The 144,179-nt window shown below is 42.2% G+C and overlaps 2 protein-coding genes across 2 annotated transcripts in view; one reads left to right on the forward strand and one right to left on the reverse strand.

The window, feature by feature from the left end:
- BFSP1 (beaded filament structural protein 1) overlaps window positions 1-13,558 on the forward strand; it is a 14,651-nt gene extending 1,093 nt beyond the window's left edge. The window contains exons 2-8 of the mRNA XM_063391926.1: window positions 3,302-3,362; window positions 6,081-6,176; window positions 6,971-7,063; window positions 7,735-7,842; window positions 9,180-9,400; window positions 11,079-11,164; window positions 12,443-13,558. Coding sequence (XP_063247996.1) covers window positions 3,302-3,362; window positions 6,081-6,176; window positions 6,971-7,063; window positions 7,735-7,842; window positions 9,180-9,400; window positions 11,079-11,164; window positions 12,443-13,389 — 1,612 coding nt within the window. The 3' untranslated portion in view covers window positions 13,390-13,558. The remainder of the gene's footprint in view (window positions 1-3,301; window positions 3,363-6,080; window positions 6,177-6,970; window positions 7,064-7,734; window positions 7,843-9,179; window positions 9,401-11,078; window positions 11,165-12,442) is intronic.
- A 4,249-nt stretch (window positions 13,559-17,807) lies between these two features.
- Window positions 17,808-111,835, reverse strand: PCSK2 (proprotein convertase subtilisin/kexin type 2). Its single transcript, XM_063391650.1, has 12 exons — window positions 111,502-111,835; window positions 93,358-93,462; window positions 63,413-63,526; window positions 61,997-62,105; window positions 60,113-60,150; window positions 43,905-43,981; window positions 38,885-38,973; window positions 36,410-36,585; window positions 27,035-27,250; window positions 25,767-25,867; window positions 22,986-23,213; window positions 17,808-19,513 (listed from the first exon to the last, which is right to left on the reverse strand). The coding sequence occupies exons 1-12, from the start codon at window positions 111,691-111,693 to the stop codon at window positions 19,027-19,029; spliced, it is 1,932 nt and encodes a 643-aa protein (XP_063247720.1). The 5' UTR covers window positions 111,694-111,835; the 3' UTR covers window positions 17,808-19,026.
- Window positions 111,836-144,179: the final 32,344 nt, after the last annotated feature.

The raw sequence follows: 144,179 nt of genomic DNA on the forward strand, positions 1-144,179 counted from the left end.
AACAGACTTGCCCTAACTTCACCTCTTTAACCTCTATGAATCAATGCTCTAATTTATTTAGCTGTTGACTCTGGTACTTGCTCATGTGTTTTATTAACAGCATCCATGAGTATTTGGCTAAACTCAGTACTTCATTTTCTAGCTGCATATTAGTTAAAATTTTATTAGAGGTGCTTTATGCAAACTGTAAATAGGTGGGGAATAATAAAGGACACTGAAAATCCAGAAAAGGGGCTGTGCTTTCAGAAAGTAGGATTTAGGACCTGCTAAAGGGCTAGTTAGTGGCTTCCTAGGGAAAAAAAAGGGATGGTACCTTGTTGTTCTTTGTACTTTGGGATGCTCACTCAGCAGCTGTACACAAAGTAAGAAGCAAACTTTGATTATATCCAAACCAAAAATTGCAGTTTAAAAGTTAGATACACAGAGCCATGACAGTGGAAGGGCAGTGGCTGCCTTTTAACAATATTGCACCAATTGGTTTACATCTAGAAGTGAATTTTGTTGGTTTTTTTTCTCCTTGGGAGCTGCTGAATTTGACTAGAAAACAGACACGAAAATTTCTTCAGTGTCTGAAAAACTTGGTTTGGTTTTGAGTTGCAGGTTTTAGAACAAGGCCAGTGCTCTGGTAACCTGTAGTCTGCCATCCTGATGGCTCAGATTTCAGCTCCCAGAAGTTATAAATAAAGCTCTCTAAACAAAAAATGGGAGGAATAATCTTCTGTGCCCTATTGGGGGCTGCTGAAACAAGAAACATTCCTGTGCTGAAGACCTGCTCTCTTCCCTGAGTCTGCATTCCCTTGGCAACAGGCACTGTGGGTTTCTTGCTTCGTATTGAACCATAAAGCTTTTGATGCACGAGGGTTAACAAAATCTCTTTGAGGGGAGCATCGTGAATAAATTAATTGACAAATGTCTGTGTCCTTCACTAATGCAAAGAATTTTAACTCTCACAACCCATTCTTTCACTCACCTTCACAACTGAGGAAATAGATTTATATCTAAGTAAACCTTTTAAGGTGCATTTATATAAGTGAGCCTTTTAGAATTGGATATAGACAGAGTAGGGCCTAAGACTAGTGAGTCTGTACAATTAAATGTTCATGAACCATTAAAAATTAGAACTTACATTAAAATTTATTTTTAAATCCTCTATGGTCACATTCACAGCTTTTCTCATTAACACGAATAGCTCAGACTCTGTAGCAGGGGAGAATTCTTTCTCTTGAAGTTGCAAAAAAAAAAAATCAATGCTGGGAATAGTTTGGATGCATCTCATAAAAAGACTAATTATGCTATTTTTATTGACCTCCACTGTTATAGCAACATTGCATCTGGCTGTGGGAAAGGATTGTGTTTCTCTCTCTAGGATATTGGGAAAGATGCTGAAATATAGATTTTAGTGGCCTTGGCTGAACAGGATTAATTAATTCCAGAAATTAAAAGCCTTGCTAATCAACTGTTTCATTTAAAAAATTGTGCACTGCTAATACAGTGGATTTTGAACGTGCAGCATGATTCCCTGGAAGCTGTTGCACACAGCAATTTCCCCTATGCAAAAAACCAGTTAACATCCCTTTTCTTTCAACAGTCCAAAAACATTTGTAGCTGACCTAAAGCTACATGACTAGGTGAGAAGGCTGGTGTTTTGTTGGGTTTTTTGGGAGTTTTTTGGGGGTTTTTTTAATGAAGGAAATTAACTTCATGGCTCTTAAACTCCATGAAAGTCTGACCATCAAACATCACATTAAAAAAAAAAAAAAAATTGGACGTCTGGCTAATTACTAAACATCAAAATCAACTTTGAAGCATAACAGGTTTGCAACTTGTCAGCCATTGCACTTGCAGTCACGTTTCAGCAGGCACAGAGGCATCCTGAGGTGTCTGAAGCATTTCAAAGAGGTCCACAGCACTTTTTGCACTGATATTCTGGAGAAGATTGAACATCACTAGAAGGAAATTGTCCTTCAGAGGATAATCACACAATACTAACTCTCTCAAGCTGCCAGGTGGATTTACAGCCGTGTGGCACAGCACACATTTGGGTTATTTGAGAGTGAAGGCAGATGTAGCTGAATATTTTAGACATTGAAATGAGGGAGATCTGAATTACATTAGGGCTGAGGTACAGACACTGAATCCATCAGATGGTTTTATATTACTGTGAGTGTAAAAGCAGCCTTTTATTGTAACTGCATTTGTCACCTACCAGAGTGTTTCTTGTACAAAGTAAGATAATGATAGCTTTTTTATATCTCTGTACCTCTATTATTTTAGGTAAAGTGCTAAAGGGTTAAGACTCTGTTTCTGCTGCTGTTGGAGTTTGATAAGCCATTTGTTCAGTACTGATGGCAAAGTCTCAGTGCCTTGGATTAATAAGTTGCTTCTGGTTGGTTGTTTCTCAGGGGTGGGTTGTTTGTTTGTTTGTTTGTTTGTTTTTAATGGAGTCTCATTAAATCACATCTACTGTTAAACATTTCATATGAGGTTTACTTAAGGAAGGGAATAAATTATGATATTCGAGAATCAAGTTTTGTACTCTGTGGCCAGAAGGATTTTCTAGAAGATAATTCTATTTACATATGAATGTGGAGCCCTAATTCTTAAAGAATTGGTGCTGTTTCCTCAAACCAGAGATAAATACATTATACATCCATCTCGGCACCAGGAACGTGTGCATTATGCACTTGTGGACATTTTATTGCATAAGACTAGCAGGTTAAATGCAGTCCTTACTAAGGCTCACTTGTTGCTTTGATGAAGCTAAAACACAAATTACCATTAAAGGGGGCACAAAGCTTGTGCATCCTAATGCAATGTTGCTCCTACACAGTCAATATGTGAAATTGCAACCCTTGTGTTTAATGTGTCTGTCATTAAAGTGCTTCTTGAACAACAGCAGGTGTGATAAAAAACCAAGAACAATGTAATTAAATGTCCATGTGCCAATGTAGCAAATCCTCACTGCTGAATGGCTGTCACTGTAGTCCAACACCAATGGAGCAGGCCTTTATTGCAGATAAGCTATTCTTGGGCATTCTGTAAAAAAGTGATAGCAGATGTATGGCTTTTCATTGTATTCTGTTAGATAAGTTGAACACAAGAATTTAGGCAATCCTGAAATTACTCTCAGCATCTGGGACCAAAAAATAATTAATGCTAATGCATGAATAAATCTGTTGGGCCCTTTCAAGAGTCATATTCTCCTTTAGTTGAAGCGTATCTTGTCCATGACAGTGCAGATAAAAATGCAGTTTTCAGAGGGATGAACTGCTGAGCTGTATCTCCTTTTCTCTACTTGCAGGTATAGAAACGAACGTGAATATCAGCAGAGGCTAAAAGAGACCCTGGAGCGCCTTAACAAAGTAAGTCTGGGAAAATGCCAGGGGAAAGGTGTATCATTTTTTTTCCTCTCATTTCATTTACTGTAGTGAGCTGATTTGAAGAAGCAGTGGAAAGATAAAATGTCAGAGCAAGGCATTTGTTGTCATTATGCCCTTCTCTGTGTTCCCCTCCCTAAGCCTTGTGTAAGTGTCTGAGCCTCGGCCTTTTCCCCACAATTTTTAAATACAGCTACTGTATTAAAATACAGTCAGTAGTGATAATCATGCCATGAAAAATTGCTGATTAAGTCCATGTTTTGTAGCCTGACTTTTCACAAAACTCCTTAGTCCCTTGCAGGATATGGTCAGCCCTTCCCAGGACAGACCCTCAGCTTCCCATTAGGTTTCCAAATAAAAGAGAAGCCACGCCTGGTTTGTTCCTTTTATATCAAGACACTTTCCTAAAGTAACACCATGGGAAGAGCAATAATAAAAATAACAACACTTAATATAATATTAAAAAATCCTGATTCATCCGGGTGAGGAACATAGTATTATATTTTTCCCCAGGCTACCCTTCATCTTCTGTATTGGGAAACAATTAAAGCTAGATGAAATAAAGATTATTTTTTTATTTCCCTGCTACAAATGGCTGGACCTGCTTTGCTGGAGCATTGTTGTATTGATGATATGCATGTTTTATATTAAGAAAAGACAGTGCATTTTAGCATTTCTGTCTCCAGTGAGCTCTTGACATCCTGCATCAGTTCTGTTCTCCAGAGCACTCTGCTCTTGGGCACCTGCAAGCCCTTAAAAAGCATTTGTGACAGTAAATCTTTTGTAGGGGTTGTTGGAGCTGGTAAGTCTGTAGCTGAAGAAAAGTGAATTGATTCACCAGCCCTAGGCACAGCTCACAAAATCTTGAGGCAGGTTTTCTGTACAGGGCTCAAGATGCAGCCTGAAAACCTTCATGTGCAGGTGGAAACTCATTCTTTATCTGACAGCTGGGAAAAAAATGGTTCTGGAGAGATCTAAGGAATTTCTCTTCCACAGTAAATGAAAATATTGCTTCAGCACAGGAATCAATGTTCTGGAATCATCACATGGAGCAGAATGGCTTTTCAGAAGTTGAGTGATTACCAGATACTGCAAAGTCCAAAAGAAAATGTGTAGACACTGCACTGTTCTGATACACAGCTCTGCCAAGGAAGCTGGCTTCTTTGAAAGCATGGAACAAAAGCAGAAGTATTTTTCCCCTTTGAGGGGAACATTTGGAAAGCTGAAAACTGCTTTTTGTTTTATTGCCTGCTGAAATATTTGCTTATAGGTATTATCTGAGGGCCTGGGGCCTTTTTCTGGCTCCCTCCCAAACCTCCCAACGTGGCCATTGTCCCGCTGATCTTCCTCTCAATGGGAAGGGAGAGGAGTGCAGAAAAGCAGTGGGCATTCCTGATGGCTGGCTCTGAATGTGCTGGGCTGGATGTGTCTGCATCAGCCCCTGGCTCACAAAGCAGAGCCTGCTGGAGGGTTCTGTGCCTGGGAGGCTTAGCAGCACAATGAGACAGCCACCATCCACACATTTTTGGAACAGCGCGTGCCGTGCACGTGCAAAAGGAAAAATCCTCTTCTGCCAGTCACACGCTGCACCCACAGAGCTCAAAGGTTTTATTTGCAACCCATGACCCACTCACAGAGGTGTTTTTACTGCTGATAATGGCACATGGGTCATTTGAAAGAGTTACCTTTAAACACTTCTTTTTTTTATTCTTTGAGTTAAATGCAGAAAGCGAGGCTTTCTCGAGGCAGATTGCAAACTGGTGGAGGAACTGGCAAGTTTTGTGGGGCTGCAAGGAAGAGCCAGTTAAAATCTTTTAGGATGCTTTCTCAAAAATTGTATTTTACAGGCTTAGTTAATGCCAAACCTAAAAAAGAAACAATGCATTAAATAGAAAGATAAAACTTATCACTACTCTTACATGTTTGTGAAATATGTTGCCAAGTTCCATGGAAATTATCCTAAATTCTGGGGTTTGTGTTAAATAACATAACATAGGAAAAATCTAAATTAGGTCTTTGAACAGAAATGGAGATCTCATTAGATTTAAAGGCCAATGTCACCCATACCCGTGTACTCTGAGATCATGGTTGCTAGTCATACAGTTACTTCTTTGAAATAATTGTCCTCACAAATCCCAAAGTATTATAAACTTGTGCAGCAAGGTAATTGTTTCTAAACTTGGTCAACTGCCATTTTTATTTCCAGAAATGGCCCCAAACTGGCAAATGTTTGTGGCACTTGAGAAAACCAAATAGAACCATACCAAAGAGAGTGCAAATCCTTTGGACCATCCTGGGTTTTTAGAAGGACTTCTTTACTGGGGATCTTAAAAAGGCACCAGGATACCTCAGATTTTGTCGTGACACTAGAGAAATCAATGCCTCAGTCAGCTGATGTCATTTCTTTAAGACTCACGTACATTTTAACATCAAAATCTGGTATTTCAAACGTCTGCTGCTTGGCTCCCAGCATTATTTTGACCATTGCCTAACTGTGTTGTAAATTAAATTTGTGCAGAAGGTGGTAAATAACATATTTGGTGGTAAATAACATAACCCACCTGTTTGGTGGTTTCACGACACTCCTGTGCCTCCCCATGGGCTCTAACACTCCGGGTAGGAGTGCACAGTGACTCAGGCAGTGCCTGTGGGTTTGCCACTCCAGGCACACGTGCCACCATGCCACATGTCTCTGCTTTGCAGGAAGCTGATGAAGCCTTGCTGTGTAACCTGGAGCTGCAGATCGAGTCCCAGTTCCTGCAGGATGACATTAATGCCACAAAGGACAGATACAAGAAGGTAACTGGCTGAATTTGCCGTCTTCCTTGTAGTGATGCATGTGGAACTTTGCCCTTTTCCATGGTCAAATGGTGCCAAAAAGATTAAAGCAAATCCCATTTGTATTTTGGTGGGTGCGTAGAGCACTGTTTATTTTCAGTTGGCACAACAGCTGGATGGTTTCCAGCACCCAAACACACTTCTCAGTCACCACAGCTGTAGCAGAGCCTTGAATTTGACTCTGGTGTCATGGTCGAATCCAAAGTGCTGACCAGGCTGTCTTATATTTCACACTAAGGAAGCTGTTGCCTTCATCACCCCATTTTTTGGGACAGGGCACTCCAGTTAATCAGCAGACATATGCCTGTGGATGTATGAGTCCACTGCAGCTGACTTTTACATATGTTCCCTTTTTCCAGGGAGAACCATGAGTTATGAACTATGGGATCAGGCCACTGCCCCGTCTTTGCTGCTTTTGAAACAAGTGGCTCTTTTTTTCAGTCCCCATGCAAAGGTTATTTGTGATTCTTATTTTGAAAATCTCCTGTGAAATTGGAAATGGTGGAATCTTTAATTAAGACTGTGAGCTGTATAGTCCTTAGCCAAAAGTCTGTGATAGACCCTCAGTATGATGAAACTGTTAGTACCCCTGCACTCAAAAACAGGTATAAAATCACATTCCAACCCAAGTCTGAACATTAATTGGACTTTACATGCTGAAACCGTTACATAACTAGAAATAAGCCCCAGGAGTACATGGAAATGCCTACCTTACTATGGCATTTTGTAATGAAAATGTTTTTACCTCATCACAGAACCTCATGGAAATCCAGACCTACGTCAATGTCTTGCAGCAGATCATCCAGACAACTCCTCGTGTGTCCCCAATAACCACTGGCATATGTGAGGCAAGTATTGCTGTTGGGAAATGCAGCTTTAACTAAGAAATATATAATGTTTATTGAACTTCTGTTCCAAGGTTAGGTGAAAATTGTCAAAACAACGTGTAAATTCTGAATCGTGAATACAGGAGGAAAAAAATTAACTGTAGCTCTGAAAAACTGCATCAATGAGGAAAGGGAGATGAGCTTTGTCAGGTGCACCCCAGCATACAAAAAAGTGTGGTTCAAAGGCAGTTGAAGCAGCTGTGCTTCTTCTCTGAGGAGGAGCTGGCAGGATGTATGAATATTTGAAGAGAAAGGAAATCTTATCCTGAAGAGGGTGAGGTGTGGTGAAAATTTAAATCAAATTAATTGACACAGACTAGGTGAAAACTTGGTGATTTCCACCAGTATGAGTGGCTATGCCAGGAACATCCAGTACTTGGAACAAGGAGTGAACAGGTGTATCTGCAGGGCCTAAGCTGTACTGCTGCAGCCCTGCCATCTGATATCTTTATTCTTAAAACCATGCCACCAAATTCAACAGAATTTGACTCGAGGTTCAATACCCACCTTTTATCTCTCTTTTGCCACTTTCTATTTGTCTTTACAGTGTATTTCCAGTAGTGCAATTCCTTCTGGCTCTTTTTAGGAGGGAAACACGTTTTCCTGTACACACCTTGTTTTCTTCCAACCAGGAAAAAGTGATAGCGGAGAGGAGGATCCCTGCTCTGCAGAGCCAGCTGGAGGAGTACAAGAGCATCCTCTGCCAGCTGCAGGCACAGAAATACAAGCTGCAGACAGAGGTATTGTAATCACCAGCCATACACATCACCATGTTGTTCATGAACGGCTTTTTTAATGTGGTAAAACCTCTAACATGGTTTTGTTGACTTGGTGGACTTGGTGGAGGTGTGTTTTCCTTTAAGATTTCCATCTTTTCCTTCAGCTATTTCATTCCCGTTCTCTCAGTGGAGTTAATTGTCAGGTTTAGATGGCCAGGGAGGGTACTGTAGGTGCAATGAAGCTGTTTTTGCCTATCAAGAGTGGCTGATGAGGGAATGCATCCACAATGCACCTGGATTCCTGCAGGACAGAATCAGCAGGACGTTGTGGATGGAAAAGTCCCCCAGGGCTCCTATGACTTCCTTACCTGCTGAGCTCTGGGGGAGGAAAGCAGCCTTCTGCTGGCAGATGGAGAGAGGCAGTCTTTGGGGAATTAATCGTGCTGCTTCCAAAATCAAATCTTCCCATCCCAAATAGATTGTTCATTCATTCATTCTTGTGCCTTGAGATTAAAAGAGTGAAATATCTCTATGAGTGGAGGTCAGTAACACAATTGCTTGTGATGGTGAAGGCTGGAGCTGGTGACTGAGGTCTCATCCAGTTTCTTTCTGGACCTGATAGCCGTGTGCTTGAGAGGTCATGGACCCCACCTCATGAACAGAAAAGAGTCTCAGTCCACTTGTGCACTACAACAGAACCAAACTTATGTCAAGGGACATCACTCCTGTCTTTAGGCTCTTAAAAGTCTCTTTTTTTAATCTTGCCTGAAACATATAAGAATAAATCAATTATTAAGAATTCATTCGTCATTTATTGCCCCACTAGCTTTTTGTGAGTTCATCTCTTTGAAATGTAGGGAAAAAAAGTGATAAAATAACTATGGTAAATAGCTTTAGTAAATAGCTGGAGAAAGTGAGAGCAGAGTTACAGGGTGAAATATCCCTCCTGAAACTCAGCCCTTATTTTTGGAAGGCGACTTTTGCCACCTCCTGGTTGATGTGCTCATTTTATCATTGAAGTAAAAAAGCCAATGAATTGAATTCAAGAGGAGTGTTCTTTATTTAAAATGAGATCTTTGGTCTTATTTGCCCTTTTTGCAGACCTCAGAGAAGGGGGAGTGGGTATTTCTTGAGCTCATCTTCCCAGTTAAGAACTTTTACTGTCCTTGCAAGGCCCTGCCCACTCTGATGAGATCCTGTTCTTTGAATAACTGAACCAAGGCAGTGAAACTGCTCCTGTGTTTCAGCAGTGCAGCATCACATTGTAATAAAGCACGACTTGCCTTTCTTTATGCTTAAAATATGGCGATGGTGAATTTCTCAAAGCTGCTTCTCTCACCACCAATTTTATTTTCCAGACAACCATGCTGGAGCAAGCGATTAAAAACACCCAGGAGAGCTATGACGACGAAATTCAGCTTTACAACGAGCAGATTGAGAACCTTAGGAAGGGGATAGAGGAGGCTGAGAGGACCTTGGAGAAGTACACGACTGACTGCCGCCAGCTGGTGATCTACCAGCAGTCCCTGGAGAACGAGCTGGAGCGCTACAAACGCATCATCGAGAACGAGGACAGCCGGTAAGGATGGGGTTCTGGGCACTCCCAAAGGGACCAGGGACCTCTTTCTATCTCCTTTGAAAAATGTGTGTTTAAGGTCATTTCATTCACCTTTCAACATTTTCATGCCTTTCACTGGTAGATTTCTAGGGACAGAAGTCTAACTAGATGCATGTCGCTGTAGGACACGAGAAAAGACGAGAGACTCCAAATATTTCAGAAGGCAAAGAGTATAGAAAAAGCTTTTTTGCCTAAATTCTTACTACTTTTTATAAGGTGTTCTGACACAGACTTAACACGATTGGTGAACAGGAGCGACACCTCTCTAATCCCATTGGTTAAACTAGAGAAACAGCTAAAATGTTTTCTTTGAGAACTAGAAAGGCAAACACCACCCGGAGAAAGATTGTTTTGAGAAAGGATTGTTGCTTGCCAAGATTGTTTTGAGAAGAAGCTTTCTTGAGAAATTTTCCCTTGGGGAAAAAAGTTAGCAGCTGCCATCAGGCTAAAATCTCTCAGACCCAGAAATATCAGGCCCACAGATGCAAAAATCTAAATAGATGCAAAATCTGGTCAGACTTCTGCCAAGGAAAGGGTCAAAGCCATTTTGGGCTTCTCCTGGGCATGCAATCTCCTTTCCTGCTGTCCTGGCATCGGTGTACAGAGGTCAGGAGCACACAAAAGCAGTCTGAGCATCCCCTCCCCAGACTGGGTGTTGGTGACACTTGCTCAATGTTGATTTTTGGAGGGTTTGCAGAACAAGGAAATGTCCTGTAAAGCAAAGCATTCTTCACAGCAAAGCCACTCTGCAGGCACGGGGAGAAAGAGGAAAAATACAAGCAATTGGCAGGGATTTGGGTCGTGCTTAAACCTACAGAGGAGCACTGTCTCCCTCTAATGTCAACTATCAGCCACAGTGGAGAGAAGGATCTTTCACAGCAGCAGAGCCAGATCCCTGAGCATCCAAACTATTGCTCCAGGCCGTGCAGAAGATGCAGGAGAAGAAGTAGTAGTAGAAGAAGACACTAAGTAGTCCATCCTACGTGTGGGGAATGGGAATTTAATTAATTTCCAGGGTCTTTTTTTGGACAGTGAGTTATAGTTTAGAAGTATCTCAACCGGTAATTCTCAATGCCAAAAATCATATGGACACAGGGTCTCTGACAGGACAAAAATATCCCAAGTTCCAGCTGAGCAAAGATACAGTAATTGTTCTTTGCAATAGGCCTGGCTCTCAATTTTAATTTTTAACCCTTAACACTACTGACTCCTCAAATGTCTTCCGAGGAAGACTGCTCCAAATTTCCTGTTTTACCAGCCAGCATGGTAAAAATGGATTTACAGTTCTTGCTGAACCTCTGGTAGGCTTGGATTGACTGTTTGCCCATCTAAAACCTTCCCATCTTTCCAAAGTGCCATGCTAAATGCAAAGCAGTTGCTACATGTTGTAACTGCTGGTGTACTTTACCTAAAGGAGTATCCCATGTCTCCTGCTGGTAGAAACCAGCCTCACTCCTGTGAAGGTGCTGTGGCTGTTTTGATTTTCCCCAGACAAGAAGCAGGTTCCCATTGTTCTTTTTGACTCCCCACTGTAGAGAAGTACATTTTTTCAATGTCTGCACTTCATTTTTGCATGATTTCACTTGCTTTCACTGAAAATGCTGGGGAGAGGACTAATGGGTGCACATATCCCCTACAGGTTAAACTCTGCCATAGCAGGAACCCCGGTCACACTCTTCACACAGATCTACCGACCTGCCCAGCCTCAGGTTTCCAGGGGAAGAGGTAAACCTGTGGTGTGTCTTTCTGTGTCTGTCGAGAGAAGCATCCTTGTGCTTTAAGCTGTTCGTCCATTTGTCTTTAGCTTGGCCACCAGGCTGGTAAATGCAGGCATTTTAGCTTGCCTCGACTGGCCTGGAGACAAGGTGGCAAAGGCCAAAATTAAAGAAAAAGCATTTCTTTGCTGATTTCTGCAGTTCTGCTTAGGCCAATCAAGAGTAAAATCAAAAGAAAGAGCTGCAGGTTTGGTGCTGACTCGTTCTGAGTTGTTTGTTTGCACTTTAGTGATGTGCAAAGAGCACCACGGTGTGCTGAGTGCCACAGGCAGAGGGCCCTTTCTGAGGCCTGTTTTCCTATGAATGATGTTTCCTCTGTTTTATGTTGGGTTGCTGGAATTAGGATGCTTGTGAACCTGGTGGCAAGGAAATGACCAGGGCGAAAAGAGCAAGGCTGCTCTTAACAAAGGGGTTGATGTAGTGGGTTCTAACATATGGTGTGACTTAAATCCAGGGCTGGCTGGGGTTTTACTCATGACAAAGTGCCTTGAGGACAGAGACAAACCACTGCATGAGGGATGTTTGTGGAATGCAGCTGTAATTTTTCTAACTGCTGTGTGAAATGTAGCATTTTTATATGAAATGGGTCCATAACACCTGAGGCCAGATCCTCAGCAGCTGTAAATACCTACTGCTGTGCAAAGTGGTGTTTCACACCTGGTGAGCATTTGGCTGTTTTCACTGATTTCTCCTGCATGATGAGCAGGGTATTTCATGAGTGTTACTGCGCTGTGGCAGGGGACAAAACATCTGCCTTGGGGAAAGAGCGTTAATATCTGTCTGTCCCCGTGTTCTTGTGCCAACCAGTGCCAACCCCTGCCTCCTCTGCTCTAGCTCCTCATGCCATGGAAATCAGTAGCTTACCTATGCTCCTGCTGCTGCTAAGCTGTCATGGGATCTGTGGCTGCTGCTTGCCCAGGACATCAGAGTCAGCCTGTGGGCAGGGGTTTCTGAGACCTCAGTGACAGTGTCTGGGTGATGCCATTGTGGCTGGGTGGCTTCCCAGCTCTGTGACCACCAGCCACTGCTGCACCCTCCTGAAGTGACCCTCAACATCTGTCCATCCTCCAGACTGTCAGGAGTGGAGGTGCCTGGCTCTCTTTGAGCCCCCCTGGGGATACAAAGGCTCTCCACATGTAGTAGTGAGGGCAAGAGGCAGCTCTAGCATTTGCAGTGACTGGATTCAAGCACTGTTTGTTGTTTCCTTTGCTTTGGTTTTTTTCCTTAGACATCACCCAGGCCGTGCAGGACATTGCCAGTGTAAAGCCCAGACAAAAAGCCCTGACGAAGAAAATGGCCAGGAAAAAAGAGCTGATGTCAAAAGACATAACCGACAGTCACTCTCCTGAAAGAATGTACGAAAGAACTCTGGAAGGCTTTGACCAAGATCAGATGGAGTTTAGGCACAGAGGCTCAGTCAGGTGTGAACCTGAGCAAGAAGGATCAGAATTTGACGAACAAGAAATGGGCCCAGAGGACGTACCTGATGGAGCCCAGATAAGTAAAGCCTTTGATAAATTGTGTAACATTGTGAGGGAGAAAATAAGAGTCTGCAAGAGACCAGAGGCCAAGCCTGAGGCCCACCCCAAAGGGCGTTACGTGCTGGTGACAGGGGAGGAAGGCTATGAGGAACCCTGCATCCTGGCCCCCTCCATCCCTGCTGGGGCAGGGATCACTGTTTCCACTGGCAATGGGAAGGTGATGAACGGTGGGGTTGTGGAGCCCATACCAGAGCTGCCAGAACCTGCCGAACCACCAGAAAAAGAGAAAGGGGAAATCTGTGGAAGGAGAGAAGAGTATGAACCCCCAGACAAACAGAGGGAGGAGGGGAAAGAAGACGTGCTTGAATGGGGCAGAAAAGCAAGAGGAAAAATTGAGCAAATCGCAAAGTACCCGGACATCTCTGAGCCTGAGACAGTTCCTTCCCCTGGTCTGATAAGCCCAGCTGAGCCAGGACTCCTTCAAGAGAGAGAATACGAGCGAGAAGATAAGCAGGGCCTTTTGTTCAGGGAAGCAGCCCTGCCTGGCTCCATGAGCTATGAGAAGGTGGAGGTGGTGGAGTCCATCGAGAAGTTTTCAGATGACAGAATTCAGACATATGAAGAGACAGCGATGATTGTCGAGACAATGATAGAGAAGACAAGCAAGAAGAAACCAGGTGACAAAGCCTCTTAAGTGACACACACCCTCTGATAGTCCACTTGTCTGGCATAGCTATTAAATGACTGTGTTGTTTTCCTGGCTGAATGATGACAGTAGTGAGATTTTTTTGCTGTTTGGTATGGAACAGATTGAAACCTTGATGGCAATTCTGTCTGATGAAGGCTCACCTTTGGTGTAACAACCATTAGCACTCTCCAGGGCACATCCTATGCAACTGATTTTCATGATCAGGACACATGGAAAGGAATTACTATGACAGAGCTGCCTGGCTTTCCACAGTATCCGGGACAAATTTGCATATTCCTCTACTGCTCCTGTAACTGCCATACGACCCCCCATCTCTGAGACAGCTGCAAATGTTAACTTGTGACATCTGGTTCATTAAATAAAAGTTTTGCCTTCTACTGAAGATACCCACTGTGGGTTTATTTTGCCTATACCACTGGTGTGCAGGAGTTTTTCCAGGGAAAAGGCTGGACACCTCTTAAATAGCCTGTTCCAAATCTCCCAATTTCAGAGTCCTTAGATAGCAATGAGCTTGGCAGGCCTTTCTTTTTGGAAATAAAGACAAGCTTCCTGTATTTGGAATAAGCTCTTACTGCAGATCTTCTGAGAATAAAATTCCCTGAAGGGAGGTTCCCCTTATAAAAGCTACTGTTTGTCCTTCACTAACACCACTGATGTACTTAGGAATGCCAGCGGGCTTTTGAGAAGACTGCAGCCAAAGACTGTGTGTTCAGGTATTTTCTTTTTAAGTATTTCCTTGAACTGTAGAGTTTAATATTGCCACAGGATCACTTGCAGTCACATGGAGCTCCACAGGATTGTTGGAATAAGCAGTACCTTTCCACCTCCCCATGCCTGGGGAACCAAAAAGCAACACTTGCAGGAATAACAGACCCTTGCAGCTCCCAGAAAGCTTCAGCTCAAGAAAACAAACAAAACACTCAAGGAAAAATCAGGGAAAGGAAAGCTTTTGCTTGTATGTGTGTAAATACTGAGCTCTACTTGAAGTGCTCATCCCATTTAGGTCTCAGCTTGACTCCAGGCACACAAATGATCCCACTAAAGCCCAAGACTTACTGAAGGGCTTAGACTTACTGAAGTACTAGATTAGCCTCTACACATTTCTTTTCCAATCTGATCCCAGTTCTCTACATTTTCATTTTCAGCTTCCAGCATTGTTGTGCCTTTTCTTTCTGCCTGTTAACTCCTGTCAGCTGCAGCTAATCAGGGCTAAAAGCAATTTGAGCTTTTAGCTCAAAGGCTGACAAGGCTGAGCTTCAGGAACTCCTCACAATTTCCTTCAATAATGTGTTGGGTTTGGTTATTTCATTCATGAGGTCCAGCACAAGTGTAGCCTCTGCTCTACTGTGATTGTTATGCCTGGCAAAGTGGCACCTTATTGTTGGAAACAGGGACAGGTGACTCTCACAGTCAGTTTCAGCCAGGACTTTTTGTCGATGCTGTTTTATTGGAATGCTGTGGGAGCTTATTCCAGACACGGCTTACTAGAGCGTGCTGCTTTTTCAGTTTAATATATTGACAGTGCAAATAACTGCAGAGGAGGAATTTATCAGTGCCAAAGCAGGTGGGCTCTGGTGAGCTGCTCAGGATAACTGCTGCTGAAGGAGTTTGACTGCTGCAAGGTAAGCAAAGACAAACCAAAACAACCCACCCTCATGGCAGCAACAGGCAGGCTGCTTAATAATTCTGTCACAGAGCAGGCTGCAAACAGGTTCAGGCAGCACCTAGATGGAACTGGGTGTTCTTCCCCCTCTCCCAGTCCACCTGATTTCAGAGCAAGAATACAAAAGGATCAAAGGGCAAGGAGGCAATGCCAGGACAGCCTGGGCGAGGTGTCCGCTGTGTGAACACCTCCACCTCCTCAATCCTTTTCATGTTGTGGTGTCACCACTGGCTGCTGGCCCAGACCTGCTTTCTGATGCCTGTAATCCTTACTCAGCAGCTCAGTGTGATGTAGGAACTGCTCCTAAAGCTGGCTTGATGGCACCCACAGCTGAAGGAAGTCACATACGGCATTGCCTGGGCAGCAACCAGCAGAAGTCAAGGACTAAGAGGAGGTAAGGGCTAAATTCTGCTGCAATCTCTGACCTGCCCTCCACAGACACTGCAGTTGCCCAGTAAGGCCGCAGATCACAGGCATCTTTCTGTAAATTTGCATGAAATTATATAGAAAACCACTAGTAGTATCTGGTTAAGTCACCATGCTGAAGTGTATACTATATTTTGTAATTTAGGGGCTAAGCTCTTAATTAAATGCAGATTCTCAATGAAACGTTTAAATGTTGAAGTTTAAGGGTGAAACAGTTGCAAGCATCTATTCAACAAGAGACTGGAATGAGACTCAGGTTACTACAGGCACATTCTCACTTCTGAGGCAACCAGAACCAGACCAGGAGCTTCCCTGCCAGACTGTGCTGCTGCAGACACGGTAAGATATTATAAAACGAAATTACTTTCTGTCATGGGAACACGTGAGCTAAAAATTACCCAAAAGGTATGGGTGGGAAGGAGAGATGAAAAGGGAAACAGGAGGTTTAATGTGAATCAAAGTGCTCCAAACAACAGAGGAAAAAAAAAACAGCTGTAGCATTTCCTTGGGACCAGAGCTGCTTATGAGGTTCAGTGCAAAACTGTCGGGGTCTCTATTCCTGATCACCCTCTCTCCAGTGCAGCTTTTGCAGAGCTGGCCTTGGAGCCCATGGGTTTGAACCATGTAAATACCGTGTAAATTAAAAAATAGTGGCTTGAATCTTCCATGAGCCAGAATTTCAGAGGTAACATAAAGCACTTTACCTCTTAATCTGCTGCAATCAACTCCTTTGGAGTATGGTCTTTATCTTCTCTGCATCCAGTATATGCAAGATACACATTTCTCTATCAGTGTAAAAACCAGAGAGGTAGGAAGTCATCCCACTGAGAGCAGCATTTTACCTCCCGTGTACCTTCAGGTAAGCAATGATGATAGGACCTGCCAGTTTATAACAGCTCTTTATTTCACTGATATTATAAAACATCATCACAGGGTTCACCTGTTTTGCATCATGAGCTTCATTTTTCCTTTTATTATAAATACTAACAAATTAACTTTATTTTCCATCAGCAATACCATAAAAACTCTGTCTAACTGGACATATTTTTCAGTGATCCCTTGAAGAAAAAATTCCCAAGTATTTGATCTTCATATTGTATATAAATGTAGTTCTATATATATAATTATATCAAAATTCACCATTTCTGTATATCACTCATTATTGTGATTTTTCAATTACTAGATTATGTCAGCATTATGAAAATATGGACAGCCATCTAGTTATTTTGCTGCTTTATAAGATATTTTTAATAATTGAACAGACAACTGCAAAATTACATGAATGCAATGGAAAGTCATGTACATGTTCATTTAAGAATTCCACATGGACTTTTCTTATTCCAAAACTTTTCCACATTTTAGAAGTCCAGTAAAAACTTTCAGTAACCTCTTCCTTTGGTCACATACACGCACAAAGTTACGCTGTATGTGTGTTATATACCATTTGTAATTCTGGATATATTTATATGCAAATATAAGTAACGTACTCTGAATATAGATATATATATTGTATGTGTTATATATATATATATATAATTGTAATTGTAATTATATATATATATACAGAGTGATACCACAGGTGTGTATGTATTTAGTCATACAGGTGTATGCATTAATATAGATATGGTAAATTTTTCTGATGGGACTGCTGCACACCACGAGAAACCTGTGAGTAGTGTGAGGCTGCTTGGCCTGGCTTTGGGATGTAACTCACATAGGAGTAGGTTGAGCTGTTTATTTTTCATTTGGAAAAGGAAAGAACAGGACTCTTATGGAAAAACAAACGATGGATAGTCTCTTAACATTATTCTTACACATTCTTAAGTGAAACACGTCCACCATAGAATCTTTGGGTTATGTTTTTTGTTTGGTAGATAAATACTTACTGAATGTGTTTCTACTGCTATGCAGCGGATCAACCAGGACTACATTTATTAAAACATCTTCGATTAATACTCTGTATATTAAAAATACATAATAAAATTCTGAAACTAGTCACTGCTAAAAGGTGGATCCTGCTAAGATCTGAAACACCTGCTTAAAATTACCATTTGAGTAGGTCCACTGATGGGCTTTAGTGCCAGTGCCTAAATATTTGCACAATATTTAGACCCTTTACTTCTCAAAGGTTAAATTTGGCATCTCACACACCTGAGAACATGTAGTGGTTGCTTCCATCAGTAATTCCCACCAGGGAGAATGTTATGTTTTGCAGCAATAGCCAGAGCACACTCTGAGGGTGAGAGAGATGGACTTTAACTAATCAAAGAGGGACCGACCTTAAACAGCAAAGAACAAAGACTGCCAACAAATCTTCCCAAATATACTACATTTTATTTCTCAAGAAGGCCAACTTTGCATTACACTTTAATAACTTCATCATATTTTTCTCCTTAAATATATTTGTACAACATAATACCAGCAAATATATAGCTTTAAAAAAAAACAAATTTAAATTAAAATTTGCTTTGGGACTGAAACTGTGTGCTTCAAATTTCCCCACAGCAGTTTAGTGGCAGCTGGAAACCAGGTGGCGACACCGAAACCAGGTGTCTGTGGTTAGTAATGCTGAAACAACCTCATTTTACAGTGCTGGAGAACATCTCAGTAGAGAGACCAGCAGAGGCACACAAGCTGCCAGAAATCCTACAGCTCATCCCTGTGTGCTTGTTCTGCTGTAAGATGGTAAATTGATTTAAATTGCCAAAATGGCAAAACAAAACAAAAACCCCAGAACACAGGAAAAGAACCCCCAAACCAACCAAACTAAAATGACTCCAGCAGAAGTGGGACTTGTGCTTCTAGAAGGCCCTGACCCAGTTTGCAAATCACGTCTCCCTGCCACCCAGCTTTGGCATCACTTTGCCTTCCTTATTGCATACCTGTTGATCCATCCTGCAGCTGAAGGGTGTACGTAGTGTAACTGTAGTCTGAAATAAACATCTCAAAAGGATTGGATTTCTGCAAATAGGATTGGTGAACTTTCCTTATCTCTGGATTATTTCTTTTTGTGGGGTCTAGTGGTACTTTGGTTGAACCCAATGGAGAAAGTCACACTGAAGTCAGTGATGCAGAGGGAGCACGTTCAAAGACCTCTCCAGACAACTTCTTTGTGATTCCCTCCCTCACAGTCATTTTTAAAAATGTGCTCATCATCACCAACTTCCAGTGTTAAAATCCACTCTTTTTTTAATACAAACATTTACCACAGAAATATGAAGGGAAAAGCCATTAACTTCTTTGCAGGTTATTACCTATTTGTATGACACAAAAGGGAAAAAAATCATCATTTACAGTCACAAACTATACATAGTATTTGGTGGGAGTATATTTTGTGGTTCAGAGATAAAAAATGGACCACTCCGGTGGCAATTAAAGTAATTATTGACGAGATATAAGACTTGAAAATCAAGAAAGGGCGATAATTTGGCTACAGAGACAATCATTGTAATACGTCTAACACAGAGGTATGGATAGCAGAACGGTGAGTAGAGGGGGCTGGGGGAGGAAAGACACCATCATGCAACACAGCACTAGTTCTTGCTCAGTATACTCTTGAGGCTCCTCTCCACTGCTTCATCTAACTCTTCCTCCAGCTCCTCCTTCTTGGACATGGCCAGTTTGGACTGATAATCCTTTACGATTTGGTCTATGTAGGGCGCGCTCTGGGTGCCGTGCAGCATCAGTGTCCACTCCTTCAGCACGCCCCGCTGGGGCTGGCTGCCCACAAACCCCACCTCCAGAGCCCAGGTGCCTCGGGGGTCTTCCCCCCACGTGTGAGTGGTCATGAAAGGCCACTTGTCAAAACCCACCTTGGAGTCGTCGTCCCTGGGGCGCCGGCTCAGCAGGATGGACTTGGTGCCCATGGGTGAGGTCATGTTGATGTTGAGGTCTCCCCGCCGCGTGGCGTTCACTGTTATCACTGCCTGGACGTGCTCCAGGTACCGCACAAAGTTCTCCTTCCCCTCGCACGCGTCCGTGGTCAGCGTGAGGACCAGTTTGCCACTCGGTGGGATCTTCCTGTGGGTCAAAAGGCAATAAAGCCAGTGAAAACAGGGCAACGTGGGCTGGGGTTTAGCACCTCTCAGAAAAACACTGCATTGTTTTCCTTATTAATACATGAAGAAACAAGGAAACAATAGTCACAAACTTAGCCAGAAAGTAAATCTTCTCCTCTTAGAAAATGATACCAAAACCTTAATTTAAAAATAACTATGAAATGTACTCCTACACAAAGAGGGAAGTAATACAATTTTAGAAGCACATACTGCTCTTTAAGGGCTAACATTAATGGCTGTCTTTCCTTATCACTCCTGTATGGGGTAATTGCATAATAATGCACATACTCAGTAAAAGAACTGTAAAAAGTAAAAGTCAGTCAGGTGAGTTTGCTTAAATGACAGCAGCACATGGCTCTCTGGTGTTGGAGGAACCAGTTGCACAGAATTTCGGTGCAGTCACATTAAGGCCAATGTCCTTGTTCTGCTTTGGAAACCAGCACCAATGTGGGATCCTAGAGTTGGCCCATTTGAAAAATACTTCTCCCTGAAGGTTTCCACCCTCGAACAGCTCCTGTACATGAGCATATGAACCAAGAAAAGAAGTTGCATGTGTTTACTGAGTTGCCAAGGTGCTGTCTGGCCCAGGAGCCGAGGCTGTAAACTGCCTTCTAAACCCGTTGGGGTCAAGATGCACCTTTAATTAGCCACTGCCTCAGAAACTGGCTGGCAAAATACATGGAAATTGTAAAAATGCTCTACATCTTCGCCATCAGTGTTCTGCAAGCAGCATGACATTTTCCTCTGTCTAAAAGAAATAATTGAAAGACAAGAATTACAGCAATGATTAAAAAAGGGACCAAGCCACAAAAGACTCCAGTCACCTTGTCATTATCTTGTCTTCTCCCTGACCTCAGCTGTGCAGCCAAATTGAGTCTTTTGAAGGGCATTGACTACAGTGTGGCAATGAATACCTTATTTTCAAAAGAAGTCTGTACCAGCTTTCTCCCTCTGCTAATGAAATACTGTGTTCTTTAGAGACCACTGAAAGCATTTCACTGAAGCCTAGCTTCCAGGAATTCTTTTCTTCTTGAGATGAGCTCCAGATATTACACTTGGTACATCACTAAGGGGCTCAGGACAGTGTCTGTCCCCCTTTTACAGAGTATTACCTTCCTGGAAGTACTTGCAGAGCAAAACATCACTCAGATCCAGATCCCCAAGGCACCTAAACACCTTAAACTGAAACACCTGTATTGTTCTGAGTATTATGAGCAGAAGTTGGTATAACATAAATATTATATAGCTGAAATATTTGAGCATCTAATATCATACCCTTGAGATACTTATTTTACATACCAAAGCACCAGAAAAATGCACTATGTGCAGACAGAGGGGAAGGATCATAATTTCACAATTTTGCCATGTTCTAGCAGTTTCTCTGCATGGGAAGCCTCAATCTCATCTCAGTCTGAATTCAGGTTGTCTCACAGCCTTTTCACACAGTGGACAAAGCTTTGTCAAACATTGCTTCATTCCCAGAGGTGTGATAAGTGGTTTATCTCCTCCAGTTAATGAGGAGGGACATCACAGTGTGACTCTTTCCTTGCTGTCAAGACTAAAGCCCAACGGAACAAGAGCAATGTGTTCCCACTGCATCTGCTCTGCAGAAGACTTGACAGCTGCAAAAAGCTTTTCTCTCCACCTTCTCAAGCACTGCAGAGCAAAAGTTCTCTCAGCTCTCTAAAAACATGAGAAAAGGCTTGCTCTGTTTCTCCCTTTCCTATTAATTAGGTTCTAATAGTGTCTGCTTCACTAATTATTGTCAGTCCAGGTGAAAACAAAACTTTCAAGTCTTTTAATTTTGTATTTCCCTAAACCAGCCAGAACCCTTGTAAGGAAAAGTTCCTATTGCTAACAAATGTTTCTATTTTAAATACTGATTGCTTTCAGCACACAGTATATTATGTCTGCTAATTATTTCCTGGCCTTTTGCTTAATTGACAATGCTGCTCTGAAACACACCTCCCATATCAGCTACTCACCTTCATAAATCTATACTAAATACATATTTGACGTATACAAATATCTATACTTACATAAAAATATAGAGAATATATATAGAAAATGTTGCTTCAGCAAACCAAACTGAAAGAAAATTATCCACAGCAGAACTGCAGAGTAGAAGTGCAGAGTTTTAATTTCCAAGAAATCTCTGGAGATGCTGGGACTTAGCTAGCTTTTTTCTTTTTTTTTTTTTTTTTTTTTTTTTTTTTTAACAGTGCAATTCAGAAAATGTACATGTTGCACTTCACAATGTTTACTGTCTCCTGTCAGTGACATTTTCATAGGAGAACACAAACATTACAGCAGTGCTGTTAACATACAGCTGTGTCAGCCAATTAACAGGGGGCACCCTTACAGCCTACAGAAAGAAATGTTCTCTCCTCCTCTAGGATGATCCCCATTTCAATAAATGGAGCTTCCCTCAGATAAATGACATTATTTGTCTTCAGTTAATTATTCATAAACTAGAGATACCTTAGAACTAGCTTTGGCATTCTCACTTGTTTTCACCTGTGAGTATGCTTATGGCAGACAAACTAAAACCCAGAGCTCAGCTGTTACACCTTGAGTCATGCAAATTCAATTTGCAAGGCTGGGGAATAACTCACTCCTTCCCTGGCTGAGCTAGGTGCTAGGGTGGCATCCTGGTTTGTTTTGTTTTCCCAGCAGAACAATGTTGCCTTCAAAAATGGCACAGAAAAGTCAAATTTCAAATGGTATAGATACAATTTAGGCCATTATTAGGTTAGTATTTCAATTACTTAAATTAAAGTAAAGCTGTTGTAGTCAATTAGTATTAATTTGTTCACTTGTTGACTCCTTGACTTTTGCACATAAAGGTAAATCAGAAAATAATCTGACTACCTACTCTGCAGTTAGAGATTTAAAGATCTTAAAGCAAGCACAATTAAATGCTGTAGTTTTCAAACTCTGTCACTGGTACCTGAAGATGATCGTTTCAGTCTTCTGGAGATAAAATTTTCTGCTGAAGAATCTCACAATGAGATATTACCTGGCTGACTAAGATATTAATGTGGCAGCAGTTTATGTAATTTACAGTGCCAGTCTCCCAGATTTTTATTTGGGGATAGGCCCTTTATTCACAGAAACTTTAGCACAAACACACCTGTAAGTGCCCAGGGGAAATGGATGTTGCTGTTAACACTCCAGGCACTAGCAGTGAGGATACAGATGTGCTACAGCATGTACTGCTCCAGCAAGCCAGGAACTGAAAGATCACATAGTTTCCTCTCGCATTGTTGATAAAAAATATTTTATCAACTTATTATTGGCAATGTTAGGGTCTCTTAGCAAAAAAATAAACTTCATTAAGTTTCTTTAACTGTCTTTGTCAACATAACTGCATGCCTGCAGTCTCCCAGCTGCCTGGAGAGAGTCAAACACATCCACTAGGACTATCCACTTACTCAGGCTCCTGTATTGACCCTCCAACACAGTGGAATCTCTCAGGAACAGTCTTCCAGTCTTTTGCCATCTTAACCATTGCTCCTGCATCCAGGACACCGTAGCCAAACAAGTGGTTGAACTCCAGCCCAACGCCATTCCTGCGCCACCGGTGAACCTCGTCGTGGAGCTGGTTCCTCTTGGAGGTGAGCACTGTCAGATGCTGCATGTCTCTCCATGTCAGATGCAAGCTGGGGAAGAGCAGCATGAGAAACAAACATTATTTCCAAGCAGATATTAAAGAGAAACCGTGTTTGAGCAAGGCTGTGGGTGAAATTCGCTTCTATGAATAACACTGAAATTTTAACTACACACATCTCAATAACAAGGCTTCTATTCATCTCAGTAGGAACAAGAATAGGTTTGAATTATATAGGACTTTTCCAAATATGTTCTCCAAAATGCAAAATCCTTTCTGATTAAAAATAACTTCATTTAACTAAACATTCTAAATCCAACACGAAAATTTTAAACTGATAAAATGAGTAAGATATTATACCAGATCCTGAGAGAAATACGAAAAATTCCAAGATGATAAAAAAATTTCACCTAGCTTTCCCTCTTAGATCTTGCCCTCTTTTTCTTGCCTGCTCCTCCTGCTTTTCCCATGGACCTCCCAAGATCCACCCTGAGAGGCTGACAAGCTCTAACGATCCAGGTGTTAGCAATGTCAGGATTCTGTGAATAGGGATATTTGGGCCCTGGGTGGCTGCAGCTTTGCAGTGTAAAGTATGGCAGAGGATTTTCACCCATGTTATCTTAGCAGGAATGGATGCAGTCAATTAATGTTTGCCTAGTTGCAATGGTTATTTTTCATCATCTTCTCTTGTCTTCCTAGATGTACAGTGATTATGATAACAGGAAGGGCATTTACTATTCTAAAAAGCTTCAGAACTGACATTCTAATTCTACATAACTAAAGCTGTTCCAGTTGTTTTATGATGAACTCTTTCAACATCACAATATGTTTGATTCAGACCATCAGCCTAAAAGGAACTGCTTTTCAGCTTTCTGTGCCCCAAGTAATAAGCATGTGTGCTGCTGAATGTACACCAGAATAGCCAATTACTGTCACTCCCCCAAGGTGACACAAGAGAGCTGAAAAGAAGATATCAATTGCATCATTCTTATTGAAATCTTAGGAGCTTGCTACATATCCTAAAGCTGTACTTTCTGTTTCATAGATCGGTCTGGTTGGAGAGACATGTCAGTCCTATATTGTGTATGAGCTGGCAGACAATGCAGGCAAGGACAGGCTTCGTGGGAGATTGTCAGTGATTCCCAGGAAGGCTCACCCAGAACAGTTCTGCACAATACAGTTCAATACAGCCAGAAGGATCTAGGAGGCACTGACAGTTCCTTCTCTCTCCTGCTCCCTTCTCAGCAAAGCCTGGAAATCCTAGTGCAAGCCAGGGGTATTAAGTCTAATTCCTATTCATGATAATCTGGCAGAGTAATTCCAGTCCTTATGGGTAGCTCAAATGAAGAATGATAATTATGATCGAGATATTTAGGTTCCAGCCCAGTTTAAACATTCAGCAGTCAGAAAATTCATTAAAAATTTATATTTTTATGACCATATTAATATTTTACCTAGTGGCTGTCCCACTGAATGAATTTGATAGTAGAAGGAATGATCATCGAAAGCTAAACAATTGGTGTGTGTCTTACATGTATAAAACCTGAAAAATGAGACTTGGGACCAAGTCATGTTCTGAGCATGATAGTCATTGCTCTGCTAATGTAAACTTGGCCTCCTCTCACAAATCTTCATTATTCTGCACTGTTGAAGGAAATTATGCACAAAAGTACTCCCTTCATGCTGTCATTACAGCAACTGAAGATCTGTAACTAAGGAAATGTTGCCTCAGTTCACGAAAAAACTTAACATTAAGAAAAAAGGTGGTATAAGTTATTGCAAGGAAAACTTTTCCTAATCAGTAGGAAAGAAGATAATGATTCCAAGATATAAAAAAGGTTCCAGTGTCAGGAATACCGTAGAGATGGTAAACAGACAATGGATATTTATTCCTTCATGTAACAGAGCAATTACACAGCACAGAAGCAAGCTACCAGCAATGGGTTAAGAAAACAAAGAAAACGTTCCACACCACCATTGCCAAAAAAATACTGAGGAACTGATTATTACTGGATGGCCTAGGTGCCAAACACAGACAATCTGAAAAAGAGTTAGGCAACTTCAAGAAAGATCAACATGCCTGTGGCTCTCAAACAGAAGAGACCCACAGCTGTCTCTACAAATCATGGACTGACAAAGCTCTTGTTGAAAGATCCCTCTTGATCCCCATTCTTTGTCCTCTTTTAAGCATCTGTCATTGCAGACAGTACCTGGCACAAGAGGAACTCCTGTCTCACACTTCAGGGTCATTCTTACGTTTCTGCAGGCTGGGCATTTCACAGAGGACACGTGGAGAAATTAAATAATCTCTTCCTCCAAACAGCGCTAGAGAAATCTAATCACTGCACGCAGAGGGTGGGGAGGACACAGAGAGAGCCAGACAGCCCAAACACCAGAACACCAGACAGCCAGATCTGCCACGAGGCTCTGGCAAGGCTATTGCTGCGCCTGCGAGTCACCGCGCACGTCACCGCCGTACGAGGCGGCTCTTGAGCCGGTCACCGCAGCCTCGCGCCACGGCCAGCCCCCTGAAATGATGAGCACCACTGAACAAACCACAGCCCCCTCCTCCCTAGGGCTCACGAGGAACTTCCCAAGAGCATACTTAGCCTCCAGGGCCAGGGCGAATACTCCGGCCGCTTCGGGGGCAGCTGCAGACGTGCCCGAATGACGCAGGGTGCAGTTGCCGTACAAGTCTGTCGTAGCCTGCAAAGATATCAGATGTAATTAATGAAACCAGGTATCTCACTTTCGCTGCAGCTACAGACTCAGAAAAATACAGAAAGTGGAGTTTGTGCCCTTGCTTTTTAATTGTGCCCATGATCTGTTTTCTTTTCTGGAAGAGTGTATCAATTTAAAACCACAGTGAGACACATTTAAATGAAAGAGCAAGTCATCAGGTAGTAAATCAGTGCTCACTGTCACTTAGAACCCATCTACTTATAAACACAGTTTAACCAAAGGCCTTAAACTCCTTTCTGATTATCAAGAAGATTAGAAACTGGAATTGTTAACACTATTGAGCTTTTTAACGTTTGTCCAACTCTGAGACCAGCAGCAGCACCAGACTGCAGAGACCAAAAGAAAACCCTAGAAATGTATTTTATGGCAATAATGACAAAGATCACTTTGGCTGGTATCATCACAGGGCTGATATGAAGACAGAAACCAGTGTTCTGTCTGCTACTGCATGTGGGCATTTAGGATTGCACAGTGTGTCTTGGGGGCTTGAGGCAGGGCCATGGAAAATGTACAACAGCTTTTGGCAAAACTAACCTTCAGTCAGTACACCTGCATCTTCCAGTCTGTAAACTGAACTAAGTTCTGGCAAGTCTGAAGGTGCTGAAGGTCACTAGAGTGGAAGAGAATCCCAAATTCAATCGAACAGAACCTGCCTGTTTTCCAGCTGTAGGTATGGCCCTGCAGCAACAGCAGGCTCTGGTGATCTGAACCCCCACATGTCCTCTGTGGGTGACTAAATGTCATTCTGCTCTGAGCTGCTTGTACAGCAGAAGTCTGCCAGTACAAGTAAATACTATCTCAGATGCTAACTTGGATTTTTACAGAGACCTTTTGTCACACTGTCCTCCAGAAAGAGGGCAACTGAACTTCTAAATCTGCCTTTTGATAAAAGAAAGCACCAGCTTTCCTTTGAAGCTCTAAAAGATGGAAGATCCTTGCTATTCTCAGTATAAATCCCACATCCTCTCAGCTGACAGTTCTGGCACCATCACATACTGCAAACGAGAAAATATTCACCTCAACAAAGAACCATCTGCTGCTCCAAAGTACACAGAGTTGCAAGAGGTCATGCACACAGACACGCATCACGCACACAGACAGCAACAACAGCACAACAGCGTCAGCACTCACCACGCCAGCCTCTGGATTTCTCTTCCTGCCGTTGCTGAAGGTGGAGGCCAAGGTTGAAGAGCAGCTTTCGTCGTACAGAGCCGTCCGCCCGTCGTTGATGGCGGAGTTGATGGAGATTGTCCACATGCTGGACGCGTACCCATCGCAGTTACAGTCGTCGTAGCTGCCTCCATCTCCTGAGGCCCAGACATAGATGCTGCCCTTGCCACCCCGGCCCTGTGAAAAGCGACCCTCTGGAGTTAGGCAGCAAACAGGAGACAGCAGCAGCTTCAAACTGCTCAAGCGCTCAGGCCTGAGCAACAGGCCCCAGCCAAAGCTGGCTCAGAAGAATCCTAAAAATCATGTAATAGATACTGTGTTAGCCACTTAACAAAACAGCCTTGCACACAGACTGACCAAACTGCTTTAACCTGAATCCGGCTGCTAGAAGTGTGGTTTAGTTGTTTACACAGTAAGCTTATTGTTTCATTAAATGCAGCATTTTGCCTCCATGTTGCCTTAGTATTAGCAGTAAAGTAAGACTATTCTTTGTTGGTGCCTGTGTCCTTCAAATCACCCCCATCAATTGGCAAAACAACTTTCATGTGACCTTGTGAAATTAGGAGAAAGGAGAAAACTGGTACGAACAAAACATAAATGAAGCTTCAGCTGAAATACACAGACCTGGGCAGGTTATTAAATCCAGGCAACTGGCAGCCAAAGCCAGCTCTGCAACCTTGTGTACACGGAGCAGTTCCATTTATCTCCTGGTTTGCTTCACACCCTGAAGGCTCCTGTGACAGATGCTAAGACATTTTATGGACTCATTAGCATTTATGTCATGATCTAAGTGCCATGAGGAAAAGTGTTCTTTTAAAAGGCATATAGGTCATGCCCAAGGCTGGGTTTGTAAGATCCAGTTAGGTTCAGGCAATGTTTAAAAAGCTCTACCAGCACCTTTTCCTCTCGATAAATTTCTTTTTCCAAAGACATGATTGGTTCAGAGCTGTTTTTCTGACAAACCAGCTTCTACTTGAAAGGAGAAAATAAAGTTATGAGGCCATACAAATAATCTCCAGAAATCCAGCCCAGCAATTATCCTGAGATGGACAGGAGTGACTGAAGCTGGAGGGCCACTATAAAGGCTTGCCATTAATTAAAGGAAAGAAATCCATACCCTCTCCCCAACTTCCAGATAGGCAGGCAGTGGGAAGGGATCAACTCAGCTCCTCCTAATTCCATGATCAGAAAGAGGCAGGAGCTGCCTGAAAGAGAGTCAGACCTGAGAACTTCAGCTCTCAGGGAAGGATCAGTGCTTGCTGTGGAACTCAAAGCTCAGATCTCCAACTGATTCCAGCACAGCCACCATTTCTCTCTGTCTTCAGTTCAAGCAATCCAACATTTACTTCTGAGAGCACCAGAAGTCTGCAAGGCTGGAATTTAACACACTGTTTAGATACACTGAGCAAAAGACTAAAAAAAATCTCTTCTGGTCTGCTCATTGCCCAGCACGAAATGGAAGTTAATGAATATACAAACTTAGTAACCTGCAGTGGCATTTTAACAGGGAACCTTTTCAGTCAGGATTTTAAATCAAATCTGAGTTCCCAGCAGTAGCCTCTATTTTTCACTGCACCCCACTGAACAGAGCAACCTCATTATTTCAAGCGCGTTGGTGAGTTGCATTATAATCCACTGAACTGCACAGCAGGACTGCTGACACTGGGATATGTAACGTCTCAGGACACAGATTTTCATAATAAAGATAATGACTATGAAAAAGCTCCCTGAAATCCATCTAAGAACTTCCACAAAAACCTGGTACCAGTCGAACTTTAAGGGTGTATGATACTGTTGCAAAAATATATACTTTTAGGAACAAAATAGTTGTAGCAATTTATTTTAAAAATAGAATAGAATAAAATAAAGTAAAATTCAGTTTTAAAAGACTGGTTATGCTTTTTTATATTTGAATTTTTCCATATCCCACCTTGTGCTCTGAACGTGAACTGAAAACTCCTATTTGCATCTCAACCTTATGTGAACCTAAAAAATGTCACTGCTGTGACTCAAGCTGCTGTGCACTTGGACCAAAAACAGCACTGAAGAAGGCAGAAGTAGCAAACACTACAACCAGCAGAGGGAGCCTGAAGGAAGGGTCAGGAAAAATTAAAATTATTACTAAAGAATTAAGAACACCAGCAAGATTGCGAAATACAGTTTAAAGGCAAAGTGGTGCACCAAAAAGGATCCTTGTTAAAATACCGAGGTACAAACCCCTTGACCATGTCTGGCTCCCAATTTTTAAGGCCAGGAAAAGGCATCATCAGGACACCAGGAGGCAGATAGGAGTGGGGAAAGAAGGAAAAAAAAAAGCAGCACCTGACTGTGAGGAGGTATTTTTTTTTAGGTGCAGTGAAAAGCTGTTCCAGGATAAGGATAGCCAAATGGTTTGCTGATATTTATGGACTGCTTCACTCCTATGGAAGGAAATGCAGATGGGGCACATTTGAAAAAATATGTGAAAAAATTATAGAACTGAAAACTGCTTTCTGTAACAAATTCAAAGCACACTTTTTTAAATAAGCATCTTTCTGCTTGACATATGATGGCTATTTAGTAATTCTTCCTCCTAGGAAAACAGAGGTGTTTCAGCAACTTCTATATAATTTAATAGCAATTTGTGTGCCTGCTATGGCAAGAGATAAACTGGTTTTCCAGGAAAAGCAAAAGAAATTCTAGTTTCTTCTCACCTTTTTCAGGGGTCCTACAGGACACAGCTTCTGGCCTCTATTAATTTTGACTATAATTTCCTCTGAAAAAGGGATTTCTTTCTCTTCATGACTGAATTATTTGAAAACCCTTACATGTTTTGTAATTAAAACCTGCATCCTTCACTAATGGTCGCTAATTATTGCAGGAAGTGCAGTTTGCAGCCTGTGCAGGTAAAATGGAATCACCATCACATTCCCTGGCAGGGACATGCCAAGGCAAGGACACACTGGAGGAGCTGTGGGACCATTTCTCTGCTGCCATGAGCTGCTGGGGAGCATTAGACTGGGCTCCCAAGGAGATCACACGGAGACCCTGCTCTGCCTTGGTCTCCCCAGCCTTCTTTTCCACCAGCAATCTGGCTGTGCAGTATAAGCCAGCTGGAGGCAGCGAGTCCTTGGCATCCCTGAACTGCTGCCCAATTTTTGTACTGCCAGGGTTTTCTGGAGCCTGCCTGCATGTTCCTGCATCCCTCCAGCTGCCAGGATGATTTGCCTAGAGGAATCTGGTAGCCTGTGACTTCTTGGATCCCTTTGCTCCTTTCCTATACTGATGACTTGGGCACTGTCAAAAACCTAAGGCAAAATCTAGGCAGAAACACATTTCTGACAGCCGGCCAAGCAATCTTGATTTAACCTCAGGGAAAGTTTAATCAGGAAACACATTTGGACTGCCAAAGTTTGCCACCACACGGGGACAAGTTCAGGGGGACAGCTGCTTTGTTTGAGCTGAATGCCTTTGCACTTCTCCTGCATCCAGTTCCTTCTGAAAGCCTGGAGATGCTGAAGTGTAACCCTGGACAAGCCCAGCACAGGCACAAGCCATGCAGTTCAGCTCAGAAGAAACAGCAGAGGGGTTATCCTCTCAAATTCACCACTGATGGAGCCCCTGTCCCTTCCCTGCTGGCCTGTCCAACCACTGTACTCAGCAGGGGAAGAGGAAAGGCTGTTTTGGCAGGAGCAACAACTCAGTTCAACACCTGGGATACTGTGCAGGGGATAACAGTCACTGGGAGCCACATTTCAGTCACGCTTCTCCTTCACATCCTCCCTCTTGCATTTTGCTGTCTTTAGTAGCTGTCTGTCCAGCTTGTCCTAGCAGATTTCTGAAACTGTTTGAGTCAAGCAATAACCACTGAACTCCCAAAAACTGCTGCATGCGAGAGTCTCAAGAAACCTACTATAAGCCATATAATCTGTAAACCCTAATAAAAGCCTTTCTGTAACTTATTCTAGAATTGGTCACAGAAGAGTACTGAACTCACATCCACCAAATCACAATTAATTGCATAATTGTTAATACCTCCTTTGGCTAAAAATAACGCTTGAGCCATTTTCTACATCTAAATTGCTGTTGAAATTGGATGAACTTCTCTCAGCCAAGGGAAATGAATATAAAATTATACTTTCAGTGAAGAGAGGCAGCATTAGGTTTCAGTGAGGGTTCAGTCTAGCAGGGAAATGAGGAGGGAACTTTGAAAATGCAGAGGCAAAACCTTTTAATTAGCCATTTCTTTTTTGCTGGATGCTGGGCTGTGTACCACAAGTGATAATACAACAATTCTACAGGCATAACTCTAGTATCAATAATATTTGCAAAAAAAAAATTAATCCCATCCTATTCTCGTTATCTCTGAACTAGATTATCACTGAGAAAGACTCTAAACACCCAATTTACTCTTTACCAGTGACAATGCTGGTTTCCCTTCCCAGCATTTCCAAGTGGTGTGATGAACTCTGGCCTCACAGCTTCACCTGTGCCCTTGGAAGCACGGGGCAAAGGTTCCCAGCCTGCAGCATCAGCCTTGCTGGGAAGCTAAACCATGGATCTGCTGAGCTGGGGCTCAGAGATTAGGCAAAAAAAACACTCCTGGGGGCAGAGTAAGACTACAAAACCAGCATTTTCAGGCTATATTATTGTCTTGCCTCCTTAGAAAACACCCCTGTTGGATGACCAGGGTTCAGAATTCCAAGCAGATACAATGTGTGTGGGGTTTTAATAAGGTTTGTTTTTATCTTAAATGAATAACACAAGGCATGGGATTATAATACATATTTCAGACACAATAAAGGGCTCCCAAGTAATAAAGAAGCTTGCTGGGCTTCCTCAAAAATGGAGTAATCAGATGTTGCCATATCATCAATTTCCCTGTCCTCACTTAGCTGTTGAACAAATAAAATGCTGTTAGAGGTATCTAACTGTATATGCTTAATTAACATGCTATTTTCAAAGAACAATAACACAATTTCTGTGCACTTGGAGAGGGGCAAATGAGAAATACATCCTTTTTTTTTTTTCTTACATTGTCCTTTCTTCCTTCATTGGTGAGCCCAATTACAAAGCTGTGATGTGACTACGAATTCTTAATACTGCTCCCCTGGTAATTTGTACTTAGGCACTGTTTTCTTAAATAGAAATGCATTAGGAAAGCAATAATGTTTTCACCAGCACAAGCACAAATGCCTCATGTCTTATATATTCTGGCTGAGATGGTGAAGTCTCAAGGAATTAATTCAGTCCATGAGCAAGCCCTCACAACCTCCTAATATAAAAGCCTACATGATAAAAATGCAATAGATAAGAGGCCAGCTTATTTGATTACTTCTTTTTGTTCCCTTAAACTCCAATAGCCGAAGCTGGAAAGAACTGGACTCACGAAATGACAAATAAGAAATGTTTACTGGACACTACACTAAAGACAGGATCGACCATAAAATGTAAGTAGAATTAGTTCTTGATCTAAGTTGCCTTTTCCTGTTTAAGATGATGACTGACACAATTCTGGATGCAAGATACTAGAGAAAAAATGTCTCTATTTAAGAGAGATGTATTGTCATAAGATTTCCATTTATCATCTCTACCTCCCTCTCCATTGTAAACATATAATGAATGCAAGGACCCCTCATTAGGCAAGTACTGTGTACATACAAGTTTCAGCCTAATCTTTAAAAACCAGAAGTTTTCAAAAGTCCTTTCCAGTTACCTCCCAAACAGGTCTTCTCTAGCAGCTGAAAGTTGCATTAGGTAAGAGTGTTCCTCTGTGTCATGCCAGTGCTAGTGATTGCCAAATACTTGTGGATCTTTGTGTGTATGAAACTCTTTTCAGTCCCAAGTTCTTGCTAATTCAACTGGGAGTTCATTTATCTTTGCAGTGCAACCACCACTACTCAGTGACCCAGTCATGCTGCTCCCTAGTGCCCATGAACTAAAGCCATGAGGTAACACAGTGAAGCCAGAACACATTAAAAAAACGAGTGGGATTGTGTACCAGTAACAAAAAAATAAAAAGCTCGAGTAGATTTCCCAATAACTTCTGATTACGTGGGTTATGCTGATACCCAGTTCACGCACACACCATCCCTTCTGTGCTCAGCCTTGCATGTACTGACAGTAAAAGGGCCCACAGAGGAGCTGCCAGTGTGATGGCAGACTGTGTTGTCCTTAATGATGCTATTTAGTGCTGCCTCTACTGGTGCAATTTACCTTCCAAGAGAACAGCACTCCAAAACGAAGGTATGATTAAGACAGAAGGCAAGAATGAGCCTAACACGTGCCAAGAATGGATAATGGAGGAGGAGAGGTGAGAAAATAGAATCAGAGAATAGTTTGGGTTGGAAGGGACCTTTCAAATGCCAACTCTGCTCTGCAATGAGCAGGGAGATCTTCAGCTACAAGAATATACACCAGAAACACAAGACTTGCTGGCCTTAGCCCACCTGGTTGTAGCTGGGTGGCTTCAAGACATAAAAACAGACATATAAACACAAAGTTTCACAGGTTCTGCAGTTTTAATCATATTGCCATTGTCAGGTTACAAGTTACCCCCACATCCCAGTAGCTCTGGAAGGAGGGATTCTAAAGGACGTGACAGTGGAATGGAGATTGTGGGAAGTATGAAACACTTGGCAGTGAGCTCCTCTTTGAGCTGGGCTCCCAAGTGTGGTGGCAGCAAGGCAAACGTTACCTGTGTTTGTCAACTCAATTAAATGCATATTCTGTGTGAGAATCCTATATGCCTCCTACACACTGATTTTTATTTTATTGCATTAGAAGCAAGGACATTATTCTTGCTCCATGCAAGAGCTCTTATATTGCCTTCTAGGACATTTGGAAGTATTGCTTTCAGTTTAAGAACACATTTTTATTCTCAGCATGTTGCTTCCTCCCTGCCAATATTTCAGCTTTATCATTAATTCGTGAACCATAACTCTAGCGAGAATCAGCTCTAGGCTAATAAAAAGAATTCCTACATTTCTTTGTCTCTCAGTTTATGAAAGACACTTTTTAATAAGACAGGAGGGTTATGCTGAAAAGCAATCATAAACTAGATTCACATTTTTACAGTCAATAGAAAATATATGTGATGCATATATTACAGACCTAAACTGTAAAAGGGTATTATTTCAAAGGCTTGTTAGTGTTCCTTTACATGCAGCCAACTCTGCAGTGGGTTTATCAGAGCACCATGGAGAATATCCAGCACCCACTGATGGCTTGAAATAGCTCTAGAAAAATCTCTAAAAAAACCAGACCAGAACAAACTATACCCAAAAAAATCATTCTATTAGGATACGCAATGAGCCAAAGAAGGGTAGATAAAGCTATGATCACAACACAAAGGGAGTTATCTGTGGGGGAACTGTCTCATCCTCTGTGCATATATTGCCAGGTGATAGCTGGGATACTGCCACTACAAGATTAGGTGTAATTTCCCCTGGATAAAATTTTTTTTTTTGGTAGAATCCAGTATCATTCCTCCTAATTCTGCAATGGTTGACTGAACTGGTTTCCTAGTGCAGACTCTCCTGTTAATTTTATGTCTCCTGATGAGAGCAACCCCTGCCAGAGCTCAGTTCACTATCACTGCTCTCTCTCTTTCCTGAGCCTTCAACCCGAGTGACTTCAGGGCCCCTTCTAAACTCAACAGTGCAAATTATTTCTTGAAGAGAATCACAAACACTCCTCAGGGCAAGGTATTAAAAAGGTAAAATGCCCAACACTCTGAGTATGGGACTCCAACTAGGCAATAAAACAGAAAAGAAAAATCCCTATTCTGATATTTACCATTCCAAGAGAAGGTTAATTCCAGTGAAACTCCACAAATTAAAGCATAGGGCAGTATGACAGCAAGTCAATTCAAAGGTACTTTATATACCAAATTGCAAAAAAATCCCCGTGATTAGGGCTTAAAATCTGCTTCTCTTGAAGGGTAAAATAACTCTGGTTCAGTTTTCATTCTTCCACCTTTTTTGCCACTTTTAGACAAATTCTCCATTGGAGGAGGAGAACACAAAAATTACATGGGAACTTTTCTGTGTCCAGAGTTTATATCTGCTACAACCAACATTAGTGGCAAAGAGATCAAGCAACTATAACACATCAAGGTGCTGCTAAAACTGTCAGACACCTAAGGGAGATTCTCCTCAAGACCAAAGTGTTAGAGGGGATCTTTATGGAAACACTAGATAAATGAAAATCACAAGAGGAAACACAGCCTGTGCAAGGTGACTTCAGAGGGACTCTGAACCATCAGAGGTTTGTTTGCAGTTTATACCACACAACTGAGCCAACTCAGAAGGGATTTGTGACAAGCCTTCCAGTGGTGTTGCAGTACATTGCCAGTTTTAGGGATGGAAGCATGAAGATGACAATAATCCCTCTGTTACAGGCAAAACATCTGAGGCTCAGCATTTGAGAAAGCTTTAGATGCTTCACTACTTATCACAGCGGTAGATTTAATTATCGCGTCACAAAACCTGGTAAACTGAATGTGCTGCTCACAGTGAGCTGGTGAGGAAGAGTTTGGCACAAGCAGAAGGAAGAAATAATTTGGATGGAAAAGTGAGTAATTGTGGAGCTCCCACATAAAAGCATCCCAGATGTTCTGGGTAATTTCAGATCTTGTCAATACAGAAAGCCATCTATGATCAGCTAAGGGGAAGAGGCTCATTCCCTACACAGCACCAGGGGCAGCCATGGCTGTCTTGGCTTCATGACACTGAAGAGGTGGAGACAAAGCAATGCAAGGTTGGCTTGTTTGGGCTGATTTATTTTTCAGTTGCGGCACACACATTTCCACCAGCTGTCTTATTGTGTACCGGTTAAACAGACTACAGGATGATATTGAGTGTCTTTTACAAAGAGCACAGACTACTCCTAGAAGAGCTGGAAATGTGGGAATAAACAAGGGGGCTCCTGGATGTCATTAGTCCATGGGCATCTGAACTGCTGCAGTTCAATCAGAGCTATAATAATGACCATACACGAGTGACCCGAGAGACACTCCAAATCCAAACCAGTAAATTGGTAACACACCAGAACAGACAATGCCAGCAGCTCAGCTGGCATGTTTCAACCTGGGGAATATTCACAGGTTCAGGCTCTTCCATTTTGACTGTGATGGCCTGTGAAAAGCATCTATCAGCTGACTGGAGATAAACACAGTATGCTGAGACTACACAATAAAATCAGTATGAAAATATTGCAGAGTGAACATCAAAGAACCTCGAGCCACGCTGAAAGTTGGACAATTTGTGCAACTGCACTGCGTTCCCACATCACAGGTTCCAGCACCAGTGAGTACAAACCATTCTGCCCCGAAATCCAGGCTGTTAGAACCCTTACCTTATTCACACCATCTGCCATGGCCTGCAGCGTCAGCTCTCTGGGTCCATCCACAGTCTTCCCATTATCTGTTGGCCCCCAGCTGGCACTGTAGATATCAATGACCTGAGGCATGTGACTGATGGAGGAAGCCTCAATGATGTCTGTCATAAAGGGCTGGTCCAGCATTCGAATTCCTGTGGTTTTGATCAACAGAAGCATGAAATATGCATTACCCAGCACAAAAATGTCATCTCGGCACCTGCAGAAGGCCCCCGGTTACAGGTGCTTTAAGGAAGTGGCAATTTCACCCATCCAGTGATTCTGCATCCCTTGAACATTCCCATTTCACCAGGGTGTGCTTACCCAGCAGGATGCAGTGTTAAACACCCCGCAACCACGGCAGCACGGCCCAGAAAGACAAAGAACTTTATTGTTAGCTTTCTAGTTACACTGTATTTCCCACCTACTCTTGGAGAACACTTTAAAAACACCAGAGTTCAGCAAACACAGAAATTCAGTGTTTAAATAATATCAGTGGCATTTAAAATAATATTTTGTAAGCTAGCAAAAAACAGTAATGCCCCCCGCCCCCATCTAACTTACATTCAGTTTTGTGTTCACATGTCATTGGTTTTTCAAGTAATTTTTCTATTTGTTTTGGAGCATCTCCAGAATTTAATCAGAGGAGGGAAACATGCTACACAGGAATTTCCTGGAAAAATATCATTCTGTCAACATGCAGACGCAACAGCAAAGTATGGCCAGCATGTGGAGGAAAAAAGCAAACCAAAACCCTCTTCCTTTAACCCATACTGCAGTAGAAGGGTTTAAATGATGCAATCTCAGGGCATGTCAACTTCATGAAACCTCAAACTGTTGACTCTAAGCCACCCAGAGTGCCACACACAGCAGTGCAAGCCCTTACACCCCTTGTGCCCCACTCTTAGGACAATTTCACTGACAGCCAACCTGTCACTTGGCCTCTGGATGAGACATGAGTAGCCAGGGACTCATTCCAAGCTTAATTTGTAGCCCTGGGTTGAAGTTCAGCTTTTCCCAATGGTTTAGGACACAGATGGGGCAGAAATCAGAGGCACAGGGCCAAACACTGTGAATGGCAATTAGGATCCTGATTTAGAAGACAGTGGCTTTACTATATTCAACAGAAAACCAGAGTGTCAAATAAAAAGCTGGGAAAAAAAGGTGGTATAAATTTCATATAGAAATCAGGCTAAAGCTGGACGTTCTTGATGGGGTAACTCAAACTAGAAATGATGAAGTCAAACTCAATGGGTAAGAAATTGCTTCCCATACTTATGAAGTGCAGATCTGCACAGAAACCACTGTCCTGGTTAAAAAGACATCCCAAGGAAGGCAGGAACCCTTCCTACAATGGAAAGATGACCCCTTCTCCCTCCAAATTATTTTAACTTCCAAATTATGCAGCTTCCAGGCAAAAATTATGGAAAAGGGAGTAACAGTTCTTCACCAGTATATATATGTGCCACAAGACAGACAAACAACAACAAAACAATACCAGAAGTCCCCCACCCATTAAACAATTTCCCCTTTTTGTGTAGCTGTGGTTCCAGTCAAACCAGCAGTGTGGAGCCTTTCTCCAAAGAGAGGGAGGAGGTGGGAACCCCCAGAGGGTCTCTCCTGGGCAGGGCAGGTGCTGAAAACTCCGTCAGCTGAAGACAACAGGCAGGAAGGAGAACTCTACAGCAGCACCAAGCCCTCTGAGAAGGAACAGCACCCAAACCCACAACCATCTCCCCCCCAAGCTGGGCAAGGACTGCCAAAACCCCCGTCCCCCTCCTCCCTGAACCATTCCAATGGCATGTCGAGGCACTTGGCTACCCCTTCTCTCTCTTGATCACTGTTCACCATCTCCCTGACAACAAACAGGAGGAAATCCCCTAGGAAACCCAACCCAGAACAACCACAAAATTAATTATTGGCCCTGAGGACAGTGGGGGAACAGGAGGAGCCAAACCATCTTTGAGGCAAAAAAAAGAGGCGCACGAAAAAACTCAAGTGATGCACCAGATCTCTTAGCAATCAACTTCCCCTTCATTCTGCAAACATGGACTCTGAACCATGGCAGCAGCAGACCCTCAGCTTTCATGGACTTCCAGTGCCATGGACCACACAGTGGTGCTGTCAGTGCACATTGTCCTCAGGCAGGGAAGGCTGGCTGGCACTCCCAAAAAACCTGAGGGGATTTTACTGCAATGTGGACAAACACAGATTATTTGAAGGCTTTAGGTCATCAGAAAAAAGTCTTGACACCTCCTGATTTTTAAGCAACCAGCTTGAAGTTGTAGAGTTACATGAATAATATGGATATGGTCCAAGCCAAGGAGAAATTCCTCTCTCCAGCCACTGTGAGAAGTAATAAACACACAGGCCTGGGCAGCGTTCTGTGTCTCTGCAGGAGGAGTTCTGCCTGCAGCACAGGGGACCATTCACACCTTTGGATTGCCACCCTACCTGCCACTTTGGAGTTGTAGGCCACTCCCACGCCGCAGATGTTGTTGTTGGCAGCAGCAGACACCTCTCCTGCACACCTCGTCCCGTGGCTGTGAAGAGAAGGCAGAGAGAGCAGATGAGCCCCAGATAATGCTCGTGCTGAGCTCCCAGTGCTGCAGAGGAAAAGCATCCCGTGGCAAACAGTGCTGGACACCGGGATGAGTTCATTCCTGCCTCAAGCAGGTGATATCCAGTGTCCCCTCTGCAGGATGAGTGATGCTTGCTCTGAGGTCAACCTGTATCCTTACACTGCTTTTAACTGTAAAGTCATTTAGGCCTTTTCGTTTCAGCTTGTGAGACAAGTTCTGCCTCGTTACCAACCCTCAGCAGAAACAGCCCCTGACAGAACAGTGTAAACACAGGATCAATATCAATTCCTTTATTTTTGTGGCTTGACAGCGTGACACCCATTGCTTTGAACCTTATGGAACAAAGTCTGGGTTGCCTTTCTGCTGTTTGAACGTGTACAAAGAGCATATCCCTGCCCACAAAAGAAATGCTGCAGGAAGAGGTGGAGTAGCAGAAGGGAGCCACAATGATCACTGCAGAGCTGGCCAGGCCCAAAGCTGTGGGACCTAAGGCACGAGCACCCCTCTCATCCAGTGCCCAGTTCCCAAAAGGGCTGACAAGGTGCTCCAGCTCACAGAGCTACAATCTGCTCAAGTGGGAAAAGCCTCTGCTCTGATCCAGAGGTCCAGGTTTGGGCTGACACACGGTATTTCTGTAATACCTGGTGTCTGTGAAGTGCTTTACAGCTCTGAACAGAGACTCTTTAACTGGCAGTGGTTCCTGAAAGAAGGGAAATTGCACTTTCCTTTCTCCTAATTCATCATAAAAATTAAACTCAAGATAACAGAAATACAGACAACATAACCTAGTTTTTAAAAAATAGCATAGCAGCAGGGAAACTACTGAAACCTGTGCTGCTGTGAGGGTTTTTTTTTAGTCTAAGATGTTGAATCAATATATGAATCCATCCTACTGCTCACACCAATCCACTCTGTGCATTAAAACTGCTGTTGATCCTGCAGCATGCTAAGGCTTAATGCAATTCAAAATGCTGTGTTATAAAGGTATACTGAGTATCAGATGGATCACCCTGGGAGGCAGCAAAACTGTGTTAATCACCTCTTTCCCTTTAAGGGTGTCTGGCAAAGACAAGCGTAACATTAACAAAAAGGTAAGAAGCAACACCTACTTTTTCCTGCTCTACTTGGGAGAATGTATTTTTAGAGGCAGTTCCATGAAGATGACTGAAGATCTCATCTGCTTCCCTTTACAAAGACAGCAATACAGATTTCTTACTCCTCTGCTACAGAAATTGCTATCAACAATCAAACAAGATTTTCCCTCCTGCTCTTGCTCAAGGAAGTGTGACAGAAACCCAACATTCACTCCTAGGTGCTATCAGTGCCAAGCATTCACTATCTAGTGACCTATGGGCCAACTACAAGCCACAGAGAATAAATGGCTTTGATCAAATGTGGCTTGACTAATGCTGGGGTGCAAAACACCACTGATGCTGCCAGATTACAGTGAGAAAAACTGTAGTAGGACCTTCCTGAATTTTTTTTACCAGAAGGTCCCCTCCCTGTCCTGGCCTCTCCAGGGGAGTGGCCCACACAATGGAGATTATTTCAGCAGCTCAGAGTTTCAATATTGTGCCGCTGACTAGAGAAAAAAAAATCACTTTTAAGTTAGTGGAAATGCATTTGGCTGAATTATTAATGGCAAATAGCAGACCTTTCCAACTCAGCCCTATTTGCTGTTCATGTATCATTGATAAACCCTTTGTGGTTTCTATGAAGTGACTCATGCCACAGGGATAAATCACAGCCTTTCTCTGCAGTGTTCACCTCATTCCTATTTCAATATTTAAAACAAGGGGGCAGAACACAAAAATATTTTCATCTGTGAACAAGCTACTTCAAATACATTTTATATACATATTTAGCAAGCAGAGCAAGTCTTACATAAACTTTATGTAACTGAAAAGATGTTACATGAACATGTTCTGGTTTGGATCCACAGTTAGTAAAAGATTCTTATGTCTGAAGAATACAGGTTTCCAAGATAGCAAATAAATTTTGCCCTGCTAACTCATTAACTGAGTGAGAGAATATACAGAATACAAAAGCTTTTAGATGGAAAGGCCAGAGTGATTCCAGCAGTCTTACAAAGCACCAAATGGAAGGGGAATCTGTGCTTACAAGCAGAGCAGCTGTGATTAATGAAATACTCCTTGCAAAAACCTCTCCTATTTATTCTTAAAGTCTAACGAACACATTGCACATGCAGCTGGCAACTCACAAAAGCGCTTTGGTGATCAGTCCTCTGCTTATTGTTCCACAAATCACTTGAATTGCTCACATAGAAACGTATTCTTTATGGAAAAAGGGATATTACGCTATCCTATTTCGAGCCTGATCCTTCTGCATGCATAAAATTCAAAGGGAGATGCATCACTGGCTGTGCAAAACCGAGCCTTTATTTCAGCTTCCTCTCAAAAGAGTTTTCCATGCAATCATGCCCTATCCAGAGGCACCTGTGCAGCTACACGTGGGGACAGACAGACAGACTGCCAGAGGCAGACAGCTGTCACACACCAGGAACACCAATTCAGGAGTCACAAACCATGGCAAGAGCTTACAGAGGAGCATGTCAGCTCAATGAGCAGAACAGCAAAGAAGTACACAAAGAAATACAGTCACAGCTATTCCTGGGTGTGCTGGTTTGCATCTTCACCTGTGGAAAACTAAGAATCCTGCATCTCAAAGCCTGCTTACAATGAGAAAGCAGGAAGGGCATGCTCCACTGAATGTGTTGCTCCCGTGATTTACCTTGCAAGACAGAAAATTCCCTGTCTTGCAAAAGAAAGCTCAAGGTTCACAGTTCATGGTATCACAGAGTGGTTTGGGCTGGAAGGGACCTTAAAGATCGTCCAGCCCCGATCTCTCTGCCATGGGCAGGGATGCCACCCACGAGATCAGGCTGCCTGCTCAGGGCTCCATCCAGCCTGGCCCTGAACATTTCCAGGGATGGAGCATCCCACTGTGACTAAGGTTCACTGGTAAACAATGTTATACTTCCTAAATATCAATTTTGTTTTTTTCTGAAAAGAAAGAACAGTAAAGGGAATCTGCAAAGCAATTTCTCCATCGTTTTCCTCCTCCTGTTGCTGACCTGAACTCCCCACTCCCCTAAGAAACAGAAGGAAGTGTTGCAGTTCTCTGAAAACCCGAATGATGTTATTCTCAATTTTTACAGATTGGGTCACAGGCAATAGGGCTGCTCACCCGCAATGCTCACGGAAGTGCTTGAAGTTAGCCAGGGACCAGAGACAATAACCCACATCTGGAATGCCTGAGGTCTGCTCAAAGAGACTTTGGGATGTAACTCTCCCTCCAGGGAGAGTTTACTTTGCAGAACAGGTAAGGATGGCAAACTGGACTCCACTATAAAATACCTGATAGCAGCAGAATCAGTGTTAATGGGACTTGGCAGAACACACCTAATTTTATGAAGTTCCACACTGAAAACAACAAAAGCTAGTTTCATTTCCTTCCTCTCCAGAGCTAAGTGGTATCTGTCTCCTAAAAAGATCCTTTGCATAAGTAAAGCAAGAAAGTCAGCAGACTTTCACAAATTAGAGCCCTGGTCGTTCTCTGATTTTCCATTCACTAACTGGACTCTCACTACTTTAAAAGTGTCAGGTGACCTTTCCCAAAATGAAGCAGAAATCTCATTGAGATCTTGCTTTGGCTGAAAAGTGGCAGGACTACAAAGAAGGGCATCACAGCTCCTGACTCTGCTTAATCCATTCCCGGGGGCCCGTGTCTGAGGTGGGAGCACAGCTGCTTCTTTGTTGTGTCACTCTGACAGAAATACAATTGATTTCCTCAGAAATAGAAGCAAAAAAACCCATCCAAAAATGGGAGACCATCCAGTCATCCTACGACAGAGATGAATGCCACGTCAAAGAGGCCTGAAACATTTTTGATGAGCACTCAGCCTGAGCCCTGAATCTTTAAAAAGTTTTCAAATCCTCAGCACTACTGGCAACTTCTAAGGGACATTTGGAAATTTCACTGAAAATATCCTGAAATAATTTTTGCAAATCCAAGCTAAGGTACAGAACCCTGGACACATTTTGTAAAAAACCATCAAAACATGTTTCCGTTCAATGTAAAAAAAAAAAAAAAAAAAAAAAAAAAAAAAAAAAAAAAAAAGCCAATGAGTTTAGGGAAACTAAAAGTCACATTTTCTAAAATCTTAGGCCTTTTCTTTTGGGCCATCCATATTTATACCATACCTTAAGAACTAGTCCCTGTCCTACTGAAAACTGGTTAAGTTCAGAGCTAAGTTCAGGACACACTGAAGAAGGAATGGGTTTTGGGCAATCTCTGTGTGTTCAGGAGAAATAACAAGCACAGCTGCACTGTTGATTCCAAGCTTACAAACAAAACAGAACAGATTCCACTGCATGTGGACTTCTCCAGCAGCCAGAAAAATGCTATCCATGTACACTGTCCTGAAATCAAGGTGAGATCTTACTGTTTTTGAACTGATCATTCCACACCATGCTGCTGTTCTGACTTTTTTGGCTACAATAGGATGAAAAGGCTTTTCCCCCCAAAGTCTTTCCTCTCTCCAGCTTACTCTCTTTAAATTTAGGTAGCAGACGGGAAGCCAGCTTATACAGGTTTGGATTACTGGACTGTCCTAGGACAGCTGACAGAAAGGTATGCAGCCATCATTTATCCAAACAACCTAAAAATCAACTTTTCTGGAGCAGCAACTTCATTTATAAACTACAAACCTAAAAAAATGGCCTTGTAAGTAACCTCTGATTCTCGAGCAGTAGTGAGACTGCAGTGCCTGTTCTGTGACGATTGAATTGAGCAGAAAACAAGCAGTTCACAAAGGTGCAGAATTTCTTACACAGACCAAATCGAGGGGCAGGCTGCCCAAATCCATTTACCTGTTAAACCAGTCGTCTGTGTAGCGGGGGTAGGGGTAGGGATCGTTGCTGCTGAAGTCGTAGCTGGCTTTGGCATTCTGCAAAACACAAGGAACACGGGAAATCAGCTGAAGAGCAGGCATGCAGGGCAAAGTGAAACACAAACTGAGTGAGAAGCTGAGAACCACTACCAAGCTTTGCCCTCTTCATCCTGTGAGATGTATCTGGACAGAGCCCAGTCCCCGTGGTGCTGTGCCCATTTTCCACACCAGCAAGCTCTCTGGCATGCAAAGCCTCCTGCAGGCTAGTGTGGCTAATTGTGAGGTGGTGTGAAAGCTCAGGTCACTGCTGAGGGACTGCTCATCAACACCTACAAGAGTGTTCAGGTATTAAACTACTTGGTGTGGCAAAGCAAAGGTTAAATCCTGTTTTCCAAACAGTGGTGGAAGCGACAAGGTGCATGGGTCTTTCACAAAAGAAGCATTTTTGAAAACCTCATTTGTGGTGCTACAACAGTCAGATTTCTAAAAGCATTCAATGCCTAAGAACGTAAATTTCTCAAAATTCAACTGTGAAAGCTCCATTAATGGCCAGCACATATGCCTGAAAATCTCTCTGCATATTTTCTCATTCCTTTAGCTGTCTCAACAGCTTCACAAATGTGGCTTTCAGGCACTTTTCAAAATGTCATCCCATGTCTCTGCTTTCCATATAAATTTAAATCATTCCTGATTTGTCCTACCAGCAGTTAAGGACACTCAGCAACTTTTTGATCTGAAGCAAATGGAAAGTTTCAGGAAGTCAAGTGCCATCTTCTTTTTTCTCTCTTAATGAAAAAATAAAGGGTGACTGAAAATTAGGCTTTTAAAAATATTTAGCAGCTTCCTCTCAAGTGTATGTTCATTGAGTTTATGTTTTAATAATCACCATACTCAAGGAACAGAATTATGTTAATTCTTAATTAATGTGTACTTGTATTCCCTTTAAGATTTGGCTGAGCCTGCTATTGAAGATAATTTGAGACTTGTACATGAATAGCTTTGCTCCTAAAAACATTCCCTTCCATCTGATTCTCAGTTCCTGGGATACAGGAACAGACAGTCCACTGGTAGCACCCAAGTCCTTGGGCTTTGGATTCAAACCCTGAAACTCCCAAAAACTCGTTCCAGAACGAAATGAGGACAACACTGTCCTCGATGCTTGGAGGGCAGAACTAAGTCTCCTTCAGTTATTGCACAGTGGGGTTTTGGGTGGTCATTTCAAGGCCTGGCTGCTGATGTTCAGCACAGACAGTAAAGACCTTGCAGCATTTGAATGGAGCAGAGATTTTCAGAATGGCTCTCAAATGCCTTGATGCTGTCCCTCAGCCCAGAGATGAATCCCTTTTTGAGATCCTTACAGATCTCTCTCTATCTCCTCACTAAGGCCCTGATTTTCAGCCTGAAGATGCCTTCCAACCATGTCAGCTACAGCCACAAATTCTCAGTGCTTCTAAGTCTTTGTGCTCAGGTGTCTGATTAATTTGCTTTTTGTAATTACCACAAGTGCTTATACAGCACTTTGGATGGCACAGGTTTGCACAAGCTAAGAGTAAACAGAACATCATTTTTCAGCCAGGGAAAAAGGGGAATTTGACAGTTGTCTATAATTCATGAGTAGGACAGAGAAGGTGGACAAGGAGTTATTTTTTACTACTTCTCATAATTGAAGAAATTACCGAGGGGGAGACTTAGAAGCAGCAGAAAACAAGAAGTATTTTTCCACAGAACATGTAATGAGTTACAAAATTCACTGTCATGTAGATACCACACAGACATACTGCCAGCTTCATATTCGCTCAGAACTTCTGCTTCCACTCTAAAAATATTCTATAAACCAGGTTGTGCAGCCACATCCTCTCATTTGCTTCATTTTGGATCATGGCGCTCAAAGCAAAGAGATGACTGATGGAGTGGGAGCCATCCATAAAGGGCAAAGATAAGAAGAAGTCTTGGAAAGAAAACAACTGCCAGCTGAGCGATTTATCTTCATTAGGGTCTCTGAGAAAACACAGTGAGTTTCAGCTTTCTGAAGGGGTATTTCACCCACACTATGGAAGCACTGGAATGGGAAATGAAACAGCAGAGACAAGTACAAATGGACTGCTTCAAGTTCCTAATTTAAAGATCCAATCCACAAATACCTAAGCCCCAGCTTTTTTATTTTTTTTTAAGCTTAAGTAAGAAATTAATTTCAAAACTGCATCACAAAGGAAACTGCTTCAGTGGACAGCTTAAATATTTCATTTTGTGTTTTCAACGTGAATATTAAAATCTCTGGTTTGCCACTGTCCTCCACAGGCTGGAGTCCCCAGCAGGCAGCAAGAGGGAATTTATTGCTGACATGGAGCATTAATCAGCATATTAATTAATTAAAAGGAACCTGTGAGGTTGCAACCCAAGCCAGTGCAGATGAGCATCCACAACAGCACACTGAAATGGGAACACTTTGCTTTTCCATTCAGGTGATTCAGTGCCCAATTTTCCTGCCAAACTAGCCTGCTGGCAGTTCCTTCTCTTAGACTTGAAGTGTTTAACACTTGGTTTTCAGTGTCTAAGGGAGCTGCCTGGTTTTTAACCTCAGGGAGAACCTGAGCCACCAACGTTGGTCACTGGTCTGGCCTTAGACCGGTCACTGGCACTGGGTGTTACAGTGAGGTGAATCTGATCCCTCACATTCAATGCAACCCAGCTCACTGCTGCAGGGATTTGATGTTTATCCTCACTATCTATACACAATTACTTATAAATAACATCTATTAGATCATAAAAATGCTGCTACTTAGATGAATTATATTGCTTTTTAAGGAATATCTGCATTTTTGCTTTCTAGCCTCTACACCAAATAAAATACCAACAGAAGAGTGTCAGATCCCAGGATGAGACACTTTCAATCATTTCTTAAGTAATGGCTTGTATACCATGACACAAATAGATTACTTTTGCCTCCACATAAAATTCTGCTTTCCTTAAAAATAAGCTGACTAGAATTTCCCAAAGAATTGCCTTGTACCTTTTAAAACACACGCAGTGAAATAATGAAAAAATTCATTATGCAAAATATGACACCAACAATAAATCAGTTTTCCCATGTGCTGTTCAGCACTGTAATAAAATTATGTACCTTGAATAATGCAGTAAGCCCATAAATTTTTGTATGACTTCACAAGCTTCTGCAGAGTAACTTCTCTTTTTCTCTGTAAGTCAAGAAATACGCCAATGCTCACGTGCTAGTCCAGGAGACAACTAAAGACAAATCCCACTGGTCACAGGCTGATTCTATTAATGACATTAAAGTCCTGGACTAGATCTGAGGCAGAAAGAAACTTTTTGTTTGTTTGATTTCTTTGCTGATCCAAAGAGCAAGCAAAGCCATGAACTCGAACGACAACATCTCAGGGAAACTGTACTACAGTAACACTGAATACCAAGTGGTGGCAAAATGAAATTCAGTTTTGCACACACAGGCCTAAACACAGGGAATATGTTCACCAGAAGGTGGAAAAGGAGGCAGCATGTTCAACCTAGCAGAGGTGCTGCAGGGCTTAAAGGTCATTAACAAACAACAGAGGCACTGCTGCTAAGCCACTCAGTCAGTACAATGAGCCCTCTCCTCTCTGCCATGGGAAGCACACTTTTATTTTGGTTTGGTTTGTGGGGGATTTTTAAATGGAAATGAAAAAAAAAAACCTGTAACTTTTAAAATCCCTCTGCCTCTACAAGAACTAATGTGCACGTCCTATCTTCTATCCAGCAAATTCTGAGCTGTTTTGAAGAGCATGTAAACACCAAGAATATGTCCACAAAGTAACGGGTTTTGTGCAGAAATATTAACCCTAAAGAGCAAATTCACAACTGGTGAAATCTGCCAGTCTCTCCAGACACAGCAGCCTTTTCTGCAGTTCTTACAGGTACATCACAAAAGTAAAAATACTGAGCCAGGCAACACCAGCCAGATCTTGAATAATAAATAAGACAGCAGCACATTTCTCTGCTGTTCTTCTTTCCAAACCAGCCACAGAACAATAAATCAGAGCATCATCTCAAATTGATGGAGTTGTGTCCTGAGGTGCCCGTAAGCCCTCCTGGTATTCCAGTTCCAGGTATTCACTACAGGCTCTACTTGGCCACAGAATGAGCAAGTAAAGAGCTCACCACAACAGTAATTTCATTTTGTAGTTATTACTGAAAAAACCTTCCATTTCCTCAACAATCACCAACCATCTGGGATCAGGTCAAAGGAAAAACCAATGGAATTACAGTCAAAAGAAGATAAACTGACTGCAAACAACAAGTTGCTACTGCTTAATTACCAACAGTAAAATAGTTGAGATTACAAGAAGTAAGAATTCTAATAACCCAGCTTCAGAGTTTATAGGAAGACAGGCTGGCTGTCCCTCACCTCTTATCTAACAACTTATTTCACAAAACTGAAAGTTTTCTCTTCTTAGGTTTAAAAGCAAACAAACAAAAAGGCAGCTGAAAAAAACATGGAGTCTCACTTTAACATTTGCAATTATCTTCATTAAGGCAGCATTATTTTTAAAATTACAGTTCTGAAGAAAAAGAGCTTTGCTGAGGTCATATCACATTGTATTATTTTTTCTGTATTAAACAGATTTCTTTGTCAGGTAACTGATGATCCTCTCTACAGATCACTTTGCACTACAATGTCACACAACCACTTATTTTACTTTTACCTCAGTAATGGCCTTCCTATTTCCCCTGCAGACAAAATGAGAAAACCAACACTAGTTACACTGCTGGCCGGTGCTCTCCAGCATGTGAGCATCTTTAAAAAAACAAAGTGTGGTAAACACACTTTTTATTTCACACAGGGTAAAGCACAAGGGCAGTACAGCAATGCTGTGTACCACCCTTAGGTAGATCTAAGCACAGGTATTTCCCAGCTCCAAAGAACTGGAAAGAAATCAGAATTTAATTCTTAGGTACCAAGGCAGTTAGGCGTTTTCCCAGTGAACAAAATGACAGTCCACATGCATCCAGGTAAACGCCATCTAAACCTGTGGCTGTTTGCTAATGCTTAGCTCAGAGGTGTAGAGTCAAACCAAAAAAAAAAAAAAAGGGAATCAGAAAGACTCAAGAAAATGTTAGGTTGGGCAGATTTTTTTAAGAGGTAGAGATTTCTTTTTTCCAATCATTTTTTTTAAATAAAACCAGCTTATTGAAATACCCTCCATTACTTTCCCCTGCATCTCTACCTGACCTTGGAAAAAAATTTCAGGTTGATGGGGAGAAAACCTGGAGCACCTCACCAGCTGTTAATTGCTCAGAGCCAGGGCTCTGAAGGCAAAAGCAAGTGAACCTACAGAACTGAAACCTATTTCTGCTCAGCCAAACATTCCTTGATTTTCAGAGGGGGTGCACAAGAACCTTTAAGCTGTACCTCCAACACACTGAGGAGGTATGTTCATAGGGAGTCATAAGGCCAAAGCAATAAAATTAGTTAAAACAAAAATAAATTAAGCAACTAGTTGCTGCTAAAGATTTTCTGGGCAAGTGGCAAGTTTAAGGCCTTGGATTATGAAGTGAACTCCTTGGTTTCTTTAATTCAGGGGGAAATGAAAAGGGGAGAAAAGGCATGTAAGGTGTTAGAGGGATATGAGTCCTTGGATTATTTTATTATAATAGGAAGTACAAATTGTGCAATGACTCCTACCTAAAAAAACCTCTGAGCAAACTTTTCAGCTAGTTTTAGCCTTCCATTTCTTTAAAAACCTGGCCCAAACTCCCCTTCCAATAGATCATTTTCCCCTGCAGATACTTTGATTGTGCATTAGTTTGACCTGCTGAGGTTGAGAGACTAAGAGAGGCAGAAAGCTGGCAGCAGAGAAACGAGCTCCAAGCCCATCATTCTTAGTTATGTCCCTGTAAGAAGCAGCTGACAAGTCCATCAATACATCAGATATGTGCTTGCTGGGCAGTGAGCTGCAGTGAGGGTTGTGTTTGCAATGTTTTGATGGCAGCCAGCACTTGGAGCATCTTGGAGGGACAAGCAGGAAGGGAAAGGGAGCCCAACATCTGGCAAAATCTGCCACGGGCTCTTCCCATTGAACATGGCAAGATCCAGATCACACCCAGCATCCAGGTCTCTTAAACCCTCTTCTGGTTTGATCTGAAGCAGGCACAAACACCAATTCATGCAGTAATTTCACGTTCGCCAATTTTACTTTTCTCAGCCAACACACTAAATTTGTGATGGTTTTTTTGTTTACTTTTTTCTTTCTGTAAGATAGACTTCTGGGAGGAAAAAGGCAAAACAGGCCCATCTTAAAGGTTACAAAGACTATTACCTACATTTCTTATGTCACAAATAGCAAACAGAGCTTGATTTGTAATCCTTAGAGTTAAAAGGTCTGGGAGACCTATTGTGTTTTATTCCATTTGTATGCTGACCTCATTAGCATCCCAGGGAAGAATTAATAATGTGGCTAATACCTGTCAAGACATGCTGGGCTTTCAGGGATTTTCATGCACCAATTTAGAAGCTTTGGCATTAATTAAAAAGTTTGCATTTCTTATTCCACATGGGATCAGCTAAATCCAAAATTACAGAGAGAAAACGTGGAATCTTCAGAATGTGCTTATGTAAATCCACACCTACTAAATTTTTCAAGTATTTAAGACTTTAAATAGTAAATGATCATTCCAGGTTCTTCTGTTAAAGATTAGCGTATTTGATCACAGCTAATGTTTTCACAGTAATTTACTGGATGTTGAAATTTAAGAAGTGTCCTAGACATCCTTAGATGACTGACAGAGAGATTCACAACTGCATCTGTCAGACATGGTATCACAGCTGACTAATCCTGCAAATGAGTTAAGTGCCTCTGAATTAAACTGATTTCGTTTCTAACAAGAAGGAATTCTAAAAAACTTGTGCTAGCATTGAAATGATGAAGTCCTTGAACACAGCACAGTCCTCATCCTCACCTTTGTACATAATTAAACAGAGATTCACCCTAATTTAACAAAAGTCAGGACACAATTTGCCTGAAAAGCATTTCCAACCATTCCCAATCCCCATCAGTGCTTACAAGGAAGGACAGCACAGGGAATGTGTGACTGGGGCCTCCACTACCACAGACATTTAAGCTTCACAAACCAACAGCTATACAGTACTGGAAGTAGCCCAAGTTTCATCAAACACAAGCTCCTGCTCCCCAGGAGAAACATGTTATCCTAAGCAGTCATGTTTCCACAGCCCTTAGGATCATTATTGGCTCTGCTGAACCCTGTGCCTCTTACTGCAATGCTTAAATAAAAATAAAAATAAAAATGGCAATGCACAGTAGAACAAACATGAAAAACATGATCTGCCAAACTGCTGATTTTAACACAAAAACTACCATTGACTTCCATGTGGGCAGCATTTTATCAGACATTGTGCACTGCTATTCTGTACCCTGGTAAGAGCTGTTTGTTATGCATATTGCTTCTGTTGGGAATGAAACAGAAATTAGGAACATTATACTTAAATCAAAGCAATCTGAAATAAGGCAGGTGTCTAAAAATATCTTAACTACCTACACAGCTGCCAAGAAGTAAAATATTAATATGGAGAACATAAATGCATACAAATAAAATCAAAACATGCAAAGCAAACAACCATGCCAAGATGAAGTCCCAGTATGGAAAAGGTTGACTTAATTTCAGATTAACCAAATTAATTTACAGGTACAGCGAAGGGGAGGTGTTTAAAGTATTGGAGATCATCCGGAGCTTTATTTCCTCTATTTAGGCCATTTTGCTTTCACAAAAGAAAGGGCACTAATTCTGAATTACAGGTCTCCTATATTCCTTTGCTTTGCAAGACTGGCTTGTCCAGAGGGCTTGGCCAAAACTCTCCTTTTAAAACCAGTTGGAAGTCCAGTGGTTAAGAGTGGGTTTGTAATTTTCCTTGCCAAAATCACCACTGGGCCCAAAAAGCTCTCCCCAAACCCCATCAAATTTTGATGAAGCTTTGTGAGGGAACAGTGCTCTCCACATGCACCATCTAACTCTGACCTCCCTGGTGATATCCTGGCAACCAAAAATAACTACAGCATGAATTTTAATTAAATTTCATCTAAATGTTGGTGGATATTCAGGGATTTCCACACTGGTTATTGCCTTAAACAATGTTAGCAGCTAAAAAAACTCTTCTTTGAGAAACAGAAAACAAAGGCTTCAAATGGAAAAATCTTTAAAAATTATTTGAACCATTTTCAACACAAAATGTATTACTTTCATTTTGGGGAAAGGAAAGCTCTTTCCTTCAGTTTGGTGACCTTTGTTTTAAAATTACGTGGTGCTCACTGCTTCCAGGGGACCACGTGTCTGACCCTCTTCTCCCAAGTGCACAATGCACCAGAGTGGGATTTTGGTGCTGCTGTTTTAATTCAGCACATTCTGGACGTCAAGTATTTAAAATTAGGTTGAACTGATCCAAAATAAAAATATTTTACTTTCACTGTCCCGTGGACACTTTAATTTTATAAAAAGGCCTTCTTGGAGAAACCCTAGAGAAAGGCACAAGCCAATTCCAAAAGTGCCAGCCAGAACTGCTGCAGAAATGTCATCTGCTCTTTCATCCTTGAGGATTTCTCATCTCAACAATCTTAATTTACTTTCCACAGATGATGCCTTAAGTGAAAATTAATACCAGTGCTTTATGATTAAAGCAATTAGCCACCTTGCACTTTCTCAGTGTGCAACTGATTAAGTGCATTGATTAGAAAGAAAAATAAATGCTGCAGACAATGAGTGGTTATCAGCTTGCAAAGTGAGTGTCTTTGGCACCATCTCACATTACTTGCACACCAGGCATGCATTCAACTTGCAAATCATCCCTTTCAGGTGGTTCTAATACAGAATAAAGCTGGAAACCTTTTGATTCCAAAGGAACAGTGCTTTGAGGCTGTTTCATAGCCACTATAAATCAGTGCATCCCCCTGGAGAGGCCAAGATCAGCAGAGTGGTGCCAATCCAGCTGTGTGGATGGTGCTAAGCCCCAAGCCCCAGGTCCTGCCAAGCACTCAGGGCCCAGATCTCTCCAAATGGGCTTTAGCAAAGACATTCCCATAACAAGTTCCAGTGAAGAAATCCAGTTTTCAGCTGTAAGCACAGCCCTGTGACACAAATCACCTGTCCTTGAGGCAATCACACCTCCCTCACAAGGCACAGCCTCCTCTGCAGAAACAGCCTCTTCCTGTGCCCTCTGGCCACATGAAATGATCCAGAGGAAAAACAGCCTTTAACTCCTTTTTGCTGTTCCATCTTTTTGATGGAGTTGAAAGCTAGAGATTACAATTACAGAGAATGTTCACCTTTCATTAAACAGGAAGGCCCTGACACCTCCTCTGCACAGGCTTCTCTCCCCCACTGGCAGTGCTCCTGTTAAGCAGCAGTAAGGTGCAGAGCAGAGGAGCTGTACACTCATCTTATTTAGATTTTAATACCCCAGCACCAATGACGTGCACCTTTAATAACAACAACCCTGCTGTTAGGAGCAGGGAAGGATTGTTTGTAGGAGCCCATTATGTTTTCCAAGATTTGAAGCATTTTCTGTGTGTGACTAATTCAGGACACCCCTCCAGGTACACTGAGAACCTTATATGCCTGGCTGATATGATCAGAGAAGGCATCATCTCTTTTTTTAGCCTTTAATTATATTCTGAGGAAAAACAAACAAACAACCCCAACAGATAACACAGAAATGAGCTTATCCTGCAGGAGCTAATCCTGCACAGAACAACAGAAAAAATAGCCATGTCTGAAAGAGAGAATTTCGTTCTTTCCCCACTAACTTCTTATTTTTGCCAGTGAAAATTTATTGTCATGCATGTCCTGAGTAATATTCTAAATGCTAAAATCAGCCCCTGAGCTGCCAGAAGCCACCAGGGCAGCATAAACAGCCCAACAGAAGGCCACCAGTTTTGACTGCTAAGGCATCAGTCAGCCTCACATTTAAAGTGTTGATCCATCCTTCCATCCTGGCAAGAGAGGCTTCATTCTGTCTCAGCAATTTCTTGAAGCAGATTGTGGCAGAAATTTCATCAACAGCCTTCATCCATCAATGTTCTGAGTTTTCAGTGCTAGCAGGAGTATGTATTGTAAATTTATCCCAAGGCTTGGTTGATAATTTTTAGGTTTTATGCTAGTGTTTCTTTTAGAAAACCTATTAGCAAGAATCCAACTCCAAAGCAACACCAAAAAACCCAAAAGAAACCAACCAAGCCCAAGTCTAATCAGTGATGTGCTGAAACAGGTTTATTCTGTTCTTTATTTTTTGGTAATAAATTCTTTTTTAATGTTACAATTAAAACCAGATGCTAGCAATGACGGTCAGCACGTGGAGCTTGCCCATAAAATACCTTTAATGTATCAGAAGCAAAGGTTTATTGAAATGAAGTGTCTAGTGCATGTGAAAATCATGCCATGGGGATCAGACCTCGTAAAGCTGCCTGAAATCATCCCCTGACACCAGGCCAGTGTCAGCCCGACTCTCCTGTGGTTTGTGTTTACAACCCCTGAAGATTCCCTGGGTTCATATTCAGTGCAGAGACACTGGGAGCTCTTCGGTGTCTTCACAGTGTTTCCAACAAATTTTGCTCTTGGAAGGGTGACATTTTCCTCCCCAGCAGTTATATGTGGACTCTACTGGACTCAGGAAAAAAACCAGCTGGGGTTTTGGGGTGGGGTCACCAAGGCCAAAGTAGTGCTGATCAATAAATGCCAGTGGAGCTTTGTCAGCTCTAGAAAATCCCACAAGCAGAGGTTTTTAGTGGAGATGCTGATGGTTTGTACTGGTAAATCACTGCCATTGGGCTCGTGGCTGCCAGAACAGTTTGCTGGTCCTTTCTGTGGTGTGCAGGGAGGTTTCAGAAATTCATGGTAATGAAGGAAAAACAGACAAAAAGAAGATCCTTCCTGCTGTTGCTATGCTTTGCTGCACAAATTGCAGCATGAAATTTATTGCCTGTACTATTTTTTATTCCTTTTGTGGCTGTAAGGATTACTCAATGATGTTTTTGTTCCTCTAGCAAACAGTGGCAAATGCAGCTCAGAACAGAAGTGGAACATTTCCCTGCTTCACTGCTTATGTGATAATTATGCCAAAAATAAGCTCCCACTCTCAGCAAGGTGGGGGAGCCCTTGTGGTATTGGCTGGAGACACATTATCAAAAGGTAGGAGAGAGAGAGACTGCTTTGTGTTTGGAGATGCTGCCACAGTGGAAAGAGAAGACAGGTTAAGACCATCTGAGGGAGAAATGGTAGATGACAGAAAACTCTGACCAACCCTGAAGTAAATCCAAAGAGCCTTCCCTCATTCCTTACACAGGGCCTTTCCTGCGTAAAAAGGTGTTTGCATTTGTCACTCCAGCTGGAGTGGCAGCTGACAAGGACCTTGGAAGACAAGGCTGCACCCTAAGGACTCACAGGACAGAGAAAGAAAGAGAGGAAATAAAGAGGAAAGAAAGTTTGGGGAAGGCCAGCAATGAGGCACTGCCCAGGCTGATGCTTGTTTGCACAGGTGACACCTGTGCAATTCTACAGAGTTCAAAATCTTTTAAATTGCTACCTATTACTAGGAAATGCTGATTGATTCTCATTCTACAGGTGTGAATGCTTTGTGAAGATGTCACCTACCCCCACAGCCACCTCCAGTTTTCCTACACTGTTTCTCTGCTCTCTCTCTCTCCCTAGGTTTTTTGAAATAAGCTTTCAGCCTCAGGCAGAGTTCAGACACAGAAACCAGCAATTTTTTACTGCTGGCCTGAGTCTCTTGGAGGGATCCTGATTTTTCTAACTACTCCTAATCAGGGACAAACCCACTTAGAAGACATGATCAGCTCCCTGCTGCTCTAAGCGGGATAATGCTGCCACACTGCCCTTCACCAGCAGACAGCGGCCAAGGATAAAATACCACAATAAAAAACTGATATCAGAGAGAGCTCAGCTTGTTTCTATTTGTGGCACAACAAATCTCCATTTGCCTGTTTTTTTCTTTAATATAGTTTGGTACCTCCATCCTCAACAGCTGCTTTTTTTTTCCCCCTTTTTATTAGACATCTCAGATGCAGCCCCTGTAACTTGACTTTTCTTTCTCACTCAGATGCTGTATCTTGGAGAAGTCAGTCCTGAAAATTGCTGGGTTTATATGTACATTATGATTTGAAAGCAAACCATGGTGTACATTAGGCCCCAGCTTTTTAATTATCAGTTCATAATGAAGGGCTCTCTTTCAGTGAAAAAAATAATTTCCTGAAGGTTTCCAAGGTTCCCTGCAGTGTTTCCAAGGCTTGGAAGAACAGAATATAGATCATTTGACAATGAGTCTCTCCGCATTCACAGCATAGAATGGAAAATTCCAGCTTTGCCATAACCCCCTGATCCCAGAAAAGCAAGGAGCTGTACTGCACCAAGCTGGGAGGCAATGCTGGGAGGGCAGTCCACCCACACCGTGAGCAGGCACGTGTCCTTCCACGTACATAAAGAACATTAAAACCAGAAATGGATGATTCTGACGCCTTGGGAAGGCTGACCTGGAACAGAGACTGGACAGAGCTAAAGCAGAGATTTACTGAAAGGCCTTTAGGGTACACCTTGGGCAGGACAGGGCCTGACCAGGGCTACACCCAAGGTGGACCAAGAATGGTCACAAAATGCCCAAACGGTCACAAGGTCTTACATTTTTATAAGATTTGGTCCATTTGCATATTGGGTTTAATTATCCAATTATAGCCTCAGGTCGTGAGGTCTTATCCTCCCTGTTCCTCTCTTCAATCTTATTTATGCTTTTGGGCCTGAAAGTTGTACTCATTGTCCTTGGTGTGCAGCAGGAAAAGGATTTGTTTGGTGTCCCTGCTCTGTGCAGAGCGGAGTGACACTGAGTGTGAGGCTCAGAACTGCTCCCATAGGCAGCACAGAGTCTGAAAAACATGAAAGCTGAAACTTAAGGCATCAATTCAAGCAGTAAATCTTAAAAAAAACTACAAAGAAAAATATGGATGGAAGGCACTCCATATGATAGGTCAAAGTTCAGCAGTCAAGAGAAAATACAAAGTTTTCTTCTTTAGAAAGATCTTTCTCTTCCCTGACCCTGCATTTCATCTAAGTGCTAACCTCCATTAAACTATTCAAGCAAGAAAATCAAAAAGTCAAAATCATAAAAGCCAAATTAAACTTGGGAACCAAGGCCAAGGTTTTACACTTGAAAATGCTCAACTGCCAAACCTACCACCTTTGAGAGACTTTTTAATTGCTCCCAATTTTCCAAGCAAGATGGATGGACACTGCAAGGGTATGCAGGCTTTAATACAATTGAGAAAAATTTTATTTCCTAAAAAATAAACCACAGAACTTCAGAGAAAGCTGCCCCAAAGTGCAGATACAGTGAAACACCAAGAACCTGGTACAGGAGTTGTGCAAAGATGATTATAATTGCTATGCCAGCCTGAAGTGGGTTAACAACTCATTCCTTAAGAGACTCATTTCACTGCCTTTTTACATTAAACTGATCTTTTTCTTCAGCAGAATTTAATTCCTCATCTTTAGTTCATGCCCAAATTGCTGCCTACTGGGAAAAAGGCCTCAGAGACAGCAGATGCTGCCAGAGCAGGAACTCCTGGGACTCAAGGGGGCCTGGGACTCGCAGGGAGAGGCAAAGCACAGGTGAAGCAAGCCCTGCACTTGCTCTGCTGTGGCTGGGCAAGGTTTCAGCAGCAGGAGAAGGAGCCAGCCTTGTCCTGAACCAGCCACAGACCTCATGTGGCAAGCCCTGTTTTGAACTTCAGTATTAAAGCCTGGAGGTCTTGTCTCCTTTAAGATCTTTGGGATGGGATTTCTGCTGCTCTTTTAATGTTGGGATTCTTGTCTCTTTCCTGCTCCAAGGTCAGGGTGAATAAAACTCAGGAGAAGTTGAAGTCTCACTCTGAAATTTATCATCCTTATCTATTACAAACTCAGGAGATGTGAGTTCTCTCTAACAAGTCAAGAAAGTAAACTAAAATGGTGTCTACTCAAGGCTATTTCAGCCTTAATCATCAGAAGATCACATCAGTCACAAGATGACTTCTGTATTATTTATGCTTCTAATCCAGTTGTGACCACCCAAAACCTGCAGTGTGGATTTCTTTCACCCAATTACAGAAAACCACCCAGATTCATGAAGAAGAAGGAAGAAAAAGGTACAAAAAGACAACTTATCCACGCCCAAAGTTCTCCATCTTGGCTCCCATACATCACCATACACTAAAATTCCAAATGTAAGTTCTTCACCCTGTGGGATCACACAATACTACCCAAACTGTATCCCAATAATCCCAGTACTATCACTCATTTTTGGAAGCCTGTTTTAAGGTTTCAGGTCAAAGCAGTGCTTCCCTGCAGTTCTGTGCCTGTCAGCACAGAGAGTCCAAATCTCTCAGTGTCGAGAGTTCCCACACTTCAATGGCTCTCCTGCCAACCAGCCACTTGCTTCTGCATTTTGTGTTAGCCAGCCAAACTTCTCTTTTCCCTCCACAGCCTGATCACTGCTACACTACAGAACCTCTCCTCACCTGGACAAAGTCTCTCCTGCACCAATCTCTTCAGATCCTCGTTTCAAAGTCAGTCTCCTCACAAGCCTTCCATGACTCCCATTAAAGGCCTGATGACCTCATGTCCAAACAGTTTTCTTTCCAGTTTTCATCCCAATATCTCTTAACTCTCAGATTTCCCTCCAGCTCCATTATTTCAGGATTTTCACCATCATGTCTGTGCATTGTCCTTCTCTGTGTCATTTTCCAATAAGTTCCACCATACTCACTATTGCCACTCTAAAACCAATACACTTCTGCTAAACATGACAAGTACTTATCCATCAAACAGAGAATATTTTGGAATTAAAAGAGAAACGCTGTATTACAGCAGAATCTAGTTTTGATTTCTGGGCATGATCGTAGATTCACTGTTATCAGAACTGTTATATCAGGTAAATATTGGTATATTGTGCAGACTTTTTGCTTGTCTATTTGAAACATGATTTTTAGAAACAGAATATTCCCATCTACTTTGTCCACACTTGCTGCTGAAAAGGGAATGTACAACATGTGCTGTGCCCAAATCACATGACAGAATATACACAGAGCACAGTTCCTGCAAAGAAAAAGGCTGCCTTTTACAAATTTCTTTATTTCTATCGATTTATGGGAACATCCTGCTGAGTTATTTCACTTGGGGGAGAACTCTGCAGGCAGGGCACAGGGTTTAATTAGCTGCTATTAAGTCAGTTCGTAAGGAGTGAAACTGGCTAATCTGCATTCTGTGGTCAGCTGTTTCCCAAATTCCTTCTCCAAAGCCTTCTATGTCCATTTATTATCTACCAAATATGCTTTGCTACTTGCAACACAAATAGGTTTTCACCCTGTGTGTTGTTATGTTCCAAACTGCTCATATTTAAAAATGTTTTCCTCATTTTGGAGCTGTTCTATCCAAGCAGCAGATTTTTTTTTTCTAAAATCTCCAGCTCACTTGTTCCTCTTTTCATTTAATTGCAATTGCAAACTAAACCACATTGCTCAGCTGAAGCAGGCTGGGCTTCCCTCAGGAAGGGGCCTGAAGGCACCTGGAGCCAGGAGTGCTGGTGCCAGTGGAGGGTTGGAGGGAGACAGAGAGTTAAGACACACAAAACCACTCCAGTCCAAAGGTCTGAATCCCGAGGTAGGTTTGAGGAACCATCAATTTGCATAGCATGTGCTGAGAATGCACAACCTGCCCTGCATATGCTCTGAAACACTGGATCCAAAAGCCTGCTATAAAGGAATGAAACTGTTCCTGGAGGTTTCAAAGGCTAATACATGCCTTGCCACAGCCCCATGGCCCTCCAAGTGACAGGGGCATTCTGCATCTTAATAGCAGGACTTAGAGCCAATTCACAGGTTGCTCATTTCCTAAATCCAGTACTGCAAGCTGCAGCTTATTTCATGTGACACACGGCTGTCATTCCTCCACAAAGAGCCCTGTCATGTTTCCATCCCTTGCACAAGCAGTCCCACTTTCAGTCTGCTCCCTTCATTGGGAAATGTGTCATCACTAAGATCAGGAGTCCAGCTGTACTGCTGTTCTACTACGTTTAAAATTTTGTAGCAGTGGGGCTAAAATAACAAGAAAATCCACATCTTAGAAAAAAGGTCAGCATGAACTTACGTAGTTTGATGCAAGATCTGGATGCAGATAATCAATTCCTGCAATAAGACAATGACAGAAGAGAAAGGTTAAGAGTTTCAAAAAAGATTTTCTAATGATCACAGAACACGATCCCTTTACAACCAGAGGAAAATAATCATGGTGAATAATGCAACTGACTGAAGTGAAACTCCAGTTTTTAAATGTGGATTTTTCTATCATTTATGTCAAAATCCAGATGCCATTTGAAAAAGTGAGCTGAATGACAAAGTTTACTGTTTTGTAGACTGGATCATATTTACTTATAAGGATTAGATTAAATCACAGTTTATCTTCGTGTGAGTTTTGTCACCTCGAATCATACCAAAACCAAAAAGATTGGTAGGCACTGGATCAGTACAGGACACACAAAGGAGTATTTTTAACCACTGTCAACTAAGTAGAAAATGACCTAGAGTAGACTTGGGGTGATCACTAAGGCAAACATTTCAGATTACATGCATGAAAGAGAACTTTTAATATTGCATTAAATCATTTCAGCAAATATCTGTGTACAGGCTCCACATTTTGGTAACGTGCTAAAGACTCTAACAGAGCACTGGTGTGCAATCCACCCATTCTGCTGCATGGCATCTTTCCACACATGGCAAAGGCACAGATCCCAGCAGATGGTGGAACAGAGGCAGCAGATCCACACTCAGCTGGGATAAGATGACCTGTCACATAGCCAGTTAAAAACATACAAGGAAATGGCCACCAATCTCATGCTGCATTTTCATCATCACCTCTCTATCCTGTTTTTCCAACCACCTCACCATTACATGCTCTGTTCTATTTCAAGGAGAATGCCATGTTGTCATAGTAATCCTGATGGAAAGATTATTTCTCATTTTGTAGGGTCCTTAGCACTAGATTTGCATGAGGAGACCCTTGTTACTGATCCAAATGGTAGATGGACAATAAAAATCTCTATGCAGAATCCTGTTACTCAAGCCATCTTTTTTAGAGTTACTAGAAACAAACTATAAGGCAAATGACTCCCCTCTCTAAAAGCTGTATCTCAGGCCTCATCCAGCCTGGCCTTGAACACTGCCACAACCTCCCTTGGTAACCTCTTGCAGTATCTCACCACCCTCACAGCAAAGAATTTCTCCCTAAGATCCAGATGTCTGAGTTTACTTTCTTACTTCCACAAAAACCCTGCCATAGGAGTAAGCAGGTGAGGAACAGAAATAAGTGAGGACAGATCCTGGTTGAAAAACATATGTGGATACAAAAATTTTATTTATTTTTAATATTATTTGGCCCCATTAAGGGAAAATATTCAAAAGAAGAATTTTGAATTCTTATTCCAAAGAAGAGTGTTGAGAGACTGCATGGAATTCCTGTACTTCAGCAAGAACCCATGAGTAGAAGAGCTGTAACTTCAGCTGTACCTTTCATTTTCATCTTTCCTGAACATAAGTCTAAAACTAGCAATATATCTAACATGCAGATCGTCACTGACATTCAGCATGAAAGTGTTTAATTATTTCAGCTGTCAAGGATGACTTTGAAAATAACGTAATCCAAAAAACATTTTCTGAAATATTTTTTGCACAGCAATTACATCCTCCAGTCAGTGCCTACAGAAGTCAAGGAGAGTTCTTCCTTAGGTATAATGGCCATTACAGAGTGCCCTGAAAGACACCTGATAATTGCAAAATACTTCTAATGCTTGAATATCAGTGCTTCAGTACCCCTGTATTTGTATCATATTTTCCCTGAAGATCTCAAAGTATTTGTGGAGACTGCTAGTCTCAACACTAAACAATTGATTATTCATTTTTAATATTTTTTAACTTCAATTACATGAAAAAAAAAGTCTACTTAAAAGTATTAAATTAGCACTCAGTCTTCACTTACCATCGTCCATAATTCCTATGGTTACTCCCTTCCCTGTGTATCCCAGCTCCCATGCTTCAGCTACATTAAGGTCAAGTCCAGGAGTCCCATCTGCTTGACCAGTGTTAATCTAATACATCAGTGAAAAAAAAAAAAAGCTCTTTTTACTTGACTGACAATTTCCACAGCCACTGATTTTTCCTTTATGTCTCTTCATGCATCTTTAGTACAGAAAATATATTCCATATGTTTTTGGAGTACACATCTGTCCATAATCATATCTACTGCAATAATGCAGAAAAAAACTGGAAAAACTCAACACTGGCAAAATGCAACTTTTTGTGTAAGATTTGGTTAAACACTGAATCTTTTGGACCCCAAAAAAGGACTTTTCTACTTAACTTGTCAGCCAGTGGGTCAATCCAGGAAAAAAGTTCAAACAACTGATTTTACAGAGGACTTTTTTACGAGCAGGAAATACTTTCTTCCTGAAAGCAGGGAGCTACTGTATAACTTCCTCAATTTTTGTTGTTTTTATCGCTGCAACATTTTGATTAAGTACCAGAAAATAAGGGAATTAATTCTCACTTTTCATTTATCGACTCATCAATGATAAAATCCCATCCGTGCTAATTTGCCCCAATTCATATGAAAATTCTTGCTTTAGGAAAAAAAACCCCACAGCCATATTGGATGGATTCAGGAAATGTAAAAAATGGATTAAGAGACAAAACATTACTCTTAAGCAAAAATACCCTTCTTAAGTTAACAAGGCAGTACTGCATTTACTGAGTATTTCATGATAAATATGTTGCAACAATAAAACGGACCAGAATTATTTATCAACTTGTTAAATAAAAAAATTGCTTCACTTCAAAGTAAAAATATGTTTTCTTTTAACTAAAGACTTCTTCCTATAAAAATGACACAGAAAAACTGAAACAATTTAGCAAAATATGAATTTCCTTCGACATTAGCTTAAGCAGAAATTCATCAGTTTTCAGCTGTTCTGTTTTTGACAAAAGAAACTACAGTCAGATTTCCATAAGAAAAGCTTTAACTTTTGCTAGCAAATACATCATAATCTTTTGTTATCATTCCATAACAATATTTTACCTGGCAACAGCTCAAAGACATGACTGATATGCAGTTCTAGGGGACACATCAGCACACCAGTAATGCCCACAGGACACCAATACAGTTCTCTTTCAAGCCTTCCAAGGATCTTTCCATTGACTGAAATGAAATTTATCTCCTGAAATGTGCTGGCTCTCCCCAGTATAAAAGGGGTACAATTAAAACCAACACAACGGAGCCCTGGATCCGTTCCCAAGTCCTGCATTTGGAAAGAACTGTTGGAAAACACTGCAGCCGCACAAAACAGCTTGAATGACAATTATTTAATTATGATTATTGTGATTTTCTCTCAAAACTTACCAGGTACCACTGCTTTGTAAATAAAGGATCATTCATGTTGATGTCAATGTCATTGATGTCTCTATATCCTCGCTTCCTTCTGATGAAGCCCTCCTGCTGCACAGCTTTCCTCACCTGGAAGGTTAATTTTTATACATTAGCTCAGCATTCAGGACAAATATAAAAAGCTTTTTTGAGACCTGTCTTCATGAGAGAGATAGGGGTTATGAAAACACACTCTGTGTTTGTGTAATTCATTTGCAACCTCTAAACCAGGGACTGATCCCAATCAGAATTTACAAAGAGGTAGGAAGCTCCAGGACTACTGCAACAGCTGTGAGGGGAATAAACTCCCCCAGAGTGTCCTTCCTGGAGAAAAGCTCAGCTTGAACATGCTTTAGACACCAAACAATCAGCATAAGAATGATCCCCTCTCCAGGCATCATCATCATGAGTCTTCTTGCCACAGTTTTATTTTTTGTTGCCACCAAAATAGAAGCTAAAGTTATTGAACTAATTCCAAATATGTCACAGCTCCAAGCTGTAGACATTTGACAAAATGAGGAAGCAGGTCTCAACCACGCTTCTGCTTTTTGAAATTTTTCTCCAGGGCATTTTCAGATCATTAGATAACCTTTTGTGCCTGAGAGGGACCATTCTGATTATTCATGCCTCAACTCAACGTTACACGCGAGGTGAAAGATTCCTACAGAGGCTGTACATGTGCTGGCAGCCCTGTCCCCAGGGAGACTTCGCCTGGCAGCTGATCAGGGGAGAGAAGCTTCCACTGATGCCTTCACTTTCAGCTTTCAAGTTTTCCAGATTCTGTGCTGCCCAGGGGTGCAGTTCTGAGCCTCACAGTGGGTGCTGGTCAGCTCTCTTCACAAAGTAGACAAAACAAATCCTTTTCCTGCTGCACACCAAGGACAACTTTCAGGCCCAAAAACACAAAGGATGGACTGAAGGGAGGAACAAGAAGGATGGGACCTCACAACCTGAGGCTGTAACTGGGCAATTAAACCCCAATATGCAAATGGACCAAAACTCATTAAGTGTAAGACCTCATGACTGGTTAGCCATTTTGTGACCATTTTGGGTCCACCTTGGGTGTAGCCCTGGTCAGACCCTGTCCTGCCCAAGGTGGATCCTGGAGCCCTTTCAATAAATCCCTGCTTTATTCTCTGGCTCTGTCCAGTCTCTGTTCCAGGTCAGCCTTCCCAAGGCATCACCACAATCAGGCTACAAGTGACCCTCCAGTTGCCAGCAGAGCACAGCCCCAAATGCCCAGGAAAATGCTCTGGAAATCAGGGTATGGGAAGAACTTTAGCAGATAAAAGCAGTTAAAACTTTTATCATGAAACCTTGCCAAACTACTGGGGCCATTTTTTTTCTTGCAGGGACAGGGGCTCACCTGGAGGGTTAGCTTGTTATAGATGTGTAGCAGCATGATTGGCTCTCCCAATTAAGGGATGAACATTGTGTGTATGTTAAGAAAAGTTTTACTGATGCACAGCTATGCTATTGTGGTTTGTTGTTTAGATGTCTTCTTTCTGTTCTCCCCATAGGCCCTTTTCCTCCATTCTGTGTTTGTTGGAACTGGATGTCTTGGGTTCAATGCATATTATTCCATTTCCCATCTGGTGAAACTGGCTGGGGAGGTGTTTCTTTCCTCATAACTCCAGGGGAGAGGGGGCTGTTCAAACCAGCTGGGGCAGGGTTCTTTATCCCTTCCAGGACCCATCCTCCCTCCAGGGGATCTCTGCTGTCCATGGGCCATCCAGGCTCACTGCAGGGCTGATCCAATTCCATCATCCATGGGAGATGCTGCACCCAGGGGAGGAGCCCAGCATTCCCACCTGGATAAACCCTGGGATTCAGAGCCCAGCACAGCCTGTGTGCACTGCATTCCCACCTGGATAAACCCTGGCATTCAGAGCCCAGCACAGCCTGTGTGCACTGCATTCCCACCTGGATAAACCCTGGCATTCAGAGCCCAGCACAGCCTGTGTGCACTGCATTCCCACCTGGATAAACCCTGGCATTCAGAGCCCAGCACAGCCTGTGTGCACTGCATTCCCACCTGGATAAACCCTGGCATTCAGAGCCCAGCACAGCCTGTGTGCACTGCATTCCCACCTGGATAAACCCTGGCATTCAGAGCCCAGCACAGCCTGTGTGCACTGCATTCCCACCTGGATAAACCCTGGCATTCAGAGCCCAGCACAGCCTGTGTGCACTGCATTCCCACCTGGATAAACCCTGGCATTCAGAGCCCAGCACAGCCTGTGTGCACTGCATTCCCACCTGGATAAACCCTGGCATTCAGAGCCCAGCACAGCCTGTGCATTCCCACCTGGATAAACCCTGGGATTCAGAGCCCAGCACAGCCTGTGTGCACTGCATTCCCACCTGGATAAACCCTGGCATTCAGAGCCCAGCACAGCCTGTGTGCACTGCATTCCCAGAGGACACTGCCAAAGAAATTTTCTGGGAGAAAAAAAAATCTGGTGTTGCGAGCTTTCATTATACTTCTGAGGCTCTCAAAAATGTTTTGTAATGGGATCTACTTTCATGGATTATCCTTGCAATAATAAGTGATAAATAAATATACTGGTAAGAAAAACTATATGGCAGAAAAGCCACTAAACTGACCACACTGGCTGAAGTATAGGATATGAAAATACAGGTTCTAAACCACAAGTTGTCACAGTGTTTTAGAAATCCTTTCCTTTATGCACCACAAATCCACAAGACATTTAAGGAAGCGCTGTAGAATATACAAGAAGTTAAACATGCAAATATCTTCGGAGGCAGGAACTTCAAATGTCAGACCATAATCACCTTATTTGCACTCAGGTAAAAGAGCATTCCTAAAGGAGACAACTCAGTGGTTGTAACTGGAGTTGTAACACATACAAACACATTCACAGACCTTGTAAAATGTGCTGACAACTTAGACACACTCATTTTGTACTCTTCAGCCTAACACCTGGAAACAAGATAGTTTGAAGAGTACCAACATTTAATTGAAAAAAAATTAATATTATTATTAATAATATTATTAATCTAGCTTTCTTGATCAAAAAACAATGCTTAAAACCATCAAGTACATGATCAGGTGCAGTAAGATCCCCTAACATTTACTTAGGTGTGTTCCTGAAAAGAATCCATGGTTATTAAATAAATCTAATAACTCAGAGAACCACTTCTACACGTGTGACTTTGGCATTTCAGATTTAAAAGGCACACATATGAGTTACACTGCAGTGTCATAGCAACTTCATATATACAGTGCCAGTCAAAATCAACAGAGAAGAAATTCATCCAAAGGTTCAAGCAGATCTTAGGACAGTTGAATCATTCTTGGAGGCATCTTTCTGTCTCAGTTAATTAAAGCATGAGCATAAAAGACAGTGCTCAGTGAGGTGTCTTAAGACAGAGATGAAACTGGGATCTAACTAATGGGGGCTAAAAGCTGCATCCCTCACAGCCATATTGTTTCATTATAACCCCCAAAAACCTGATACCAACTCACAACAAACAGGATGGGGCACAGCATGGCCGGAAAAGGCAGTGTCAAAGGTTTCTAAACAATACACATATGTGAGTTTTAACTCCTTAACTAAAGGCACCAAGTGGTAAAATACTGAACTGGTGCTTTCATTTATATGTGTGTTCCCAGTACTCGTGCAAGTTCATTAGAAGTGGAACAGACTGAAAGTAAAGAAAAACCCTAATATGAAATAACCTGGTAAGGGGGGAGTGACTAAGCAGGACCCATGCAAGTTGCACTTTGTGGCACCAGGTCGCTGTACAAAGTAAAGAAAGGTCTAGGCACAGTGTTTGACAGCTGCAAGATAAAGCTCAGTGATGCCATGGAGACACAGCACTCACCTGTCACTCTGCCTCCCCCCTCCCCAGGCTCACCCTGGCTCTCCACTGCCACTGCAAACCCCAAGCTGTCACCACAGAACATAATGAGGAACAGAAGACAAGCCTCATTCAGAGGGGATGCCAGAGAAAAAGATTTCAGGTGTTTGTGCTCCCACGTAAGCCTGCTGGCTCTGCAGGACCCGCCTGCATTCAGGCACTGAATTAGGGCAAAGTGCAGAGGGAGTTCTACTAATTAAAAAGCAATGCTGGGGAGCCCTGGCTTGTCTTTTAAGATGACGGAGAGGGGGAGCAATCTGCAGAAATAGCACAGGCTGTTTTCCCTCTTCTGTATCATCTTGTTTTTCTGATTTGTTCCATCTTCACAATACAACCATAATGTATTTTTTTATATAACACTGTAATTTCCTGAGACAAGGGAATACACCCCTCAAAGAGGCACAGTTTTCACTGAACTCAAATCACTCGGCCAGCTGTTTTCCAAATGTTTCACTTGGAGAAAGGGCATACGGGGTGTCACCATCCACAGACAGATCACTCTCAGAAATCCTGAGACCTCTTTTTCACCACAAAAACGAAGGGGATTCCTCATATTTGCAAATGACAGGAAGTCATACAATTGAATCCAGAAAAGATTAGGCATTTTTGTCCAAAAAAGGGTTGAAATTTTTGGAAAAGGTCTTGGTAGCTTTTTCCATGAGCTACCCATTGCCCTGGTCAGCTGCCTCATAGCGTGATCTTAACCAGCACAAGGCAGGAACTTGCCTTTCTCCTCACAGAGATGTGTTTAGAGAGCAACGAGCCCAAGAGCAGGTAACATCCACATACTGCAGAAAGAAAGATCCCCAAAGAACAAACTTGGAACATGGTAATGCAAATCCTGTGAGCTGGGTGGAAAACTACCCATCCAAGGCTGCTGACTCAGCAAAATCCTTCTGTTCTTGCCAACTGTGAACCTACATTAGAAAAACACACTTTCTTTTCTGAGGAGGAAATTTCTGCTTTCATATCTAGTTTAGACCAGGAGAGGAACTGCATCTGACTCTGATTCTGCTTCTATTTCATGGTTTTCTTCTGAAAGAAGAGTAGGCCTCCCCCAGACATCAGTAATACAAAGGCATTAAGTACCACACCAAGGTTTCAAAAACACACGCACAAGAGAATGTGTCTGCGAGTCCAGCAGTAGAAAAGCACAGGAAAACATTCTCATCCTGTAATATCCATAATGCCATCTGCTTGTGTGACATTCAGACCTGGAACCCAGCCCTCAATCCCACCCACAGTGCAATCTCATACCAGCCTTTAAATCCTCATTTCTCTAAATGAAGCAGAAAAAGCAGCATTCATAGGACTCAGGCTTTTGACAACAGTCACTAAGTGATTCAAGCCTGTGAAGTATGGTATTTATTAGAACCTAGTGAAACAACAAGATTTTCTCACAAAAATAGCATGAATTTTACCATCTCAAAATTAGGCTTATTTCTCTACAATAACAGCCTTTTGTTTATTTCATTCTTAAGTAATTTATTCCTTTTTCATTAGGACACAAGTTTAAGTACAGATCAGAATCTGAGCACGTACTTTATTAGCATAGGAATAAATTATGAAAAAGTTACTAGCTGTGTTGCAAGCAGAATAAAGGTCATGTTCAAAGGTAACCCATGGATGCTAAGATGTTTAACAAGGGAAAAAAGGCCTCAGGTATTGATTTTTACTATACTTGTACTTATGCATGGTGCATAAAGTCACTTGGATAATAATAAAGCAGCAGGATACTGGATGCAAAACCAATTAGCAAAATAATCAATTGACTGCAGCACTGCTCTGGAAGGGCCAGGAACTGCAGCACTCCACTGTGCTCTCTGCTCCCATGAATGCCAAGACAATCAGCTCCTCATTTCAGAGGAACAGGGTTAATTGCACTGATGAGATCCTGCAGTTAAATGACTCTGTTACATTGAGCATAAATGACAGATTTACTAAATTATACCAGTGGGTGTACAAAAGGGGAACAGCACCCACAACTTGAACCTCAAACACCAAGAACTTCAAAACAGGAGAACTGGAATCAAATTCCAGAGGAAGAAGGCAGTCCCAGCTGATGACATCAAACAGGCATGTTGGGGAATTAAAAAAACAAACAAAAACAACAAACACATAGCAGTGAGTGGATCAATCAGAGGAAGTAATGGCTCTTTTTCCTCTAAGGCCTCAGGGTCAATACAGGTCTGTTCCTGAAGGTGAAGCAAGAAGTGGAAACTGATGGCCTGTGTTTTTGAAGAAGGGGAACAACTCCTCTCCCTGAGCAATGGAAGAAACGCCAGGTGGTGAAATGACCATAACCCCTACTGCTTCTCACAATCCTGCTCTGATTTTGTTGGTGTACTAAATTCAGTTCATATCTCTAATTACAGCCTGTTTTACCTGATGTTTGATGAGTGATCTCCCCCAGTCCTCATCTCAACACATGAACCCTCCTTCTTTATCTTCTCTCTCACCTGTCCAGCTCAGGAGGGGAGTGAGGGAGCAGCTTTGGCATCTGACCTGGGTCAACCCATCCCACACAGCAATGCAGAAAACTGATGCCTTCTGTCGTGACAGAGTTGGATCCATCTCCTGGATTTCCAACTTTCTGAGCCTATTGTGCGGCCCAGAAAGCAAAGCAGGGATATGAGGGGGCTTGTGACCATCACTGACCATCCAATTCTTACTAATAAAACGAGAACTGCTCCTCTCAGGCAAACTAATGACTTTGAAAGGCTCTCATGGATCTCTCCATACATAGCAACTAGTCCCTGTTGCTAAAGGTAGGTGTTTCTGGAGGAGTATTCATAACAACTTCTCCAAGTGTCTCTCCCAGCTGTATCCATTAATCCCTGGGGTGTATTTTGCACAGGGACTTACCCTACAGCAAAGATGTAGCAGCTCTTACAGCAGAAATCCTGCATTAGAGCACAAACCCCTGGAACCTTGGAAGTTTATCGACATAACTTTCCCCACCACTTCTAAGCAAAGGACTGATGAACAATTTAATTTTTTTTTCAATTTCAAAGATTTCATTAAAGGAAAAAATGCATCTCTTTCCATAAAATACTTGCATCACTCTTGGTTTATGTATTTTTAAATGGGTATTTTCATAATGACAAGCACAGACAGCATGAGAATTGCTTTGATTTCTAAGAAAAGTAACATTCCCTGTAAAACAGATCTTTCTCATTGTTTCTAGCCATCCCTCTACCTTGCTTTTACTTTTCTGTTTTGTTACTAGTTGAAACAATGTCACTGGATATCAAGGACCTACTGGGGTTTTTTTATGATTACACTTGGACCAGTTCTAGTTTTACCCTTTCTGTAAGCAGCCCCATTTGCCTGCCCAAACGTGGCCAAGCTTGTACAGATCATTTTAGCATTTTAGCAGACACTAAAATCTCTGGACACTCGGGCTGTCCCCAGTGATCCCTCTTGGCACATCTTCCTATTTTTACCTGACTCCAGCTTCTGTTCCTTGAACTTCTTCTCTGTCTCTCTAAACCTGCAAATTGCAAAGTCTCACGCTTATGGGTGAACAAAGCAGGAACAAAATGCACAATAAACACTACAAAACTGTGCATTAAACTCACACAAAAGAGTTACTGATTGCATTCTGGCATAGCTGGGACTGCTCATTAACTTCTCAGCAAAAAAAATCACAGAAAATTGTAACACTAGAGGTACAGCCATTTAGGAAACCAGCCCAGAAGTTCATCATCAATCAGGCAATGGTAAAATATGAAGCTCAACAGCCTGGGTTCAAAGATTTCACACAGGCAAATAACCTTTCTTGATGAAAACACAACTTAAAGGACTCCAGTTTCAACCAAGTTCATATGTTTTTAAAAAAAAAATACACAAAAGCTACCTTCTTTCTGCCTTTTTTTTGGTGACCTTTTCCTGATATTAGTTCAGTTCTTGGTAAATAAGGAGCTTTTGAAAATAAAAGAAGGGGAAAGGAAATCAATATTTTTGTCCATTTAGCAGGCCTCTCACAGTTCAGTGACATTCAGGAAGCAGAGAGTAAAGAGACAAGGAATCAGTGTGTAAGAGGAGACTGCAGATCATATTCAACCTGCTCAGCTAAGCAATCAATAGCTCCTCTAGCTTTTACTTTGAAATGCAAGTGAGCTGGTCAAGCTGCAATGTAAAATCAATGCTGAGTATGCATGGTCTGCAATGGAAAATGCCAATTTGGTAAAACAGAAATTTTCATGGGATCATGCCCTCCTTGACAAGATTTTTTTTTTGGCCCCAGGATAGAATTTATTACGAGGAAACACTGAGACAGTGGAAAAAGCCCTGCATATTTGATATTCTGTGCACTACCTCAAGAACAAGCAAACTGGTTCACACCCCTACTTTCTCTTCAGTTTGGCAGGAGGGGCATATCAGGATCTACACTATCACAGGTGCTGGCTATTCTCAGAAATCTGTTCCCAATTTTTTTTTCCATTGCTTAGATGAGCCAGCATGAGAGCAAGAGCATTTCTGAAATCTTAAGAAGCTTCCAAAGGAATGAAAAACTGCTTCTTATTCTACATAATACCACAAAAGATAAAGCAAATTATATTTTCTTCAGTGTCTTCTTGTAAGACAGCAGGACAGTCACTTCAGTTACAAAATCAAAGATCTCTGTAAGAAAGAAATTCCCTGGAGTTGGGCTATAACCACACATTAGTCTTTCCTGCAGAGACTGCAAACCACAGGGACACTTTATCAGCAGCTTATGGGTAAATTTTACACTTTGCTGTCTCACCAGTTACATGGGTCAAAGAAATGATCCGCCTTTCCAAATCAATCAGAATAATGGTCCCTCAGTGTGGGTATAAACAGCACGCCTGGTGACAGAAAAGAAAATTGGGCCTTGTCTATATAGGTCATTATCAACTGCAGATCCTACCTAGCTGCAAAATTAGGAAAACTGTGACTTGCAGAAACTTTATCTTACATTTCTTTGCCTACTGCTGCAGATATGACTTTCTTAAAACATTATGCTTGGGCAAAAAATCCAAATCTGCCTCCTCCTTCTTCTTCCTCAACAGTAAGAGTCATTTTGTGGAGTGATTTTTACTTATCACAAAGAGGACCATCAATCTTTGAGGTGATAACCACAGTAGGTCTAAGCACAAGTTATATTTGCACCCTCTCTGTGACATTAAAAGGGTTTTCGTTTAAATCAGGCTCAGATCACATTTAAGACTGCAAACCTTTTGGCTGTGTCTCTGCCATACAAAGAAGAAAGATGCTCATGTGATGCTGCTGAATCTTCTAATTTAATTATTTCCTCTGTCATCACTTGTAACTTTGCACCATTTCTTACACCCCTGGGCAGTCATCCAGCCATGGACTTCCCTCCTACTCCACAACTCACTGGTCTTATAAGGAGATATGTGCTACACAATAAATGTTAACATAACCTCCTTTTTAGTGATTCCATTAGTACAGCAGCTGCTTCCACACAAGCAATGAATATATGATACATCCCAGGAGAAGAAGAGTGCTTACAGGCTAAAGATTTCTCTAACTCTGTTGATTTTAAGTTGATTTATTTCACAAAGCAAGTCTTCAGATAGATGGGTACTGTGAGAAGATGCCACTTGGACAAAAATCTGCTGAATTTGGTTTGTGTGGGAAGACTCAACTAAAAGGTAAAGTTATTCTTTTTATTGAAATGTCCCCTTGACTCACCCTAACACAGAAGAGACTTCTTGTAAATGTGTGAATACTTGTGCTAAGGCCCAAACACATTTGGAGTCATAAAGCACCACTTGTGGCAGTTTCACCTCTAACTTCACGTATTTCTTTTGCAGAGATGCAAATTTGCTTCACAGACATTAAGTTTCAGTGTATCCCATATGGACAGATTAGAAGGGCTTTGCAATACACCTGTGGAGGTAAAGCTTAGGGAAATGGAGTCAGCAGGATGAAACCTCAAACTGAGTCTGCAGCATATGCTGAAAATACACCCCCTGGTCTCCAAAGTGATTCTGCACTCAAAAGCCAGCTTCTGACCTTTGCTATAACTCATCATACTTCCCTGCATTCTCCACAGCCTCCTTCCCACTCAAATTTCATCTAAACAGCTCATCACTCACCTTGAACCATCTGCTTGGAAAATTATAACATGCATTTTCTCCCACAGAATTACTGGCACAGATTTCCCTCGTTCCCGTGGTACAGGAAATCCACCCTGGTGTCCCACTCACTGAGGAGCTGCCTGTTGCCCTGTCCTTCATGTCACTTGTTTTGCTCTTCACCAGCACTCCATTTCTAAACTGGTTCTGAGTCCAAAACCCAGACATTTTTGTACAGCTGACCCCCAAATGGCAGCACTCAGTCATGGTAACCATGGGCAGGACATGTTGGGGACTTCCCTTGTGCAGTGGAGCTTGGAGTAAAAGTTTACTTCAGCTTCCTCTGCTCCTTCTGAGCAGTTGGGACCCACTGGATCCAGAGGCAGTGAAATACATTTAATACAAAATTGTTGCCAGAATCTCAGCTGAAGAGCAGTTTCCCAGAATAAAAATGGTATCTCAGCCCTGGGAGGGAGGGCAGGCAGGCTAGTGCCAGTGATGCTGTCCAACTGAAAATCAATCTGACCTTAATTAATTTAAGCAAATCTGAATTAAGAGAATTATTTAAAGCCAGCTGTAGGTCCTCAAACCTGCAGTCAGGAGGTGACAGTGAGGTAAAGGTTGGCTCCACCATGCAGAATCCAAGCCCTCTCAAAGCTGCTTTCAGAAAGCACACCAAGAGCCTTTTGATTGCATTTTCCAGGCTGCAACCCTCAGAGTTCCCTGCAGAACGTAATTTTTCTCTTCTGTAACCTCTCCTCCACTATCATTGCTCAACACTATTTTCCCCTTCCCTGCTTTTCCTCCTCTGCCAGCAAATGATGCAGTTTGAAGCTGAGCAGAGGTGTTTTGCCTACCGTGAAAGGAGCAGCTCTGCACAGACAGAAGGACACCACGGACAGGCACACAGCCCTCCTCCAGCAGCTCCTGCAGTCCCTGCTCTGACTCCTCGCTGAACTGACAGGCTGCTAGGAGGGATTATGGCCCTCTGCTGTCAACACCTCCCAGCCAGGTGGTAATGGCAACTGCAGAAGATCCATTCAGCCTTAATAAAGAACAAAGGCTGTTTTTTCCAAGCTGCCTGCCTGGAGTGATACAGCAACAAATATTGCCAAAGAAGTCTAAGCTTATTCTAGTGTTTCAAACCTGTAATACTTAAACTTCAACGTTCACATGAGTGGTAGTGAGAAACCAGTGAGCCTTTCTTGACCATCTGTAACACCTTCAGAGCCCTGTTGCTATCGCAGTGGAAATGAGATTAAGAATTGCAAGCCACTGATTTTCCTTAAGTGCTGTCTAGTGGATCCTACATGGGCTGCACAATGTCTTCTCTGAGGAAATTTCATAACCAGAAGCCAGACACAGAACAGAAGCCAGTCACTCTTATGACAGAGGGAAAACTGCAATTATGCTGCTGCTGACATCCACATGTCTGCTCATGCAACCAGTTCTTCACAGCTACTTTATCATACACAGGACAGAAAAGACATGGGAGCTTGCTCCCAATCCACGCCTTTCCCAGCCCAGTAGGAAGCGACTGATGATTTATATTGATTGAACTGTGCAGGTTGCAATTGCACTTTTTCAGGGCCTATATTCAGAGGTTTATGGGCGCCCATCACAGACCACATTAATAAAATCAGCAGAGGCTTATACATCACTGCTGTACAGCCTGGGTTAGTAGAGTACAGCTGCCAGGGACAGGCCATCTGCCACACAGGAAGCATCAAAACAGAACCATTTCTAGAGAACAATTTCTGTAATACGAGGAAAGGTAGGAAAAAATGACAAGTGAGAGATTAGCTGACAAAAAAAAGGAAAGAAACAGCCAGAGTCCTACTGTTCTGGCCTTCACCCAAACTAGTTCTTGTTTGGATACCTTCAGAGGATTGTGCTTGACCCTTGTCAAGACACACACATCCAAATCCTGTCTTTTTCAAATGCTCTCTTCCAGTTCCAGCCTTGGAGCCTGCAGAGTGCAGCTGCAGAGTGCCCAGCACCAAGGCTGGGATATCCACATCAGGGCACTTCTTCCACCTCCTCCCAGAGCCTGGCTGCCATTAATTGGCAGAATGTTGCTTTTTATCTTCTTTTCTGCCAGAGTTGGGATTAAATGCTTCAGATGGTGTTTCTTGTTTGGACTCAGACGTTTATTAATTCTTCTCCATGTTACAGTCTCACAAACCACGAGTTCTACAGCTAACAAAGTAAAAATGGCTCCTATCTCTTTCTCTACAAGGCCTTTTAAGGATAAACTGTCCAATTAAGAAATGACACCTAAATTATTTTTACTTTTAATCCAATAACCAACCACCCGTAACCCACAATGAGGACTTTTCTATCCAATTACAAAAAAACCATCTAAACCCCTCTTCTAATGAAGAAGGAGGTGAAAGATAAGGAGTAGCCACCAGCCTAAAACCTCCATCCTGCTGTATATCTATTACTGTATTCTAACCCTTAAACTCTGAGTTTTCCACCCTGTGATATCACACACTTCTATCCAAACTGCACACCCACAATCCCAGTGCTGTCACTCAATTTTGGGAGCCTCTTCCAAGGCCTCAGGTCAAATGCAGTGTTTGCTTGGTGGTCAAGAAAAGGGAGCCAAGCCTCTCTCTAAAGCACACCCGCACAATTAATTTTTTTTTCAAAAATCTTAGAGGTAAATGGGTTTCTGCCTTGATTTCAAGAGACCAGGACATCCAAGTGGTTTGGACTTGTCACAAGCCCCTCTATTTATCCACTCCCTAGAGCAATGAAAATTGGATCCCAAAGAATACAAAGCTCATTATTAATTGCAGTTGGATGTGCACCAGCAGGGATTTTGGTACCAGAATTTTTCCCAGTCCCCACAGGGTCAGAGCAGAGGCTGGTTTAAATGAAGTGATAAAATGATCATCCTGCTGAAAATTCTTTGAACCATTGTTGCTTTTTTGGCCAGGAATGAGGAATTATCTTTTCAGTTCACTTATTAGCATAAAATAATTAGACTTTGGGGTATATTTTGCTCCCAGTGCACATACATAACTCGCATTAATATTAATAGGGACTTCTCTGTTCATGCTCACTGAAAGGAGCCCATACCTCAACGGAGTGAGAAAAGCAAAAGCATTTTTAGGGTTTAGCCTATCACTGAAGATTTCAACAGAATCCTGTAAACTGCTGTCTTCACTGTATACTTCTTCCTCTTCCTAGTTTATTTCCAATGAGACAACTGTTTAGCAGATCATGGAAGAAAATAATTTGCTCAGGATTCCCACTGCAGGCAATCAAAAATGTGCATGCAAATTCTATGGAAATTACTCTGTGTCCAGACTTTGACACCAAATTCATGTTATGGTTCCCACAGAATAAAAATTTAACAGGAAAGCTTCCCTCACATAAATCTATTTCTTTCATATGAGAAGTGATGAGTCTCTGATTAATACTAACAGTGCCTGCTGCACACCCATTAAGGGGCTCCTCATATTTCCAAAAAGCCAGAATTAATTTGTGTTATGTCAAGCACTCAAGAAGTATCTTCCCAGAGCAACAAAAGGGAGATTTGGGAAAATAAACTACTACAGCAGAAGGATTCACTTCACGGCAGTTTGAAGAGATGCCTAGACTGCATCACAATGTAAAGTCCCACGTGTCTTGGGCCTGAAGAAGAATAAAACATCCAGTGCTGAATGACAGAATCATAGACATGGCAAGCCAGCACCAATGCAGTGACCTCAGAAATTACATCCTTTGTTCTGGCCCTTTCCTTGAAGGACAAGGTGAGCCGTACGTAAGAAATGGCCATCACCAAACAAAAATGATAAACAAGCAAGCAGTGCCAAAATACAGCGGAATTATATAAAGGCTGAAACTGCCAAAGTCTTGGCTCAAAAGTATTTTATGATACTGAGGGTAATAGTAGTGTTCTGCAAAACAGAGAAACCTGAACCAAAAACCAGAAAAAACCTCTGGGGTCCATGAAAAGGACTGAAAATTTCCTTCATCTCTTCTGAGTGGTCAACCCAGTTATTATTGTTTGTCTCTCTGGTTTCATCTCACCCTTTTTCACCATGGACTGAATTGCAAATGAGGTGTGGGTGATGTTCTAGCCTAGAAAGAACTTTTTAAAAAATGCAATCGTATTTTCTCTATCCCAACACCACTGCAAAGCTGGCACTGCAACAACAACAAAAAGTGAGAATGGTGTCCGAGGAACAAGCAGTCAGGAGTCCTTAAACTCAGGAACACCACGGCAAAAAATAATCAGATGAACCTCTGCAATGGAACAACAGTGTACATTTGGTGTTAGCTTCTTGGCAAAGATTCAGTTCTCCAGAAGTGCAAAGACCCAGGTTCCACCTCCCCCTTGTCCAAGGGTAAACACACTCCGTTCATTTCAGTGAGATTACATCAGATCCTCACTGCTGCAAACTGGAGAAACGTCTGCTCCTGTTTTTAGCACCATCCCTCTGAGGAAAAACACTGTTCAAAGCCTCCCTCTGGTTGAACCCAAACTTCACAGGTCTCGACAGGTGATGAAAACTGTCCAGGGCAATTTTTCTTCCCTTTATATTAATTCCCAAAGCAGGCAATATTTACAGAGGCTGAAGGCATAAGCTCATACCTTACATGAGGTCATGGCTTGGCCAAGAATGAAGGAAACAGATGGTTATTTTGTTTGTTTTTTTCCTTGAGATCTCATGAAAACACAGTCCTTGGAAGCTACTTTATTGCTCAGAAATCTTATCTGAGGTCCTTACATAAAATAGGGTTGAAAACAAAAAAACCCCACCTTCTCTGTTGTCAACCTTCCCAAGAAAAATATAAAGGCAGAATTGAAAAGTTCTCTCCTATTCCCCCTCATATGTTTCCTCTCAATCTAACTCAGGACCTGGCAAAAAAACCCCATATAAATCTGAAGCAAATTATTCATCATGTCTTTCATCAAAATCATTAGCTCCCCTAGTCAGGCTGGGCAGGCAGCTGCTGCTTTAATCAAGGAAAACACATTAAAAAAGGTTTCAAATCACTTCACAAAGGGGACAAAAGCTATTTATCATTTCATTTTCCATCTCCATCAGAGTGTAATGCACTCACAGACAACAGAACCTTGGCCTGGAGGCCGTGCTGCAGTGTGGGATCAGACCTAAGAAGATTCTTGGTCCTCATGATGCTCCTGGGGGTTGGGGCAGGATGACTGCAAGGAGCTCAGTAACAACTTCCTACCTGCTGAAATCCAGGAGACCTCCAGTTTCCACAAGCAAACATTATAATAAAAACCTGCAACAACTACATAACTCCAATTGCTAAGAAATCACTGAGGCACCTATCTGCCAAACCATCCCTTCCCCAGCCAATCACCACAAGTTTGGTGTCAGTAGCCACAGCCTAATGCAGGTCTGAGGTAGCAAAAAGAGACACAGTTCCCCAAATTTCTGCTGCTTTTCCCCAAAAACACAAAGGCAAGGGGCTGTTGGATTTTACCTTCTGGGAAACACTGTACCTGTACATTTTAGATACATGAACTAAAATGTATTCTGTCAAATAACTTGTGCATAGCTTATGCAAAAAGAGAGTTGTTCACTGGACAGCAGAGAATGAGAAGAGCAAATTAAAAAATGCTGTTTAGGTTCATGTCTCCTGAGCATGCAGTCTGCTCCCTCAAATCTCTCTTAACGCTACAGAGGTTTTCTCCATCTGCTGCTGCTTTTACCCAGGACAAGGAAACACCTGGGAAAAGCTGGAATGAGCCATGGGGAAGCAGGGACAGGAACAGAGGCAGGACCACTAATACAGGAATATACCTAGGGACAAGTGACTCCATAGAATTGTGTTATTTTATGCCTGGGCAGCCTCTAGCACAGTGAATCTCCTGTGCCTCCAGATCATGCATGTGGAAACACCAGAGAGCTAATCACAGTTTAAGGTTACTGTCCTTTCTCTAAGTCTTTTGGGCTTCAGAGGATCTGCTCTAATCTCTTGGGTTTCATTTCTCTCCCACTGTTCTCATCTCAGTTTTCTTCTTGCCCAGGTGTTGTAAAGCCTAGAAATGGCTGTAATCCAACTTCTCTTTTTTTTTTTTTTTTCTTCCAGACAGTAGATTAGGCATCTCAGATCTACTCCTACTTTTGCTCTGCTTTGCTGTATGACCTTTTGGAAAATTTAAGGTCCTTTTCCTCCCACATTTATTTCCAGCATTTGTGAAATACACATAATTCGTATTTGAAATGTGCTTTGAAACCTGTACTTAAATATTATTTCATTAAATACTATAAACGATCACAATCTATTTCAGATGGACAAATCATATCAGTGGGAGAGCTGCAAGTATTAAATCACCAAATTGATCCTTTTCTCACTTTTGTCTATTTTGTAGGCAGACAGAGAGTATTTGGGAAGATTCATTTGACTTTCTGGCTCACACTGAATTATTCATTGTTTGCAAATCAAGTAGGTAATTCACCTTGCACTTATTTCTCAAGTGCGGTGTTAATAAGAAAACCATGCAGAGCTGATTTTTCTGACAAACAACATTTTCATGTAAACACAGCTGCCCTTAAAGAAATACATCCTCTCTCTATGCAAAAATGTTCAGTATTCCACAGTGAATGGCAGGACACCAACAGACATTAGATCGATTCAGACTCCTAAGAGCAATGTTCTTTTTCACACCTTTCCATCTCAGTCTGGAATTTGCATTTCTTTCATACATTTAAAGTTTCTTCCAAACCTTGCTGGTATATGAAAATGAACACATTTCATCATTAAAATCTAAATTCCACTGAGATAGCATATGGCAACCCTGAAATGAAACAAAACAAAAAAAAATTCTCCCTATGGCAAGTTGCTCACTCCATACAAAGTTTCCATCCTTAGGGATAACTACCCAAACCAAATCATTTATATCAATTTTACAAGTTTTTCACCAGCTAGCTTCCAGGATCTAAAAACATGCTAGTTGTATCTCATCTTCTCAAGTTAAGTGGTGGGCTTTTTCAGTTTGCAGAGAATTACAGACCATGAGCAAAGTGCCTTCTTCCTTTGAGGGACTGCACCACTCAGCTTGCACCATCTCAGAACGGGTTTGAGATGTTAAATCTGCTCAGACTCAATGAAATCTCAGCCTCCTGAGAGGCTTTTTAGAAAAGGCAGAGTGAGCTGAGCTCCCCTGGGTTTGTTTGAGGGAAGCTCCAGTCCCTCACAGTGGCACTGTTGCCTCTAAGTTTGTTCTCAGCCACCTAAAACCAATTAAAAACCAGCAGTGAGTTACCCAGGAGGAGGCTGGCTGGAGGAGTCCTGGCTGATCATCAGATGCTGTTTTTAGAGCTTGTCTTACACTAGCTATTTTTCCTTGAAACATGCATGAAATGTACTTGTCACATTCTAGAAACTGGAGTCAGACTGACAGCAGTCTGGGATTAGGATGTTCATTTGGAAAGGATAACAGAACTGAAGGAAACCAACAAAAATGACCCTGAAACAAAATCTAGAAGGTTCCAACCAAAAACTCTGAAACAAAAATGAAACTACTTTTTTTTTTTTTTTTTTTTTTTTTTTAAATAAAATAACTTGGTGTTAAAAATGTTTTTTTCCTGATGAAGTATTTCAAGTGAAATGTAGTTTCTACTTCTTTGTGACTCACTATCAATAATATGAGTTGAAGTCCTAAAGATATTTTTTTCTTTGGAAAAACAGTAATTATAGTTATTTGATTGTCCAACGGAAAAATTTTAATAAGTTTTCCTTATAACATGCCCTGCACACCTTGGGGAAGGACCCTTGAGAATGATGAGATACATGGTTAGAGCTGGAAACAGGGAAATAAGTTTAACATGGATATTTCCCTTCCTCTTTTCAGAAAATAAGCAGTCCAATAGCAATCAAGGGAATTATTCCAAGAAAAGCTCATGTTCCAAAAGAAGTAAAACATATTCCAACGGCTGTTTTCCCAAGAGAGCAACACAACTGAAAAGTGAAAATAGAGCAAGCACTGCACAATTATATTAGTATATCCTGACCTAAGATATTCAGCATTTTTGTGCAAATTCTGCCAGGGATACTGGTTGGCCCAAGGGAGCAGGTCCAGGAGACAGGTGAAGGATTTACAGCACAAGTTCAGCTTGTTTTGAGTTGTAAAAAAAGAGCAGCTGAAATGGTACTTACAAGGTTTATAGAAGGTACCTCACAATTTTAAGTCACTGTGCAGTCACTGACTATGCTGTGGTTTTTCCAAAGCATGAAGCAGCTGCGGCCAACAGCTCCTCAAAACTTTGTTTTGCTGGGAGAAAAGGCTCCAGACACAACAGCCCTGCCTCTGGTGGAAGCACAGGGAGAGCAGAAGCAATCCAAAAGCTCTGCAGGGCAAGGGCTGGCTGAGCGCCAGGGACAGCAGCCGCCAAACGCAGAGGATGGGCTCAGCCCTGAGTTTATCACATTTGCTGGATGACAGAGCCAAGTTAGATGGGAACAAATGCAATCAATCCCTCAGACTCCAAGACAAAACACAGGGCATCCCCTCACCCCAGTGGCTCTCTTTATTTTTCAGGTTCTTGATGGGGGCATATCCAATGTGTCTGTACCCCCTCCAAAGGAAAGGAATAGGAGCGTGAAGAGCTGGCAAGGGAGAAGAGAACCAGGTGTTAATGCTGACCATAACACTGCAGTGTTACATAACCTAGAGCCTGGCAGAAATCAGCTCGGGGACATTGCTGTGAGACCAGGAGCACAATCATAATTAGATCTGGTTCCTCTGTGAAGACTTCATGTCTGCAAAGCTTGTGGATCCCTTACCATGTACTCCTCTCTGTGAAAGCACAATGCTCAGAATCATCAGGTAAAAAGCATGAAGACAGCCCATTTACACTGATGACATATTAAATCTGTACCCATAAAGAATGTATTCCTTTTCAGCACTCAGAGAGTAGACAGCTTGCAATGTAAAACACAAAGGTGTATGTTCACAGAAATGTGGTCATTCAGACATCACTCCTTATGAGCAAAATTGTAATATTTAACAGAGGCCACTAATAATGGTGTGGAATTGATACTATACAAATAATTGGGGAAAATATGTATCATAGAGATGTTTAATATTTCTTAGTCTTTCCATAGTGTTTTGTTCTGCCCAGGCCTGTTCTCTCCCTCAGTATGGAAGTTCTCAAGGCCAAGAAGCATTTATTCAACTTCACCAACTCATGACATATGTATTAGCATTTTAATTACTACCAGCTATTTTCAGCTCTTAGAGGCTGAAAAAGCCATATTCCAATGTAGCATCAAATAATTACTTCAGCACACTACCTAGAAATAATTTAGATCTAAACTTTTCATTTATTTCCACTGTATCTCCAAATGCTGCAATCAACTTTCAGTGACCTTTGCAAAACCCATTTTTGTATCCATGGAGCACATCATGCATACAAACAGTAAAGTATGTTAAATGGCAAGAGTGGATGCCCTACGTAAAACATTTATTGTGTGATATGGTACCATTTGCCATTAAAGTGATTCTTTTAACTTAAGTCTTTGGGAGAAAGGGGGTTGGGTTTTTAAAGTCACAGCTGTGTGACACAAGCCCTGGTACACCATGCTTAGATATCCCAAAAGACTAAACTAAAAAATATTCCAGTTTTACACTGTTTTTGACTTAACTGTACACCCTCAGTTGCACCACCTTTTATTTACTGCCAGTGACATTTACATTAAATGGTTCTGGTCATTTAACTGTACACACAAGAAACCCCATCAACTGTTTTAACAGCTGATTTTCTGACATCAAGAAAGAACAGAAATAAACTTACAAATTTATTTTGCTTCATTCTAGACCTATCATCTCACAGTCTGGGTACCATACACTATCAGATAGAGTATTTTACTAATTCTGTGATCTTCCCAAGCTGTATGTTGAACAGTATATTTAACATCTTTTGAAAGGCAGTTTCCCAGCCTATTTTCTGATTTGCCCAAAAGAAAACAGAGCCCAAAATATTTATTGCATTGTTCCTGAGGATGATTTCTCAAAATACAATTTGCTTGTACAGGAGAAAAGGAAGTCTAGCTGAATACACACACTGCCTAAACTGGAAGTGAAGCCAGCCTTGAAGACAGAGGTGCAGTCTGAACTCTATCACAGCTCTAATGTTGGCGACTTGGTCATTTTTGAACCCCCACACATTTTGCACTCATCAAGCATCCACAGTATCCCTCTGGATTCCTGGATCCAGTGGATGCTGCGATACTCACAACCTGCAGTGCCTGTTAGCTCATCAAAGCACTGCATTCCTTTTTCAAAACCAAACCAAACTTGTCCTAAACCAGAGCAAAATTCTGCATCGCAGTGGGTTCCATGCCAAAGCCACTGGCTCACTCTGTCCATTCTTCTCTACATCCTACTTAAAAATCCCATCTATCCTCACCACTGCCACTGCTTGTATGGTAACATTTAACAGACCTCCCTGAAGATCCAAAGCTGGAAATTGCACAGACAAATAACAAAAGCAAGGCCTGCTCTACCAAACAGAGACTCTGCATCAGGCAGGAAACAAGAGGGAAACAGGAGAAGGTGGAGGGAGCCAGGGGAGTGACACTGCAGTCGGGAGAAAAGACACCAACAATAAAGCAGAAACTTAAATGCAAATTCAGCAATTTACAGGCAGCTATCACAACAGGCTTTTTGTAAAAATACTGAACTTCCTCATGGTTACAAGTGGTTCTGAGAGATAAATTCTCAATTCTGTTGCCTCAGCGCAAGAATCCTGTTCAGCAAGAGGAAAATTATGCAACATGTGACACGTTCAGGGGTCACCTGAACCATCCCAGAGCCACAGAGAGAAATCAGCCACATCCAGCTCAGCCATGGCTACTGTCCAACCTTGTCCTAAAACCACCAGCCACGCAGACTCCCCAGATCCTGGTGGCACCAGGACTACAGCACATAATTGCTTTTATTTTTGGAACATTCTACGTTAATCTGCACAGTGCTGCCCTTGCCTATCAGTCTATTACCCTGCAGTACATTCATTTTTCTTTCTAATAGAAACACTTCTAGCTTACCCTGTAATATCAGTTACACAGTATTTTCATAAAAGACACTCTATGTTTGAGTTTGATATCATTTTGAGAGTCTGTTATTTTATTATGTGCAGCTAATGGTGCTTTTCAATACAAAATAGATATAAAAGATTTCCAACATTCTTTAATGTTGATGTTGATCGATTGAGGTTTTTTCTCCATCTTTCTAGTTACAAATAGAAATAATACATCAGTTAAGATTAGCTTTTACATTGTGCTGGACATGATTTTTTTCCAGTAGCAAACTGCTTGAAATATTTAATATTCCATACTCAACTCAGTGTTGTGGTATTTTACTTTAGAACAGTATTGCACATCACAACTGCAGTATACATGTGCAGTCCAAAGATGAGCCAGTGATGCCACACTAAATCTGGGGAATTTAAACTTAGAAACTGAGATTCTTCAGCACATGCTCAACACCCTCACACTGCAGTGAAGAGGACTTCCATCTCAATCTAAGTGACAGCTGAAGTACCTGAATAACTCTAGGCCTCATTATTTTTTATTATTGGAGAGCTGTTGGAACCCTGGGCACTGAGAATTTTAGGCTTTCTGTGCTGACAAGCACTGGCCCTCTGGAAAAAACTGCATTTGACCTGAGGCTGTGGAGAAGGCTCACAAAATTGACTGACAGCACTGGGATTGTGGGTGTGGAGTTTGGATAGAAGTGTGTGATATCACAGGATGGAAAACAGAGTTTAAGGGTTTAGAATATAGTAATAGATATAAAGCAAGATGGAGGATTTAGGATGTTGGCTAAGTCCTTCTTTTTCACCTTTTTTCACCTTTTTGGGTGGTTTTTTGTAATTGGGTAGAAAAGTCCACATTGTGGGCCATAGGTGGTTGGTTGTTTGGTTAAAAGTAAAAATAACTTAGGTGTCACCTCACAATTGGACAATCTGTCCTTGAAAAGACCTTGTGGAGAGCTAGAGAGAGCCATTTTTCTACCTTGTTAGCCAGAACTCACAACTCGTGAGAGTGTGCTATAGATAAGAATTAATGAACATCTGAGTCCCAACAAGAACACCATCTCTCCTGCTTTAATCCTGGCTCTAACGAAAGAAAAGAAGTTAAGAACTCTATTAGAGAGTTCTTTTTCTGATGACAGAAACTGATCATACAATAACTGTGATATCTGAATTAAAGAGCAGCTGGGTGCTTTACAGCTGGAACCCCCACTGGGCAACTGCACAAAACACAGCTGGGCAGGGCTTTCCACGAGCAGGTAAATCCAGCAACCCTCGCTGGGCAGGAACAGAGTCTACAAAGGCCAGGGACAACAAAAACATCAGGACAACAAAATATCAGTCCCTCAGACCCAGCTTTCAACAGGCAATCACGGGGAATTCAGCAATCACTGTCTGCAGTGGCAACAACCATGCTGTGTATGTATACAGTCACAAACCAAACTTAACACCTCACTGAACTTCTGACACATTTCTTTTGACATTATCACAGAAACAATTTTGTGACCTAAAGACTAGTTTATCCCTGGTATTCCAGAGGCACAGGAGTACTCCTTACTTACACAAGCAGTGCAAGAAGGGCAGAGCAGTGGAAAAACCTTTTTCCTCACTTCACAGACACTTTAATCTCTCTGCAGCCCTGATGATTTCTTGTTTGGAATGACACAGTTCATACAACATACGGAGCATATTTCCTGGAATTACTTATCTCTGCCCTGCTGCCTGTATGATCCTTTCTCTTCCCATGTCTGAAATGCAGGTTGAATTCTATATTCCCAGAAACTGATTCTGTGTCTGACCATTTTTTTAAACACTGTGCTGTAATCTCTGCTGCTCCTTTCTTCTTGTGTTCTCACATAATAACACTGATAAACCTGTGTGTTTCAATAACCACCCACCAACACCTGCAAAGGGTCCAATTATCACAAAAGAAAAATGCCCATTTAAGCATTAATATTTCTCATCAGTAAGACACACAGAAGATCAATTACCGGATGACATCCAGATTAATAAAGTTCCCTCAAAAAAAAGTCTTTTTTTCTTATAATGCTGGCCAGCTGGATTCATTATGAATTAGAAACACAAGATCTTCAAAACCAGCCCTGAGCTATGTAGGGAAAGCAAAATAAATACAGTTTAAGATGGTATCAACCCGAAAAAGTTAACAGTACCAGAAGAGGCCTCCCTCTGTGAACTGGTGAACAGACTCTTGGGAACCCTTCCTCAAACACCCTGGATAAAGTGTAAGACATCCTATGCCAGAAATGGTAACACAGGGATCCAAACATGGAAGTCACTGCCTGTTTTCTGCACAACATGCTTCACTTCATCAGGATGACTGAGACAAAAATTCCTTCAGTACCTGTTTGCAGAGCAGCTTCAATGAATAGTGTATAGGCTTGAGGGTGCTTGCAGGGATTTTCAGCATTGGAAAGAAGACGTTTCCTCTCATGGGTTCTCCTTGGCTGTTCAATATTTATTACAGATACTTAAGCAGAGCTTTTACTACCTAATGTTCTGTTTCATAACAAAAAAGATAACACTGATGCAGGTGTAATGCTGCCCTGTAGTCTCATAAAATTATGGCAGCTCCAAACTTCTCCTGAATCCTACCAGAATGCCAGCCACATGAAAACAGATATTACAGCAAAATGCTAAACTGATTTTACTGGGAAGTCTGTCAACCTCTGAAGCATGTATTTACATGAAAGAGGCAAAAACATGAAGGGCTTTTTGTCCTGCTGTCCTCCCATCTCTCTGTTGTAACAAACACACCTCCCTGCACAGCAGAGAACTGGGATTTGAGAGGGGGTGCCAAGTCTTGGGCATCACATTCATTTATATAATGTTTAGCTCCACAGAGGCTGAAAATCTGGTGTGAATCTGGGATCACCATGTGGTGAACTGCCCAAAAACAGCGCCCTTCTTTCCCCTCTGCCCACAGTGTCAACAGCAGCATCACAACAGGGAACTGGTCAAGTGATGGCCCTTTCTTCTCCTGCTGCCCCTTTGCTTTCAGGAGCAAACCAGCTTTCTTCTCAGATGGAACAAGCATCTTGGGATACCTTCCAGGCTTTTATCAGAATCTAATCATTAGCAAAGTCACTAGCAGAGGTCAGGAATCTGAGAAATCAAGATGTGGGGCATGGAGCAGGAGGAAAAATGCCAAAAAACTGCCATTAAAAAAAAAAAGTTAATTGCTCTTTACTGCTTTGCTCCAGGGACAGAATATTATTTGCCTGCAGCAACAGAAGGCTGGAGAAACAAGTTACACCTCCACAGCAAATACAAAGATCTGAGCAAAGGAAAGCTCCAATGGCTCGTAGCCCTTGCACCCCCAGACCACTGCACTCCACTCTGGAGAACTAGGGAGAACTGAGGAAACCTGGGTTTTCCTGACCTTATCAGGAAGATTTCAAGTTTTGCAAAGGGGAAGATCTGTGCTGGCACCTAAGAGAGTAAGACAAAAGGCTCCACCTTTAGCCAGCTCAAACCTGTCATTAATGCTGCTGGGAAAAGCCCTGAAGACTGACTTTTATTGCACTGCCACAGCTAAGGGCTGCTGTGCTCCTTCTTCCCAAGCTGCCATCCATCCCCCTTTTCCCAAGGATGAACCATGGATGAAATATTAAGCTCTGGCAGCACTGGACAACCCCTGCCTGTGGGGCCAGAGGGCACTTCTGCCTTCACAGTCTGCAAGGGTGCAATCACAAATAAACCAGCCACATTAAGGGGGCAACATAAAGGATCTCAGGTGAGGAAGGAGATGAGAGATTTTGATTTATTCAGTTAAAACCTTAGATCCTCTGCATTTACAGCCCCCTTCTTCTCCTTGTCCCAGAGACAAGCAGTTAGGGAGTACTGATAACCATGGGCACCTGGTTAACTACTCCTGGATCAGCACAGCCAAGCCTCCTCCTCTAATCCCTTCCTGAAATGTAACAACTGCCATCCCTGGGACGTTTCTTTCCAAAGAAGTCATCCTCCAAGTGCCAAATTCACTCTCAGTGGAAGATTTTCATTTAACCTTTCCTCCCCCTACACATGCATATTCATTCTCCCAACAGCAACACAGATCCACTAGAACAGAGATGTCAGTGATGGGGCTCAGCTCTGCTCTGTGTATTATAGCTTCTTTCCTGAGCAGGATTAATCTTGGCAGCTGTCTGACAAGAGAGACTGTGTGGGAGGAAAAGGGTTTTATCTAAATCTTGAAAAAAACCAAAATAATCTTCGAGAGAACAAACTATGTTCCAACCCTTCTCCCTCAGTGGAAGACTTATTTACTAACAGAAAATACCCATTAACAGCAAAAAGAATACAGAAGTATTGCTCTGAAAGGTAACAAAATGACCGTACATTTTTTCTTTCATTTATGTGGCCGCTTTTCGAAATGTTTATATAATAATGCCACAGCTGTATTTGTAATAGAGGAGTCCAGAAGGTAAGTCAGCTTTGAAAATAACAGTGAAGCTGTATTGGGTTTGAATGGCCTGGTTTGGGTAGCAGGGGTGGCTTCTGTGAGGAGCTGCCAGAAGCTTCCACCACGGCTGGCAGAGACAAGCCCTGGTGCCTCCAAAGACAGAACTGACACTGGACAAGGCTGGGCCAACTAGAAATGGTGGTAATGCCTCTGTGATAACACATTTTAGAAGAAAGAAAAAGCAAGTTGTTGTGCAGCTGTAATTGCCAGAGAAGAGTGGGGTGAGAATATGTGGGAGGAACAACCCTGCAGACACCAAGGTCAGTGGAGAGGGCAGGGCAGGAGATGCTCCAGGCCCCAGAGCTGGGATTCTCTGCAGCCCGTGGTGAGGCAGCTGTGCCCTGCAGCCCATGGGGGTGCAGAGATCCACCTGCAGCCTGGGGAGGAGCTGGGGATGCCCGAGAGGAGTCTGTGATCCCCTGGGGAGAGGAGCCCACGCCAGAGCAGCCTGTTCTTGAAGGACTGTGCCCCAAGGAAGAGTGACCCACGCTGCAGTGGGTTTGTGGGGACTGCTGCCCGTGCGAGGGACTCAACTGCAGCACCTGGCAGGGAGCTGCTGCTCGTGGGATGCACTCACACTGGAGAAGTTCCTGGAGAACTGTCTCCCATGGGAGGGCCCCCACAGTGCAGGGGAACAACTCCTCTCCCTGAGCAATGGAAGAAACCACAGGGGGTGAACTGACCATTACCCCATTCCCTGTCTCCTGCTGCTGCTGGAGTGGGAGGTGGAGCTGGAAAGGAGGGAGGAGTGGGGAGAAGGTGTTTTTAAGGGTCCACTTCTCATTATCCTGCTCTGATTTTGTTAGTGTAACAAATCCAATTCATCTCTCTCATTACAGCCTGTTTTGCCCATGATGTTATTTGATGAGTGGTCTCTCCCAGTCCTTATCTCAGCCCACAAACCCTTCATTATATTTTCTCTCCCCTTGTCCCGCTGGGCAGGGGAGTGATAGAGTGAACTGGCAGGCTTCTGGCATCCAGCCAGCATCAGCCCACTACAGAAGAAAACAAATCTTGTTTTGTTTTCTTTTAGGTGTGGTGGAGCAGCAGAGGGTCCACTGCTCATCCTGCCTCTGCTGTACTAACAAACAAGACAAAATGAAGTATCTCCGTATTTCTGATTCACTTTTCCAGGGCCATCACACTGATGAAACATACCAGTGGCCCTCATTGTTAAAAATGACCTCTAAAGGTCTCCTTGCTCTGAGATTGTGTTGTGACTTTGGAGCTACATGTTCTGATACCAGTGTGGATACCTGCTTTCCAGTCCTCCAGCCAACACATGCTCCTCCATCTCCCACTCAGCTCATGGGATCCCTCAACCTTTTCACTGGCTCTGGGCTTTCCTTCCAGCCTGTCCCACTTATTCTCTCTTCACATTTGCACTGGTGCCTGGTCCCACACTGCTCTGGCTCCTCACAGCTTTATTCCACCCCGGGCCCTCATCCTTGCTGTCACCTCCTCCCGGCTGTCTGTGTCCATGGGTCATGGCAAGGGCTATTTTCTTGTCTGCAGCTGCAGGGCAAAGCACAGCAGCCCATTAAATGAAGCCTTCCAAGGCCAAAAAAGCCTAATGGCTGACCTTTTGGTCTGAGACATTTCTGCTAAGGCAATTAACAGAGAAAAGCACATGAAAATGCAATTTCACATGGAGCATGCTGGAGACGTTGCTCCTGTGTCCTAGCTCGTTAAGAATTCCACCCTAAAGACATAAAAATGTACAGGGAATCCCTCCCCTCTCAGCAACTCACTGGCACCAAAGGTATATAAGCTAAAATAACAAAACAGAAGTGCACCTGGAAATCACAGAGATGTGCAAGTGATGCAAAAGAGTCAAAGCAAACCTCTCCTGGAAGTCTCTGCCTACCTCAGATAACGCAATTTAAATACCAAAAAGTCTCCATCTGAAGCAGCTCAGATCACTGTGGAATTTTCCACCTTGACAGCAAGGATCCCTGACAGGACAGGGCTGACAGCAAAAACCACGGTGCCTCATGCACCTGCACCTTTTCCTTGAGCAGTTCAGTAGGACAACACACTGTGTGACAACACTACATGTACCTTCACCGCTGCCAGGACTGCTTCAGGCTCCAGCAGTGTGAATCTATTAAATAATGTTAAAACCACTGTATTTGAGATGGTTCTTCAAAGATTACTTCTTTACAGATTTCCAGGAATTTAATAATGTTCCATTCTCACCCCCTTGATTGCAGTGAGGTTTATCACATCACTGCTGTAATGTTGTTAGCATAGCTCCAAATTATTTTGGTTCAAACATACAGTAAAATTTTACACAACAAAGCATTTTTGAGCATTTTAAAAGACACGCAGGTCATGGAAATGATGCAGTAACCTGTTTGCATAGTGCTGTGTCATCTGTCTTAGACTCCTGAAAAACTGGCATGGATCCTCAAAGGACTTACTTGATTAAAAACATTAATTAATTGAATGAACATCTGTGCTGTTTTTCAGCTATTAACTAAATTAGCCAGGCATTGTAACCTCCTTAAAAACGAAAAGTACACAGAGTAAGTGCAGCCCACTTTCTCACGTTTGGGAAGGGCCAAGCAACTTTTTGCAATAGCATTTACCATAACGGGTTCCTGGGGGATTTTTATAGCCCTGTGGTGGAAGTTTTCTTCCCAGCTAGTCTGAAAACAGGGACATTTTATTCTTGGCTTCATGCATTAACATATTAACCGTGACAGTGCTGACATTTGTTGCTAAGTAAAATTGATTGTAAATGGTCTAGAAAGCTGCCATTAAATTTAGAAATTACTTTTGGAGTTTGAAATTAAGTACTGTCAACACAACTCATGTTTCCACTTACGCACAAATTTGACAGGATTTTTTATGGCTTCACTTAGGAAAGAAACTTCACAATGAAAAGAAGAAAGGAGATAAGACTAATGATTTTAATTGCTCTCAAACTGTATTACATAAAGCAAGTGACCTATATGGGTATCATAAGAGCTCAAGGACTATTCAACAGGACAGGCTAGATGAGAAAATGTCATGTTACATGTGGAAATGAAACACTGCTTCACCCCCCTTCCATTTTCCAGTGCAAACCACAAAGTCAGAATTCACCCAGGGTTATCCTTTTCCTCACATGGGAGATATTCTCAGTTATTTAAACATGGCTTTATTCCCTGAAATCAAAGGAGGGAGCCATTGGTATGCAGTACCAGGATGAGGTAGAGATTATCAGGAAAAATGAGATTTCACTGCATGTGACAGAAGCCAGCTGGGAGTATGGAAACTGCAAATATCAGATGACTACAAAAGGGAACATCTCTCAGTGAGAAGGTAGATTCACTTAAGCTGCTCTTAATAGCAGAGCAGACACTTAGTCTAGAGATACCAAGGCAAGTGCCAGTCTGCAATTAGTACAGGAGGAGGAGGGGCCCAGCATTCCTACCTGGATAAAACCTGGGATTCAGAGCCCAGCACAGCCTGTGTGCACTGCATTCCCACCTGGATAAACCCTGGGATTCAGAGCCCAGCACAGCCTGTGTGCACTGCATTCCCACCTGGATAAACCCTGGGATTCAGAGCCCAGCACAGCCTGTGTGCTCTGCATTCCCACCTGGATAAACCCTGGCATTCAGAGCCCAGCACAGCCTGTGTGCACTGCATTCCCACCTGGATAAACCCTGGCATTCAGAGCCCAGCACAGCCTGTGTGCACTGCATTCCCACCTGGATAAACCCTGGGATTCAGAGCCCAGCACAGCCTGTGTGCACTGCATTCCCAGAGGAAAACCAGACCCATCTCACACCACTGGACCCTTCCACAGGATCATCTCTGCTCCAACAGAGCCACATCTGTCCCTCCAGGAGGACTTCACTGGACTGTTCCCAATACCCTGACCAACAGTTCTGACTCTGACAGGGTTTTCTTTTTGCTTCTTTGCTTGCTTTTTTTTTGTACTACTACATTTCTAATTTTTAATATTCCTAGTAAAGAACCATTATTCCTATTCCCATATCTTTGCCTGAAAGCCCCTTAATTTCAAAATAATAATAATTCAGAGGGAGGGGGTTTACATTCTCCATTCCAGGGGAAGCTCCAGCTTTCCCTGGCAGACACCTGTCTTTCCAAACGAAGACAGTATTCAGGGCTGAGTAACACATGGGTAGCAGGATTGATGGAGGGGACAACCAGGACATGTACCTCAGATGGCTTCTCTCCACCTAGTGAGTGCACAGAGATGTCCTGGAGTCACTGAGTATTACTGGAGAGAGGATACATCCCAGAGAATGTATGTCTACTTCTAACAGCGAAATAAAAATATAAGTCGAGGCTATTTGGGAAGTGTGTGCATACCAAACTTGAAACAAGCATGAGGGAAAAAATCCATACTCCATAATCACAGCCACAGGTTTGATCATAACCCCAGTCTCATAAAAAATGTCACAAGGAAAACATGACAGCTGCACACAAGGATGGAACACTTACCCTGGAGTCCTTTTCCAGACCAAGCTTGTGTTGAAGGCTGCGTCTTCTCCTGGCTTTAGCAAGACCATTGTGATAAAAAAAGTATCCAGATTCTAAAAAAGGGAGCTGAGGAAGAGAGAGAGAGAAAAGAAAAATCATCATGAAGCTATTGACTGTTAACAAAGATAACAAGAAAACCTTTACCTGTGAAGTGATTCAGGAATCCACAACAAGACTTGTGAAGAGTTATTCCAAAGAGTTCAAATCACTTTTGAGAATGCCACTCCTAAGTTATTTTTGAAAATCCAGCAGCATTAAAGTTGTTTGCTACAGGTTTACAGTGCATAACGTCACTTTATACACTTGGTAGTCTTTTCCCCTTACATTTAAGGTCAACAGTGCCAGTATTTCTGACAGGCACCCCAAATCACAAGGGGAACCGTTCCCTACTTCCTTAAAAAGCCAGAGCAAAAGAACAAAATGAACTGCAAAAGATTTGAAACTCCAGAGAGCATCCCTCACCAAGAGAGCCTTACACAAATGCTTTGCTGAGCTGTTTGTAACAAACCCAAACTGACACCATAAGATGGAAGGCAGAAAGCAAAGAGATTTCCACTTTCAGGAAAATACAATACTTGGAATTTCTTCTGAGCACCCCAAAAATGGAATGTACAAAGCATATTAAGGAAACAGCTCAGTGACAGGTGGGAACAGCTTTCTGCACCTTTAATGTCCACAAGATTTAAGGAGCAAGCAAGCACCTCTGGAGGGCTTCCCACTATTAAATGCATTTCTCTCCTCAGGACTGGCAGAGAGCAACTGGAAGGCAAGTAGAGATTTAGCTTTCAGAAGACTAAAAGAGACAGTGTTAGGAGAACAGCATCCCACTTCCAGCACTTGATAGGAAGCTCCACTTGAATCTCAAATAATCAGTTCTTTCCCCATTTGAACTTAACAGGGACATTCCAGTTGAACATTTAAATCCAAGCAAGTAGCTGCACATTTTTAAACTAAGCTTGTCCTTGTTAAAGGTAAAAAAAAAATGGTTGGGAAGTTATACATTAATGCTGTGAATATTTCAGCTTCAAAGGTTTGACTACCCTGCATGTAAAGTATCTTTTTAAAAGAGATATTCTAGAACAGCTGTAACAGCCTGTTCCTCTCCTTTTTATTACCTATACTTCATGGTAACATAAACATCTTAGCAGGAGTTCAGAGCTCTTTACTGAAATACCAAGGCTGATGTCTAGACAGAAAAAATGTTGAGAAAACCTGGGCTGAATGCAGGTAGCAGCATCAAGCTGCCATAAAACAGATTCTGTTCCTGTATACAGGTATAAAAAATGCAAATATAAATTATCTTCTACAAAATTATCTCCTGTTTCAGTCAGTCTATCACTGTATCTGCCACAAACATATTTTACTGTACATGGGAAGCAGTGTGGTAATAGAAGATAGTGAATTCTGAAAGTCTAAAATCTGGTTATTCCAAAAATGAATATAAAAGTTTGGGTTTTCTTTCTCTTCAAAGTACTTCATACGGTAATTGAAACATTTACTGTCACTGAAATAAAAGCATTTAATTTTCATGTTAAAGTTCCATTCTGAGTGATAAATAAACGTGAAGAAACTTAAAAGAATCAAAGCATTCTGTTCTGATAAAAAGACCTCTTTTAAAGCGTTTATAAAAGGTCAAGGAGATTTCATCAAAATCATTATGGTTCCCTGGAGCTGATCTGCATGGTTGACTGGAGAGCGTTTTTGCTTTTCTGGGCAAATAATCAGAATATTTAGCCTCAGCTCCATACACCTGTGAAAAATACAACAGCTGAGGCAGAAGGAGAAAGGAGGCTATGAAAGCTCACAGCAGAGGCCACAAAAGCCTCCTGCACTTTGTGTACATCCTCGGAGTCAGAGCTCTGAAAGTTCAAATTCTGTCTGGGTTTAGGCAATTGTTTTAAAAAGCAGATTTACATTTAAACTCGTACCTGCCATCTTTACCAACCAGGTGATCAGGTGTTTACACAATCCAGAGTTTGGTAACAGATCTGGCTCTCCAGCCCTTCCCCCACTTTACTCTATGCCTCAAAAACATGCAGGCAGAAAAAAAAATCTAAATAGGCAGATTATTTACAGCCTGAAATCCATCCTGGTGTGCTTCCCATTACCATCCTTTGCTGTCTGTGGCCCAATTAGCCATCTAATTCTCTCTGAGAAATCAGGCTACTTTTCTTCCTTCTATTTCAGTATCAGCCATTAAAACCAAATCCAGTCAAATATCGATCGTGATGTTTTTCCATTGAGGATTAATCTAAGCAACCCTGAAGATATCTGGAGATATATAACAGATATTTGCTGTTTGTTTTCCATATAAGGTCAGTTTCTAGACCTCTTAGCATAAAGCAACACTGAATACAGTCACCTTTTAAAGCTGGTGTGTTCAAGTTCGACCATAAGCAATTACAATCAGTGCAACAATGACAGATTTATGGACAGAGTCACGAATAAGATTGACTAAGATGATTCCACTCTTTCCACAGTTATCCCACTAATCTTTGAGGTACTCGGATTTTTCACATTGTTTTCCACACCAGATCAGTTAAACCTAGAGGGGGACACCCAGGCAGGCAGCTCAGGGAGGCAATACCTCAGAGATTACGTGATCCAGCACCGTGGATTGTGAATAATTAATGGCAGAAACCAAGCCACTTTCAGGAGGAACCTAAACTCTGCAGTAAATCCTTGAAATCAATGCACATACACGTAGGAGAAGTCAGACTCCAGGGAAAGGGCTGAAAATGTCAGGCTTTGATGAGGATATTGTGCTGAGATCTGTGAATACAAGAAATGACTGAAACTTCCAATTCCTGCTACCAGGCCAGAAACTTCTTGACCTCAACCAAATGGAGAGCACAGGTAGCTCACGGCAGGATTTACATTCCCACTATCAGCTGCTCCAGGAAGTCTCTTTTGGTTTGGAGCTACAGCAAAAGAGCAACCAGTGAAACGAACAGTGCAAATAATGAACAAAGTGAAAACAGATCTCCTGCACATAAAGACTCCAAAGTGTCATCAGCAGTATCTGCTCTGTAATGCTGTAGCTGTAAAGCTGGAATTGCTACGGAGTAAAATTCCCATTCTGGAAACAGCAGGCTCAGCATGTACCAGGGAACAATGATGCACTCAAGCCTGGTGGCTCAGGTTCTTTTTGTAAGATAAAAGCAAAGCTTCCTGCCCTCAAAACAAAATTAGCAGTTAAGTAAGATAACTAATTACCAGAAAGCACTTTAACATTCAAGTGAGGAAGATTATTTAGAATTAGAAATGGGCCCACTTATTGCCTTGATGCATAAACATTGTCCATTACAAGGCAGGACTTTCAGAATCTCAGGAGTTACAAGCACTTCATTACTTGCAATATTGGTATGAAAGTACTGGTGAAAAATACATACAAACAAAACCAGAATCACAAATACAAAACAGCAGGTAGAGCAAAACATTTCATAGCCACCTGTCTTTTCTTCACATTTGCAGCCTCCTTGTGGTTACTAATGACACTTTCTAAAGATGAAATGTGTTTAACCCTCTTCCTGAAGGATGAGGACAAGAAAACTTTTAAAAATTCAGTGATCAACTCAATGCAGGAAGGAAAAACTTTTTCAATGGAAGAGGCTTAACTGAAAGCAGAATAGGCTTGATGATTTTAGGGCCTTTTCCAACCTTAACAGTCTCATGATTCTATGAAAATGGCTAGGATGCATCATTTGGTATAGAAAGAAGCAGGAAAAGTTTCATATTGTCCAAGTTTTAGCACCAACACCTCTGAGGTATCTCAGCTGTTTTCAGGCTACTGCTGAACCACAGAAGCTGAGGTGCAATTATTACTGAAATGAAAATAATTAAGTTAAATTCATGTCTATCATGAGATTTCAACCTTTCTGCACTCTCCTCCTTACAGTCTTTCCCCAGCAAGAAAAGGGAGTGACTCTGTGCAGCCCCAGGTGCCACTGGTGGCAAGAAGGGCTGTAAACACCCAGCTACAATCCTCCCCTGCCAGGCCAGGCACTGCTCCTGAGAGAGGCCATTCCTCAGCACTGGAAGGGAGAAAAAGACAGGCCACTGCTGAGCCCTCAACTGCTCTGAGGAGGAAAAATCAGGTATAAGGCAGCCTGTTCCTCAGAGACACCTGATCCAGGATGGGGCAGCACAGATGCTTCCCTCAGGGCTGATGGCTCCCATCCCATCTTGTCTTCTTGACAGAGAAAATCAAACCGCCCTTCTTTCCTGCCTCAAACCATATGCACAGTGACACCACTCGCGGTTTTGCCTGTCACAAAGCAGGGGAGATCAATATCAGCTGCAAGGCAGTGCAGAAGTTCAGAGAAAAGCCACACAAAGACTAAAATCAGATACTGTTCCTCATTCTAAAACTGCAGCAACTGAGACCACCCTGCGCAGAGCTGCCACTGAAGCATCATCACCTGGCCAGAAAAGCCCATGCAGCACAGGTATTATGAAGCAGCAATAAATTCCTGGGAAAATACCCAAGTCAAATAAAGCTGCCAGAGGCATCAATACTTGTATCAATGTTGGTTCCAAGGCTTATCTTTAATATCAAATTTTACTGGCTCCTTATCTTGAACATGGCATTTTACTGCTCACTACAGTAAAGAGTGATGAGAGTTCTATCTGTTTATGGTGCCCACAAAAAAGCTTCAGAACAGCCTGGATTGCCCCCTCTCCTTTTAATGGGAACTATCTCTGCCCTGCCTTCCCTTACTGCCCTTCCCACTGCTTCACATCATGCAAAATCCCTACAGCACACTGCTGGCTTTTGTGCATCATTTCCAACAATTCCTCCCCAGCACTGTAATATCCTAAAACCAGTTCAATTTAATCCTTTTGTTAAGGTTCCTCTCACAAGTTACTAATGGGGACAAGAGTCTGCAACAGCTTTCTTTTGAACAAAATAATTTATAAATACGAGCAAAGGGCAATTTATAGCAAGTTACTGCCTTCTTTGGTCACCAAAATCAGCAGAAATGGATCTGTCAGTGCAGGGGGTTCACAGAAAGCTCTCGTTCAGCCAGGCTGACAAAGACCCTCCCCAGAGCTCCTTTCCTGCCTGAGTATGAATGTGTGGCCATGGATGTGAGAGTTCAAACAAACACTGGTGCTAAAGGAAAAAAAAAATATACCCATCCCCCAAATAATAATTGATTCTTTTCTTTTTTTTTTAAAGGAAGTATAATGCAAAACATCTCTCCCCACAGAGTCTGAGCACTGCCTAAGCATCACTCCTGGCTTTGAAAGGAGCCATAAATCAGCACAGGTGAGTTCTTTCATCCCACTACTGCTCAGTAATTACACCAACAGAAAATATGACCTAAACTCAGTGAAAATAAATGTATTTGGAGCCTTCAGAGGCCCCACAGGCCTCACACCTTCAGTTCCCATTGTAAGTGAAGCACAACAAAGTACCTCACAGCAGAAATTAGAAACCTTTTCATCCCAGCTTCACCAAATGCACTGAGGATGCTTATAAATATTCAGTATGAATTTTTTAACTCTCTTTCTCTAATTTTCCCCCACCCCAATTAGCATTTGAAATCATTTCACCTTGAAATACACCGACGGGAGTCAAGTCTGGAGTCAAAAGCTCTCTCACTTGAGGGAGATGTAAGGCCATGTAAGAGTAGAGCCAGCTAGAAACACAGGCAGCCTCAGGCACCAAAATGACACAGAACAAAGCACAAACTCGAAAGGATTAATTCAAACATTGGCACAGAAATGTGAAACAGCACAGAGGGGATCACCCAACATGAAATCCAGTCTGCTGTGTCCCCACGGCCCCAGGCAAGGATTTGACACTTTCTCATTTGTGTGCTATAATTACTCTGAAGGCTCAAAATAAGGATCTCAGGTGGAGCCAGGGTTCTGCACAAGCTCCAAACAGCCCCAAAGTCTGGCACAGCCTGGCCCAGGTCTGAGTGATTCAGTCTTCCTGGCTCAGTTCTCATTGCACCTCTGTCTTAAACCAGCTGCCTCCACCAAAGTCTAACCTGCTCCTCTGGGCAAATCTGGCAGGTGGAGGTGTTACAGAGCTTCAACACTCCCAAAAAGTACATTTCATATTAAAACATCACCAGATCATCCTTGTGAAATCAATTCATCAACACAAAGTGAAACGCTCTCTTACAGATTAATACATAAATGCCTGACTTAGACATTTTCATGTGTTTTCAGCTCTGTTTCATAGAAATGTCCAACCACCTCTCTCAAAGGAATCAGCAGCAGGTGGTGGTAGTGAGAAAGAACCAACACTAAGCAGGGAGATACAAAAGTCAATGGGAATATTGTAACACACATGATAACAAGGCCACCTGCTACCATTGTTTAGAACAGTGGTTATCCTGTAAGAACACAGCAACCCTGCTTAAAAAGTTCCATTATACCTTCTCAAGCCAGCAGATGCAGTCCACTGGTTTCTGAAAGGATTCCTCACCTCCACAGCAAAATATCTTTTTCTCTAGAAACAGTGTAAAGTCAAAAGTGATGCCCAAACTTTGTAGAATATATGCCTTTGGATTTTATTTTATCCAAAAGGATAAGACAAAGCCTTTTGCCTAGTCCCTCTTGCATGCAGCAACAACAAGGTTAAACAGTGTCCTCAACAGCTGGACATGAGGTGTTTAATAAAAACCTGGAAGGAAATGGAAGAAATTGAACCAGCTGTGCACTGCTATTACACTTACATGTCCAACCTGTCCATGTGGAATTCATCTGAATGCCCTGGATAGTTCAGAGCAAAAGAAAAAGAGGCCCTTTCAAAGCATGATTAACTCACTTATCTGAGGTGGCCATGTCAAAACACCAGCAGAGCCGAGCCCCGGGAGCTCTTTCACTCTGAATTCTGTAAGAGAAGCACTGCTGTTCAGGTAGATAAATTCTGATGTTAAAATGGCTTGTTGTCATTTTCTCACCAGTTTAGTTGTTACATCACTCCACCCAGTGCTTCCAAGCACTTGCAAAACACTGCTCCATTGGTTTGGTTACAAGTTAGTGATGTTTGGATTTTGATCTGCAATTGAATGAATCACACGGGTGCAAGGTTTGTTTGTCACTGAAGAGCCCCGTCCTGCAAGCACAGAGTCACACAAGTCATCAGTGACAATGCTCTGGATTTGCTGACAGTCTCATCAGTGAGTTGGAGAAGCCATTTGATATTTTAAAAATGGTTATTCTAGTTTATGGGAATGGATCTGTGCAGTTCAGAGAGGTTTATCCGTTCCTCCCCAGTAACTGTAAGCACCATTATCAATTCTACCATGTGCCCTGTTGAAAGCAGGACACTTCCCGGATTTTGAGGAGAATGTTGTTGCTTGTGCACTAGCCCTCAAATTGGACTGTCTGGGTTAATCCAGACTGTCATTTTCTGGAGTAGCTGATGATTATTGTTTGGCTGACAGGCTGAAGTAAAGCCTGAGCAATCACCATTATGTCCTCTCACATAAATGTTGTGTGTGCAAGAAGAGCACCTCAGTCAAGCCCTGGGCACCAGAAACAATTCTGGAGTTCAGCACCAAAAAAGCCACTGGGAGCATCTACCAATTGTGTTGTCATTTTTAGCAGCCACAAACAACCACTGGGAAAAGGAGCCAACCTCTCCAATAATTCAGCTACACAACTCCAGAACAACCTCACAAACAATAGATAAACGTACACATCATTTGGAACAATGAAGTAAATACGATCTCATCAGAAGCTGAATCAATTAAATTTTCTTAAAGCAGGTATGTGTAACACTAAATTATTTTATTACAGAAATTGGGAGAATTTTACCATCCCATTAGAACAAAACAAAAAAACCTCTGCCCCCTAAAAAACAATAACAAAGGAACAAAAGAAAATAAACAAACACACCCCCCCCAAAACCTAAACAAACAAAAATGAGAAAAGAAGGCAGAAATCAGACTCCAGACATTATTTAGAGACAGTTGGTGAGTACTTGACCCAGTTAATTAACCATAACTCATTTAGTCTGAGGCAGTCAGTGCTGTAACAATAAAGGGGGGGAAAGGATGGTAATCCAGAAGTGGCTTTGCCTGTTGTACATTTTATTAACAAAGGTGAATAAAATTTTGCCTGTAAGTGCCTGTCTCCCACTTGGAGCAATGGAGCTTCTCAGGGTATCCTGTCACTTTTTTTGATGCTCTGCTGCATTTTCAAAGCACCTTTCAAGATTCTGTGGAAGTTTTCACACCTCAAACGATCTCCTCTCCAAGATCATTCAACCCATGATCCTTTCCTTTGCTATTTCCCTCTCTGCTCTTGCTTCACATGGCAACAGCTCTGCTCTAGGACAGAGGCAGAACCAAATCTCCAAAGACATGAGTTTCAGGCTCTTCTAACATTAAGAAAATCTTGGGCAATTAGAGCTGCAATATTCTTGTTTCAGTTGCCTCCCATGTACAATGGCCTACTCTTATAAGTACTATTTTATGTATTGATAGGATTCATTTGATTAATGTTTGCACAGCACTATAGACTGTGATATGAAACTCTTAGCTGTAAAACACCAAATACCATTGGAAACATAAATAAATGGGCATATCTACACATGTAATATATCTGTGTGCAATCAGGCACCTCTTTAGCAACAAATATTTGTTAAATGTTGTTATGCCTTTAAGCAATATAAGATGGAAATCTCTTATTCCTATCAGTGTATCTTCCTTCGAGAAAACCCATAAGAAACATTTTGATTCAATTAGAGCCTGCACATTTAAATGGCCATGGCATACTTCTGAGACAGATTAATATTGCTGACAGCAATTAGCACTGCTTACAAAAGGCCACTTTGCCTCACTCCTGATTTACAGCCCAGCTCTCCTTTTAGGCACCTAAGCAAACAGGTTGGCTTCTGCTGTCACATCAGCCCCAGAAACACAGAGATAAAAGCCAGGAGCTGAAGCTTGCTATTTAAAAAACAACGCTGAGATGCAGTGTGCCCCAGACACAAATTACCAGTACCTAAAACCTCACGGATGAAGAAGGGGCAAGACGCTGCCAAACACTGAGATCCTGAATTGCAGTAAGGCACCTCAGCATTATTTTTGAGTCTACACTCACGTAACAAAGGGGCTGCAGAAACGTGTGCAAGTGCTCAGCTCAGGCAGCGTCTAAAAGCAGAGCCAGGAACTCAAGCTTGGATGAAGTAGAGCTACAGGAGCAACTCAGAGCAAAATTAGCTGGTTAGTGACAAGAGCTACTCAAGAAGGCACAGATGATGTGAATTACTCTAATGCAAAGATGCTAGCTCTTACCCACACTTCCAGAATATCTGACCTCCCCTGCAATTCAAAACCTTTGCTCTCTCCTTCTTACTCCGTGTGTGTTTAATGCTAGGCTGCCAAGCAAGAGCTGATAGACAGAAAGTGCTTCACACAGAGGTTTCTGTTATTACACCACACTGAAAAAGTCTCCCAGTTGCCAGAGAAGCAGTCAGTTCCTTGAGAAAAATATGTGCCTTACGGGAGAGGAGCCGAGGAGTAACAATTAGAAACAAAACTGTGACATGAAAGGACAGGAGGGTCACATTGGTTTTTTTTTCTTTGTTTTTTTTAAACATAAGGTAGTAGGACTGAGAAGAGCAGGGGAAGGAAGCTTCAAGAAAAACATCAGCAGAGCCAGGGAGAAGAGAACACTTTGGAACACTGCTGTTTTCCTCGGTTTTGTAGAGTGTCTTGATTCTTCTGGGAGGAGGTCACAGGCATTAATCCTCACTATTACAAGATCAGGTCAGAGGCAAATCCTTTACTCACGCCACCACAACCTGGAGAGAGAGCTGCTGTTGGCTCTTGACACAAACAGACAAACAAACAAACAAACAAACAGCACAATGGTCACCTCTCAACAAGGAGCAGCTGCTCTGAGCGGGGTCAAGGGCTCCGAGGCAGACAGAAGGAAAAGGATGACTTAGACCTAGCAATAATGATGAGAAAGGAAAGCAAACAGCAACACCACCTCTTATCCTTCCTCCCAGGAACTCCCCCACTTTCAGGCATCTGTGGAGTAAGACTTTTACTGCCAATTAATAAATGATGGGAGTTTATTGCTGGCAAGAGTTGTTCTCAGTCCAGCATGTGCTTATATGTTATCTTGCTCCTACGACATTAGTCAAGCAAGGAGAATGTGGAGTTTTAATTAAACACTCAGCGTTTCAGCCTTTAGAGCCTGAAAAACTCATTTCTCTCACAACGAATAATAAATTTAACATGAATAAGATATGTTCAGTTAGATGAGGAAAAAAGGGGTTTTACACACAGTGTTTGAATGTCCACCAAAAGAAAGAAAAAAAAAATCCACTTGCTTTTCTGACATGGTCCTATTCTGAATCTCATCTTAATTGTAGGAGAAATGGAATGGTTTTACAGTTAAGAGATGAAAAGTACATTTGACTGTGAAGTTTGGGGGTTTGAATGGCAATATAAAAATTAAAAAGTGGAAGTGCTGGTCATAATCCACAACCATCATTCCATCAATGTTAGCAGCCAATTCTTCTAAATCTGCAAATGTGTTTCAGTTCTGATTTTTGATACTTCACCCAAATTCTGAACTGACAGTTCCACTTTACAACGGGCTGAAAATAACTTCTAAATAGCTACATCCAGTTGAAACACAGTTCTGAAATTAATTGATACAGGGAAGAGTAAAGCCCCCATGGGGGGACTGATGGGAATCCAACAGTCATGGTTATAGCTAATTCACCATATCTTGGCTGCAGCTAAAAGCCTTAAAAAAGAAGCTTTTGCTGCACTTGGTGCTGCACAGTAGGTGACAGAGACAGTACTCACCCACAGAGCAGGTTTCAGAATCACACCCCTCCATTTCACAGGCTTTTCATACAGAATGAGTAGGTAGAAAGAAGGATCTTCCGTCACCAGGAGAGGGGAGGCTATATTCCACCTCTTTTACTACCCACACAAGGAAGAGATTTACCTCTTTGGCTCTAATTCAGTACCTAACAACCATCTGAAACAGAAAACTTCTCTACTTAAAAATAATAGCATTTAAATATATATTTGCTGGGTTTTAGATTTTCACAGGCTGGTTATTTGGGGAAAGCTGCTTTGCCATGTTACCATTATTTATCTGGTAAGCAACTTACCATTATTTATCTGGTAAGCAAATAACCTGGCTCAGTCATGAATATCTGGGAAATATTTGCCAGCTGGTTTGATACAAACACCGAGGTCACTATTTCCATTTGCTTTCTGTGGACAAAGTAGTTAAGAATGTAACATTTCCACAGAAGTTTTGTTTGAGAAGGCAGGCAATACAGGACGACAGTTCTCTCCTCCTGAAAGAGCTATCGCTACCCGATTTATTTATGTATGATCACAGCGTATAAATGGAGAGAGTGGCCAAGCTCATCATTTCTTTTGGAAGCCCAGCCTCCTGCTACTTGCTGAACACAGCCAGTGTTCAGCTGAGGTACACTGTCCAGCCACTGTCAGAAATCCACGGCCAAGCTGGGCGATAAACCGCGTGCCGCGGCTGCTCGGAATTCCACACAGCACACACCAAACTCAGCTCTCTCTGGGACCTTCTGTCACAAAACACGGCCTGAGCCTGCTGAGCTGAAATTAAATCTCCACCCCAGCAGCACAGGGCTTCCTTTTTCAATGAGCTTAAGGGAGTTAAACGCAGAGCTCGCCTTGGTTTACAGGAGCAACGCGCCAGGCTTTGACAAACACTTGGGCAGTTCAGCTTCCTCCCGCCAGAGGCCACGGAGGGATGGAAGTGCTGGGCTGCTCACTGCAATATTTATAGACACCATGCAGCAGCATCCTGTAGAGACCTGACCCATTTAATTATCTGAAAAAGTTCTGAAATAAAAAACAGGAAAAAAGGAAGAAAAGAGTTTCTGACTAGAATAGCACTGCAGGACAAAGGTAAATTTTACATCTGTTAACAGGACTGAATTTGCTGCTGCTGCTCAGACAGAAACTACCCACACCCCTTCTGTAGACTGGAACTGCACAAAAAGGTTTCCCAGCTATAATACTGCAATAAGAACTGGCAGAATTTATCATTCATTTTAACAATTTGGCTTGATTTCCAGCTCACAGAATATTCCATGAGCACGGACATTTCTCAGAACTCACTATCTTATTGGAAGCTATCTACCAGATAAATTCTACCTATGTTTTGGCTGCTATTTTGCAACTGTTTTATTACAAACATTTGAAACTTGAGTTGCATGCCTCAATTTTAACTGAACAACTCCACAGTTGGATGAGGTTAAGGGTCAAATGCAAACTTCTACTTAGCTACACTAAGCAATAACTATTACCAGCATAACTATTCCAGGCAGTCTAGAAGCTCCTACCTTGTTGCTTTTCCTTGGTTTTGTCTGTTTTTTCAGAAATCAACAGGGTCTTACTGTTAGAAGCTCCAGTGGAAATTTAATTTCTGCTCATATTGTTCTGACTTGCAATGAGTTAAACATGTCAGTACTCTACACTGACAGTAACAGCACTGCAATTGGATTTGTTTCCCCACTTTAGCCACATCAGTATAGTTACAGCAGTAAAAGCTTTCCTAAGAGTAGGTAGGGTCTCGTATCTTGTCATCTGACACATTGTGTGAAGAAGACAGAAGGATATCTTTCACCTTCCCACAACAGCTGGATTTTCACAAAGATAACACAAGTTCCAACACCTCTGTCCTTCTCTGAAGAAGCCAAGCAGCAGACTCAGTCTCTGGGAACATTTGCCTGCTAATAATCCAATGCCAAGGATGCCACGGGATCTTGGAAGGACGCATTTCAAGCTGGGAGTGAACTGATCATTTCTTTTGATCTAGGACTTCAATCTGGATTGGAACCCCCAAACTACAACCAAACTGCCCTCCCTCATCTGCAGTACCCTGAACCATCTGGGTCTGGTTAGGCAGGGCAATGGGATCTGTCCACCTGCCCTGAGTCTTCAAAGCAGGGGACTCCTGCAATAAGCAGTTTATCCTTTTGCTGCACAGCTCTGCAGAGGAAGGAAGGGGACAGATGCAATTCTGGGTGTGTTAACAGCTGCACGTGTCCGTGCTGCCTCTCAGTAATGCCCTCAGACTGCTTCCAGCATCTGAAAAGCCTTCCCTGGAGGAATGAGAGCTTTAAGGACCACAAACAGAGCTACAGTACATGGGATCCCAAAGGTCAAACACACACAGAGGCAATTCGTGTATCTGTATGTCGTAGAGCCCAGGAATAGTCTGAAATTCATCCTCAAGAAAGGGCAGAAGGAAGGAGACCCCAGACTGGCAGGCACTCAGGGGAAGAGACAGGCTAGAACACAGCATATTCAGTCCTGGTGTGCTGGCATCACAGCATTCAGGGAATGCTGTCCACTTCATACATGTTTTCTCCTTGACACTGGCAAAACTAAATCTAATGTAAATGAAAACCGATAATTGCATATTCCCCATTGGGCTGCTGCATTAAAAAACAAACAAACAAACAAACAAAAAAAAAAGGTGAAAAAAGACTTGCACTTGTGATGCAGTTCCTGGGTCTCTACCACATGTTCTGTTTTGCAAATGGGCCCAAACAATATGGAATAAATAAAATTATAAATGCAGGCAGCTTTATAAACAGCCAGAGTTCCATACCTCTCTGTTTATTGAGCTGTAGTTCAAGAAACAAAAAAAATCTGTAAAGACAATGGTCTAATCTGCATGTTTTGCCAAGAAACAATTACACCACGTATTCAAAACAGTAATGAAGAAATTACAGTGGGGACCTACAGTAGGGGAGACTGACCTTCTTGTTTTACACTCAAACAAGTGTAAAATCTGACAAATGAATTATTTTATAGCTCAAACTCACCACCAGCCAACAGTCTGAGTCTCTGGTAGAGAAGGAGCTTCACAGAAACTGGGTTAGGGATGTGCTTGAGCCTGTGGTTTACAGATCTTGATAATTTACAGCTTTCATGTTCATAATTGATTACATTTAAGTAACAAGGATTTGTTTGTTTGTTTATTCCAAGTTAGCCAGTGTTTGCTCCTGGAGCTGTTTATGCATCCAAGGCAGAACATAAAGTATTAAAAAAAAAGAAAGAAAAAAAAAAGGGGGAAAAAAAAGTGCAAGGCAAACACCTATTTTCCAGATTTAGAGGCTGATGTGCACAGGAGGGCATTTTAAGGTTTTAGTAAGTGCATCCAGGATGAAATGTTCGGGATCCCTGACAGAAATCCCAGCAAAGCGCTCCCAAGGCTGCAAACTCATTATTCTTCCTCTTGGTCTGCCTTCTACACCACATCAACTCCCACCTCACAGGCTCCCTGCCTAAATGCAGGGACGTGGGTTGCTGCAGTAGGAAGTAAAGCTCCTTTATCTGCTAAGATTTGCTTTTGAGAAGTCTGTATTTATGCAATGTAAAGGAAAAAAAAGAAGAAGAAAAAAAAAAATCTTCACAGTGTTTCATCAAGAAATTACTGGCTGGTTCCACAAAGCCTGGTCCTCAACCAGCAGCCTCCTAAGCGAAAAAACAGGAAGCAAAGAAGTCACAGCTGTGAGAGGTACACTGAGTTTTGCAAGATTTAGAGGGATAAGGGATCAGGTGATACATCAAGGAAAAAAATAGACCAGCTTTAAGCAACATAAACATAAAATTTTCCAAGTTTTCAAACCCATGTTTGGTTCTTATTTTAGAATCTGAGGCCACTGAATGCTAATTGTTTAATTGTTTAAAACCCTTCACCTCAATGCTACTAGAAGCAGAATATTTAGCCTTTTAGTTACGGTGGCACTTTGTGGATTGTCTCGGTCTCCCTGTTGTTGATGAAATGGAAAGAGATGCCTAAACTCTGATCTCCAAATAGAAGACCTTTCTAAATGCATCTTCCAACTCTCCTTGTTAGAAATTAATTGAGAATTGCAAAGCAAGGTCAGAAAGCAGTTTTTTTCAGCCTGCATTAAGAAATGTATTCTGGTGACAACCGTGCCAAGAGGCAAATAAATCAAATGGGGGGAAAAAACCCAATCAAAACCAAAAACTTGCTCTTATGGCAGTTCTTACAATATATGGGGGGCATTCTCACAACTTCTGAATGCTCAAAGATGGTAAGACTAACCATTTTAAGAAAAAAATATGTTTTACCACAGCATCTGTTTCACCAGAAATACTTAGAATCAATTTTAGCAGGTAAAAGTGGATTGAAAAATTGCAGCCATTAAAAATAAAAATCAAAGAGCACCATCAGCATTACAAAGCTGTCTGTATTCAGGATTAATTCAGGGAAGATTAAAGAGAAACTGACTGCTGTTTTGGACACCTTAGGATCCTAGACCCAAACAAAAGCACCTGTTTATATAAGCACCGAGCCCTTCCTAATCAATTCACCAAGCACTGAATTTAAAGCATACATTTTAGCCCACCTGACCTCTTGCAGAGTTTCAGAATGATGGTAGGAGGCACGGCCAAAGAATCAATTAGAAAGCGCATCACGCAGTCCATAACATTAATCTTAAAGGCAATGCTTTCTCATGCATTTCTACAGAAATGTGCTGTTAAGTAAATGTAATGTGCACTTGCTCAGAGATTGCTCGTAACTGGGGAAAAAAACCCATGTGCACTAAAAATACATAATTTCAAAAACAGCTCCCATAAAGTCACCTTAAAAGAGATCTGTGATACCCTGATGTGTATAGAAGAAATCATTCTCAGGCACATCTTAAATTCACACACAATTAAAAAATGAGGAATCTGCTCCTGTCTTCCTACTGGGAAAGCTCCTGCACTGAAATAAAGGTGATTATTTTCAGACCTTGGCTCTTCTCCAATGAGGGTAAAGTTAACCGGATTTAAGTAAATAACTCAATACATTATCCGAACAGCATGTGTCACTGAAGCACCTAAAAGATCACTTCTCCCTGTGATGTAATTTGGGTGGGGAGGGGCAGAGGGTGCTGGTATCTTTTTGACTATTCCATTAGACAGCCTATCTACACATAGCACTTTCTTCCCTGGAGAGTTTCCCACCAACAGCTCCGCGCCTCTCTCCGCACGGCCACGTTCAACCTCCTGCGCCGCCGGTATCGCCCTGCAAGCTGAGTCTGCAGACTGTGAGCTGCCAGACAAGCCTGATGACAGCAAAAACAGAGAGGGGATCCTTCAGCAGCACTGGAGAGCCACTGGCATAAATGGCACGAGCTTCTGTGAGCGGCCAATTAATTATCGCCACCCAAACCCCGTTAAGAACAGAGATTGCTATCAGCCTCTCACGGATTTTCCTCCAACACATCCAGTGAAGTGTCAAACCCTACCAACTTTTCCCTAAAACTGCTGCCTTGCAGAAAGCAGGATGCTGTTTCCTCTCACAGCTGGGGAGGAGGGGTGGGAAGCTCGCCAGCTTTTCAGGGATTGGGATAGTACAACCCAGAAACCTTGAGATGGAGTTCACAACCCGCTGCAACCACCTGCTGCCCCACGCCCCGAGCACACACACACATCACGCCGTGGCTCTGCTGGGCTTCATTCCTAGTGACACCCGTGTCCACAGCCCCTCCCGTGGCGTGTCCTGGAAAGCAGGTACTCTCCCCTCCTGCACACCCAAGGGACTTCCCTCCAGCTCCCTCCTCAGATGAGCTACAAGGCTGATTTCCATCAAGAAGCTGTATGTCTCCTAATGGGGCCGAGGCATCCTCGGGAGAAGCATGCTAGAGGGGATTCCAGCAGCCCAGAAGCTGCATTTCTCCATCCTACAAAATTCCTTCCTCTCTCTCCCTGTCGCTTCCCCACTTGGACCACAGGATCATCTGAAAGCATCTCACAAAAGTCATAAGAAATTGAGCTGTGCAGGAACGTACTCTTCTATCACAAGGCCTTATCAGCCAGATAACCCCAGGATAGGAGGAACGGAGCACAACCAGGAACAGACCAGAAGGGGAAAAATGTTGACCAAAAATCTCTATCTAGATCTTGTATAACAAAACCTAATCCCCACAATGAATCCTTTCCCAAATGTATCAGCAGTCCAGCTCTGTCACTATCACACAAAAGCATCTAAAACACAAGAGCCTAAAACAAAAGCATCTTATCAGAGCAGGAATTAGCTGTGGTCACAGCAACAATGATCCTGTCCTCATTTCTCTAACAAGCTCCCACTGGAGTTGAAACGAGGCAACCCGAGGGAGGGAGTCTCACTTGATATGCTCTTTTGATTTTTATTTTTAAATCGAGGTTTAAAGCTGTTTCGCTCATTCAAGTTCGGGGTGCTGTTATCATTCATTTCCTTGCATGTAGGACCAGGCTGTCATTGCATAACTGCCAGGAAAAGAAAAAACAAAACAAAACAAACAAGCAGCAGCAACACTCACAGCCTGCTTTCCTTTCACACGGCTCCAAGCAAGTCTGCCAGGAATTGTATTGACCAGGGCACTTTATCATACTCTCCCTGTTTCCACTCCAGGTCTTACTGTACCTTAAAATATTCACAGGTCTAATAATTATTTGAATGGGGGAGATTTCTAGCACAGCTGGACACTCTAGGAGCAGGGAGGGGACCTGCCACTACGTTTGATTTCCTAGGACCTCAAGAGTGAAAACCTCCAATGGCACTTGAAGTTTCCCAACTTACATTCATTAGTGAAAAGCACTCCTTGCTTATCACGGGGTCATCCCATTTCTCTGGGAGAACGGTACGGATATTAAGAAGCCCAGCAGCACCACGAACTTGAGTGTCAACCCCCCTGTGAAACCCTCTATTTAAATTGTGTGCGGGCTTCTCCATGCCGATGAGGCTTTCATTTTTCCGTAGCCGCTCCGAGCCGGCGGGGTCGCGCTCAGGACGCCCCGGGAGGCAGCCCCGGCCCCGCAGGGTGGGAGCTCCTCCACGGCAGGATGCTTAAGTCAAAAGGCACCATGTGGGAAACTCCGCTCTCCCTCTGCTCCGAGATAAGCACCCCGGCTGGGCCAACGCCGAGGAGCCTCCAATGGGCTCTGGGCACCGCTGTTCCTCACAGCCCCCCGGGAATAAGCGGGGATTAACGCGGGCACCGCGGGACCCTCCCTGCCGCAGGTGAGCGGCGGCAGAGCCGGGGCCGTCCCCGCGATGCCCCCGCCCGGCCAAGGGCACGGCGCTCCCGCCCTGCGCGGGGCTTACCTTCCGCACCCCGCCGAAGCCGTGCTCCGCCGCCACCCGCTCGGCCTCCGCCGGGCCCCCGCCGTGCAGCTCCACCAAGAAATGGTTGGTGTAGACGGCTCCGCGGGCCGGGGCGCCGAGGAAGTGCAGGAGGAGGAGGAGGAAGAGGAGGAGGAGGAGGGAGCCCCGAAGCAGCGGCGGCCCCGGCGGCATGGCCCCGCGCTGCGCGCCCGCGGAGGCAGCCCGCCGGGCGGGCGGGCGGCAGGGGAAGCGCCCAAAGGATGGGAGGGGAGGAGGGCGGGAAAAAAAGAGAAAGAAATATTAAAAACCAATGAGAGCGGCAGAGGCAAGAGGAGAGAGCAGCGCGCAGAGCAGCGGGCGGGCGGTGCGGATGTGCGCTCCGCGGCGGCCCAGGGGCAGCAGCAGCCGAGCGGGGATGGGGATGGAGGGGAGCGCCGCGCTGCCAATCATGGGGAGGGGGGGAGCATCGCCCCGGCCCGCGGCTCCCGGAACGCTCCGCACCCCACCCACGCCTGGCTCCCACCTTCCACAGCCCTGCCCCTACGAAGCCGCACCCCCGACCGCCCCCGCGCACCTCGCAGAGCTGTGCCCAAAGCGCTCCGGCTGCTCTCCCCTTCCCCAGGGGGAGGCGGACACCCCGGAGCCTTTACACGGGCGGCTGCAGGGACAGGAGAACCAAAGGATTTGGACAAGACCCTCACCGCCGGGGCCGGCACCGCAGCTTCTCTCTTCGACCAAGCGAACAAAAAATAACGTGGAGTTCTCCCCAGATCTCCCGTTCTAGCCAGAACCCTGCACCGGCTGCTCACAGCGCCGTCAGCAACCCGTCCTTTATCCCTCTCTTTACAAAAGCAGAGGGACAGGGAGGTGGTCAAGCAGTGATGGAGCAAAGCCAGGGGAAAACCTCAGGCCCGGGGCTCCTGACTCTGCCCTGACTCCCAGCCCATCCTGCCAGGATGCTCAGGAGCACACAGGTGCCCAGGCTCCCCGAGCAATCCCCGAAAGAGTTTGCAGGAAAGTCCCTGGGCCTTCCCTGAGCTGAGACAGCCAAGGATTGAGGGTGTTCCGTGCGCTGCTGGGACTGCAGGGGTGGCAGCACCTCGAAAGAACGGGAGCTCGGTTCTGTCAGTAATCTGCCACCTGCAAAACTCTGACTGGAAAGGAACTGTACAAATTATGCAAGTTCATAGCAAAGTATAGTTTAGCTTTTTCCCACGGATACATCTGTTAATTGTCATACCAAAGGTTAATCCTTTGATGGATCCCTGAATGATCCCCTGGGAAAGACTTGGGGCACGGAAAGCACAATCATCTTTAAAACAAACAAAATTATAGATTTACTGTAATCTGTCTTGCAAATGGTCAAATGGAGTACAGATGTTAAATAAATCAGGGAAAACAAAGAAAACATCAGAAATCACAAATAAGGCTCTTGTTCCATTATCTTAAAATGCTTTAGAAAACAACAGAGGAGCTGACCACATCATTGTGAATCCAAATGAGCACTCGTGTATCATGACAAATTATTGATTTCCTTCCTCTGGATAAAAGAAATCCCTATTCAAACAGAAAGGAAATGGCAACTTGGAGCCTAATCCAAAGCCCAGCTACATCAACAGAAGTGTTTGTAAATGAATGACTGATGTTGGAAAAAAAAAATCAAACATTAGGGAAAGGTAAAACATGAGAAATGGCCCGGTAGACAAGGAAAACAGCTTTGCAGTCTCATTAAGAGATTAGTATTACTGTTGATAGAATTCAGCTTCTAGGTGCTTGTTCTAAGAAGAGACAGCTATTAAAAACAACTTTATATATTATTCCTTTAAACCAAGTTGTTTGTTTTCATCAACAGTCAGCAACATCCCTCCTAACAAAAACCTTTCCAGTACTAAAGTATTTCCAGGTAACTCAGGGCCTGTGAGCTCCTGCACCAGTAATACCTACTGGAGACTGCTGGACACTAATGGACCTACTGGTTTCCATCCACAGCTGTTCCTTGGTATCAGAAACAAAAGGAAAATAAAAGCAAGGAAAAGGGGAAAAAAATAAAAGCAATAAAAGCAATATTCTCTACTTTAAATTCCTGTATATAGTTTTTTCTTTCCCCGGAGGTCTTCCCTTAGTTGACACACCTCTTTCTAACACCCAGAAGAGAAAACTCCATCAAAAGCAGCAATTTAAAGAAAAATAGCCTTTGTGTTGATGACTACAGAAGCTTAAGACTAGACAGGACCACTGGAATTTCTAACCTGGTACTTTATGTTAACTGCAAGGCTTATTGGCATTAATTCTTGCATCTGGTCCATTGCCCTTCTTTTCCTTAACATACAAATGTTGAATTAACAATCAAGACTGATCTATTACAGCCATGGGGGAAACATTCCAATGACTGCTTACAGTCATTTGTAAAAAGTTATAACTCTGCCTCTCTTTAAAATGCTGATCAGTCCTACATTGACTTCTAGGTTTTGTCCTAACAATTTTTCCATGGAACTGCTGAATTACAATTCTCTCCTGATGAGTTTTAAGATTGTGATGGTAAAGACACAGAATTAACACTCCCTTGAATGTCTTCCCGTAAGGCACATTTTCCATCCCTTCAACCATCCCCATAAATCTTTTTACTCCTTGAACTGTGAACTGTAGCTGCATCAGACATTTTTTCAGCAGAGGTCAGGCCAGTGTCAAGTGGATGTTACATCACAATTCTGTTCTTACTGGGTCCCCAGTCTTGCCCCAGCTGAGCATTTCCCTCTGCCCCCGTGCTGCTGTGTCTCCCTGACGTGCAGCAATGCCGACGCTGACTCGCAGCTCTCTCATCCTCCCCGAGCCCTCCTCAGGCCTGCTGCTCTCCAGGACAGGCCACTGTAACCTGCATGGCCAACAATCTTTGTACCTAGGTACTTATTACTGTTGATCAAAATACACATCATTTACCTGCACGGAGCTTTCCAAGCAATACAGATCGCTCAGCACCAATCTCTTTTATACTTTATGGCTTTCTTCTTTAACCTACTCACTTTATTAGTAATGAGTTTATATCGATGTACTGGATTAGCAAGATCTTACAGAGATAATTTCTTGGCCCCAGGCCTTTAGAACCTCTGCAGAATCAAATGAACTCCAGCAATGATTCCCAGTTTGTAATTATACTTAAGAACCTAGCATTTAATCAGTTTTTGGTCTGTGTCATAAAGGCCACTTTGATTTTTGTATCCTATTTATTTACTGACATGTCACACACTATCAAGGGTCTCCCAGACACAAGCAATGTCATAGACGGAATGGATCAAAAAACCCCTATGAGCTTTTTTCAATTACATCAGCAGTCCAGTAAAAGAGACTAAGATTCCCCTACAAATTCTGGCTTGTCTAACAGAAGGCAAACAAACAACAATACTAGTTCTACCAGTGAAAACCACAGCAGGGCTTTAAAAATATATGAAATTAGTTTAAAAATTCCGTTCCCAAATGGATTGCTGACTGTATTTTTAAACAACCATTGAATTACTACAATTATTTTTACAATAAGTAATTGGCTTTCACTATGAGGTCAATGAAGTACTAACTTTAAAGGAGATGTTTCTTTCCCTGGGGGCTGCACAGGATGGTGCCATGCCAAGAGACCAGCATGTCAGAGGAAGCTGCAAGAACTCATTTCCTTGCTGTGGAAGTAAACAGAACCCTGAGCCCAAGACTCACATTGCTTTCATCTTTAATCATTCATCCCAGCAGATGCATGAGCAGCAGTGTTCTGAAGAGCTGGAAACAGAGTATTGCAATAATTAAATTTCATGTTATGAGAGAGCAGAACACATAAGCATCCTTTGGCACAGCTCTGAGTCTCCCTTAAACCCTTCCTTCTGAAGCTGTGAAGTGAGCATATATGCTTTAAGTGGACTCTGGAGCAGGCTCAAAGATAATACCTACATTTAGAGGAACAGAAATGGGATTAAAAAGGCTTGAGAAGATATTCCCAAAGAAAGGAATTGGATGCATTGCTAAAAAGGCCACAGTTGAAAGAAAGTGAAACAGTATCATTTGACAACTGTATTTAGGATAGGGAATAAACAGACCTACATAAAGAAAAGCAACTAGAAAATACAGAAGACAAAAACAACTAGAGAATATAGAAGAATATAAAGCTTATTTTGTCTGTGTATCGAGAACACAGGACAACATGCATGACTGAATGCACAGAATGAAAAGGAATAGAGTGAAATGCTCTGAGGAAATGCCACAGAAGCTGAGCTGAAATAAAAATCCCCTGCTGAGTTGGCCCACTACAGCTACAGGATCAAAGTCACCTCAGGGTTCTAGGAGCTCTCTAACAGTATGCCTGTGTGCTGGCATTGCTGTGGATCAGCTCATGGCAGTGTATAAAAGCAAGTTTTAATTGGTTTGTTTAGATAATGAGCAGCACAGGTGTGAGCAAAGCAGAAACCACAGTAAATTAATTCAGAGACAGCAGAGCTACGATCTGCTTTGGGCTGATTTGGTGATCAGCCATGACTGTCTTAAAAAGGATTTTCATAAAACACATCTAGGCCATTTTAGTACAGCAATGAAAGATGGATGCACGAGTTACCACAGCAAAGCCAAGCAGCAGCAGAGTTTCTGTGAGGAGGTTCTAGAATAAAGAGTTTGGGATACATTTATCATAGATGACTTCAGGACCATTTTCCCTATTTAAAAATACTTCCCTGACCATTTTCATTGGTTTATACCATCAAAGTATTTATTACTGACACAAATATATTAACCATTGCAGCATTATTTATGGGCATGTGGCTCCTGATCTGTTGCATGATATCTTAAATGTTGTTACTGAAGAGAGAGGGTTACAGCAGGGACTCCTCCTGCACCTAAGATATGTGAGCCCAGGAAGGTCAGCAGTGACCAGGCACAGGAATTATGACCAAAGATAAAACATTTTGTGCCACCACCATGTGAAACTGCACGGATCTTTCAAAGTTAAAAGACATTTGGAAACTGGGGGCCTATTGCACAGCTCCTGAACTTTAAGTTGCATCCAGAATCTTTTCAATACACTTTTATCTATGCAAGTGTTAAGCTGGAAAGTGTCAGAGAGAACACATAATAATTTAGTTACATGATAATGCAGATAGTAAAGAGTGTATTTTTCAGCAGCCACTGCCTGCAGGCCAGCAGGGCTGTGCAAAGAGAACAAGAGAAGGAAAGGTATAATTACCTCTTCAAGCAGTTTGGGTTTTCTTTGATTTATTACTCCCAGACATCAGGACCAGAGGGGCTGTTAAGCAACATGGTACCTGACAGGGAAGTGAAAACCACTGAGATAACCAGGGAGCATAATCTCCTGCATTTACTTAATGAGGGTACAATCCAAAATCAACAGAGAGAAACAGCTTACAGGTAAAATATATGTTTACAAAACAGAAAAATAAAGCCCTTGAAAGAAGGGTTTGAGGTTAGGCCTGTGCTGAAAGGCTCAGGAGACTGTGGCATGTACCTGTCTGTTTGCTGAACAGGAATATGATTATCCATGCACAGAAGTTGTTTCCTGAATCTGACCCTTAGCCGCTGCTTAATATCCACATAGATAAATGTTCAGCTTAGGCAGCTATGGCAAAGAGGTACTAAAAGTCATAAAAATATCTGCTTCATTTATTTTAAAAGGATTTGCTTGCCACTTTTGCCAGACTTGTTTGCTTTTTCTGCTGCTTGGTCTTCGCTGAAGACAGCCTGTCTGGAAAAATCATGTCTGTGCAAATGATCTTAGAGAACTGGAATTGCTCAGCAGAGTCAGTTTGGAGCAGATGGTCTCACTGACATTTCAGAAGATAACAATGGGAGAGAGAAAGCTTCTAAGCAAGACTTGGAAATACTAGCATTAAAAAAAGCCAAAACAAAACCAAAAGCCAACAACAGACTTCGGGAAAAGGGTACAAGGAATCCAAGGTAAAAAGATCCCTGCTGACCATGGGAATTATTGGGTGAAGGAAAATGACTGGATACGTGGAGTTAGGAACAGAGATCATGCATCAGCCAGAAAAAAAAGATTGAAAGTGGAATTCAAAACAAAACATCAAAAGATGCAGAAAGCTGATCTCCAAGAGGTCCACCCACACAGGGGATGAAAGTTTCATCAATCACTACCTAACCTCACTTCAGGAAGCTCCCAGCTGTGTCTGAAATTCATTACAGAGAGGCTGAGAAATAGAATGCAGTAATTACAGATTGTTCAACTTTCTGAGCCCTTGCAACTGTTCCTCTCCTTGACAGAGAGCAATGGGTGACAACATGCAGGTGGGGCACAAATAACAACGAGCTCTTCAGCTTTGGTACAACACCAATAGTGGACATTTGGCTCAAACAACAAAACAAACCATCTGTCCCAAAAATGCAATTTATTGCGATCATAATTCACATGCGGTGTTGACAGTTCCATGACAATTTTTGGGGTTGATTCCTAATTAAAAAAATGTTGAAAAATCTTGTGTTTACTGTTTCCTTTTCATTTTAGTCTTCATTCATTCCAACATGTTATGCTCCCCACAGAAGTTTTGATAATTTTTATGTTAGCAGTTAATGATCATGTATATGAAACATGATATGTTTATAGATTTTTTTTTTATTTCCATGCATTAAAATCTCAGGCTTTGCTTCCAACCAAAAAAAAAACCAACTCAGAAGAGAATCTGTAATCTATTTTTAGCACTTGATTTTAAAGAAAAAACAAGAGGAATCATCACATAAAAATAACTTACAAAGTCAAGACTGAAAATAAAAGAAATTGACCCCATATGAGCTAAAAGCTCTCTATGAACAGACTTGATTTTGCATTCATAAATTAGAAGTGTGGCACCATACACCCAGATAAATACAGGTTCCCTTCAAGTTTATCTTTGAGATTTCAAGTTTCCAAAAGGCAAATTAAACTCCTCCACTTCTAACTTTCTTCTACTTGTTGATAGGAAAATAAGCATGTCAAAACCTCTTTTAATAAATATCCTTTTGCTGAACCTTACAAAGTTTCTCTATTTTCCATTGTAAATTAACCTAGAGTTAAGGTGCTTGGTTAGTGACTGAGGTGATTTAGCCTGTGATCTTCCCAGTACCAATTTCACACAGCTGCAGTTCACCTCCCACCCTGGAAAAGACTGGAGAGCAGCAGCTTTTCCTCTCGTGTCAGCAGGAATTAAAAGAAACTCCACAGAACAGCTTCAACCATCACACCAAAATATCAGCTCTAAGTCAAGAGATGTTTACCCCTGTTGAGATTCATTTCCTTCAGGGTCTCTGCATAGCTCCCTCTCCAGTTTTGTCAGATTTGGGTGCCTTATTCTCAGCCTCCGCCTAAGAACCTTTTCCTAGAAACCAGTGGTGTTTTTCCACTCCTGGTGGGGAGGCACTGAAGCTGGAATGCAGGCACAGCCTAAAAATTGTTGGGAAAAAAGCACAGAGGATGCTGGATGCTGCAGACAGCCTGCTTGAGATCCTGGCTTGGGAATCAGGAGAGTCAATGTGCCCTGTCCCAGCATGGCGAGATTTGGGTTAGGCTGCCAGCACCTACCACCCACCCCAGCCCTCTGTCACCACAAAAAGCTGTTTGCCAGAGGTTAGCAATGGGAAAGGCAAAGGGAGAAATGAAAACTCGGCTTCCCTTCATCTTGCATCTGGTGTAGTGATTACTGTTTGGACAAAGAAACTGGATTCCACTCAGAGGTTCCCAAGTGTTCCTGCTGTAGACAACAGCAATAAACAACCTTTTGTAAAGAAAAATGGAGGATTTTCTAAAAGCCAGCCCATACAAAGCCCACTGAAATTCAGTGGGAGATGGATAACAAAGCTGTCTATTCTTTGAAATTCTCCTCTGGCAGAAATAACTTTGTCTGGATTTTTAGCACGAAAACAAACACACCTATTCCTTTACCTTTGCTTCTGTAGTGCTGTCCTTTCTCAAATCATGAAGAGGTGTATCCCTACTGTCACACTAAGCAGACTCATGTCTTCCTAAACAATTCACCAAAAAGCCACTATACATTCTGAATTTAAAAAGCAAATTTCCAGTAAGAAAAATAAAGAAAAAAATATGAACAAGTAAATCACTAGGAAGAAAACATGACTTGGCCCCTAAACACCTCTCTTATCATCATTCTGTTCACAAAGAAATGCATTACCTGCTACTCTTTCTTCTGGGTGATGACTATAATGAACACAACAAAAGCATGTGCAGGCTGTGCTCAAGAGTTCATTTCAAAACTAGTACATGAACCTGGTGTTTGGCTACATCTTTATTTCACTTGTAGAAAACAAAGAAACCGCAAGGAACAGATGAGAATGCAAGTCCTCAATAAACATCTTATGATGGGCAAACTGAAATTTATTTTACTGTGTGGTTTGGGTGCCACTTGGGTTTTGTTTTTTTGCTACATGATCAGATTTCAAAAAGTGAGATCTTATTTTCCATCACAACAACCACGCTGGCTTCAAGGTGGGGGCCTTTCAAGAGACTTCTCAATGATTTTTAGTTCTTTGCAGTCCTTATCTCTCGATGGGAGCAGAGCTGCATCACTCACTAAAGGGAAATAAAAGGTCTGGGTTTTGAGACAGATTTCCCTTTGTACACATCTCTTACCCACTACATATGATGAGACACTGGTCTTGGCAGAGCCATGGATCACTGTTTTCAGAAATGAAAGAGAGAGCCCCTGGCTCTCCAAAATGTGCATTGCTGCTTTGCCCAAAGGCTTGGTTTTTTGCTTGTTTTGGCAGGTCCTTTTAGGCATATCTGTTCAGGTTACCCTCTGGTGCCATCTCTTTGGAACATGGGGATCCCCTCCATGAAGAAATTAAGCAGAAGGATCACCAAGATCATGAAGGGCATCATGAGACAAAAATAGTCCCAGTGGGAAATATATCAATTCTGTCTTGTTATGGAAGTGCATAATGGAGAACACTCCTAACAACAATTTTTTGTTGTTAAAGGATCACAGTAATGCATTGCAGATATTGAATACCTGTTTGTATGACCAAAAAATACAAAAATGAAAAGAAATCTGGGGAAAAAAGGAGAGACAACCAGAAAAATGAGCACTGGAAAAGGAAAGTCTGCAATGTTCTATTTCCTATGCAAAAATCACGGATCTTATCAGTATGTCCTTATATTAAACTGATCTAGGCTGAGCAACGCTGAAAAGAGGATTTATTTCATTTTTAATAAGGAACAGATGGTCACCTCATTCAAGCAGGTGTTGTGGGGGAAAAATGATTCACAATCAGGCATCAAAGGCTAAAAATGGTCAAATTCAGATGCACACCCTCCTGCTAAGTGGTGGTATCAGCATCCAGCCACTAACTGATGTAAGACAGGAGAAATGATGTGAGGAGGCTCCTCCTGGTCAGCTCTTGGTGATGTAAGAGCCATAATTTCAAATCCAAGCTGGTGATGAGCAAACCCTCCAGCTATGCCTCAAAGTGGTTTTTTTGATGTCCAAGTTTAACTGCTAACAAGCAGAATTGCCAAAAAAAAAAAAAGTAAAGAAAGAAAAAATGTGCAGCCTGGAAAAAAAAAATCAAAATTTATTTATTTCAGGAGGTTTAATTTTAGCACTAGGTGGCATTGCTCTAAATCTTTCAGTGCCTCTCTCCTGAGCTCTTTACTGCCTGGGTAATACTCTAACAGCTGGTGAAATGCACAGGCTTCACTGAGGTGGCACCAGCCACGCTGCTCAAAACGTGCACAACATCTCAGGCAATCTCTACCCTGAGAGATTTTCTTCTGACTCTGGTCTCAACTCTTCTGTTTACTACTGGAGAAATAAACACAGCTAATAACCAGATGTTCAGTTTCTCCAGCTGAAAGGCTCAGCCTGCCTCAAAGCTTCTATAAAAACACCAGCACACTCTGCTGTTCCTCCCCTTCACAGTCACCCTCAAAAATCTTTCTGCCAGGGACAACACAGTGGGGTGTAGCTCATCTTCACGGGTTACACAACAGCTGTAAGACCAGGGGTTTTTATCAATTCACTGTACTTTTATCAATTTCACTGCATTTTTATCAATTGGTTTGACTCGTTGGCCTGTGGAATTTGAAAAATACTTTTTAAAATTGTTTTGTTTTGTTTTACTAGAACTATTGAATTGTATGTGAAAGCCACTAATGAAAAGTCTAGCAGCATAAGAGGAGCAAAAAGCATGGATCTCTAAATATAAATAAAGTTTTTAAGAGCATGCAACTTATACAAGCCCTCAAACCTCCATTTTCAAACAACCTTAGCAAAATGTGTCCCTAATTCAATTTTGAGTACTCCTGAAATCTCGTTCTGACTTCACCAACCAAACCTTAGGTGCTGTGTCTGAGGCTTATGACCCAATGCACAGTAGTGCCATATCCCAAGGAAGGGTTAAAGCTTCAAGGAGATAAAGTTCTACCAAGTCTAGAAACACAATGATGAAATCCTGTAACCACCCAAAGCATAGGCTGGTTAAAAGATTGTTTATGCACTTCATATTCAGGGGTCACTGGATAAAAAATAAAGGAGTGCCTTGGAAAAGTGATTAGAGCCTAGAACTCCTCACTCTCAGCTGAAGACCTCAGGCACCAGATAAATAATGATTAGTCTAGTTTTACCTTTTCAAGAGGACAAGTGAGGACATTCAGCCCTTCACACAAGAAATTCATGTGTGTTTTCTACCTTAACCACCTCATCTTCAGTTCTATTGCTAGATTTTCTCTTCCTTTCCAAGACAAACCCTTTAATAAAATGTACTCTGAGGCCCAGGTGACACTCTCTGCTTTACTGATTCGACAGGGTGATTTGTAATTGCCTCTGTTCCAACCAATCAACTCAACTAAACCAGCAGCAATGACCCTTCCCATTTTCCTGAGCTGCACCAAGAAGTCAGAACAGCACCATGACCAGTGATGCTTCGGTTCAACAGATTTTATCCTGGGAATGAGGTGATTTGTAACACTGAACATCACTGAGTTTTAGCAGAAATACATTCCAGCTTCTTTCAAACCATTTCAGGACAAAGTCAGAATGCTGTTCAATAGAGGAAAACAAGACAGCCAAACAAAAAAGTAGCTATTTTCACTTTCAATACTCCATAGAGTTAACTTTCAAAAGTGAAAAGATTATATAAAAGAACCTTTATCTCCTTTACATTCTACCTCATGTGCCTTCTCATGCACAAGCAACTCCAGCTCTGAGGAGCAAGACACAGCCTCACAGAAGGAGGTCGAGGACTCTTTCCCCACTGTCTGATCCCACAGAGCCTGAGCTTCATTCACCAGGATCTCCAAAAACTGCCTCGAGTCTCTGTAACTGGGCAGGTGGAACCATTCAGTCAGACTGATAACATCCTTCCAAAGCACTTGAGGATAAAAACAGCTTAGCACTAATGGTAATTATTGTCTTTATTCTACAAAAGCCTTGAATACAAACTGGGATTAAAAAAATAAAAGGAGGAATAAATGTTTCAGGTCTTTAACTGAACCAGTTTAGATAAAAATCAGTGAACTTCCCTTATTCTGGCTTTCATGAAAAGGTGTGTAAATCAGTTTCTGAACCCTTTAGGAGGAGCAGGAAGAACTGTGTGCTGTGCTCTTAGCTCCAGGTGCATGGCACATGCCAGTGCTCCTTGCCTGACAGACACCCCTGTGCCCTGATACCACTATCCTCCTTCCCTCCCTTCTTTACTGGAACAAATTCCTTGATAGGCACAGCTGGGAAACAGCCCCTCCTTCATAAAGGGTAAAGGGTTTCATTTGTTTGGGGATTTCTTTGTTGGTTTTCACTTCCATCCAGCCACATAAATGACAGCCACCATGAGATTAACATCTCATTTTCACTCCTGCTACCCTGCAAGTACCACTTCTTCCTGAAGCAGCCCAATGCAGATGGACCAGGACCATTGATTTGTTCATACTTTGAAAATCACACATTTAATCATCATGCTTAAGAGGTGACTATCACAGCCTGGCAGACAAGGGTACCCATTACACCACTGGGGAACAATTAAGCAGTCTGTTAATAATCTTAAAACTAAGCAGTGTTTGCTAGTAATATATTAGTCATCTTAATGAATGTACTCACATATCCATGATCAATGATGGTCCCGACAAAAGGGTTTTAAAAATAAAACCTAGGTGGTGATTGCATACCCTCCAAGGAAAGTGGTTAAACACATGAACTCAGAGACTGAATTCCCTCAATTCCAGTGTGACATTCACCTACATAATGGGGACTTATATATTAATTAGGGATATCTAATTTAATCAGGCACCCAGTATTGAAACACTTGCATTGAAGTTTATGAGGAAACACAAAGTGCCACATTGGCTCTTCCCAGAAGCAACTGACTGGAGTCTACAAGGATTCTAATTTTTTGGCAAAGAAACAATCTTTTCCTTCAATCTGCTCCCTCAAGAACAGAGTATTCTTATTTATCCTTGGCTCCTCCAGCTGCCTGTTTGAGGTCTGGCATTTCTCTCCTCAGGAAGTGATTCTCTTTGTTTCAGTAGCATCCCTCATGAGAGTCTCAACAGGGCTGAGCACTGAAAGGAAAGGTCACCAGCAAATCAAAGCAGGGCTGTGAGCTGGCACTCACAGCAGCAGCAGCAGCAGCAGGAGATCTTTGTGGCTACAGCACCATGGGCTTATTGCAGCTCTCCTGACCTCCAAGGATTTGGCTGAGGTGTCAGATCTGAATTTCCTTCTATGGAATGTACAAAGGGAAGTCAAGAAAACGCTAGGAGGGAGACTTGACTTCTGGAAAGAAGGCATAGAAATCATACCAACTACTCACACGTGTCTAAAGGAAATTATATCTTAAAATCAGTGTTTGTTGCAAGGTTAAAGAGCATCTGAAATTGAAGTATTTATTAGCTATTTTTCTGCTGATAGTCATTGGTAATTGTTAGTTACCTAACATTTCTGACAAAAACAAGCTTTCTCTGTAGGCAAGAATGTAATTAGTTGCACTGGGAATATTTGGAATAAACATAAATAATTCTGGTCACTCAGATTCAAGAAAGATTGAGATTGCTGCAGGTACTAAAAAAATCCCAAACAATTAAGACAGTCATGGGAACCAAGAGTCAGCCCAAACATTGCAAAGTCCAGCTGAGTTTTTTTAATCAACCAAAAGAGAAAAGAAAGGATAGGGCTGCTCTGAAAACATCATCAGAGAATCCCACATCTAAAGGAAAGCACTGACAAAGAAGGGGCATGTAAGACTCGGCGTATTATTGTTATAACAACATATCCTTCTGGCAGGATAACACCTGTACCTTTTGTACCTAACTTTACCAGTTCTGACTAATTAAACCAAGGGCCACTGGGGGCAAAAATCCAAAAATACAGGGCAGTAGTATCTTGACCTGACCTTCCCTACAAAACAGTACAGGAGACCTTGATCCAAACATAAAAACTCAGGTTCCAGTTGTACCTTGAGGGTCTCTTTGGGAAAGGATGGAAGTCTCAGAGCCTCCCTAAAGAAGAAACTGAGCTGCAGTTTCTGTGATCAGACAGGATCCATGTGCTGGCCTTCTCCTTTCTCAGAGCCCAGGGGAGTCTGGAAGATGCAGTGGCTTTAAGGGCTCCAGAAGCTTCAGACCTGCTCCCATTTGGATGTGGCAAGAGTAATTCCACCCTACCAGCTGGCCCCTGCACGCTGCCCAGGAAAATGTAGAGATGGAATCAATTAGGAAAAAGTGGCAAAGGTGTCTGAAGAAAGGATGTATGAGGCTGGGGGAAAGGAAAAGTGAGGAGAGAAGGCAATGGGGAGTGAAGAAGAAAATGAAGGAGGCAAACAAGTGGAAGATTGATAAACCAAGGAAAATCTAGAAAAGAAAAGTGTTTGGAAAGAGACGCATAGGGAAGAGATGGGCCCAAAATATGTGCAAAACCCATGTGAGAAAGCCACTGTGAGAAAGTGCTATGGGAGATTTAAAAACTGAGCAAACGTGTGAACAAGATCCACATTTCTGTCATGGCAGACAAGAAGCTCCTGTCTGCCTCCTTCCAAGCAGTTTCCCTGAGGCAGTTTCCATTCCTGGCACAGCTGCCCAGTGTTCATCTTCGTGTGCACTGACCCTGATATTTGACACAGGATCTTGCAAAGCCACTGACACCAGCTCTGAACAATCAGCTGGTGCAGTCTGTGTACACCTGTAAGGGCTGGAAGGCAGCACCTTCTCAGCACAGCATCATCACAGCATGCCCTGAAGACTCTGCAAACAAACCAAACTGGTGAACAGTTATTAATTTATCATACAGTTCCCCGCAGCCACAGGAAGGTTCAATCCACCACACAAATTCCTGAGAGGTCACTTGAATTACATTTAATCTTTGCTGCACTATGAAAACATTGAGGTGTGAAATGCCTCCATCCCTTAAAATAAAACTAAATTGCTTCATTCCCAGAAAAGGAGAGGTGCTGCTTCAGCTCCAGCAGACAACACAACTTCTGCTGAAGTCAACAGAAACGCCACTGGTGCAACGGAGGCAGAACAGATTGCAATTCTGCACTGGTTTTATTTGGTAGTAGTCATCTCACTACTGTGCCCCAGAGTGTGCTTGCTCTCCAGCAGGACTGCTTACGTGAACAGAATCTGGCAGTAGCTGTCCTAGGTATAAAGCTGCAAATTCACTATTCATAAGCTTTCAACACTTATTCGCTTCTGGCTTCCAAAAGCTCCCAAAAACCAGAAAGAAACTACACCTTCTTTTGTGAAATGATAGAATAATGCTAGTCCTCCCAGCTGGAGAGCTGTAAAAAGGTGCTTGCTGTTAGACATATTCTTTCTGACTGTATTTTTTACAGGAAGAAATCAGTGCCAGCATGTATAATTCTAGGTGGCAGTTGAAAACAGGTTGGGTATTTTTTTAAAACACAAAAAATCCTCAGGAGAACAGAGCTTCTTTTATAAGAGAAGCCGTCCCTGTCTAAAACAAAAAAAAAAAAAAGAAAAGAAAAAAAAAAGAAAAAAAAAAGAAGAAAAAAAAGAAGTTTCTTAAGGGTCCAAATCATTCCTAACATGTGCATTTGTGTGTTTGCACACACTGTGACTCTCTTCTAGCAGTCATCCCTCTCGTGCTATTCCATCAGTAGGGGAACACCACCCAATCTCAGGGGTCTCCTCCTAGCAAACCTTTAATCAGGTGCCTTTGGTCGTTAATCTGTTAATATTTTGCTGTTTTTGCAACAGAACTAACACAAAGACACAAAAAATCTATATATGTACCTTATGAAAACAAACTTGTATACACCTTGTAAGGTACATATACATAGCTTATAAAAGATATTTATAAAAATCAAATTTCTAAAGTTTTAAAACTTATATAGATAATTTCTGTCCTTCTCAGTTTGATAATCTCAATCATGAAAAATCTACAAAAAAGTACTTTATAGAAATAGGTTCCCTAATGCACCGTGGTAGCTGCTGGAGAGCAGCTTGTCTTTGCAGAGGACCGGGGATATCAGCGACAGCAAAAATACTCTCTAAGTTCTGAAACATTTTTATGAGAACAACTTTAATTTAGAAACCAGAGCACATACTTCTGCAGAGATGGAACAGGAACAGTGGGCAGGTAAAGCCTTTTTACCTTGAAACACACAATGTCCTCATTTCTAAGTGATCTTTCAGTCTCACAGCCCACTTACTTGCCTTTTCCCCTCTGGCACTGCAGAGCAAAGGGCAGGATTTTAAAAACACTATGTGCCCCAATGTTAAAAGCAAAAAAAACACCATGGGGATGGGATAGGATGCTGACGGGAAGTACTCAAAGCTGGGTTTAAGGTCCCAAACCAGATTAAATTTACCACTCATTTTGGCTGCAGGATTCCGTGCGCTGATCATTTCAGTGCTGCGCTGCACTTACACATGCAACCAACACTTGGGGCTTCCAGAAACCTTTCTCAGAAGAGATCCCACAAGCAAGGAAGGAAGCTGACTCCAGAACTCCAGGCACAGTCAAAGATAATACCTGGGGGGGAGCTGGGACCACTGGTGGCTCCACCACAGGGTGAACAGTGACCTTGTGCCACTGCCAGACGTGTCATGCACCCACCACCACTGAGGTACTGTTTATACAAGAAAGGTTAATGACATGTGAAATGCTAGAAAAGAAACTGCAAAACTTTGTGTAAAGGGAAAAAAAAAAAAGAGCTGAATCATTTCAGTAGCCTTTAATGTTTGAGGCTTTGCACACAGCAGGAGGTATCTGACATTTTCCTCTTGAGAGATTAGCACTTCCAGGTATTGATTTAAACTAGGATTTATACCATGACTACCATTTTTATGAGGGGCATAATAAGAGATTAGCAAGAAATTGCCAGGCACACCATCCCTAATCAGCTGCAAACTGTTTTCATCCTAAAGCTGCAGGTTTGTCAATGAAAGCAAAATGTTCATAACCAGGTGAGGTAGAAGGAAAAGAGCATTCAGCCCAGTTTTGAATACAAATAGCCACTAGGAAAGGGTACCGTAAGAGAGCTTTTTATATTTTCTTTTTCACCTGGAATAGATTCATAATTCATGGTCACCTTAAATATTATCTGGTTTGGACTGAAGTTCCTCCTCAAGCACCAAGTTCTCCCCACACCCTTTAAAGGATGTGGGGTCCATCTGAGCGTGTCAGAAGGCTGCCGGGCAAACTTCTCACACCCAAGTCCCTTGCTGGACACAGTCTCAAGTAATGTGCATTCTTTTTTAGCCCATGAGTCTTCCTCTGGAAAAAATATAGATTTAAAACCACAATATATAGGGGAAAAAACCCACCCAGATCTGTGTCAATGCAAGCTGAGGACTGAATACACTATTATGAAAGGGTTTTTTTTGTACTATTAGAAATAAAAGCCTTGGTCCTTCTGATTTTCAGAAGGAGCTCAGCACATACTTTGTTCTCAGTGAAATTTCCAAGCTGCTTTTCAACATGCCTTGTCCATCTAATTAGTTCTGAAAATCCTGATTTTGCCTACTTGGCAGTTGTGGAAACGTTTGCTACAGCCATGCATATTTTAATAAAAGAGAACAAAAATCAAAGGGAAAACATATTACATTTTCTGCCTCTCTTCTAGTTACCCAACCCCTAAACTGAAAGCAGGAAAATAGGTGCCTCATTCACTGCTCAGGTCTGCTTGGAAATTGGTCACCTGTTTAGCCTGCACCATAAGATTTAAATCATTATTAGTTACAAAGCACCAGAGGTTCTTGCCACTGAATAAAATGGATTCATATTTACAAGAGTTACATTTTTCTTGATAAAGTTTAATCAGCAGAGCTTTGTATCAATGGTGCCATGATAGGATAGAGCTCTTTCTGTTAAGGTTAGGTTCAGGCAACAAGTAAAGCAGGTTTAGTTCATGTTCTGCCTTCTTAGGTAAAGCACAGTGCGAGTCCCTGTGAGGCACAAGCGATGTCCTGAACACTAAAAACCTTTGACACCTCTCTTTGCTCTATCCACAACCAAAGAAAGTTTCACAACTGCCTAGTTAAGGAAATAATGTTTTGAAGCAGCTTCCTCTCACTCATACCATCTTTCGAGTTCATGTTCTTGCTACAGAGATAACTGAAAATTCATCTGTTGGAAAAGGAAAGCGATGGAGCCGAGAAAGGGGGGGAGCTGTCCATGGTACGTGGGTGGAGACTCCTGTCTCAGCCGGGTCTGCTGCACTTCTGCAGTCTCCAAAGCTGTCCCTACTGTAAGCAGCCACCTCTGGAGCTGGATTTCCTCTCATCCTGTGGTGAAAGGCCACAGAGGCCAGGCTATGTGGGGCTATTTCTGTTACAGAAATTGAAGAGCAAGAGAAAAGAGGAAGGGCTGGGACAGAGACCTGGAGCCTTAGAGGGCTTTTTCAGAGGGAATCACAGAAGTGAGGCACAGTCACACCTGTCCTCTACCCCAAAGAGCAGTTTTGCACCTTGGAACAGCAGCAACCAGCCTGACTTCTGTCATGGTCTCACCCCAGCCAGCAGCCAAGCCTCAGGCAGCTCACTGCCCCACCAGCAAGACCAGGGAGAAAAGGGAAAGGTAAAAGCTGGAAAACTCGTGGCTTGAGATAAAGACAGTTTAATAGGGAAAGCAAAAGCTGCATTTCCAAGCAAAGCAAAACAAGGAATTAATTCAGTGTTTCCCATGGGCAGGCTGGTGTTCAGCCATCTCCGTGACATGTACCAGTTCTCTGGGTAGACAAACGTCATCACTCCAAACATCCCACTCTTCCTCCCTCTTCCTCCCACTTTATATACTGAGCACGATGCCATACAGCATGGAAAATCCCTCCTGGCTCTGTGCAAGCCCTGCTCAGCAATAACTAAACCATTTCTACATTACCAGACCCATGTTCAGCAGAAATCCAAAACACAGCCCTACACCAGCCACTGTGAAGAAAGTTAACTCTACCCCAGTCAAACCCAGCACAACTTCCCAGTCCTAAAATAAAATAGGGGGAACACTTTGCTCTGTGGGGGTTTTTTAAATTCTATCCATAGTCTATAGTTTGAGAAATCTAGGGAAGTTTTCTCCAGTGGGAAGTACCCAAAGCAATAATGTCAAAATGCAGAGCACGTCCATAGCCCACAGGGGCAAGTTTATGATGTCTGAGGACCTGCCCCTGACTGCTTCTCTCATTTCTCTGCTACTCAATCTATATTCAAAATGTTATCAGAGGCTCATCTTATGAAATATTAATATCATTCTCATTCAGTGCTAAGGCTGGGCAATACAGGAAATCAGCTAAGTAATTCAGCTGTCACTCATAGCTCCCTGAAACCATCCTGGTAATAATAAATGTTGTCAGATATGCTCCTGGCTGATGCATTTAAAAGAGCATCCAGCAAACATGAGACTTGTCTCTCTGTACACAATGGGTCTAACAAAATAGCAGTGATCCAATCAGCCAGCCAGGAAATAATTTTAGTTCTTTTATAAACATCTATTTTTAAGCAGGGATACACAGCCATCTCAGCGAGAACTCAATAAGCGTTATTAACAATAAATAAAGCATAACTGAACATAATTATCAAAGTAGAAAACTCAGACTATTTGTGCCCAAAGAAAACCAAAAACTTCTGGAGAGGATGAACAAAAAATGCCCCATATTTTTTGTTTATTGCAGAGGGGCTGTGCTGTTAGTTAGACCACATATTAAAATACTAAACTGGACTTTGAAAACAGGCTAATACAGCAAACCAGCCAGACCACATACCCTCTATAGACCTCATCTACTGACACCTTATTCATCATCCACTACTGGGGTAGAATGTGAACGTGCCTGCACTCCTGATTTCTTACATTTTTTGTCAGACAGTACTAAGGGATGGAAGGCAACACTTCTTCAAGGGCCAAATGGCAGCAGAATTGTCAGCCCTCAGTGATCTACAGTACATCAGAAATCATCCTGGCTTTTGCCTTGCCCACTCACAAAACAGTTGCCTGGCACCTGTGGTCAACTACACATTTTTACTCACTTGACAGAAGCATTTACTTAGGATTAAAAACCAAAACCCTCAAGTCATAAAAACAGCCCAATAAGAGAGAAGTTGAACTGTAGTTTTGATTACAGCTGGCCAGAAATATTTAAATTTAAAAAAAAAATCTCACAAAATTGAAAGATAAAATAAATTTGGGGTTAGGAGGGGTTGATGTTAGACCTCTACATATGAAACAGAAAGGAAAATCAGACAGTACATTGAGGAACTACAGGAAATACCCAGAAGGATCCCAGGAAGTACTGCTCCTTGAGTCCTCACTCTCTGAAAGCCAGTTATCACTACTGACACCAGTGAATTCTCCACAAGCAGAAACCACTCAAACACTTTGAACCTCAAACTTGGCACAAATCTCTTACAGAATTGACAGGGTTTGGTTTTTTTTCCTGAAATGGGAGAGGTTGAAAGAGCTGTTCTGTCTTGAATAGCTACGAGAGCATCTGAATGTTATCTTTTTACCCCAGAGCACTGCAGTCACTGAGCCATCCCAAGAGGGAGAATTCACACATGTCAACACTTGTCACACGCAGTTGTGTATTTACCAAATCTTGTCAAATATGGGTGTGTATCTCCCTTTCCTTGGGGAAGACACAACACCAATATTTTTCCTGCGCCCTGTTCTGCCACAGGGAGGTTGCTGAGCAGCACCATTTCCACACCCTTCCTGCAGCATTTTACTGCCTCCTCCAATCTCATCTAAAATGTCCTCAGGTTAAAGTTTCTTGAGTTTCCCTTCCCACATGCACCCCTCCCAGGATGGATGACTGTACTTCAGTGTTTACGTTTCAATTACTGGCCTCTGTCATTCACTCTGCAGTTTGATGAAAATGCACTTGTTTTCCTGTTGTGCACAACAACTTTTAGTTAATATACCCCCAGACCAGAGAAGCCATCAATGAGATATTAATTTGTTGTGCTGCTTGAGTTATAGCTCCTGGCTGGGTAAACTAAAAAGTCCTCCTCTATCACAGCAACAGGTTTGTTACACTCAATTACTCTGAGTCATCAAAACATTTGATGTCTCTGAACAACATCAAAACATCCAAGTCAAGCAGGAAAGGCTAAGAAAAAAAAAAAAAAACCAAAAAAGCACAATGCTGGCTCATATGATTAAAGAGAATTAGAGATTGGGCAAAAAAAGCCCTGGAGTCTGTGACACTGATGTTGTGCAGAAAGATGTATCTAGGGAGATGCTCAAACTGCTTCCACTTGGGACCCTTGTGACTTTCTCACCAAGAGAGATAAAGTAATTAACCTACAGCCTGTTAACCTTGGCCAGCCCAAGAAAGGAAGGAGGAGATAAGCAGGAGGTTTATCACACCTAAAATTGATGACATCTGAGGTTTGTCACAGGAGCCAATTTGAGCAGAGCAGGTTTTAAGGCAAAGCACAAGGCTGAGAACCAGGACAATGGGATTTTACTCCCATCCCGGTCCATGGAGACAAAAAAGACATTTTATCTTCCTGTTTCCTTACTTATCTCTTTGTCTGCTCTATCAACTTTAACAAAAATGCCTTGTGGGCTTGCAAATTGGCACCCTGGTCATGAGTAAGACCAGAAAGTGCAGCATGCTATAAATAAGCACACCAAAATTCGATTTGGTTGGGAGGCCACTTCCCACGCTGGGTCAGAGAGGCCATTCCTGCCCTGCTTCACAATAAAAGCCATCCCACAGGAAGTTCCTTTTCTTGTTGGCCAGAGCAGACCTGACACAGAGGAAATCAGGGCTAGCAGGGGTCAAAGCCCTACCCACAATTTGAATCCTTTATTTAAACAGAAAACCCAGCCACCTATAAAATATCTCATTAAAGCACATTCGATTTCAATGGAAGATTCTATTCCTGCACAAGCTCTCTGATCCTAGTATAAGATTTGGTCTATTCTGAACAAAAAAGGATCTCTCCAAAAAATATTGAGAAATTTTTAAAGGAGAAGGGCTGGGCATATCTCCAAGCAGGTTTTCCACTTACTAAGTTCTTCCCCTAACAAGGCCTGCACAAGGACAAAGTCTTGCTTAAACCAGCATTTTTCATTTCTTCTTCAATACAGGCAGAAATGATTCAATAAAGTGAAGGAACAAAGAGTAGCTAAGGAGCAGCCCCTCATGCTGTCTGCTAAGGCATGTCCAATGCAGACAGGCAGCAATCTAATGAGCACAAAGCACATTTAGAAACACTTTGACTCTCTCCTGCAGTCCCTCAAGGGGAACAGAGCTCAGAAAACCCCTTTGTTCAACAAAAACTTTTATCCGGGAAATAGTACAGCCACCAAGCCCAAACACAACATTATCTCCTATTGCTGACAAGCTCAGATCAGCACTTGGCTCAGTTTGCCTCAAGTAGCCTTAGAAATCTCCTACAATTTGATAAATCATTAAGAAAGTCCAGTAAAGGTGCATATTAGGTTATTGCATGCATACGTATCAGTGTCTGTTTAATAAATAATACACACCACTGTTAATTCTTACCAGTTTTTGAGAACACCAAAGAAAAAATCGAACATCTCTGTTTAATATGTTCATCATGGGGGTTATCAGTGTCACACCATAAAATACCTGCACTTTTCATCCACACCTCTTTTTTCAAAACTGGCTCATTTCTTGACATGCCACAAAATGGTAAGTCAACACATTTAAAATGAAAGTTAGTGCCCACATTAGTGAAGTAAATTAATCTATAGAGAAAAATAAGGCCTACTAAAAATAGGGGTAGAAAAATACTCAAAAGTACATTAAACAATTTACCCAGATCATTAACAGTCTTGCAAGATTGTTAGTGGAAAACTGAATCACAGATTCAAAATACATTCTGTCTCTCACCTCTAAGCCTGGATAGGTCACCAGATGAGAACATGGTGAATTTAAAGCTAATCTGATCTAGGCTTTGCTGTCCCTCTCTAAGGACAAGGAATTCTGTGACATTTGGAAATGGCAGCTAGTTACACACCATGCATTTTTCATCAGTATTATTTCAAATTGGTATCATTATGTGAATGATACTCACTGCTTGAGGAGATCTTTGCCTGGTCTGGTTTGTTATTTTTCCTTTACAAATAATTGTGTAGCATAAAGCTCTGACTAGCACACATTTATGAACCTGAGTGTCCGTGTGCTGCTGTTTTCACAGGAGAACTGCCATCACAAAAGAACCCCAGCACGTGTCCCTGTGTCACTTACCTTCACAGGACAACTGGTTTCACGGAGCAAATGCCAGCAGCTGCATTATCAAATCATGTGAAGATGGTGATGGATAAATAATAAAAACCGGATCTGTTTGTGAGAAGAAAGAGATGCAAAGAAATTCATCTCTGCAGCTCCTCTTCAGAACATCAAATCTGACTAATGAAGGATCTTACAGCTGCACACACAGACAGCATTTGTTTTAATGAGACCATGTAAATGCACCCAAAAGCTCCAGAAAGGGGAGTTGACCTTGTAGTTTTGAGAATTTGGTATTTAGCCCAAAATTCTTTTAAAATGCTACCCTTTTTTTATTCATACCTTTGTTTTATTCAAACAGCAGACATAGGGTAACCTGCAGAGAGAAAAAGAAAATTAATTAGTCTAAATGCACTTAGACCCAATGAAAATGCAGCATTACCTAATCTACACGTATTTCACAGGTAACACAAAACGTCTTTAAAATACATCCTACAGAAAAAGATGTTTCAGTTCCTTGCCCTTGCTATGAGAGTTCAGCCTATATTGCTGGCATCTTTAAAAGCTGTCAGCTCGAAAAAGCAGAAGAATACTTCAGAAGATGAATAACTGGATATCTCAAGATGATCAAGATATTTAACAATGACCCCTCTCCTTTGTTCACTGTGAACTCATCTTTTTTGCCAAGGATCCATTTTAGTCCATTGATAACTTGGTTAGCCATCAATCCTGGTTAAGCATTTCTAACTAAAAACAACCCAAGCATTGATTTGACACTGAACAAATCTATCTAACAAAGCTTGCATGAAATTGAACTTATTTATCCTTTTGCTCACTGAACCATGGGTGATCCCTTCTCTGGCCACACAAGATTTTATCTATTATTCTAAGCAAAATCAAAAATAGAAGCAGCCATTTAAAAATTATGCTACTGTATAATTCTTGTTTCCAGTTCTTTCTACATATACAAGTGTAAGTTGGGCAAATTCTTCATGATACTCCAATCAAGCTAAATTAAAATGCTTTTCAAATATGATTTTGTGCTTGACATAAGCTTGTCTCATTAAAAATTTAGAAGGGGGAAACAACCTTGTGACTACGAGCTAATATAGTGCTGATACTGCTTTTTGAGAGCCAGGCAGACTGTTTGTACTCTCACATTGCTTATTTTTACAAATGAAAGAAAATTTAATATGTACATTTAGAATCTCCAAAGCAGAACTTACAAGAAATAATAAGGTATCAAGCTGGCTTAGCAAAAGTCTCTCATGCCCCAAGCACAACAGCACTGCATGCAGCAGCAGGTGCCAAAAGGGCAGAAAATGATCCCTCTCTACAATAGCTAATTAATGGGAGTCTTGATAACAGAACAAAGGGAATTGAAAATAATTATCACCTCCAGGAAGAAGTTTCTTTTCTATCACCACTTAACCTGATTATGAGGACGTGCAGCAGGTTTGCAAACCCTGGTGATCTGAAGCACTGTTCTGTACAAAGAGTTTTTTCATTTCCTCACTAAGAGAGCCTAGTAATTGTTCCAGGGCTCCTTTTCACTCCTTTGGTGGCACTGTGAGATTACCAAAATTCTGTGAAAGGGTCCAGCATGGGAGTTTTCACATTGCTACAGCCAGGCCCACGTCTATCCAAACACAGCAAGTTCCTCAAAGCCACGTGTGGTCCATACCAGGAAGGGTTGGGGGTGCAGGATTCCTGAGAGAGATTCCTCACTGGCTGTAGAGGAAAAGCAAAACCTACTCTGCCAGGCAGGATTGTCCTGCAAAGACAACCAGGAACAACTTGAAACTACGTGTGAGAGAATGAACCACAGAAGGCTTTTTTGTGTCCAGATACAGAACCACAAGAGTCAGCAGAGCTTCCCCTGATCCTCACAAGCACAGCAGACAACTGCATACACACTTTGTAGAGAAATTTGCTGCTTCAGTCGTGGTTGTATCAAGAAGGAAAAGAGACAGAGAATCTGGGAGGGAAGTAAACCAGGGCTCTGAGTAAACAGGAGTAGTTGATCCTCTTTTATTTTAACTAACACCCACACAAGAGTAACACAACACACTGACTTCTTTCAAGCCTCTTGGTACTGGATCTAAAGTGGTTATGCCATGCTGCCAATTCCATCCTGGGATTTTCCAGTTCCCTATTTTAAATGTCACAGCTGAGTCAAGAACCAGGAAGAGGAAAATGAATATGCAGTCACCTGTAGACGAGTTTGCACTCTGAGATCCTCTGTGCCTATTCTCTGATCAAAACCATTTCCCATCTCACCATTTAGCCCTCGGGGACAACATGACCCAGAAAACTGTCAGCTTCATAACAAAATATTTTTGAGTAAAATTCTCTTCCCACATTCAACAATCTCAACCAACCCATGATGTAATGGTGACAGAGTCGGTAGGTAAGCAACATCCTACTTGCTGAGGATTTTTTAAGCACAGATTTTTATCCATAACTTAACTGACTGCTCTTAAGGTAGTTTCAAGTCCTCTTGCCTTTTTCAGCACCTGTGTTTATACACAAAACTGTAGTGAAGGAAACGTGCAACAGAAATTGTCAGATGAAAAGCTGCAGCTTAAATGGCAGCAATACCACTTTAGTTTATTAAGCAGGACAACAGACATGGCAAGGGAGTGGAGCTGAAGGGCTGAGAGCTCTGTCATCAAGGTGATTGCCAAACAAAATACACAGATGGCTCCAAGTCAGACTGTCCTTTCCTCTGTTTCTCCCAATTTCTCTGGTATGGGCAAAGAGGCACACATAAGATCACTGGATTTTGGAGAAAAATAACTGAAGAACAATGCCATTGGTTTAGTTCAACTAGAGAGAGAAGGGTGGGTCAGCAAACTGAAAAGAGGCATTTGAGGCACTCTAGCCTTTCTCCACCAGTGGCTGCTGGTTTACCTGGTCATTTACATCTTAGTTTGGTCTCTAAATAACCTGATAATTAACCTCCTCCATGAGCAGCACAGACTAGAGCAGAACTTGAGAAAAATGCCTGAAATTGAACAGCACAGAGCTGGGCTTTCCTCTCTGCACAGTGCTGCTGTGCGGCTCTCCACCCTTACAGACTTCCCAGTGGGAGAGGAGGTTTATTGGACATAATTCCAGAGGATAATGAGCATGTTTGTGAGAGCATCTCCTAACCTTTGATGGAGGAAAACCAAGTGAGCCGCATTTTTTATTTGAGTGAACGTGAATAAATCACACTGAAATGACAAAGTGATTTTTTTGTGAGTGCCAAAGTGCTCAGGATTTAACACAGGAAAATTGGCTGTCCAAGGGAGAAAACAAACCCAATTAAACCCAATTAGTTGCCCAATTGAGCACTACTTTATTTGTACTGGGACCTGCCCATCTCTCTCAACATTAAATAAGTTGAAAAATACAGTGCTCTGAATAAATTCTTGCTTAGCAAAGACAATACTGATTGAAAAAAAATCTGTAGAAAAGAATGTAAACACTGGAAATATCTGCATCTGTGTGGGCTAACTATATAAAGACCTCAACTAAGGTAAGTATGTAAATATATCTTTATAGAAAATACCATGTCATTCTTACTGGAGCATTCTGACCAGAAAGGCATCTAGAATAAGCAGAACTGAACCATCCCAATGAGCTAGGATATCTTCTGTTTCTTTTGGGGTTTTTTTTCCCATTTTTTACATAGTCATTTGAGGTTTAGGGAAAAAAAATCTGTGATTATAAAGTAAATTGTCATGCACAAATAAAATGAATTGTGCCTATCCATCCTCTGCTGCTATTAGCAAACTTCAGTCATGCTTTCTTTTGGTTTTAATATTGCTTCTGGCCCTTCAAAGAACAACACAAACATCTCTTACCACCGGGGAAAATATTCAGTAAATGCAGTAGCCTGCACCCTAACTAAACCCAGATGCAAGTTGACACCCAGGGAACATCTACAGGAACATCTGTAATCAAAAGGCCCATGCCTTGGGTTACAGTGTAAGGTTTAACTAAAAATAGGTATTCTACTGCCACCTACGTGAGCTGGTAAAAACGGTGGGGCAGTGTTCCTCATCCTCTCCATGCTCCAGGAGTGGTAACTCCCTCCAGGAAGCAGCAGCCGCCCTGAGGGGGCTAAATCCACTGTTGGGCTGTTAAGGTCTCCCAGAGTGACTCACAGAATTGCATCATCCCATTGAGAGATGCCCTGCCCTCAGGGAGGAACCAAACATTCCTACCTGTGTATGAGATTTAGTTTGCCTTCAAAAAGGCAGAACAGAAAGGCACAGATCAGCTGGGCAATGGTCAGGAGTCCAGAGGACAAGACCTGGGAGAGTATATACAATGAGTGTGCAGTTTAAAGAGGAATCACCTGACAGAAAAAAAAAATAGACATGAAAACCATTCAAAACAAAACCAAAATTGTCACAAGAAGAGGAAGAATCAAATGGAAAACTTAGCAACTCTTGCTCAGGCCTCTGGCTGTGATTGTTGCTGGAGGCAGACTGCAGTGTTAGACAACAAGAGCATTTCTTGCAATCCTTTACGTTCTCCATATCCATAGTGAGCAAAGACAGAAGGGTGAGGCTTAAATCTACACAAATGAAAAATCAGGTTACCTCTTTCTCTATCGAAAAGGACAACGATTCTTCTAACTGAATAGTCAATAGAAAAGCAGGATTTCCATCAAAGAAAATTTTTTCAAAAGAAACTCTTGTCAGGGTATGACACAAATGCTGCCTTTAGAGACAAAAATGGACTGGATCACTATCAGGCTTTCTCTCATCTATTATATGAGGATTTAATCTTGAAAGGTTGTCCACCCACCACCCTCCCTGCATAAACGGTCTCTAGGTTGGTTGAGGAGATCTGAGCAAATCAGCAAACATCTGGTTGGAGCACACCTGTCATTCTAAGTGTTATTTCCCTGAGGTAACAACTAAAACACAGGAGGTAAGGAAGAGCCCATCTCCCCAAGGCTGCTGCTGGGTCAGGTACTGAGCACTGACAAACATCTCCCAGCACACCCGGTGAACCCTCTTCTCATGTTGAAAATATCTTTGCAGGCTGGTTGCTAGGAGCTCTACTCCTTGACATTTACATGCTTGAGCGAAAACACGCTGTTTAGCAAAACGTCATGATAAATGTGTCAGGGGGTTGACACTGGCTACAAGCCAGGTACCCATGAAAAAAACTATTCACTCATTTCTCCTCTGCTACAGTTGAGCAGAGGAGGGGGAAAGAACAATTAAAAGGCATATGGGGTGAGATAAGGACTAGGAGAAAACACTCTAAGGGCAAAACAGGCTCAAAACCTGAAAGATATAAAGAAAAAATACAAACAGAATTAAAAAGATAATGAGAATTAATATGAATCTTTAGAACACCTCCCTCTCTCCCCCCACCCCAGCCATTCTTTCCTTTCCACTGACGACACAGGCAGAAAAAACAGGGAGTTTTTAGTCAGTTTATCACTTGTAAAATTGTTTCTTTAGTTTGCCTAGGGAGAGGAGTCTCTTTTGCTATGGCACAGGGTCCTTCTCACGGGAGACAGTTCTCAGTGAACTTTTCTAACGTGGTTCTAATTTTCACACGTGGCAGTTCTGCCCGAGCTGCTGTAACAGGAGTCCCTCCCACGGGCACAGCAGTTTTTTCGTGAGCCATTTGGTTCATGGGGGGCAGTTTTTAAGGATGAGCTGTTCTGGCACAAAAGCAAGAGGTGCTTTTAGATAGAGGTCCTCTATCTCTAGAAGAAAGGGCTCTCTCTATCTCTCTAAGCCTCTCACCAGATCACAGCTTCTCAGCATCCACTTGTTCCAGCTTTTTCTCCGAGGCTGTGGGTGAAATCTTCATCCCCCCTTCAGGAATTATAGGGAAATAATTTGTTGTATTATTGCAGAAACATCTCAGCTCCAATGCCTGGAGCACCTCCTCCTCCCCATCCCACCTTTGTACTGCCCTTAGCTGTTGCCATGCCTTTCTCTTCACCTTTCCCTTTTCTCTGATTTGAGAGAGAATTGGTGCCCGTAAGTTTATTTCTTTTCAAGTTCTATCAGTTAAAAGGTTTTTTTTTTTTTAAGCTCTGGAATGCTGAAAGCTTGATCCTGTGTGGGCTTTGTGGTGTTTGTAAGGTGACACACCATCGATTATTCCTAAAAGTGATGCATTTACCCTGAAATCCTATGGCTCAGGTATAAGTTAAGGAAACTCAGTTAATAGTCTAAAAAATTAACAGTCCTAGTAATGAAAACTTCCACATCAGTCACAATACCAACATTTTTCCTTTTTCATTTGCTGTGAGAGGTTTACCGATACACATCTGACAAACGCGCATTTATACACAAGACAGACGACGCTAGCAGGCATTCAAATTCCTCATGTAAATTTGTGTTCATCAGAGCTACAAACACTTGTTAGCAGGGGAGGTCTGTTCCACAGCATCCAATGTTTATCCGTGTTTGGGGGACTATTTTAAGAAAGCTGAAGTCAGAGGAAGGTTATTCCACAAACATTTCAGCGTGCTGTTTCTCACAAAGCCCGAGTGATTAGTACTGAAAGCTGAGCTCAAAATACAAATTAAATTTCTAAATTTCTACAAGCTATTCAAGACCATGTATTCAATAACTGAGTCTGAGAAGAATGAAAAAAGTAGATTTAGGATCCAACCTTGTGCTGTTTTCTTCCTATAGCTTTCAAAAGTAATGAATGAAATTTGGGTGATTACGTAATTGAAGACTGATAGCTTTGTCTATACAAAAATAGAATAAGAATATAGTTCATGTTATGTTAAGGAATGTGCATTGTGTTCAGAAGGAGGAGAACCCTCCAAATTTTTGCTGGAGTGATCTAAAAATTTCCTTATTTGCAGGGGAAGGATTCTAGATAGTACAAAATACACCCTGAAAATTGGCACTCAAACTTGAGAGAAATAAACAGGTTCTAAATTGTGCAATAGCCTTCCAGGAATCAAGCCACGGATCAAGAGCCATTTTAAGCACTCCTCGGAGTTAATGGTACCCAAATTAATCAGTGTGTTTTAACGCACTGTCTTGGGGTGACTTTGTGATGATCCTCTATTCCTGATCAGCTGCTGTATGCCCAGAATGGCTGTGCAGCTTTCAGGTGGACCTGGGAGAGGGGCAGGAGCCTGGGAGCTTTGCTCAAAGACTCTCTGGAGCGTGCTGGGTGCAGCCTGGATCCGACATTATCTTGTTCCTTAGCTGGGTTCATTTTTTGCTGGCTTAAGCAAGAAGGTTTTGTTCCCTTCCCCTGTCCTGGAGGCTGCAGCAGCAATCTCTTTAGTGGCTGATGCTTTTTTCTTGAGCTATGCAGCTTAGTTTTGGTCCAAAATCAGACAATCACCAAGGAGGGTGGACCAGGACCTGCAGGAGACTGGCAGAGGGGCTGCTCCAGCCAGCCACAGACCTGGGGAAAAGCTGAACCAACAGGAGAAAGGACACCAAAATCCACCAGCTTCATCTGCTGTGAGGAGGAGACCAACTCCAGAGGTTCAACAAGTTCCCATCTGTTCTGGCTGGGCTGCTGAGTAAACTCATTTTTTCCGTTCCAGGGAAGACCAACATTTTGCCTTCTCTACCAGCAGCCAGCCAGAGTTTTTCTTCTCTGGTGACTCTGGGGTTTTTTGGGGTTTTTTTCTGTTCTGCTGGAAGGGGGTTGGAGTGGGAGGGGATGAGGGCAGGGGGTAAGGTTCTGAAAGTCCCATATCTAGCATTTATTCAATTTTTCTCCCATGCTGTGCGGGCACTTTGGTCTGTCAATAAACAGGTTTTTTTTCCGCTTTCACCCACTGGCATTCATTTCCCTCATTGGCAAAAGGGATCACTGAAGCCCTTCTCTTTAGAGGAAACATTGATTCCAGAGTGTTTTCTCCCAAGTTTGTCTCTAAACCCAGATATTCACTGAAAAGATGAGTACAATAAACCTTTCAGAGCCACGTCAAAACATCCTATTCAGATGAAGCCCTTAAGGAGCTGAAATTCATAAAGTAAACATTTGGAGGGTTGCCAGATGATAAATATTCTCCACCTGGTGAGCTGATACGGGGCTTGTTGAGTAAGAAGGAGAATTGGAAGCTCACCAGACCCAGTGCCCTGCCAGCTCCAGTGTGTCAGCCTTAGCACTGGGGTCTACGACCATGTGGGACCACCAGAGAGACCTCCAGGACAAAAAAAATAGCTGGCATACAGGGGAGGCAAAATATGTTAATGATTTCAAGAAAATGATTACCATATGCTGGGTCAATCACTGAATATGTATGTAAAATACAGTATAGAAACAGAAATTTTCCTGTACTCAGCATGCATGGATTTGGGAGGAGGTATTCCCCCAGTCACCCAGCCAAAGAAGGAATGCCTGCTTCTTAACATTACATTGATGTTCAGGGGTTTCTTTCTGTATTTTACTGTATTTTTGGTAATAGGATCACACACAAAAAAAAAAAAAGCCACACAACAAACACATCACTCCAATGCATTTCTCAATGCAGCCCTCTGAAAATTAGCTCCATCATTTGCAATAAGAGATCCATCCTTTAGCAAGTTAAATTTTCTGGAGTACTGATCAAATCACGATCAAAATCTGGAGTACTGATCAAAGTAGCATCAAATCACGATGCTTAAAATATTCCTTCGGTACAAAATCCCATGGAGGATGGACGCCTTCATTCCACCCATTGTAGTGTAAATTAAACTGTTTAACTCATGCTGATGGTTCCACATTCCTGGACCATACTGCAGACCACATGATTTTTAAGAACTGGAAATACATTTCTCAAGTTTTAGTTTATGTTTTAGGCAAAGGCCCTTCATTCATTCTGAGGGTGATTTATTACCCACGCTGGCAAATTCCACTTTTGCATTTTCTGATAAAAGAGACCTGGCATCTCCTATTCTGTGTGCAAACACATCTCTTTAGCATAGAATTCCTCAGAAATAATTACCAGATAGGGTTGCATCTCCCTGACATGCTGTTGCTGTCTGGTTTTTAAAGTTATTGTTAATGTCTCTGCCCAAAATAAGGCACAAAAATGTCCACACTGCAACTGCAAGAGCTTTCTTATGATGAGGAAATGAAAAGTGAATGAAAATAAAGTGTCCCAAGGCTTTTAATATAAAAATATTACCTTCAAAAATATTTTAGATAAGCTTGCCTGTCTTGAATAAACAGGTATTAGGGTAATATTTATTGCTTTAAATAAACATTTCACAAAACGTTAGAAAAGTATTTTCTAACATTGTGTCCTGCCTAAGCAATTTATTTTTCTTCTTCACTAAATTAAAGAATAGGTCAAATTACCAAAACCCAATTTGTAGCACTGAGATCACAGTGAGTAATCTCCCTTAATGAAGCTGTAATCAATGTCTGAGCAACTCCATTATTAGCATCATTACATTATATATTTATGCATGATGAACACTTCACCATAAACAGTCCTCAAAGGCGAAATTTCCACATGCTGATTTATAGCTCCAGATTTTGCCAGATTTCAGTTTAAATATTTTTTCACCTTTTACCAACAAAAGCGGCTGAAATGGATGGAAGGTGTTTTAGCAGTTGTTAGAGCTCTGACAGGAGATTATGCTTGCCAGGGTAATTACAGCAGCTTTCTTCAGGAGCACTCCTGCCTGTTCCATTTCACAGTGATTATGAGACCGTAGGACACAACCCATTCCTTTACAAGATTCCACCTGTGAGCTCCACAGTGAGCAGCAGAGGAAATCTCAATGTGAGCAGTTAAAACATAGCCAAACAATAAAACAAAAACACGAAACAGAGGTCTCCACTGCTACCTCTGGAAGCAGCTCCTCTATTTTCACATTCCTGCTATGACACATCAGCAATAACTTCATGTCACTCAGCCACTGGAGGAGCTTCTCAAATGTTAAATAATCTGTGACATGTCAGTGCACTAAAAGAAAACCTGTCATGCTTTTTTCCCTCGTACTGGAAGGCTGCAGTTCTGCCCTTATTGTTCACCAAGTACCTGTCACACTTGTTTCACCTTCAAGGACAGGGGACCAGGACTCCTAGAATGCCTGAAG

The sequence above is a fragment of the Prinia subflava genome, chromosome 2 (assembly GCF_021018805.1).
Source record: "Prinia subflava isolate CZ2003 ecotype Zambia chromosome 2, Cam_Psub_1.2, whole genome shotgun sequence".
NCBI lineage: Eukaryota > Metazoa > Chordata > Aves > Passeriformes > Cisticolidae > Prinia > Prinia subflava.

Coding starts and splice junctions, on each gene's coding strand:
- PCSK2 (XM_063391650.1), bottom strand. CDS start 111,693: ATGCCGCCGGGGCCGCCGCTGCTTCGGGGCTCCCTCCTCCTCCTCCTC. Junction 60,151..61,996: donor CATAGGAATTATGGACGATG/GTAAGTGAAGAC, acceptor GTCTTATTGCAG/GAATTGATTATCTGCATCCA. Junction 36,586..38,884: donor CTACAACTCCAAAGTGGCAG/GTAGGGTGGCAA, acceptor TCAAAACCACAG/GAATTCGAATGCTGGACCAG.